This window comes from Orcinus orca, chromosome 15, assembly GCF_937001465.1.
Source record: "Orcinus orca chromosome 15, mOrcOrc1.1, whole genome shotgun sequence".
NCBI classification, from domain to species: Eukaryota; Metazoa; Chordata; class Mammalia; order Artiodactyla; family Delphinidae; genus Orcinus; species Orcinus orca.
The window spans coordinates 84,222,274-84,333,127 of NC_064573.1; the positions used below are offsets into that span (position 1 = coordinate 84,222,274).

At 50.1% G+C, this 110,854-nt stretch overlaps 4 protein-coding genes, 1 long non-coding RNA gene, 5 other non-coding genes and 3 pseudogenes across 21 annotated transcripts in view; 4 read left to right on the forward strand and 9 right to left on the reverse strand.

Annotated features, from left to right (window-relative positions):
* The window catches only part of SCARB1 (scavenger receptor class B member 1), a 79,546-nt gene extending 76,340 nt beyond the window's left edge, over positions 1-3,206 (reverse strand). For 2 of the 5 annotated variants that reach the window (XM_049697836.1, XM_049697837.1), the window contains exon 1: positions 2,851-3,206. In XM_049697836.1, the coding sequence (XP_049553793.1) occupies positions 2,851-2,976 (126 nt within the window). In that variant the 5' untranslated portion in view covers positions 2,977-3,206. The remainder of the gene's footprint in view (positions 1-2,850) is intronic. The other 3 variants (XM_033440687.2, XM_004276648.4, XM_033440690.2) reach the window with 3 other exon arrangements.
* Positions 3,207-9,323: 6,117 nt separating this feature from the next.
* On the reverse strand, positions 9,324-9,676 carry LOC101286554 (E3 ubiquitin-protein ligase RBX1-like; annotated as a pseudogene).
* Positions 9,677-15,540: 5,864 nt separating this feature from the next.
* Positions 15,541-15,943, reverse strand: LOC117203967 (uncharacterized). The gene is made up of 2 exons (XR_004486946.1): positions 15,825-15,943; positions 15,541-15,684 (listed from the first exon to the last, which is right to left on the reverse strand). It is a non-coding gene; the product is annotated as an uncharacterized LOC117203967 (long non-coding RNA).
* Positions 15,944-27,864: 11,921 nt separating this feature from the next.
* Positions 27,865-29,506, forward strand: LOC101276611 (60S ribosomal protein L12-like; annotated as a pseudogene).
* On the forward strand, positions 28,939-29,049 carry LOC117195407 (uncharacterized; annotated as a pseudogene).
* A 4,860-nt stretch (positions 29,507-34,366) lies between the features above and the next one.
* UBC (ubiquitin C) lies at positions 34,367-36,837 on the reverse strand. 8 transcript variants are annotated; one of them, XM_049697834.1, is made up of 3 exons: positions 36,647-36,837; positions 35,535-35,813; positions 34,367-34,622 (listed from the first exon to the last, which is right to left on the reverse strand). In XM_049697834.1, the coding sequence occupies exons 2-3, from the start codon at positions 35,808-35,810 to the stop codon at positions 34,437-34,439; spliced, it is 462 nt and encodes a 153-aa protein (XP_049553791.1). In that variant the 5' UTR covers positions 35,811-35,813; positions 36,647-36,837; the 3' UTR covers positions 34,367-34,436. The 8 variants fall into 8 exon arrangements, with proteins under 8 accessions (XP_049553791.1, XP_049553787.1, XP_049553785.1 ...); XM_049697830.1 differs by lacking the exon at positions 36,647-36,837 and having other exon boundaries at positions 34,367-35,078; positions 35,535-35,810; XM_049697828.1 differs by lacking the exon at positions 36,647-36,837 and having other exon boundaries at positions 34,367-35,306; positions 35,535-35,810.
* Positions 36,838-42,958: 6,121 nt separating this feature from the next.
* On the reverse strand, positions 42,959-43,030 carry TRNAA-UGC (transfer RNA alanine (anticodon UGC)). The gene has a single exon. It is a non-coding gene; the product is annotated as a tRNA-Ala (tRNA).
* A 3,122-nt stretch (positions 43,031-46,152) lies between these two features.
* TRNAD-GUC (transfer RNA aspartic acid (anticodon GUC)) lies at positions 46,153-46,224 on the reverse strand. The gene has a single exon. It is a non-coding gene; the product is annotated as a tRNA-Asp (tRNA).
* Positions 46,225-46,687: 463 nt separating this feature from the next.
* Positions 46,688-46,760, reverse strand: TRNAF-GAA (transfer RNA phenylalanine (anticodon GAA)). The gene has a single exon. It is a non-coding gene; the product is annotated as a tRNA-Phe (tRNA).
* Positions 46,761-48,738: 1,978 nt separating this feature from the next.
* TRNAD-GUC (transfer RNA aspartic acid (anticodon GUC)) lies at positions 48,739-48,810 on the reverse strand. The gene has a single exon. It is a non-coding gene; the product is annotated as a tRNA-Asp (tRNA).
* Positions 48,811-49,058: 248 nt separating this feature from the next.
* TRNAA-UGC (transfer RNA alanine (anticodon UGC)) lies at positions 49,059-49,130 on the forward strand. The gene has a single exon. It is a non-coding gene; the product is annotated as a tRNA-Ala (tRNA).
* Positions 49,131-50,565: 1,435 nt separating this feature from the next.
* On the reverse strand, positions 50,566-81,034 carry DHX37 (DEAH-box helicase 37). Its single transcript, XM_012535524.3, has 27 exons — positions 80,823-81,034; positions 76,944-77,113; positions 74,021-74,133; positions 72,126-72,456; positions 69,878-70,026; positions 68,616-68,708; positions 66,493-66,589; positions 65,492-65,605; positions 62,692-62,793; positions 62,355-62,469; positions 61,676-61,771; positions 61,390-61,472; positions 60,693-60,825; positions 60,162-60,238; positions 59,610-59,842; positions 57,674-57,785; positions 56,208-56,314; positions 55,860-56,048; positions 55,316-55,440; positions 55,098-55,214; positions 53,657-53,829; positions 52,755-52,869; positions 52,492-52,629; positions 52,198-52,292; positions 52,032-52,105; positions 51,266-51,363; positions 50,566-51,110 (listed from the first exon to the last, which is right to left on the reverse strand). Exons 1-27 carry the CDS (start codon positions 80,926-80,928, stop codon positions 51,025-51,027), a joined length of 3,441 nt encoding a protein of 1,146 aa, XP_012390978.2. The 5' UTR covers positions 80,929-81,034; the 3' UTR covers positions 50,566-51,024.
* A 2,830-nt stretch (positions 81,035-83,864) lies between these two features.
* On the forward strand, positions 83,865-105,611 carry BRI3BP (BRI3 binding protein). The gene is made up of 3 exons (XM_004276645.3): positions 83,865-84,226; positions 95,111-95,213; positions 100,615-105,611. Exons 1-3 carry the CDS (start codon positions 84,026-84,028, stop codon positions 101,034-101,036), a joined length of 726 nt encoding a protein of 241 aa, XP_004276693.1. The 5' UTR covers positions 83,865-84,025; the 3' UTR covers positions 101,037-105,611.
* The last annotated feature ends 5,243 nt before the right edge of the window (positions 105,612-110,854 follow it).

The following is a 110,854-nucleotide window of genomic DNA, read 5'->3' on the forward strand; positions in this document are numbered from 1 at the left end:
CAGATTAACCCCCCCAAAAAAAATTATAATAAGAAATCGGTAATCCCAATAATGGCAGAGATGTGAGGGAGTGACTAGTTCCATACTCTGTGGATGGGACTGTAAACGCCCTCAGTCTTCAGAAGGGCCATTAGTCTGTGTCCAAATGCAAACTGGACATACCATCTGGACTAGAGGCTTCTCTTCTAGAAATGTACCCGGTGGAAATGTTCATCCAGGTACATAGAGAAGTATGTATGAGAAAATTATCAGTCAATGGACAAACGGGTAAGTAATTAAGTGTACAGCCATTCAAAGGAATACTATGCAGCAGTGAAAAGTGTGACCGATTTAAATGTTTTGACATGGAAAAATTCCCAAGTGATATCTGTGAACTGAAAAGCAAACTGCAGGCTATTTCGATGTAGTTTATAGTTCAATATATGTAAATATATATATATTAATGTGTCTAAATCATGCTTGTGATGTGTATCTTCATAAAAATCTAGAAAGATACTCTCGGATGACAGTGGTACTATCCCAGGAGGGGAATAAAATGGGGGGAACCTTTTTTTCCCTCCACTTGAATTTTTTTTTTTTTTTACAAACAAGAATCCATGTATTTTATATACACGGACTTCTTTAACCCCAAAGCATAAAAAAAAAAAGTAGAAATCAAAGCACAAGCCCTCCCATTCAAGTTGCACATGGACACGTGCAGCCAAAGAAAACACCAGCAGGCCGTCCCTCCCTCTCCTAGCATCCCACCCACTCGGTCCCCTGAACACAGATGCCCTTCTTCCAAGGGAAGGCTCTTGGCCAGGGTTCAGCCTGAGCTGTCCAAGAAGAAACTGTCACAGGCTGGACTCGCCTCCGTGCCTTCACGCCACTCAGCCACAAACCAATCACCTTTGGGATATTCACGGAGGGCGCTGGCTGGCTCTCACTCAAGTTTAAGCCCAGAAATCTTAGTTCCGGGACAACTGAGGACGGTGGCGCTTTCCTCTTTGGAAGCCCTGAGGAGGAGTGGGAAATTAGGTAGGGCGTGCGGGTGTGCATGTACACACACACACACACACACACACACACACACACAGAGAGAGAGAGAGAGAGAGAGAGAGAGAGAGAGAGACATCCTTCATCTGATTGAGAGCCGTGAAAAGAAAACACCTGAATTATAGTCCAAGAAGGACTGGGCTGACAAGATTCTGCATCAGCTATAAATCCCACTCATCCTCACACCCCCAAAGCAACAGGCTCTCTGCACGGGATCTTGACGGGCTTGCCACGCTTACAGCACCCAAGTGATGGTCTCTCCAGGGCTCACACAGTACAGAAACCACAAATTTGGCGGCGTTTACGGCCAGCTTTCACTGAGATAAAGCTCTCATAGCTACTTTGAAAAGCAAAACAGATACACCCGTTGGCCACCACGGGAGAGAAAGAAGCAGTTCTGGCCGCTCTCAGGTTTCCCCAAGAAACTTTTTCCCGCCACTTCACGGGCAAGAAAAAAAAAAACACTAAGAGAAACTCGCAGCTCAATGTCACCATCGGCCAGGATCTCCTTGCAATCAGATTACAGGATTTAATGGGACAAGATTTGACAACAAAACAAAGGACACAGTGTGGCCAAGATGACTCAGACAACTGCTCACCCAGAGACCTCGAGAAAAACCAAACTTGCTCCACCTTTAAAGCCAAAAACTGGCAGCCAGGTCCGAGCAGATGCAGCCTTCATTCATTCGCTCATTCATTCATCTCCCAGGCATCCTGCGCTGGTCACGGGGCACAGACACGGAATGCGGACAAGTCCCCATTCTCAAGAAACTCGCCTAAAGAAGCCGGTTAAGGGGAAAAGAGAAATCAACTAGCAAGTGATGACAGCCACATCTCTATGTGTCTGGCTGGATCTTGGGCCAAGGTGAGCCTCAGTCTCCCCTCCCGGCCCTGCAGGTGCTGGCCTTTCCTTCAAAGAGCTGAATGCTTTTACCTCAAGCGTGATACTCTGCAATCTCCCTGTCCTTCAGCAACTCCAGGCTCATTCAAAAATGCCGCCAGACACCCAGGGCAGAGTCTGACGGTCTGAGGCCAGCTGACAGCCTTAATTTGTTTCCCTGGTTGAAAGGGCAGTGGTGGATAAGGTTAGGATCGCAGGAAAGCTCTCAGGCTGTGGACTCCCCGAGGACCCTGCTTATGCAGCCCTGGGCTTATGCCTGCCTCTGTGTGGATCTGGGGAGAAAAGCGGCTTATCGCTGCCAATCTGCATCAGGAAGGCAGCGTCCGGGAAGGACAGAGCAGCCCATTCTGCCTCTGAGAAGGGGTTTGTATGGGGAGGCTCTGGACAGCAGAGACCGCCGTCTGAGCACCCACCGGCCTGGGCACCCATGTGAGTCTCACGTGCACGTGCATGGAGGGTTCCTGTCCTCCTGTGCTCACAGGAAACAAGCAAAGTGCAGCCCTAGTTTTACCGCACACTGTCACAGGCTGCCACAGAAGAGGCAAGAAGCATGTGAGCCCGCTCCTGGGCTCCTCCAGGCAGTACCAGAAACGTGGCCACACTCCAGGACCGCCTCGGACCCCAGACCCTTAGGGTGAGGTCAGGCTCCCAGGTGGTCTCTAATTCAGGCTTCCCCAACCCGGGCCTGCACCTCCAGCAAAAGCCCTGGATGCCCTCCTTGGCCCCCGAACTCAGCCTGCGTCCTGGGTCGGGGAGGTTCCTGGGAAGGTGGCCTGCTGCCCCTCCTCATGCCCTCTGGGCTCTCCGGTGCTCAGGGGCCCCGGCCCAGGACACCCGGCCCTCCTCGGCGCCCAGCGCCCTCCAGCCCCTGAGGGGCCCGCGTGCACTGACCTCCGGCCGGGCCCCTCACCCACCTTGAGGACCTGCTGCTTGATGATCGAGGGCACCATCACGATCATGATAACGCCCAGCACGGCGCACAGCAGCCCGGCGAAGCCCAGCGCCGCGGCCACCCGGCGCGCTCTAGAGCGGCTGCCCATGTCTGCGCGCCCCGGCGCCCGCGCGGTGCTCGCGGAGCTCCGCGCCTGTGGAGGGACCGAGGCGGGGACGAACGTGACTGAAGCAGCGACTCCGCGGACGCGGGCCGCAGCGGCACGGCGGGCCCCGGACCGCAGCGCACGGAGGAGCGGCCCGGCAGGTGGCCAGCGGTTTTATGTGCCATCGCCGGGGTGGACCGCCCCCGGGACGACCTGGGCACCAGGATCTGGGCGGGCGCCAGCATCTGGGCGGGCGCCAGCATCTGGGCGGGCGCCAGAGGACGGGGGCTGAGGGGCGGGGCCTAAGCTAGCAAGGGGCGTGGCCGGGGCGGGGCGCGGAGAGATGGTCCGATTGGGGCGGGGCCACGGCCGCCGGCCCCAAGCTCTAGCTTCCGTTTCCGCGGGAGGGAGGCGCGGAGTTCTCGTGGGCTACGTGCAACGTTGCGCCTGGACCCTCTCCACCTCGTAACCTTTCTCCCCTTCCTCACTCCCAGCTGCTCCCCGCTCACCCCTGTCCCTGATCCCGCCTCCCCATCTTCCTCCCCCTCCTCCTCTGTCTCCTCGTCCCCCCCCCCGCCTCTCCTTCCTCCCCCTGCCTCCCAGACCCTCCTCCTCCCCTCTTCTCCCCTCCTCCCCTCCCACTTCCTCTGTCCTGAGCGTCGTCACTGTTCGTATTTAGTACGAATTGCCCAACTCTGGCAGGGACTCCAGAGCGCCCGCCCCCAGCTCTGCGACCTCCTCTCCCCCCAGGGCGCCACACACACCTTACCGCGTGTGCGCACACACATGCTATTGCAGCCTCTCTCTCCGTGGAACAAGCCCAGCAGACTCCCGCCTCAGGACCTTGTACCCCTACGACTTGGAATTCTGTCCCCCCCAGATATCTGCCCGGCTCCTTCCTTCACGACTGCTCCGCCACCTTATCAGAAAGGCTCTTCCCTGCCACCCTGTGTGAAATAAAATAGCGGCCAGTTCTCCCCTCACCCCTCACCCTTATCACCGGGCCACCACCTGGCCTGTTCCAGGTTCATATGTTCTTGCGTTCTGACCATCGCCAGGCGCTAGAATGCTCCAGGCAGACAAAGCTTGAGCGCTGCCTGGCTGGGAACGCTTGCTCCCAAGGAACATTTTAGAATGAATCGGCGAGGAGCCTTCTAGGTGGGGTCCTTGTGCTAAGTGCCTGGCCCACAGCGACTCCGTTCTACAGATAAGGAAATAGGCACAGAGGGTTAGGTCAACAAACCCAAGTCCCTGCTTTCTAACGAACAGGGAGACAGACGATTGGCAAGTGAACAAATGGACGATGGATTGCAGATAAGTGCTCCAAGAAAATGAAACCTGGGTGCGTGCTCCGCTGCAGTCCTCAAGCCCCACCTGCTCCTAATGCCTGCAGCCCTCCACCCCACCTGGACCTCTGGATCCCTGATGTAGACCAGTCCCCTCAGTCTCTAGTGGGGGCCACGCAGGGATAGGAGGGCAGTGTCCCCAGCCCCTGCGTAAGGCAGGCCAGTCCCTGAGGGCTCAGAATGAGGCCTTCTGAAACTCTTCTTCAACCCTGGAAGGAAGCAGCCTTCTCCCAGGCCCACACTTAAGCAACACAGCCTGGCCTGAGTCAGTATTTATCAGGCACCTGCTGTGACTAGCCAGAGAGCCTTGCCTGGCATTGTGTTCCCCTTGGGAGACCCGACATTGTCCAGGGTACCGGGAGCAGGGAGCCAACCCCTGACCTAGATCAAGATGGCTGGGGCAAAGGTGGCTAGATGAGGCGGCTGTGGTGTCAGATGGGGACAGGTTCCAAGAAGTCCATGCTGCAGGATTTCCTACCCTAGAGTCCTGGGGAAAGTGTCTTGGCCCGTTCTGTGCCTCAGTTTGTTCACCTGTCAAATGGGGATAATAAGAGCCTCTCTCCAAGGGCTATCGCAAGGATTCAATGAGTTGGGAAGATGTGCCAGTGCGTAGAATAGTGCCCCAAGGTGAGAGCACCATGAGGCTAGCTGTTCTTGTTGCTGCCCCGAGGACCTAACTGACCTGGCTTCTGCTCACCTTTCTGCCCCCATGTCCCAACCTCTGCCCCTTGTTCTCTCTACCCCAGGCTTCTGGGCCTTCTTTCTGTTCCTTAAACAGCCCCAGCTTTTTCCAGCCTCAGGGTCTTTGCACTTGCTGTTCCCTCTGCCTAGAATACACTTCCCCACACCTGACGCCTTCTCCTCCTGCAGGTCTCACTTCAAAGCCTGCTCCTTAGAGAGGCCTTCCCTGTGTAATCTGTCCAAAATGAAAGTCCCAACCCACCAGTCACTCTCTATCAAATCACCCCATTTTATCTAAAATTGTCTTATTCGTTTATCTGTTTACTTCTTTCTCTCCCCAGCTCCCAAGAGACAGAAGCTGGTCTGTTTTTGCGAATGGATGTAACCCCAGCACCTGGAACAATGCCTGGCACCTAGTACATACTCAATAAAGGCTTGAAATAATTAACCTTTAATTAATCAACCAACTCATTCATTAATTAATATAATTTCATTGAATTCCTTAAGGCCTTCAGCAGCCATCAGCTGTGGGGATTGTTTTATGTTTGCTGACTTTTGTAGTTCTTGGGAATTAACTAATTAACTAAAATCTGGGGTCTGTGCTCGCCCTGACGCCACCCCCTTCTTTGATACCCAGCTTCCCTCGGCAAGGACTGGCTCGCCTTGACCATCTCACCCAATCTAACTTTCAAGTCTTCAAGGTCCAAATGTACGTGATGCTTACCCAAGAGAGCCCCCAAGGCCACGGCAAGAGTGTTCTCATGTCACGCCACACTGTCACTTGACAAGAGAGAAAGCAGAGATGAAAGGATGTCTGAGACACATGACCAGCCGTGACCTCGCTGTGGGGAGTCACATCCACTGGGGGAGTAGGGGGTGGTGACCTAAGAAGCCAGAGAAAAGACTTCATCATGTTTCAGAGAGAGGCTTTGCCAGGATGAGGCAAGACAATGATGCAGAAGGAAAAGAAAGATTAATGATAGTAAAATATTATCAACGTGCATGTCAGAGAAATCCTGTAAACGCCAAGTCAGATGACGTTCCTCCTCAGCTCAAAACCCTCCCACGATCGAAAGACAGTTAGTAGGAGTGTTGGCAAAGAGGTGGAGAAATCGGGACCCTCATACACTGCTGGTGGGATTGTAAAATGGCACGGCCACTGTGGAGAACAGTCTGGAAACAGCTCCTCGAAAGACTAAACACAGAGTTGCCATAAGTCCCCTCAGTTCCCCTCCCGGATATACATGAGAGAAATGAAAACTGTGTCCGCACAAAAATGTGTACATGACAGCACTCTTCACGGTAGCCAAAAGGTGGAAGCAACCCAAATACCCCCCACTGACACATGGATAAATAAAACGTGAAATATCCCACAATGGAATATTATTTAATATTTAAAAATGAAGTACTGATCCATGCTGCAACACGGATGACTTTGAAAACATTACCCTAAGTGAAAGAGGCAGTTACAAAAGACCACATACAGGGCTTCCCTAGTGGCGCAGTGGTTGAGAGTCCGCCTGGCGATGCAGGGGACGCGGGTTCGTGCCCTGGTCCGGGAAGATCCCACATGCCACAGAGCGGCTGAGCCCTTGAGCCATGGCTGCTGAGCCTGCGCGTCCGGAGCCTATGCTCCGCAACGGGAGAGGCCACGGCAGTGAGAGGCCCGCGTACCGCAAAAAAAAAAAGACCGCATACAGTATGATTCCATTTCCATGAAATGTCCAGAACAGGCAAATCCACAGAGACAGAAAACAGGTTAGTGTTTGCCTAGGCTGGGGGCAGAGAGGATCGGGAGTAACTGTTAAGGGTTCTTTTTGGGGTGACGGAAAGTTCTAAGATTGATTGTGGGGATGGTTGTACAGCTCTGTGAATAGACTAAAACCCATTGAATTGTACATTCTACATGAGTGGGTTGTGTGCTATATGAAGTATAGCATATTTCCTGTGGTTCCCACCTCACTCAGAGTAAAAGGCCAAGTCCTCACCACAGCCCCCTCTGTGAGCTCTGTGGGTCACCCTCATCTCCCTGACCTCGCGTCCCCCTCTCCCCCAGCCCACTCTGCTCCACCTCCTAGGTGTTCCTCAAACCTGCTGCCTTGCCCCTGCCTCAGGGCCTTTGCACTTACTGGTCCCTCTGCTGAACCACTCTTCTCCAAACCTCCACGTGGTCACCTTCCCTTCCTTCAAGTCCTTCTTTATATGTCATCTTCAAAGCAAAGACTTCCTTCCTATCAACCTTCTCAAATTACAACCACACCCACAATCCCCCCATCTCCCTGCCCTGTTTTATTTTTCTCTATTATGCTTACCACCATCCAACACTACATTATTCCTGTATTTGCTTGTTTTATTTGGTTCTCTTCCTCCTCTGGAATGAAAAAGTCTCCACGAGGGCAGGAATCTGTCTATTTTGTTCATTGCTGTATCCCCAACTCCTAGAACAGTGCCTGGAACACGGTAGGTCCTTAATCAATAGGCGTTGATAAACAACAGCTATAAGAGCCCAATGGTTAAGAACCTGCAGCCAGGTTACATAGCTGTGTGGCCTTGGGCAAGTTGCTTAACCTCTCTGTGCCCTGGCTTCTTCCTTACCTATGCAGTAGAGATCATCTCAACAGTGCCCACCTCCTGGCATAGTCATGGGATTAAATGAGCTAATCCTGGTTACACACTTATCGAGGTGCCACCCTTACATGGGGTCATCACTGCCTGCAGGCTGCCACACCTGGTCCGCCCCACCTCAGCGCAGGGAGAATTATTATTACCACCTGGGGCAATGCATGAGCGGTATTGCATGGAAGCTGAATGGCTTGATTCAGAAGAGTCATAGCTGGTTAGTGGCAGGGCAGGGATGGAAGCAAGTCGCTTGTCTCCAGAGCCCAGACATGAATCATTACTCTTTGCTGAAGAAAAAGTGGAGGGAGGGGAAAGAGGAAGTAGTTGGGGAGAGTGAGAGAAAGCACAGGGAAAAAAGAAAAAGCCAGCGAGGAAGAGGAAACAATCACGTTTGGCCACGTCTGCCACCTAGGTCGCCACTGGGTGAAGACAGACCCAGAGTTCACATTCGCTGCTCTTATTCATTCAGCCGATATCGACCTACTATGCGCCAGGCACTCTGCTAGGTGCTGGGGACCCAGCAGTGAACATACAAAGCCTTGCTGACCTTCTATTCCAGCAGACAAGCAAGATCAATAAATGGTGAACATAATCATTGGTAAATTTTATAACATGCCAGGGCTGTGCTGCCCTATACGGTAACCACTGACCACGCGCGGCGACAAGACACTTGAAATGATGTTCACGTGAGAGCTGCTGTGTCCTACACACGCCAGGTTTCAAGGACTTACTGTGAAATAAAGATCATAAAATATCTCAATATTTTGATGTTGATTACACGTTGAAATGACAACATTGGGATATGTTGGGCTAATTAAAAATATACTACTGAGATTGATTTCTCCTGTTTCTTTTTACTCTTTAAAATGCAGCTACTGGAATGCAGCTACTGGAATTCCCTGGTGGTCCAGTGGTTAGGACTCCACACTTTCACTACTGAGGGTGCGGGTTCGATCCCTGGTTGGGGAACTGAGATACCACGAGCCAAAAGATAAATAAAATGCTGCCACTAAAATTTTTTTTTTAATTGCACATTTCTGTTGGACTGCACTGTGTTAGAGGATGATACATGATTTAGCAGGAAAAATAAGAGAACAGGGTAAGTGCCCCCAGTGGGCAGGGTTGCAATTTAAATGGGGTGGTTGGGGGAGGGCCTCTGTGAGAGGATGCCATTTGAGCAAAGACTTAAGGTAAGTGCAGGAACGAGCCACGTGGATATCTGGGGAAGGTCTTTCCAGGCCCAGGCAACAAGTCAGTGCAAAGGTCCTGAGGCAGGAGTGTGCCTGGATAGATGCTCTTTAAGATGCTATAATATCCCATTGATGCAAATGACTTCTTAGGAGCTGTTTTTCTTCAGTAGGTGAAAATGACTCCTGCAGTTTTTTTTTTACAATCCTTTTCTTTTGGCCATGCCAGGCGGCTTGCTTGCAGGATCCTAAGTCCCCAACCAAGAATTGAACCCATGCCCCCTGCAGTGGAAGCACAGAGTCCTAACCACTGGACTGCCAGGGAATTCCCAGAACACTTTTTTTGGAATTTAGGAAAGTAGATTTTATTTGACACAGAGTATAGTAGGGTTGCAGGAAGAGCAAACTGAAAAGACAAAGCAGGAGAGACACAGTTCTATTGAACAATTAAGTAACAGGGGGCAGGTCATTAAATGAAGAGCAAAACAGTTGAGCTTGATCAAAGAATGCTCTTTTTCTAATGCCCATACTTTTGGAATTCCCGCTCTCTCTTGTCCAGCGGACACAACTACCGTGTTTTGAGGCAGCAGGAGTTGCAGGGGAAGTGCTTAAACTCCCCCATGCAATGGCGCATCTTCAGAAGTAGCAGACACCTGGTTAGCTTGACATTCTATGCAAAGATTCATAACGTGGTTCCTGCAGGTGGCACAGTTACCAACCACGCTATCCCAGGCTCAGAGGGCTACCACATTTCCCCCTTTTCATGTCAAAGCGCTTCTTGCCTGCACTGATGCTGGTGCCACCCCAGGTATCTACATCCATCACTGCCGCCATTTTGGAAACACACAGACCCTCGCAGCTGTGCGCATGTTAATGTTAGTGGAGGTATCCAGAGTCTCACCACCACCACCACTTCCCCTAGGAGATTCAGCCAAGCCCCTACAAAACCCTGACTCCCTGCAGAATCACCCACCACCGTGGGAGTCTCCAGACGTCTTCCTTCACTAAAAGCTGCCAGTTGAACTTCACCTTTGCCCCCGCATCTCAGGACTTGAGACATGTATGTCTCTCTGGCAAGAGCTAAGTCTCCAACGCAAAACCACCTTCCATCTCAAAGGTGTAAGTGTAAGTGGGAGGGCTCAGCTGGCAACCAGGAGCTAACAACTCTGCTCTGTGTCTGCCGGATCACAAGAGAAAAGCCTCTGCCTGTTCCCACAGCCCAGACGGCTGGAGACGTGAGGATGGTTCCAGTCCCAGGACGCAGGAGGCTCCTCTGAGGTCACCTGGCCCCGCCGGACCTGCAGGGATGAACATCCATCCATCCATTCATGTAGCAGATAGTCACCCGGCACCCACACTGTGCCAGGCCTACTGTGTGCTACGGGCAGGGGATAGAATAGTGAACAAGACAGACAGGTCTCCTCTGTCCTGGCCTCACGTTTTAGCAGGGGAGAGAGATTTTAAAACAAAACAAAACACACCTAAGCAAATAAATAAGGATTTTATATGATGCTAAAGTGCCAGTGAGAGAAACAGATGAGGTAACACCACAGAGAAATGAGGGGGTGGAGGGGTGACACCAGAAGGGTGAGACTGGGGAGGACATTCTGACAAAATACCCAGTAAGTGCAAAGGCCCTGTGGCAAGGAGATGTCCCATCTGTTCAAGGAACAGGTAAGCAGAGACGGTGCCATGAAGGGCAGGCCCCTCAGATAGCAAGACCGCCCAGTTTATATCTCTTGTCCCAATATGATTATTACTAGCACCCTCCCCCTTTTACTCTCAAATTTTGTGCAATAAATTAATTGTTAGGTTTTTCTTAGGCCATGGTAAAGAATTCCAATTTTAGCCGTGGAGATCTCATAGCAGAAGAGTAACCTAAATCAGAGTGATCTGATCTAGATTTTAAAATACCTTTCAGGGAATTCCCTGGCGGTCCAGTGGTTAGGACTCTGCACTTTCACTGCCGGGGCCCAGGTTCAATCTCTAGTCGGGGAAATAAGATCCCACAAGCTGCGCGGCACAGCCAAAAAATAAAAAATAAAAAAAATATATGGGACTTCTCTGGCGGTCCAGTGGTTAAGACCCCACGCTTCCACTGCAGGGGGCATGGGTTCGAGCCCTGGTCAGGGAACTAAGATCCCACGTGCTGCGCGGTGCGACCAAAAAAACAAAGCTTTCAATGATTGCTAATTTTGAAGGGGTGATAACTGTTACGTGAAGCATTTTCAAGGTGCATACTGCAGGATGTAGGGGAGAAAGGCCATTGTGACTGAGAGTAGCTTCAAAATAATTCACTAAAAGAGAAAGTGAAGAGGATGGATGAAGCAGCTGTAACAAAAAAACTTGATAGGTGTTGAATCTGAAAAATGGGTCCATGGAGGTTCATGGTACAATTTTCTCTACTTTTGTGTCTGTTCCTACTGTAGACTGAATGTTTGTACCTCCCACACACACAACACACACACACAAAATTCATATGTTAAATCTTAAGCCACAGCGTGATGGTATTTGGAGATGGGGGTGTCTCTGGGTGGTGATTAGGTCATGAGGTTGGAGCCATTTTGAATGAAATTCGTGCTCGTATAAAGGAAACCCCAGAGAGCTCCCTCACCACTTCAGCCACATGAGAACACAGGGAACCTATAACCATCTATGAACCAGGAAGTGGGCTGTCGCCAGACACAGAATCTGCCAGCCCCTTGGTCTTGGACTTCGAGCCTCCAGAACCATGAGGGAAAAAAATATCTGTTGTTTATAAGACACCCAGTCTGCGGTATTCTGTTACAGCAGACACAGCAAACTAAGACAATTTCCCTTTTTTTTTTTAAAGAATAAAAATACTTCTCCCTGACTGCTGCTTGAGGGTCAAGAGTAAAAAGTGTGGCTCAGCTAGGATGAGAATGAGGTTGCCCTGCGCAGCCTGGGTTGTAGTGACTTGGGTTGGGGAAGCCAGGGAGACCTGGACGGATGGAAGGTGTATTTGGGATGGATGGATCGGGGGTGAGGGGTAAAGCCAGGGAAGAAATCTGTGTCATATCAGGAAGGGCTCAGTCATTCAACAAAGATTCATTGAGCATCTACCCTGTGCCAGACACAGTGCTGCGCTGGGGGATCCAGTGGTGGGCGAAGCAGCCATGATCCCAGCCCTCTTGGAGCTCACCGTACTGGAGGAGAGACTGACAATAGATAATCACAGAGGTCTAGAATGACAAACAAAGGAAAAAGAGAGAGTTCTCGCAGAGCTTGAGAGTGGGCGGTCCTATGCCAGGATACTGTTCTGTCCCGCAAGAACCACCTTCTGCTTCTCCATCCTGATGTCTCCCCCAAGAAGGTGACCCTCAGAAGCCAGGTCAGCAGCCTCCCTTGTCCTCTGGTTTCTAGCTGGCTCTGGCCACTGGGAGGTAGGAGATCTGAAGAAGCTGAGTGAGGGGAAATGAGACGTTCTCCAGCCTCCTCTGGTGGTGTGTTCTTAGTAAAGATACCGTTCATGCTCCTTTGCTACTCCTCTTACTGAGAATCCATGTTCCTTCCCCCGGAATCTGGGCTGACACTGTGACCTCTGTCAACCACAGGTGGACTGTGGCAGAAGTGACCCTGGGTAGCCTCCAAGAGCGGACCTTAAGCCATCAGCAGCTCTACCTTCACCTCCTGAAACACTCCTTCTTGAACTCGGCCACCATGTTGTGAGGAAGCCCAAGCAGCTGTGTGGAGAAGCCACGTGAGTGAGGACCATGCCCCCAGCCACCAGCCCAGCTGGCAGCCAGCATCTGTGGACCTGCCCGGCACCCTGGCATTCCAGAACTATTCAAGCCAGAAGGTGATAAGAAATACTAAATTTTTGTTGTTTTAAGTCACTACCTTTGGGGTGTTTTGCTTTTTTTTTTTGCAGCAACAAATAACAGAAATGCTCAGGCTGGCCACGACCCTTTCCAAGTAAGGCAGCCCCTCTCCTTCCAGGTTCCAAGGTCATTCCCTCCCCTCCAACCTTCAGCCCTAGGAGTGAGAACAGCTTCACAACTCCTTTTGTTTTCCTCACACCTTTAAAACAGTCCCTGTGTTAAAACCTCTTCAAAATCTCCCAGTTTTAATGCACTGTCCCCTTCCGGCTTGGACCCTGACAGATATGAGAACTGATTCTGTGGTGAAAAAGGAACTAATTAGAGAAGAGGAAGAGAATCCTAGAGATAGCATTCTGGGGAAAAGCCTGGAGGTAAGAAAGAATAGTCATTAAAAACAGCAAGTCTGGAGCCAGATAATCCAGGTTCAAATCTCGGCTCACGTGTGGGCATGATACTTACTTCTCTGGACTTCAATTGCCCCATCTGTAAAATGGGGCTAATAATACCTATTTCAGAGGGCTGTGCTGTGAACCAAGTGAGCTCCTATCTGTGAAGCCCTTAGAACTTTAGCGTGCTTATTTAATAAAACAAACAAACTGAAAGATCTCAGGTTGGTAGAGGGGAGAGGTGAGAATATGAGATGTGAGGTCAAAAAGTAAGCAAAGGTGGGACTTCCCTGGTGGTCCAGCGGTTAAGACTCCTGGCTTCCACTGCAGGGGGCACGGGTTCAACCCCTGGTCAGGGAACTAAGATCCTACATGCCGTGCGGTGAGGCCCCCCAAAAAAAGCAGAGGTGAGGCCCTCCTTTTCCACCATATGTCAATTCAGAAAGCCTTCACTGGCTGGCCCAGATGGGGTCAGGTCCCTCAATCATTCATTCATTCATTCCACAAACCATGGCATGCATTGGGCCCTGCTGTGAAGACAGGGGTGTCTTTGCCCTTGTGGTGCTTTCATAGCAGTGGGGGGCACAGACATAAGCAATCAGGCTGGGTAAAATTAGAGTGCCATGAAAATAAAACAAGAAGACGTCGTAAGGAGAGTTACTTGAGATGGGCCGGCCAGGGGAGGCCTCTCTCAGTAGGTGGCATTGGAGCCAGACTTTGAGGGAGAACGTGGGGACCTGTGAAAAGTGCTTAGAGCAGTGAGCATAGCACGTGCCAAGGTCCTGGGGTGAGCACAGGCTGAACACATCAGAAGATCCACAAGAGGCTAGGGAGGCTGCATATCAGGGAGTGGCAGGGGGAGAAGTGGGGGACCTGGACCAGCGCCAGAGCTACAGGGCCTTGTGGGCCCTGGAGAGGGGTCTGGGCTTTATACCTGGGCAACGGGAAGCCAGTGCAGGATTTAAGCAGGAAGTAACTCGATCCTGTTTGCTTTGAAAAAGGTTCACTCTGTGACCTCTGTAATACACCCTCCCCAAAGCAGATTCCTTTCCCTGAGAGCATTTTTCCCAGGTGCAGGTGGCATTATAGACTCAGTGGTGTGAGAATAATATCTTTGTCCCCACTGGTCTGGGACCTGTGTGAGACCGTGTCCCCCTTGCTCACAGGAAACTCTCAGTAAACACAGTTAAACAAAGAACCCTGTGAGTGAGTGTCCTGTGGTCCCTCTCGGCACCACCCCATGTCTGCCCAAACAGGAGTTTCTGCTGCTGGCAGCCGTGTGCAGAATGGTGTTGCCATCCATTTCTTGCCAAAGAATATTTCCAGAACCTGCTTGGGCCTGGGTTTCAGCCACCCCCGGCACACACCTCAACCTGGTGTCCAGAAGCAGTGTCCCCACTGAGGAAAGAAAATGGCAACTTTGCTGTTCTACAGTTGAGTGAATTTTTTAAAAGTGAATTTTTTAAAAGGGCAAAAGAGTGAATTTTTTAAAAGGGCGCTGTGCCTTTTCTATCCTAAAGGATTCTTTGTACCAACGTTGGCCTCAACAAAACTCCTGCTTGGCGGCACAGCGGCCGTCCTCTTGCTCTGATGCTGTGGGATGTGTCCCCAGGCATCGGCAGGCCCCAGGCAGACAAGGTGGGTGTTGTAAAGGAAGGGGCCGTGACAGGAGCTGCAGTTTTCTGGGCAGGACAGAAAATGTTCTGTCAGGAGAAACAGCAAAACAGATGGGGACCTGATGCAGACAGAGCCGTTTAGTTAGGCTGAAGCACAAACACTTGGCTTTCATTGAAGAAAGCCAGTATACAGCAGGCCACACACGGTGAGAGGTTAAGTGGTTCTCTTGAGTTAGGAAGAGAAGCCTGAAAAACTCCACTCAGATTTCAACAAACCAGCGCTAGTACACTTTGGACCTGAAAACAAAAGCCCTAAGAAATCGAGAGAAAGAGAGAGAAAAAGTTGGACTGTGGGGCTTTTGTGTGCTTTTAGATACTTCCCTGAAGGCTGCTGGCATAATCATGCCACCTTCACATTCCACATTTCAGTTCCTTGAACAAAGTTCACTCCCACCCCAGGGCCTTTGCACCTGCTGTGCCCTCTGCCTGGAATCCTTCCCCTGCCCCTCTTCACATAGTTGGCTCTTCTTCATTCAGTTCTCTGCTCAAATGTCACCTTCCCAGAGAAGCCCCACCCTCCCTCACTCTCCAGCAAACCACTCTATTTTCCTTCTTGAACGTTGTCTGAAATTATTCTGTTGGTTTATTTGTGGACTTGCTTTTGTGTCTGTCTCCCCCCGCTGGAATGCAGCTCTACGACAGCAGGGACTTCGCTCATGCTCTCCGGTACCCAGAACCATCCTGACACATAGAAGACACTCAGTAAACATTCCCTGCATAAGTAAATCAATAAAGCTGTTGACTGCGGCTGCTGGCTACTTGCCAGAGGGTTTCACATCTGCAGCCATTGAGATGCTTTTGGCTGAAAGTACTAGAAAGCACCAACCTGAGCCGTTTAACAATGAAGACATTTATTATTTCCACAAAAGGGGGAAGTCCTGAGACGGAGCAGCTTTGGGGTTCTCAGTTTCCGTGGTCAAGGATGGACATCATTGAGCACCCACGTTCTTTCCATCTTCCTGCCCCAGCATCTGCTGCAATGCAAGCTGGCAGCCATCAACCCGGAAGTCCCCCAGCACACCACCCCCGTGTCTTATTGGCCAAAATTTGGTCATGTGTCCACTTCTCAGCCAATCATAGTGAGGGAATGGTGTCAACCTCAAACTTAGCTGACCTTTAGAATCCTGGGGGGCTTCAAAGTCAGAGCTCATGCCCCGTTCTCGGAGATTTTCGGGGTCCGGGGTCCAGCACCGGGGTTGGTGTTTTTGACTCCCTGTGTGACCCCCACGTGCAACGGGGGCTCAGAGCCATTCATCTCGGGCTGTGGTTCTCCGTTCTGAGAGATGGGAACAAGATAGAAATGCAAATTCTTGGTCCTTACCCCAGACCTGCTGAGTCACACACTCTAGGGCGAGGCCCAGTATCTGGGTCTTCACAAGCCGTCCAGGGGATCAGAACTCCTGGGGACTGCGAGAAGGGAGGAGAAGAATCTTCCAGAAGAACAAATGCTTTGAGTGCAGCCTGTGGTTGGGAGGGACTCCCACGCTGACGGGTCCCCCAGCTCCTCTACCAGGAGACAGGCCCATGGTCTCCCATTCCATACTTTCCTCTGAGGCCGCTGAGATCTGCAGCAGCTTCAGATGTCCCCGGGCTCTGTGACCTTGATTTTGATTTTGGTTCTCAAGTGTGGCCTGAATTGAAGTTAGTGCAATCAGCTGGGGGCTCCATGGGCAAAGGGCATCTTCTCTTCCAGTTCCTCTCTCCCCAGACCTGCCCCCCAGGGAAGGGAGACAGGTTCTCAGGCAGGAAGGAGTTTATTTCAGCAAGGTGTTTACCGGTCCTAAGATACTGGAATCAAGTTCCTGAAACTCTACCCGAAGGAACTCATTCAGAGAGCAACAAGACACCAGCGTCAGCCCAGGCTTTGTTATTGATGTAAAAGCATTTGAGTCGTTTTTCCTCTTCGTTCTGTTTTCTCTCCCTCCTACCCCCAGCTAACCATTAAGATTTCTCTTGTCTTGATATTTCTCGAATCCTTTTATTTCTCTCCATCTGTAGTGGGTAGAATTGTGTCCCCCAAAAAAGATATGTTCAAGTCTTAACCCCCAGGACCTGTGAGTGTGACCTTATTTGGAAATAGGGTCTTGCGGGCGTGATCAAGTGAAGATGAGGTCATCCGGGATTGGGGTGGCCCTAAATCCAATGACTGGTGTACTTATAAGAGGAGGGGACACAGGGGAGGCTGGAGTGATGGGTCTACAAGCCAAGGAACGCCGGCAACCACCAGAACTGGAAAAAGCAAGGAAGTTTCCTCCGGTAGAGGCTTTGGAGAGCATGCGACACCTTGATTTCCAACTTCTGGCCCCCAGAGCTCTGAGAAACACATTTCTGTTGTTTGAAGCTGCCCAGTTTGTTGTACTTTGTTATGGCAGCGCGAGCAAGTGAATGCACCATTTCCACTGCCTTGGTTAGATCAGTGGTTCTCACACCTGAGGCACTTCAGAATCACCTGGTGGGATGGTGGTAGGGGGGACCCAAAGAGCTGCCCCCCGCAATCAGGGGGCCTGATTCAGTAGGTCTGGATGGGCTTATAATCTTGCATTTCTAGCAAGTTCCCAGGAGACACTGACGCTGCTATTTTGGAGACCACACTTTGAGAATCACTGAAACACCATCGTCCTGCCTGGACGACAGACCCATCCCCCAACTGGCCTAAACTGTCTTCTCCATCCTCCACCCGCAGGCAGGCAGAGCTTCTTAAAACTCACCGTGGAGGGCTTCCCTGGTGGCGCAGTGGTTGAGAGTCCGCCTGCCGATGCAGGGGACACGGGTTCGTGCCCCGGTCCGGGAGGATCCCACATGCCGCGGAGCGGCTGGGCCCGTAAGCCATGGCCGATGAGCCTGCGCGTCCGGAGCCTGTGGTCCACAACGGGAGAGGCCACAACAGTGAGAGGCCCGCGTACCGCAAAAATAAAATAAAATAACAGGGGGACTTCCCTGGCAGTTCAGTGGTTAGGACTCTGCACTTCCACTGCAGGGGGCACAGGTTCAATCCCTGGTGGGAGAACTAAGATCCCACATGCTGTGCGGTGTGGCCAAAAATTTTTTTTTCGTTAAAAAAAATAACCAATTAACTTTTCTTCCCCTGCCCCCCTTTTGGCCCCATCGCATGGTATGCAAGGTCTTAGTTCCCCGGCCAGGGATTGAACCCGGGCCCCCTGCAGTAGAAGGGCAGAGTCTTCCCTGGACCGCCAGGGAAGTCCCTTAATTTCCTCTTTAAAAAAACTATTTTATTGAGTCACACACCATAAAGTTCAGCCTTTGAAGGCATAGGATTCCATGGGTTTTAGTACGTTCATAATGTTGGACAACTCTCACCACCATCTAATTCCAGAACATTTTTATCTCCCCCAAAAGAAACCCCATGCCCTTTAGAAAGTCACTCCCTGCTCCCCCTCCCCCAGCCCCCGACAACCACTCATCTGCTTTCTGTTTCTGTGGGTTTGCTTATTCGCACAGTTCATACAGATGGAATCCAATCAACTGTTAAAAAGAACGTAAGCAGGACTTGAATGGACCAAATGATGAGATTGGGGTGCGAACCACGGATTACAGTTCATTCAATTCTGTGCTCTGACAGCCAACAGGAAAAGCCAGAATCTGGGTCATTGTGGCGATGTTCAGGTACTAAATTAACCCCTACTGGAGCAGCCCCACTTCTGGCGTCTTGTTACGCAACGTAACAAAGGTCTCTATTGTTCGAGTCGCTTTTGATTGGATTTTTCCTTACTTACCACCCAGAGCCCTCAAAGTGATATGACCCAGAAACCCACACCCCTACGGCTGCAGGTCCCTCCAGCCATGAGCCTTTGCACATGCTGTTCCCGCCGCCTGGAAAGACTCTCCGACCAGCTGCGGCTTCCCCGTCCTTTTGACTTCAGCCTCTGTTTAAAAGTTACCAGAGAGCTTCCCTGGTGGCGCAGTGGTTGAGAGTCCACCTGCCGATGCAGGGGATGCAGGTTCGTGTCCCGGTCCGGGAAGATCCCACATGCCGCGGAGTGGCTGGGCCCGTGAGCCATGGCCACTGACCCTGCACGTGTGGAGCCTGTGCTCCGCAATGGGAGAGGCCACAACAGTGAGAGGCCCGTGTATCGCAAAAAAAAAAAAAAAAAAAAAAATTACCAGAAGTCTTATTTTAGGGGCTTGCTGGAGGCCCTGTCTACATCTTGCTGGGTGGGCCCATCAGCATTCACGCAGGACACGTGCGTTGTAGAGGAGGGGATTCTGCCCCAGAGGAGGAAGGAGGAGAAAGATCCTGGCAGGGCAATCACCAGTGCCACCTGCATTTCCATGGGATTGAACACCCAGCCCTGAGCCCGCTGGATCCAAAGTATGCACCTTTTTCATTTTGAAAAGCTTTTCCAAGCCAGTCTCCAAAAAGAGTATCACCATTTATACTCCCAGTGACAGTAGACACAAGAACCTTTTCTGTATCCTCAACAGTTGGGTATTATCAAACTCTTCATTTTCGCACACTGGAGAGGTGAAAAATGACTAATTGCTTGGCTCTGCACTTCTTTTCATTATAAATGAGGCCGAACATTTTTTCGTATAGTTATCAGCCATTTGTGAACTTCACGTTGACCTCCTGTGATCATTTCTTCTACTGTCTTGTTTGTTAGCACTCGCTCTTTGTATATGAAGGACACCAATTCTTTGCCTAACATCAGAGTTACAAATATATTTTCCAAGTCAGCTTTGCGTTCAATATTTTGCAAAAGATGAAATTTTATTTTCTCGTGATCAGATTTACTTTTTCTATGAATTCTTAGTTTTGTGTTATATTCAGAAAAGTCTCCCAAACCAAGCATTTTTTTAAAATCTGCATTCTCTTCCAGTGATTTGTAGGTGTTTCTATTATTATATCTCTGCTCCATTTGGAATTAATTTGTTTTCAGCTATGGAGTAAGAAAGGAATCCAGTTATGCCAATCCAATGTATTACAAGTCCTTTCTCCACTGAATGAAGTCACCATCTTTAACAAGCCAGTTTCTTTATATACTTTCATCTCTCTCTGGATTTTTCTCTTTCGACAATGCTCAATCCAGCCATTCCTTCTCTAGGGCCAACTGTATCTAATACTCCACCTTTATAATTCATTATAATATTTGGTAAAGCTAATCTCCCTTCTCTAGTCTCCATTTCCAGAATTTTCCTGACAATTCTCACGTATTCATTTTTTTCTGTGTACTTCAGCACCATTTTCTCAAAGTCCTCCATAATTTCCTGTTGGTTATTTAACTGGGATTGTACTGATTTCTGGCTATGTTTAGGGAACTCTGACATCATTCCAAAATGGATTCTTCTTCTCTAAGAACAAAGATCATCTCGCCACTCATCCAAGCTTCCTTTTATATTTAATAGCAGAATTTTAACACCTTTTATATTTATATCCTCCACATTTCTTGAGAAGTTTGCTGCTAAATATTACATCATTATGGTTGCTATTGTAAATTGGATCTTTTCTTCCATGATAAGTAAAGTTGTGTTTTTATAGTCAAGTCCAAAGATTGATTCATCAGGTATGGATTGAAACTCCAAGAATTCTGCACTGTTAATCCACAATCCAGCCCATCATGACACTCACTGGAGTCTGAGAACCTTCTTCATTCAACACTACGAATCTCAGATTGGAGAAGAATCTTAGGCCAAGAGAGCAAATTTGTTTCTTCCTGTGCCACGTTTCACATCCTTTGCAATTTTTGAAAAGTAAGAACTGAAATTAGAGTTTTGCTCAGCACAGAACTGATAAGAGGAAATGTTTTTTGTTTTTTTGCGGTAGGCGAGCCTCTCACTGTTATGGCCTCTCCCGTTGCGGACCATAGGCTCCGGACGCGCAGGCTCAGCGGCCATGGCTCACGGGCCCAGCCGCTCCGCGGCATGTGGGATCTTCCCGGACCGGGGCACAGAACCCATGTCCCCTGCATCGGCAGGCGGACTCTCAAACACTGTGCCACCAGGGAAGCCCGACAAAAGGAAATGTGTTCTTATTTAAGTGAAACAAAACACAAACTCTTAGATTCCCGTGAATGAGCAACTCAGACTCTGCTCAGAGCGAAAGGCAAGACCAAGCCTCCATAAACCGAGTGAAAGGAGGCTCCAGGAGCACGTGGGAAAGTGCTCTTCTCCAGCATGTGGCCCGTGTTCATCCAGGATGTAGGGTCTTTGCAAATCACCCACTCCAACTGTCCTATGTTACAAATGAGGGTTATGAGGTCCTGAGAGACCTGTTCCAGAGGATCCAAGGTCCACCTCATAGTTCATTTTGCATAAATACAAACTGTGCACAACTTCTATGGAAAATTTACATCACAAAGCCTCAAAGAAAACCTCTGGAAAGCTGCACAAGAAACCAGTGACAGAGGTTATCTCTGTGGAAGGCAGTCAGAGCAGAGGGAGACATTTCCTCCCCCCCCAGAACACTTTCATGCTTGTGGTAGCTTTAAAACATGCCTGTGAATTCTTTGACATTTATCCATGAAAAGGTGGAGCCCGTTATGCACCAAAGGACACAGTCAACAGAGCGAAAAGGCAACCTACAGAAGGGCAGAAAATATTTGCAAATCAGATATCTACTAAGGGGTTAATCCAGAATATATAAAGAGCTCTTACAACTCCACAACCCCCAAATCAAATAACCCAATTTAAAAATGGACAAAGAACTTGAATAGAAATTTCTACAAAGATGTTATACAAATAGCCAACCAGCATATGAAAAGATTCTCAACATCACTGATCATCAGAGAAATGCAAATCGAAACCACAGTGAGATATCACCTTACACACATTAGGATGGCTACTATCAAAGCAAAATGAACAAACAAACAAAACAGAAAATAACAAGTGTTGGGAAGGATGTGAAGAAATTGGAACCTTTGGGCACTGTTGGTGGCAATGTAAAATGGTTTAGCCATTATGGAAAACAGTATGGCAAATCCTCAAAAAATTAAAATAGAATTACCATATGATTTACCAATTCCATCTCTGAGTATACACCTAAAAGAATCCAGAGCAGGATCTCAAAGAGATATTTGCACATCCATGCAAATAGCAGCATTATTTATGACGGCCAAGAGGTCGAAGCAACCCAAGAGTCCACTGATGGATGGATAAACAACAGGTAGTATACACATACAATGGAATATTATTCAGCCTTAAAAATTAGGAAGGAAATCCGGTCACATGGTACAACATGGATGAACCTTGACGAGATTATGCTAAGTGAAATAAGCCAGTCGCAAAAAAGACAAATACTGTATGATTTCACTTATATGAGGGACCCAGAGTAGTCAAACTCATAGAGACAGAAAGTAGAATTCTGGTTGCCAGGGGCTGGGTGGAGTGGGGTGGGAAGTTGTTATTCAGTGAGTTTTAGTTTTGCAAGATGCAGAAGTTCTGGGCATCTGTTGTACAATGATGTGCATATAGTTAACACTACTGAACTGCATACTTAAAAATGGTTAAGATGGTACATTATATGTTATGTGTTTTTTAACCACATTGCGGGGGGCGGGGAAAGAAAGCAAAAACCGGAACAAAAAGGCAGAAACTAATTCTCTTCCCCTTGAATGTTTAGGCAGTTGTCTCGCTGCTCTGCCATACACACACCCCGCCCAGAGAGTCAGAGCTGGCTCACTGGCAGGCCGTCCCCATTCAAGCCCGAGGGCAGAGGGAAAGTGAGTGAAGGACAACCAGGTTCCTTTTTAATAACATGACCTTGAAGTTGTACCTTCTAGCTGTACTTGCTTCTCATGCATAGAAGGTGGCAGAAGTGATGCAGTGTTCACCTGGCTCTCAAGGGCTGCTGGCTCTTGGAACCCAGCCGCCATGCTGGGAGGAACCCCTAACCACATGAACTTGCTCTGCGTAGAGTTCTGGCAAGAGCCCCCACTGAGGTCCCAGCCAAAACCAGCTCCCGATGCCAAACGAGTGAGGGAGGAAGCCTCCCCGACTCCTCCAGCCATTTCTGACCCCAAGCACAGGAGAGATCCCTGCAGCGACCACCTTGCTGAGCCCACTCACCCCAGAACCATGGGAGATCATCGTAATAGATCATAGTGGTTTTCCACCACTAAGTTCGGAATGGTTTATGAAGCAGCAATAGATAATCAAAGCAATGCTGTTGAATTTTTTTAAATCGTGTATATGTATTAGGTATTTTTTTAATTTTAAAAAGACATGGGGGGGCTTCCCTGATGGCGCAGTGATTGAGAGTCCGTCTGCCGATGCAGGGGACATGGGTTCGTGCCCCGGTCCAGGAAGATCCCACATGCCACGGAGCAGCTGGGCCCGTGAGCCATGGCCGCTGAGCCTGCGCGTCCGGAGCCTGTGCTCCGCAATGAGAGAGGCCACAACGGTGAGAGGCCCGCGTATCCCAAAAAAAAAAAAAGACATGGGACTTCCCTGGTGGCACAGTGGTTAAGAATCTGCCCGTGCTCTGCAACAAGACGCGTAACAGGAAACTCCCTGGCGGTCCAGTGGTTAAGACTCTGTGCTCAATGCAGGAGACACGGGTTCGAGCTCTGGTCTGGAAAGATACCACATGCTGCGGAGCAACTAAGCCCGTGCGCCACAACTACTGAGCCCGTGCGCCTAGAGCCCGTGCTCTGCAACAAGAGAAGACGCCGCAATGAGAAGCCCATGCACTGCAACGAAGAGCAGCCCCCACTCGCGGCTCACGCAACTAGAGAAAGCCCGCGCACAGCAGTGAAGACCCAACGCAGCCAAATAAATAAGTAAATAAATAAATTTATAATTTTAAAAAGATAAAGCCTTATTGCTGCTTTTACAGTCTAAAGATTTACATAAAAGCTAAAAAGATTCTACATCATAGTTTTTTTTGCCCATGTATCCTAAAGAACTACTTTCAGAATTTTTTCCTGATTGTGGAATATTTTAAACATTCATGAAAGGATAGGGAATAACATATTCAGCATCCAGCTCTATTGAACCTTAATATTATGACATATTTGGTGCGCTTGTTTTTTAAAAATACTTTTTAAACATTTTAAATTGTGATTTTAAAAAGACACATAAGAGGGCTTCTCTCGTGGCTCAGTGGTTAAGAATCCGCCTGCCAATGCCAGGGACACAGCTTCGAGCCCTGGTCTGGGAAGATCCCACATGCCGCGGAGCAACTAAGCCCGTGCGCCACAACTACTGAGCCTGTGCTCTAGAGTCCGCGAGCCACAACTACTGAGTCCGCGTGCCACAACTACTGAAGCCCACGCACCTAGAGCCCATGCTCCGCAACAAGAGAAACCCATGCACAGCAATGAAGAGTAGCCCCCGCTCACCACAACTAGAGAAAGCACGCGCACAGCAGTGAAGACCCAATGCAGCCAAAAATAAATACATTTTTAAAAAATAAATAAATAAAAAGACACGTAACAGGGAACTCCCTGACGGTCCAGTGGTTAGGACTCTGTGCGTCCACTGCAGGGGTCATGGGTTCAATCCCTAATAGAAGAAGTTCCCAAATGGGAGCCTCTATGACTATTTTCTGTTTCTCCACCTATTTCCTAAACACTTTTCCATGTGTGCACTGTTTTTCTTTAATCATTTTAACCATCTTGCAAGTGTACAGTTCAGTGGCATTAAGTACATTCACATTGTTGTGCCACCATTCATCTCCAGAACTTTTCCATCTTCCCCAGCTGAAACTCTGTCCCACTTAAACAATTCCTCATCTCCCTCCCCCAGCCCCTGGCAGCAACCCCCATTCTACTTTCTGTCTCCATGAATTTGACGTCTCCAGGGACCTTATATAACTGAAATCCCACGTTATCTGCCCTTTTGTGACTGGCTGATCGCATTTAGCACAATGTCCTCAAGATCAACCATGTTGCAGCCTGTGTCAGAATTCCCTTCCTTTTCAGGTTTCCCTGGTGGCGCAGTGGTTGGGAGTCCGCCTGCCGATGCAGGGGACGCAGGTTCGTGCCCCGGTCCGGGAAGATCCCACATGCCGCGGAGCGGCTGGGCCCCTGAGCCATGGCCGCTGAGCCTGCGTGCCCGGAACCTGTGGTCCGCAACGGGAGAGGCCACAACAGTGAGAGGCCCGCGTACCAAAAAAAAAAAAAAAGTATTCCCTTCCTTTTCATGGCTGAATAATATCCTAATGTATAGATACACCACCTTTTGTTTATCCATTCATCCGTTGATAGACGTTTGTATTCTTTCCACATTTTTGGCTATGGAATAGTGCTTCTCCGAACATGGGTGGACCAAAATTATCTTTAAATGTTATATAGTTTAAAAGTCAACAGTCCTGTGTATCTGCCACTGCAGATTTGCATTCCGAGAGCAAAAAGTCAATTACTCATGAGGAAAAGGACTAAGTGACAGCCCCTTACCTGTGCCGTTAAATGAACAATCTGTACCTGATGATGGAGTCTCTTATGAGAAACATCATATTTTTTTTTAAGTGACAGCCGGGCCCTTTTATAATTTGTCGTAGCTTTGGGCGTTCCATATCCAATTCTACCCTTCCTTCTGAATCCACCATAGCTAATAATTAGCAGCACACAGTTCAACACCAGTGACGGGTGAGGCAATCAATATAGACGGTAGACGCTGCCCTGAAGGGCAAAGTCCCCAACTAAGATACAGAGAACTTGGAGAAATGTTCTTCATATTGAAAGTGCTTTTGCCAGTGAAATAATGAATAAGGTTAGGGGAAACTTAAAATAATTTTCAAATTAAAACTATTGTAAGATACCATTATTTACCTAGCGGACAAGCAAAGATCAAAGTTTGAAAAGCCCCAGTGCTGGCCAGGGTGTGGGGAAACAGGGGCTGTTGATTATTGTTGGCAGAGTGTGAATTTGTGTAACCTCTTTGGAGAGGGACTTGGCAAAGTCTGTCTAAATTTAAAAAGCATGTGCCCTTTGACCCACAAGTTCCCTTGAGAAGCGTATCTATCAGATATACATGCATACACGGGCAGAGATCTATGTGTAAGGATAGCCATATAGGGAATTCCCTGGCAGCCCAGTGGTTGGGACTCTGAGCTCTCACTGCCGAGGGCCTGGGTTCAATCCCTGGTCGGGGAGCAAAGATCCCACAAACCGCGCACTGAGGACAAAACAAAACAAAACAAAACAAAACCTTATTTAAAAAAAGAATAGTCTTGCACTTCCCTGGTGGCGCAGTGGTTGAGAGTCCGCCTGCCGATGCAGGGGACACAGGTTCGTGCCCCGGTCCGGGAAAATCCCACATGCAGCGGAGCGGCTGGGCCCGTGAGCCATGGCCGCTGAGCCTGCGCGTCCGGAGCCTGTGCTCCACAACGGGAGGGGCCACAACAGTGAGAGGCCCGCGTACCAAAAAATAAATAATTAATTAATTAATTTTAAAAAATAAAAAAAATAATAAAAAAAGAATAGTCTTATTATCTTGTTCCACTGATTATAGTAGAAAAATATTGGAAGCAACGTGAATAGCCAACAGCAGAAGGATGCTTAACTAAGTGATGGCCCACCTACACCAGCCCCATCCAATGGAACTTTCTGCCATGATGGAAACATGTCCACTAGTCACATGTTTCTACTAAACTTTTTTTTTTTTAATTTTGGCCTCGCCACACAGCTTGCCAGATCTAGTTCCCCGACCAGGGATTGAACCCAGGCCACAACAATGAAAGGGCCGAATCCTAGACCACCAGGGAATTCCCCCATTACTAGACTCTTAACATGTGGCCAGTGCAATGGATGAACACATTTTATTTAATTTTAATTAATTTAAATGTAAGTAGCCATGTGTGGTTAGCTTCTTGGAATCGAGCTATGAACTTCTAACAACTTGGCCTTGTCTTTCTTTTATCCACGCCAGTGAATCATCCCTGAGACTTCCCTGAAGCCGTTCATCCTGCCGCCCCTAAATGTGAGACACGACAGACCATTCTTGAGGCCCTGGGCTTGCTGTGATGGCTCTACCACCCAGCCCAGCAAGAAGATAAAAGGCTTCTTCTTGGAATCAGAGCCTGAATCAGACGCTTTGGGTTCCAAGCACCGAGAGCTGCGGTCAGAGCAATAAAACAGAAAAAACCCCAATCTTCGTGGTGCTTCCACAGGGACCTGAGAGCATAGTGGTTAAGACCGTGGAGCAGGGTAATCCCACTCTTGGATATATAACTGGAAAAAACAAAAACACTAATTCAAAAAGATACATGCACCCCAGTGTTCCTAGCAGCCTTGTTTCCAATGGCCAAGATATGGAAGCAACCTGAGTGTCCATCGACAGATGAATGGATAAAGAAGATGTGGTACATATATATACAACGGAATATTACTCAGCCATAAAAAAGAACAAAATGTTGCCATTTGCAGCAACATGGATGGACTTGGAAGTCATTACGCTAAGTGAAGTAAGTCAGATAGAAAAAGGCAAATACTGTATGATATCACTTAAATGTGGAATCTAAAAAATACAACAAACTAGTGAATATCATAAAAAAGAAGCCCACTCACAGATACAGAGAACAAACTAGTGGTTCCCAGTAGGGAGGGGAGGGATGGGGCAATTTAGGAGTGAGGGAGTGGGAGGTACAAACTATTGGGTGTGAGGTAGGCTCAAGGATGTACTGTACAATGCAGGGAATAGAGCCAATACTTTGTAATAACTGTAAATGGGAAGTAACCTTTAAAATTGTATTAAAAAATTAAAAATACAAAAAAATAAATAAAAATCTATGCAAATATATATTCTATAACATTAAAAAAAAAAAAGAGTGTGGAACTGGGGCCAGACTGCCTGGTGCCCTCCCTGTACCTCAGCTTCTACATCAATAAAATCTGGACGTTCACCGTGCCTTGGTCTCAGAGTCGTTAAGAAGTTTCAGACTGGGACTTCCCTGGTGGTCCAGTGGTTAAGACACTGAGCTTCCAGTGCAAGGGGCACAGGTTCGATCCCTGGTCGGGAACTAAGACCCAGCCAAAAAAAATTAAAAAAATAAAAGGACAACGAAGAATTTTCGGATTGGAGTGCCATGCATGATGAGGACTGAGTTATCAGTATGCTAACAGGTAGGGGAACTAACAGTAGACAAATATCCAACCAGTCAGAAAATTCCAGATACTGAGAAGCGCTATGAAGGACCTAGGAGTGGATCATGGGATGAGACTAGTTGAAAGCCAGTGGACTAGTTTAAAATGGTGGTCATGGAACGGAGGTTGGAGTTGAGACCTGAGAGAGGAGGTGGGTCCTCTGATGGGAAGATCCAGGGGAGGGCATTCCAGGCAGAGCTGAGTGCAAAGGCCCTGAAGCAGAAAAAGCCTCGGGCTGTTCCTAAGCCGTAAAGAAAACTGTGCAGCTAAGGGAGAATGAATAGGGGCAGAAGAGCAGCAATGAGGCCAAGAGATAGGACGGCTGGTCTTTGGGGATTTTTACGCAGGGGAGGGCTTCTTGTTTTCAATAACTAACTGGGATGGCAAACCAGCAAGCAGGAAGACCTGGACACGAGGGCCGGCGGTCCATGTGCTGACACACTGTCACCTTCTGGGGGTCCCCTGGGCCTCATCCCCCTCCCCATGCCCTTCACATCCTCCTGATTGTTGTATTTGCCCAAAGAGAGAGTCCGAAATGAGGAATGAGGAACATAGGCTCAAGCCATCAACTTTCTGGAAATCTGCACATCCCACACTATTTGGAGGAGGGTGGGTCATCCAGGGCCCAAGTGGGAGCAGAGACCAGTTCGGGGGTTAAGATGAAAGAAATGGGTGCCTCGGATCAGGGTGTTGGCCTGGAGAAAGAGCCACAAGAGTCTGGCTATGTTTTAGAGGCTGAGTGGATGGGATTTGCTGATGAATTGGACTGGATGGATGAAAGAGAGGTTGAGACTTTGGCTGGAACAGGAAGACACAGAGGAGATATTAGCTGAGACAGAAAGACGAAGGGACAGACAGGTGGAGTGCAAATTGGGAGACAATAAATGTGTTCTATTATATATATTTTTCAAAACGGCACACACATATGAGGAAACAATCAGACAAATCCAGAACGGGAGACATTAGTTAAATCGGCTGGCCTGGTTCTTCAGTCAGTGTCCTAGGAAATACAAAAGACATAGGGTTGTTCTAGATTAAGAGAAAGAGAGGGTGTGGGGAATTCCCTGGCCGTCTAGTGGTTAGGACTCTGCCTCTCACTGCTGAGGTCCTGGGTTCAATCCCTGGTCAGGGAACTAAGATCCCACAGGCCACGCTGAACAGCCAAAGAAAAAGAGAGACAGAGGAGGGGTGTTGTGTGAAGAGAGAGAAGGTTAGCTCTCCCCTGGACTAGGATAGAAGAGGCCCTCAGGCCTGACAACACAGATATGGTTAAAGTACAGCCACCTACCCACGGTTTCTCAAAGTTGTGTGCCTGAGGTACACTGGTGGGGAATTCAGTGCCACATCTGCCGTGACCCCTGAGATCTGCCCCGTAGGTCTGTCTCCAAAAAAGGTTGGTGATGACATTACCAAGGCAACCAGTGACTGGAAGCGTCTGAGGATGACAGTGAAACTGACCATTCAGAACCAACAGGCTCAGACCGAGGTGGTATGTTTTGCCTCTGCACTGATCATCAAAGTCCTCAAGGAACGGCAAGAGACGGAAAGAAGCAGAAAAACATTAAGCACAGTGGGAGTATCACTTTGATGGGACTGTCAACACTGCTCGACAGATGCAGCACCAGTCTTTGGTGAGAGAATTCTCTTGGAACCATCAAGAGACCCTGAGGACTGCCCAGTCTGTGCTGATGGCCACCACCATCACAACATGAAAGATGACATCAACAGTGGTGCCAGGCAATGCCCAGTTAGTTAAAAACTAGAAAGGGAAGTGTTTCGATAAAGGAGCACATAAATAATCATTTCACAACCAAACCAAAAAAAAGAGAGAGAGAGAGAAACATAAAGGAGATATAATAACCAATGCAAAGCATGAATCTTTACTGGATCCTGGATCAAAAAATAAATCAGCTATACTGACATTCTTGGGATGATTTATTCCAAAAACGTTCAAAATTCTCTTTTGGCAGGGAAACATTTGAAAAACAAATGTCTAATCTGTTTTCAATTTTCTTTTTAAATGAAAGAAAAGAACAGGGCCATTTTAGGCCCATGTAGGCTCAAGACATTTTTACGTTGGATGCCACGGCCAAATATAAAGCATTTCATATTCTATTTTGCATTAAAAAGTACCCCCATTAAATACAAGTCCCGATGTCAGCACTGAAGTCTGTGTCAGTTTATGTGTTACCTTCTGAAGATTCTAAAATATTTAAATTCAATCTTGTAATTTTCATATATTGGATACAATGTATTTTTTACAGTCTCAAGCATTTGGACGGGGGCCTTTGAAAACTCTCATGAAGCCCATCAGGTTGGACTATGCCAGGGGAATGACCAACAGGGAGGGGGCAGGGAGTTGTGACCCAGCATCTGTGTGGGCCAGTGCGGAGGAGTCAGCATTTCCTTTAAAGCCCGTATGACCGGTCTGTTCTGCATTGTGTGTGACCGCCTCTAGGAAGTCCACTTACCAGTTTCCCTTCCCTGGTATTTTTGGGGGTTTCTGAGGAATGCTTACACTTTCCACAAATCTGTGCTGATAGCCCCTTGCTGCTCAGCCAGACTCCTGCCTCAGGAAATTCTGCCAGTGACCTCTTGCCATCCTATACACGCCTTCTCTGGGCTGCAATATAACCTCTCTGTGCTGTCCCAGGAACCCAGCTCTTTCCTTACTGCAGCCAAGGCTATAGACTTGTTTTTATTAAAGTCAGACATAGGGGAAAGGTGGTATTTTAGAAAGAGGGAGCAGCTGGAGTGAAACAAGGACGTAGAAAATGTCAGGGAGCATATGGGGAAAAAGAAAATGGTCAGCAGATAAGAGAATCAGGGAGAAGGGCATTTTGAGGGGTTAGATCTGATGAGATACTGTAAGAAACAGAGAACCTACGTTGAATAATAGCTACGTTAGATGCTATGGAGGAGTCATTCCAGCTGGAATGGAAAAGGAGATGGCTTGGGGCTTCCCTGGTGTTACAGCGGTTAAGAATCCACCTGCCAATGCAATTGAACCAGGGATGAATTCCATCCCTGGTCCGGGAAGATCCCACATACCGCGGAGCAACTAAGCCCGTGCGTCACAACTACTGAAGCCCGTGCGCCTACAGCCCGTGCTCCACAACAAGAGAAGCCACGCAATGAGAAGCCTGCGCACCTCAATGAAGAGTAGCCCTGCTCTCAGCAACGAGAGAAAAACCTGCATGCAGCAACGAAGTCCCAACGCAGCCAAAAAATAATTTTTTTTAAAAATGGAGATGGCTTCAGGACCGGCAGAAACAGGATAAAGTAAAAGGCATTTGGGAGGACAGTAAATTAACTTTTACTAATGAGTAAACAACCCACTGTGAGAAATAGAAGAGTAAAAGCACAAATTGCCTAGTCAGCCACACCGCTTGGGGGCGCTGCAGGCTTCATGACTAAACCAAAGTCTGTTCCAGTAGCTCCCTCTTCCGGCAGAGATATCACTGCACACTAAGGCTGACATCCTTGAGTTAACAAGCGCTTGCCAATCTCTAAACAGCATACCTCTCTGAGGACCGTATTTATAATAATTTGACGAGGACTTCGTTGTGCTTTCAGACGGAACATAAAAAGGAACACTAAACAAATGAGCCACGCATTTTTCTTCTGGTTTATTCAAGATTCACACAATCACATCTATGTAAATGAATCCTTACGTAGTATTAACTCACGTGTTAATACTTAAAGCACCTTGGGGTGCTTTAAGATCATTCAACGAAACTGAGCAAGTCTAGCATCTCTGTTCTTCAGCCTCAGAATCCCTTGATGATAGAAACGCTTCTCGTTCATCACTATATCACTATTTTTCCTGTCATGCTTGTATTTGTTGGGTGAAGGGTCCTGTAAATGTTCACTAGGGATTGTGTTGCTCTCGGGGTCTTTATTCTTGAGAAAATTACATGAAAGGTATTTTTCCTTTATAATGAAAGGATATTAGAACTCTGTCAAAACTATAAAGGACATAAAGTGACAGACTGCAAGCCAGTATGCTACCTTTTGCATAAAGGGGAATTAATAATTAGTAGTCGCTTGTACATGCACAGAGAAACTCTGAAAGCACATACTAGGGGAGGTGGAGAACCACGTGGCTGGGAGACAAAATTGAAAACTTTTCATTATATACTGTTTTAAACTTTTTATATGTCTGAAACACATGAACGTATTATCTACTCAAAAAAATAAAAGTAGGAAAATACGAGACAGTAACAAATACAGTAATTATTATTTATAAAAATGTTTTAAGGCTGATTTTTAAAATTATCCCCAAGAGCCTTATTAAATAGAAATCTTGTATTTTTATGCTATCCTTTCAAAATATTAGTATATGACAGATATGTGTATAAGGATGTACTTTACAGCAGGATTGTAACAGCAAAAACCTAGAATCAAATGTTGGTGGACAAGTTAAATTAAGTCACAGATCATCTATACAATGAAATACTAGCTGGAGTATTAAAAATGATGGAGATCCTGATATGCTGGCATGGAAAGATGTCCATAATTACCTAGTTTAAAAAAAAAAGCTGAGCAACACTATGCTGTGAATGGTCCTATTTGTATTTATGTATACATCTATATGTATTTACTACACAGGAGGAAAGCCCAAAGGAATACCAAACTTTAAAATTAGTTATCACTGGGAAGGAATATGGTTAGTTAACTACTTAGGAACTTAGGTGGGCTACCTTTGACTTTATAAAACAATGTATACATTGTAATTAGATACAGTAAGAGGCAAATATACTCATTTTCCTGGGAGTAAGCCTATGTGTAACTTTCACTTCCTTTATCATGATTTTAATGTTTGTACTATCTTATGCATATTTTAATATTTAATATATTTACATATAGTTTGTACCATCACTGATTTTAGTGTTAATTGTTTTTCAAATCTTTTCTAGTGGTTACACCTGTAGTTAGCAATTTCTTTCATTAAACTTGACAGGAAGGAGCCAAGTGTTCCTCAGCAAGTTCTCCATTGAGCATCCCCACCCCTAGGACACCCACACAGCTTTATGCTCTAATGCCCAGATCCTTCTAACTGCGTGTCGCACACATGGTTCCCCCCATGAGCTGACCCAGCCCCACATTCTGAAACATCACTAGCCACTGACCGCCTCACACTCGAAGACCAAGCACTCATCACTAACACCGCCTTAGGAAGCTTGCAAAGCCTGTCCTGCAGGTCGGTCATTTTCAAGATGCTATTGACGTTTTACCCCTATGCTATGACCACTTATTTTTAATGAGCAATAAAATTACTTACACAAAAACTACTCACAGCGACTGGACGTGGTTACAGGTGCTGGTGGAGTTCCAGGGATTTTTGTAATGTTGCTTCTCGACCTGTATGTTCATTTGCATGGGTGAATCACGGAAATCCAGTGAACTCTACATGCTCTGGTGTCAATAAAGTGAAAACCCACAATAAGAAACAGATTTGCCTAAGACAAACTTTTCAAATGGCATTTCCTAGTTGTGATGCCCTAGAGCAAGGACTTAAAGCCTGTTGACTTCAGGTATTTTAGGACTGGCAGTAATACAGAATTTCCTCTGCATCAGAAGTTACAATGCATACCCTAAAAGTGGGAGAGAGGAAGGGAGAAGCTAGCGGGAGTGATGCTCTTTGGAGAGAACAATCCCTTATTTCGAGTCCTTCAAATAAGCCTCTGACTTCTGGGGTACCTACCAACCAGTGCCAGCTCCTTATATTAAATCAGCTTCCCTGCAACTTTCACCTTTGGCTCTAGTTATGACATACAAAGATACCAGTAGCATCTGATTGGTAAGTCACTACTATAAAAGACCAAGAGCCAATGGCTTCACCCACCAATTTAGCTATATACAAATCTTTCACCTAGTCACAGAAAATTAAGGAATCTTGACAACTTTATCTTAGCAAAAATTATGACAATAGCTTTACTTCTCTAACTACTAACTCCTAAACTTTCTAGCATAACGCCTAATGAGACTTTAGTAAAAATTAAACTGCCACATCCTAGAGAACAAACTTATGGACACCAAGAGGGGAAAGTGGCAGGGGGTGGTGGTGTGATGAATTGGGAAATTGGGATTGACATATATACACTAATATGTATACAATAGATAGTAAGAACCTGCTGTATAAAACATAAAATTCAAAAAAACATTGCCACATCCTTTTTAAAAAACATCTGGTCAAATGACTTTCTATGCAGCTCAATGTGAATTTAAACAGAGCTATGTAATGAAACTGATTTTTCTGTAGGTTCCCTTCCACCACCCTGGCCCTCTAATAGCTCCTTCCTGCTGGTATTCCAGAAACTCTCCCACTCTCAGGGACCACACCCAAACTCAGTATTTTTAAAGTCAGTAGTTTACAAGTAAATCTACATCTAAGCGCCCACATGGAAAATTCTAACTGCAACCTCCAGCTTGTCTGGGTTTTATTTATACTCACCCACTACAGTTCTATGTTAAGGCCACCTTTTACTGACATTGCTTACCTCTAGGTTACCACAGAATCATCTGGTAGACCAAAACTTTGATCCCTCACACACCCCCCCTAATTAAAAAGAATCTTCTGCAAACACTTATTAAAAAGAAACAAATTACACTATTTGAGAATACCAACAACTTTATTGAAAGAAAAGTGCAATGAAACTTGTCGAAAGCTTAAAAGGGAGAACTTAGACACCTCCCCTTAAGCGCAGGACCAGGTGCAGAGTGGATTCTTTCTGGATGTTGTAGTCAGACAGGGTGCGCCCATCTTCCAGCTGTTTCCCGGCAAAGATCAACCTCTGCTGGTCTGGGGGGATGCCCTCCTTGTCCTGGATCTTCGCCTTGACATTCTCGATGGTGTCACTGGGCTCCACCTCCAAGGTGATGGTCTTGCCAGTCAAGGTCTTCACGAAGATCTGCATACCACCCCTCAGACGGAGGACCAGGTGCAGGGTCGACTCTTTCTGGATGTTGTAATCAGAAAGAGTGCGGCCATCTTCCAGCTGTTTCCCGGCAAAGATCAGCCTCTGCTGGTCTGGGGGGATGCCTTCCTTATCCTGGATCTTGGCCTTCACGTTCTCGATGGTGTCACTGGGCTCCACCTCCAGGGTGATGGTCTTGCCGGTCAGGGTCTTCACGAAGATCTGCATACCACCCCTCAGACGGAGGACCAGGTGCAGGGTCGACTCTTTCTGGATGTTGTAATCAGAGAGAGTGCGCCCATCTTCCAGCTGTTTGCCTGCAAAGATCAGCCTCTGCTGGTCTGGGGGGATGCCTTCCTTATCCTGGATCTTGGCCTTCACGTTCTCGATGGTGTCACTGGGCTCCACCTCCAAGGTGATGGTCTTGCCCGTCAGGGTCTTCACGAAGATCTGCATACCACCCCTCAGACGGAGGACCAGGTGCAGGGTCGACTCTTTCTGGATGTTGTAATCAGAGAGAGTGCGCCCATCTTCCAGCTGTTTGCCTGCAAAGATCAGCCTCTGCTGGTCTGGGGGGATGCCTTCTTTATCCTGGATCTTGGCCTTCACGTTCTCGATGGTGTCACTGGGCTCCACCTCCAAGGTGATGGTCTTGCCGGTCAGGGTCTTCACGAAGATCTGCATACCACCCCTCAGACGGAGGACCAGGTGCAGGGTCGACTCTTTCTGGATGTTGTAATCAGAGAGAGTGCGCCCATCTTCCAGCTGTTTGCCTGCAAAGATGAGCCTCTGCTGGTCTGGGGGGATGCCTTCCTTATCCTGGATCTTGGCCTTCACGTTCTCGATGGTGTCACTGGGCTCCACCTCCAGGGTGATGGTCTTGCCGGTCAGGGTCTTCACGAAGATCTGCATCCCACCTCTGAGGCGAAGGACCAGGTGCAGAGTGGACTCTTTCTGGATGTTGTAGTCAGACAGGGTGCGCCCATCTTCCAGCTGTTTCCCGGCAAAGATCAGCCTCTGCTGGTCTGGGGGGATGCCCTCTTTTTCTTGGATCTTCCCCTTGACGTTCTCGATGGTGTCACTGGGCTCCACCTCCAGGGTGATGGTCTTACCAGTCAAGGTCTTCACGAAGATCTGCATTGTCTGTTGCAACAAAAAAATTAACACAAAAAATAACCCCAGCGTTTAACAGGTAATTCAGAGGTCAACACATACCTAATGCTACAAAATTATACGTCACTATATACTGACCAAATGACTAACTTGCCCCAAAACTCAGAAGCTTGACAAATAAGGTCAAAACCAACGTTTCACGCACTTAAGAAAGAAAAGCAGTCAATTCGCGGGCCTCACTTACCCTCCCCCCTCACTGGCTGGCTGTCCCCTGCCAACACGGCAGCGACCACCCCAGGCCCAAACCCTGCGCCCCGAGACCAGAAAAACTCTCCCTCCACACAGACCAGCAGGCGGCCCCACCCTCGATTATGAGCCCACGGAAGGGATGACGTCTCGGAACCGCGGTGGCGAGCGGGTCCCCTCCCCCATCGCGGGTGCAGGACGGCTCCGTGGCATCGGCCGTTACTGTCCCCTTACTGGGACGGGAAACCGAGTTCTCGCTCGAGTCAAACCGTGACCTCATGTTCGCTTCCCTCACACGCCGCCCAACCCCGTTCCCCAAAAAGCTGGGCCCCGCCGCCACGGAGGCCTCCCGGGCCTCTCGCGTTTCCTTTTCACCCGCAGTCCCCTCCCCCGCCCCCCATCTTCTCTCTCCCACCTCACAGCCCGCTTCGGAGTCCGGCTTCTCCCACCCAGGGACGGAGAACGGACGCCATTTTGCCGCGTTCCTCCCTCTCAGGGCTGCCCTGCTGCTAGCCGGCCCCGGGTGACTAAAGGCCTCGGCTGCTCCCTCTGCCGCAGCGGGCAAGTCGACACCCCGCGCCCCCCGCGGCCGCGAGACCCCCGGGCCCCCTCCTTACCAAATGGTGGTGACGGCAGCGAACGCAGAAAAACCGCAACTCGACTGCCAAACTTCACGAAGCTGCTTGCGCACCGCTCCCGCCGGCGCTGCCTTATATAGTTACAGGTAGCGCCGCTCCGATAGATCCTTCCGCAGAAACGCCGAGAAGGGACTACTTTTCGCAGCCCTCCTGCCCTCTGAAGAGAAACCCCAGACTCAACTAATTCCACTCATAAAATGCTCTCCTGTGAAGACTGGAACTTTGGGGCCGAATCTGGCGAGGAGAAGGCCGCCGTCCCGAGAGGCCTGGCGGAGGGATCAGCGCGCTCGTGGAGCGCTGCGTCCGCGGACTTGCCCGGGGCTCGAATTGAGGGGAGGGAGAGTGGGGAGCGGGCGGCCTGAAAACCCGGCATGGAGTCGCCCAGACGTCCGGAGCGGGCCGTCTCCACCGCCCGGCCTCGATGCCCCCTCCCCCCGGCCCGGACGGGCCCCGCCGTGCGCGAGGCCCGCCCTAGGCGTACAGGGCTCCGGCCGAGCGCCTCCCACCGAGTCGGGGTCCCGCTCCCCCAGCGCACACCGCGCCCTGCCCCTACCCCCCGCGAATAAAGAGGGGTGTTTATTGTGAGTCGTATTTAGATATGGGTAGTGTTTCTGTTGCCCTGAACTTCCCCCTCATCCTTAGCCCGCCGCGAGGCCTACTCTGGGAGCCCAGCCCCCGAACTTGCGGCGGCCGCGCCCATCCCCCACCGGGCGGGCACCCAGACAAGACGAATGACTCGACAAATCCCAGGGCCGCGGCCTCAAGCCCGCTTCAGACGGGTCGTCGGGAGCCTCAGGAATTCCTCAGAGCACAGGAGTGAAAACTAAGTTTCCAAGGGAGAAATGCCTATGGCAGGTCTACATTGAATTTTGAAAAGAAAAGCAGAAATTCCACATAGCTGTGTAAAACTCTTTGCGCTGGACTTGAAAGCTGACAGAACTTTCCAGATTGTTCTTCAGCCTTCCTGGTTTGTGCTTGATTATCAACAGGGAGGCGTTGGAATTTGAATTCTGTTGACATTTAGTTGAGCTCAGAAATCAGAAATCAAACCTATTTAAGCCCGAGATTTTAAGAAGATACTTATTGAATCTAAGTTCTGTTTATTCCTGGGGGAAAAAAATTAATATCCCAAATATAAAATTTAATTCCCTAGGCAAATTCCCTTTGGGTAAAAGAAGAGAAAAAGATCGTCAGTTAGATCTCTTTCCTTTTTATATGACAATCTATTTTATGATCTCTATGTCCTTTCTCCAGCAGATTTTTCAAGTATTTTGAAATATACGAACATGATGCCAACAGAGTTTTTTGAAGTTTACAGTGGAAAATCTTCCTCATGCCTTCAATTCCCCAGCCACCGTTCTTTCTGGACTCTTGTAGAAATACTCCCTATTTGTACAAATGAGGGGAGGGTGTTTTTAATTTTTACCCTTAAAGCCTTCAAAAATATATAGAGAGAAAAAGGGGCAACTGACTAAAAAATGTTCTGCCGTTAGGAAAAGACTACATTCCTGCTTGAAATTATGAACATTATATTATTTAAACATTATACTTAAAACGTGAATCAGAACAAAACTGCTATATATTTTCTTTGGTTACCAGGGTATGCACTTATGAAAAAGCTCTGAGCAATTTTCAAAACAGACTTTAACCTCTATCATTTTTAACATTTTTCAGAATGAATTTATTACTGGGAAATTAGAATGAATAATAAAAATAAAATGTCATTTTTCAGGTTAGCAGGAGACCCCAGTTGACAGGGACAGAGTAAAGAGACAAAGTTGGTGATTAAACATTATAGTTAATCCCACTAGGGGATTGTAAGTAGAGAAAAAAGTATGTAAGTTAAGGGGTCTTTCACTCAAGAAAGCAGGTTTACTTAACCACAGAACCAGCAGGCTTGCTTAACAAAAAACCCATGCAACAGAAGCATGAGACATGCCCCGAAACAAACAACAGTGGAAGGAGACCCGTATCGTGCCCAGTGAGCTCAGTAACTTAATGATCCCTAGGACATGCTCCTCTGGGCATACTAAAAACAAACATATAAGGAGAGGGTGACATTATACTGAAACCTGAGATGATTTACCATTTTTAATATATGTTACCACCTTTTTGCTCATTTCCACTGTGCCATGACAGTCCTGACTTGACTATGGAGGGACAAGAAAACTCCCCTGCCTGACATGGAGGAGGAACTGATGATGGAAGCTTAACATCTACTCAAGAATGAGGAAGAAGGTGGTCTTTTCCCCCTCCCCATTTTTTGTTGGATTCTAAAACTGTAGCCCACTAAGTTCTCGAGGTGCAGCCCCTTCTCGCCCACCCGCTTGGAAGCCTCACAAGCGTCCTATTCTAATAAATCCCTCCTTAGCTACCACTTTGCCTCTCGCTGAATTATTTCTGAGCTGAGACATAAAGAACTGGAGCTCCTCGGAGCCTCCCACCCGCCCGAGACGCATTTCTGCCGTTTCACAGTGACTTCCAATACAGACTTCCATGAAAGTTATTTCTAAATTTTTGGAAAGGGAGTTTAAAGGAGCAGAACATCAAGGCTCTTTATAAAGTTTTTTTCTCCCTAAATTTCAGAAAGAAGTTTTTAGAGGAACAAAAAGCTGAGACACGTTCTCAGGTGACCAGACCTGGCTTCAAACCACACCCTGTTTGCTTTGGGCTGTTCCTTTCCTGCAAACCTTGTGATGCCTGTTGTTTAAAGGCTGAGTCACGAGTTTTGTGACATAGTTTTTTTCATGGTCCAAAAGGTACAGAGAGAAACAGGCCTGATTTCAGAGGCAAGGGAGGGAAAGAAGGAGAAAGAGGGGGGAGAGGAGAGAGAAGAGAGGCTCAGAGGGTGGGGGAATGGGCCCAGGGTTATCTCCAAAGAGAGAACAACATTCTTACGAGCTGAGAACACTGTGTTGTCTCTAGCAGAAAAATTCTCTGCACCACCCCTGCGGTCCCTAACTTAAGTCTAACTGTGGGTTCGGTTGAAGCACAATAGAAATAAACATTTGTCCAAGGGCACTGAGGTGAGGGGGAGGGGAGGGAAAAATGACCGCCCCAAAGACAGGTGGCTGCCATTTACCTCGAGCAGTGGTTCTCAACCACGAGTGATTTGGCCCATCGGTGGACATCTGGCCATGTCTGAAGACTTTTTTTTTTTTTTTTTTGGCCCCCTCTCCGCTCTCGGGATCTTAGTTCCCTGACCAGAGCTTGAACCCAGGCCACAGCAGTGAAAGCACTGAGCCCTAACCACTGGACTGCCAGGGAATTCCCAGGAGACATTTGTGGTTGTCATACTGTGGTATTGGGGGTGAGGAATGCCACTAGCACCCAGTGATAAAGGCCAGGGACGCTGCTAAACATCCTTCAGTGGACGGTCCCCCATAAGACAGAATTACCCGGTCCCCAATGTCAGTAATCCATTGGGTTGATAAACCCTGCTGTACAGGGGATTTTTGTTGCTGTTGTTACAACTGCTTTTCTGTTTGCTGAGAAGGGCTCCCAAAGTCTGAATGTCCCACTTGGATTCAGGAATTGGGTATCAAGTCACGCTCCTAAAATCCCCTGACCTGGAATGCAATGTGCTAGAACGTGCTAGAAGCAGCTTGAGTCACTGGATCCATTTTCAGCTCCTTCATCCACTGACCCATCCTTTGCAGGCGCCCCAGAAGGGATTGCGTCAGAGCTGGCACCAATGGAAGCGTGACAGAGACCCAGCAACAAGGCGGGATTGGTGGGCAGGCGTGAGCACGTGATGAGCTGAGCTCACAAAGGGCCTGGGTGTTGGGCTGCAGGGGGTCGGACTGGTGCCTGTTTGTCCGCCTGCCTTTCCTCCTTCCCCCAAAGGATTCAGCTCCCCTGAAGGTCACACAACCTTGTATGGGACTTAACTCAGCATCATGAGAATGTTCGCACAACGACCAGCATTTTCCTCCTAAGGGAAAGGGTGAAATCGGAGAGCTGGATGGGAAAGGTTTGCCTTGTGTTGTCATCAGTTACATAACCGTAAAAGGAAGTCAAGGGAATCTGCGCCTTAGAGGGGGAAAAAAAGAAGAAGAAGAAGAAGAAGCCCTAGAGGCTCTGTTCCTTTTCCTGCTTACATTTGTGTATTTGCATTGTGTAGCAGAAAACAAACTGCTCTGGCTTCAAAATAACCCATTTCATCCCCCCTCAGTCAGAAAGTTCCAGTCCCCAATTTTGCCTAGTATAGGAACGTTAAGAAGTTAGTTAACTTATTGGGCCTTTGTTTTGTGTTTTAATTTGTTGTCTTTAAATTGTGGCAACATACACACAGAATATATCATCTCAACCATTTTTTAGTGTACAGTTCAGCAGTGTTAAGTATATTGTAGGGGAGGAAAAATAATTTTCCTTTTACCCTTCTGAGTCCTTAGCTGAGATGCCTGTAATGAAAGACAGATTAACAAGAGGAACAAAACAAAATGAAGCACAATAATTTATTAACATGCACACGTCTTGAATATATGGGAGATACCCCGGAGGGAAAATGTGTCACTCAAAGATGTGACTTTAGAATTTAGGCTTAAATACCATCTTAACAGGGAAAGTCCTCTTAAGGGAGAGTAAATGATTTTTACTGGGAGAATAGAACAATGGATAGAGATATGATAGCTTGTGACACAATTTGGTATCAACTTTTAGTCTCTCCTGTGTCAAGAGCCAATCTTCCCTGGTTGGTGAAACTCCTGGGGAGGGGATCTAGGACCATGGAGTTCCTTTGGAAGGATCTGTCTTTGGGCGGAGAAGGGGAGTTCAGTGAAAGCCTTGCTTTGCATTTGCTGTTTTTCAAGTGCTGGTAGCTCAAAATAACGTCAGGGGCAAGTTCTGCTACCTTTCAACTTTCACCCTGTTGTGCAGCCACCACCGTCATCCATTTCCACTTTTCATCTTGCAAGACTGAAACTCTGTGCCCGTTAAACACTAACCCTTCACCCCCAGCCCTTGGCAACCATCATTCTTTCTGTTTCTATGAATTTGGCTAGTTTTTAAATTTTAGATATTAGACCAGGATCTAACCTGGGTCCCCCTACAGTGGGAACGCGGAGGCTTAACCACTAGACCGCCGGGAAGTCGCAAGAACGTGACTACCTTTGGTACCTCATATAATGGATTTTGATTTTTTTCATTGTAAAATCAAATCTAATCATTGGAAAACATTTTTTTCAAAGATTTATGACATCTTTTCTAGAAAGCTCCATTTCTCAGCACACCTTGTTCTTTTTTCCTTATGGTGTTTTCCTTGTCATTGTGCTATTAGAAATATTTAAGCATAAGATACAAAGTAAAACAGAATCATATGATTCATTTCACGTGAGGCCTGATAACTTTAGAGATAACCTCAACGTTTTGTTCTCTTAAAACCTTGTTGACATTTAGGGAGAAATAACCTTCATGGAAGTTCATTACAAAGAGAAGCTGTCACCAGTACTCCACTCCCTAACTGGGAGTCATTTCATGAATTTGTTTCATCTCAAAAAACGAAGGCTGTGCAGAGTCAGATCCCTCCAGCTCTAAGACGAGATGTTTTTATGATTTAAAACATGAGGTCAAATCAAATGAGAGACAGGATTTGATGGACGAGGAATTCATTATTTCGACAAAGAACCAGCGAACCCAGAGTGCAACAGGACCCCTTCTTTTAATAAAATAGCTTTTATTTTTAATGATAAAGTACAGTGTATAAACATAGGTTTAAACAGTATGTGCGCCACAGCCATTCGTGCGTTCATACGTGGCCTGTCGCTGAGGAAGCGGGAAGCACGGTCCCGCCTGCCGTGTCTGCTGGTTTTCTTTTGGGTGGCTCCCTCCGAAAATGGCTTCATTTTCAGAGGGAGTCATTGAGAGCACAAGTGAAGGGCAAGGGCCCGCACGGACGCTCAGACCTTTGAATGACCCCCACGCTAGCCGTCTGATGGCCGGGAATGAGTCGCCAGGCCTCCAGGCCTTTGACTGCAGTCACAATGCCAGGAAGCGTAGGGTACCTTCCCTAAATGATCATTCTCACTTTTTCCGTGGTTTCAGTCATTATGTCAGGTTTTGCCTTTACATGTTTCTTGTAACTGCTTCCCTTTGCCTCTTCTAATAAAATTACATTTGGAGTGTTAGGGACTTCAAGAAGGGCAGATCCCACCTATTGTGAAAATCCCACTTCCAAGTAGTGACCGGAGGAGTAATACCCGTTATAATCACGTCCAGGGTGTCTGTATGATGAACAGGAGCAGAAATTTGAGGGAAAATAAATAAGTAAATAAAAAATCAGGGACGGTACAGTGGAGATGCCGGGGATCGAACCCGGGGCCTCATACATGCAAAGCATGCGCTCTACCGCTGAGCTACATCCCCCTCCCCTCTCTCTTTGCTTTCTGAAATTCTCTGCTATAGTCTATTCTTTAGATTTTTTTTTTCCCTAAATTAAAATGTTGTATACCTAAATGGGTGTTAAAGTTTAAAGCAAACCAAAATCAATGGTTTTATGTTCCCCAACTAGACCCGTCGTTCACAGCTCTGCAGCTGAAATTCCAGCTGATACCGGAGCCAAGGAGCAAAGGGAGACAGACCTATTCTTGAATATTGCTCCTCACAGACATAAGAGAAGGAACAGAAAATAAAAGGGTTTCTTTCCAATAAATAAGGACATTGCCCGCATCGCACCTCCACCCAGAAATCTCCGGTTTCCTGGTCTTTAAAACCATGCCAACCTTTGGTCACTGTGAGGTTTGCAGACCGTTTATTTTTCTTTTTATTTTTCTCCAACAAGAACTCTGACTATTGGGACTTCCCTGGTGGCTCAGTGGTTGAGAATCCAGCTGCCGATGCAGGGAACACGGGTTTGAGCCCTGGTCTGGGAAGATTCCCACATGCTGCAGAGCAACTAAGCCCATACGCCACAACTACTGAGCCTACGCTCTAGAGCCCGTGAGCCACAACTACTGAGCCCACGAGCCACAACTACTGAGCCCCATGAGCCACAACTACTGAGCCTGTGCTCTAGAGCCCGTGAGCCGCAACTACTGAGCCTGTGAGCCACAACTACTGAGCCCGTGAGCCGCAACTACTGAAGCCTGCGCACCTGGAGCCCGTGCTCCGCCACAAGAGAAGCCACCGCAATGAGAAGCCCGCACACCACAAGGAAGACCTAACTCAGACAAAAAAAAAAAAAAAAAAAAGAGCTCTGAATGTCAACATGAACCCTCAGTGGAAAAGAATCTGAAAAAGAATATATACATATATACACTTGAAACTAACGCAGCACTTCAATTAAAAAAAGGTGTATTCAAAAAACAACAGCAAACTAAAAAAAAACCAGATCCACCCCCACTAAAACGCTGAGGAAGGAAGGAATCTCCGTGAGATAGCTCACTGAAAACAGCCATTCCTTAGCTGTCAATTAGCACCTCTTTTCCAGAGTGCTCCCCAAGGGGAGAGAAGTCACAATGCTATGGAGTGTCCCTCAAGTCATCAAGGTGCCACTCACTGGTTCGGTGAGAGACAAGGAGACACCGAAAACTGAGGCTACGCCTCTTTCCACCAGCACTTGAGATTTCCTGGCAAGAAATAGAGTCACTTTACTATGATGTGGAGAACGCACCCCAAAATACACTGCCACCTCAGTCTTTAACTAATCATCTCCCTTACAGCCTGCCCGTACCTGAAACCCCTCATAGTCAAGTCCCAAATGAGCTGGTGCCCGGGATTTCATTACCTCACCTCTCTGGGCCTCATCTGTGAAATGGAGATTTGAATAGTAACTTCCTCACAGGGTGATTGTGACCACTGAATGAGTTACACAGAGAAGGTGTAGAACAGTGCCTGGTACGAGGCCCGTGCTCTGAAATGCCAGTTCCCTTTATTAAAAATGCTGTCATATGAACTCCAGCGAAGACCTACTACTTCTCATATTCACCCCGTTTGTGAACTGACGCTTTGCTGATACTGTTTGGGTGAAACAGGAAAGGAGCAGGAGGGTGATGGGGTGAGCTGCGGAATGGGGCTCCGTTGAAAGCCATCCTCTCTCCTTATCGTTCTAGCTCCAGAGGGCAGCCATGAGAGCAAGTGACCTTAGCCACAGAACGGAATAAGGACGGCAACATAAGTGGTGGTATTTTGGACGTGGTTCGGGAGCAAGCTGAGGGCTTGTAGTCAGTTCAGCAGGTGCCCCTGATTGCTCCAAACAAACCCGATTATGTTTGCTTTCTGCGTAAAACTTAGAATCAAATCCATGCTCCTAACTCTGGCCTTTAAGGCCCTCGGTGATCTGGCCTCTGTTGACCCCCCATAACGTCCCTCCCTTACGCTCCTGCTCCTCTCTATGGGCACTCTAGCCACACCTGCCTCCTAGCTGTTCCTCAGGCGACCAGGCTGCTATGCACCTCAGGGCCTTTGCACTTGCCATTCCCGCTGTCTGGAAAGCTGTTGCCCAGATCTCCTCATGGTTGGCTTCTTTTCATTGGCAGGGTCCTCAGGAAGGCCTTCCTGGCCACCTCTCTAAAGGGACCTACGGGGCCGTCCCTGGCGGTCCAGTGGTTAAGACTCTGCCCTTCTACTGCAGGGGCTGAGTTTTTGATCCCTGGTCGGGGAAATAAGATCCTGCATGCTGCACGGTGTGGCCAAGATTTTTTTTTAATTTAAAAAAAAGTAAAAAAAAAAAAAAAAAAAGAAGGGACCTGTGAATCCCATGCATTCGCTATCGCATCACTTCGATTTGTTTTTTCTCCATAGCATCTATCACTCTCAGAACCTGTTTTTATACAATTTGCTGATTGTCTGTGTCCATGCCTTGGTCCTAAGCTCAGTAGGGCAGAGCCTTGCCTGTTTTGTTTCCTGCTCTATCCCCTGAGCCTTGAACAGTGCCTGGCGCATAATAAGTACTCAGTAAATATGTATGGAATTAATGTGAAAAAAAATAAATGAACAGACAAATAAATGAATGAAGACTAGGAGCCTGGGAAGGGTGATATAGGCATGTTCAGGAAGCTGAGTCTGCAACTGAAGTAAGACAAAAAAACCGTCCAGTTTAGACTCACCCTACCTCCTGTCTCAAATCCATAGACATTTTCTGAGGGCCAACCTCTGGGCCAGTGCAAGACATAAGAAGACGAAATATTTGCTGCAAAAAAAAAAAAAAAAAAAAATTTGCAGCCGAATGAGCATTTCCTGGCCTTAGGAGTTGACAGTTTTATTCTGGGAGATCATTATATAAATCAAACACTTGACAGCGGCGCTGTGGCATGCAGAAAGTGGAAAATTCCACTTCAACGTGAGAACTTTGCCTTTTTTCTTTCTTGTAACCATGTGACGGGAGGACGCTCGTCCGTGACTAAGACCAAGCGGATGATAGACAACCGCCGGTGCAAATCTCGCTTGCCTGCCAGGTTGATTCCTTCAAAGACTAAGGAATTTTTATGAAAGTTATTTGTTTGGAAGAGAAATGAGAAAATGTACTACAGCTCGAAAAGAGGTCGTGCCTCCCCGTCGGGGAATCGAACCCCGGTCTCCCGCGTGACAGGCGGGGATACTCACCACTATACTAACGAGGACGAGCTCTGTGAGCCGCCTTTCGGCTCTCCTCTTAAAGGTACATTCAGCGTTCTCTAAATAGTCACATGTTCCAAAAGGTTAAATATTTCATCTTTTCCTACAAAACAAAAGAAGGAAAAATCCCACTTTATTTAATTCCATCTTAAAGAATACTTTTCCTCCCTGGTCCATGATTTAGCCGTGAGGGTTCAGAGAGCAAAAATTAATAAACAGCAAAAATTAACTAACAGACATCTAACAGAGGTTAAATGCTTATGAAGTGAAAGAAACGGAGTTAAGGAACTCTTGGTCTTGTCGGATTTTTCCAGTTGGGGAGTTGTAAAGAGGTTCCCATACCCTCTGGCTTCCCTTCGATACTGCTCGGAGATGTTTTAAACAAAGAAAATGAAACCCCTTTACTCATTTGAAAGAATCATTTTGTCTGTTTTGTTTTCCCCCGACACATGGGAAGAAAAACTAAGTTGCCGAAACCCGGGATCGAACCAGGGACCTTTAGATCTTCAGTCTAACGCTCTCCCAACTGAGCTATTTCGGCTACTGTTGCCGCTAACCTCCGCTTCTGGCCTCCTCGTCGTCTAATGGCCCTGGGTCCTCGATCTGGGGATCCGCTGCTGAGGAACCAGGGTCGGCGGGAACGCATGCCTGCCAGGCTCGCCCCGTGCCCGCCCCTTCTCGTCCTTCAAAGCCACCGCCTCCGAGAAGCCTTCCCTGATCACGCCTCCCTACGCGACCCCAGCCCTTTATTGTTTACTGTTAGCTTAGGTATTGTTTTCCTTGTCCATTATCTGTCCCCCCCCCCCCGGCTAGAATGACAGACCCACGATGGGCAGGGAACTCATCAGCCTCTGTCACTGCTGTATCGCTTAAGGCCGACAACAGTGCCTGGCACCTAATAGGTGCTTAAAAATATTTGCTGAATTAAGGAAAGAACGAATCTTACCTGGCTCAGAGCTCCGCTTTCTCAGGCTCCCTTCTCTGCGCAACTGAACAAGGTCTCCCCTTGGGTGCAGCTCACCAAGCAGCCCAAGGCATGGCAGGGATGCTGACCACGCCAGGGCATGTGGGAGGCCGTATGGGCTTTCCTTGGGGCAGTGACTGAGATCCGGCCTCCAAGCATGGCCACCCCACCTGTGGCAACTGCTCAGCTTCAAGGCATGAGGAATTCAACAGGTCGGCATCCAGGCTGGCTCTCTCTGCTTCCCTGCCCTTTGGGAGATGGGTGGCTGGGGAGTGTCGTCTGGGACAGGATGAACAAGCGTGGACGTCCTTCATGATGTGAAGTCATTTAATAAGCGTTTGCTAAGCACCTAATGACCCTGTAACCCAGTCACAAATACAGTAACAAAATAGTTCGTCTTAATAGGAATGCTAAGAAGCAAAATAAATGGTAGTGATGGGATGGAACACCTGGGATGGGGCAGTAAGAGAAGGAGAGGGTGCTGAGAAGACTTGGAGAATGAAGAGCCCGCCGGGGGAAGAGCCTCTGGAACAGAGGCAACAGCTGATGCAAAGGCCCTGAGGCTGAAACAGAGTCCGGCTAGTTATATGAATGGAAAGAAAGTCAGCGTGGAAGAGGTGAAGAGGGTGAGGGGACAGAAGATAGGAGGCGAGGACAAAGAGGTGGGCAGAGACCAGATCGTGCCGGCCTTGAAAGCCACGGTGAAGGGTTTGTACTTTCTCTTGTGTTGGAAAGCTGCTGGGGAGTGAGTGATATGATTTACCTCCTAAAGTCTCCCTTGACTGCTGTATAGAGAATGGACAGGAGGGGCTCAAGTGGCAGCAAGGAGACCAGTGAGGTGCTGACAGCTCAAAATAAACAGTACAGCAAAACGGGATGTCCTAAATTCCTTCAGGAGCAAGGGGATACAGCAGGGGACCCTACTGCTGCTTTTCACGAAAGCGTAGTCAGTAGTTCTTGAAAAACTAAGTGTACCAATGTGATAAAAATCGAGTAAGGAAGAAATGAAGGAAGGAAGGGAAGGAGAGCGAAAAAAAAATAAAATAAAATTCAAACAGTCCAGCAAACTACCGAACGGAAAGGCAGAGTCACTCCCACCTTATCCCAGTCCTTCTCCCCGGAAGTAACCAGGGTCTAGACCAGACTGATTCATGTGACCTCGGACAAGTCACTGGATCCACGCTCTGTGCCTGCATTTCATCTGTCTGATGTGATAAAATAGCCCCTCCTAGGCTTATTGTGGGTGCACACCTGTAAAGCGCTTACGAATACTGCCTGGTGCATGATGGGAGCTAGTTCGCTCTAGTTGTGGCTGTAATCCGATCATAAATACGAATATACTCACTATGTATATTTATTCTTACACAGAAGGGAGCCTATAGTGCTCATGGCTGAGTATACAGTATCCTCCACTCTCTTCTTGAGGAAATGGACGTATTCCGAAAACCAAATTTACACGCTTCCACGCATATCTGTCTATCATAGTCATATCATTTCGGAGAAGATGCCCCAAATATCTTGTGTGTGTTGGAGTGAGTTAAAACGATCACGCAGCCTCCCCGTCGGGGAATCGAACCCCGGTCTCCCGCGTGACAGGCGGGGATACTCACCACTATACTAACGAGGATGAGCCGCGACATGTGTTCTCCCGCCAAACCCATAAAGAAACACCATTCTTCGGCTGCTACACCCATCTACTCCGAACACTGGTCTCCACGGGCGCAGTGCCGCGCGCCCCTGGTTGGTGGGCTTCCTGGGACGGGAAAGACTTACTTGCGTCTCTGAAGGCGCTGAGCCACCAGAACGGAAGAGACGTGGAGGAGCGAAGTTGCTACTTCCTATATCCTCACTTCCAGTACGCAGGTTTACGGGTCTGGGGATGTAGCTCAGTGGTAGAGCGCATGCTTTGCATGTATGAGGCCCCGGGTTCAATCCCCGGCATCTCCATGTTTTTCGCCTAGAATTAATTTTTTCCCCGTCTGGATCACAGCCACACGACCAGAAGGCAAAGCAGGGAAGGGGACCCAAAGCCCCCGCATCAGCTGGCTTAAGAAGGGAGCTCCGTTGGAGAGGGCGGCGCTAGTCAAACGCCCTTGGTCTCAATCACAGATGCCCGTGTCCTCTCCCCTGGAGATTCGGATTCAGGTCAGCAGTGGGCTGCGTTTTTAAACAAACACTCCTAGTGACTCACGTCATCAAGCAGTTAGGAAACACTGGATTTCTAAGGAGGGTTTTGCAACTGTCCATTCATTCCGTAACTCCTGAGCACCTAGTGCCAAGAAATGTGGACACATCGAGCGCCTACTGTGTGCTCAGGTAGGGTCAAGTACCCTTGTATCCCTGGATACCCCGGGCAAGGTTTCTCAGCCCTCCTGTCCTCAGTGTTCCAGTCTAGGTAACTAGCAATAAGCAAGTAGCAATGAGCTTTATGAATACGGTAATTGTGATGAGATGGAGACTAAAGGGGGAGGACGTGGAGGCTGCCGCAGATGAAGTGTCAGGGGGGCCTGTCTGCAGAAAGGGGAAATGGCAGGTGCAAAGGCCCTGAGGTTGAAGTGGGGTAGGGGGAGGAATCTGCATTGAGGGGACAGAAAAAAGCCCTGTGCAGGTTTAATGAATGAGGGAAGGAGAGGGTTGAATCTTTCAAGACACTGGAAGGCCTGTTGCAGGGGAATGACGTGATTTACTTAGGTTTTAAAACAACTCCCTCTGGCGGCCATGTGGAGTCCACCATAGGCGGGAAGAGTGGACATGAGACCCGCCAGGAAGCCACTGCCGTGGCCCAAGTGGGAGCTGCTGGAGGCTCGCTGGAAGCGCACAGCAGGGGAAGTGGGGAACACGAGGGGCTTCTGGACACATCCCGGACGTGGACTAACAAGACCTTGCAGATGGCTTAAACGCGGGGGGAGTGGGGTAGGGGAGACTGCCTAGTTTGGGGGAACAGTAGGGTTAGTAGCTAGGCTGTGGAGAAAGTGAATAGTTTTGGAATATTAAACACGTCTCTCTGTTGTTTTGTCTTACGTGTGTGTTTATATTACAGAATTTGTGTTTATTTTTTACTTTTCTGGCTGTGCTGCGCGGCTTGCAGGAACTTAGTTCCCCAACCAGGGATAGAACCCGTGCCCCCTGCAGTGGACCACCAGGAAATTCCCGAATTTATGTGTTGATACTAACACAAACTGATTCAGGAAAAATACCTAAGTAAAAATGAGAAAAATGATCAACGTCTACAGGCTCACCGTGCCACAGGATTACCACCAACACGTTCATGAGCATCCGTCCAAACTAGTCTCCACGTACGTGTGTGTACGCGCACGTGCAGGCTGTCCCCGGGCCACCCCCACGTTCAGAGGTTGGCCCAAAGAACTCAGTAGATGCGGTATACACCTGTTGTCACAGTCAAGGTTTATTACAGCAACGTAGCCAGCGGGGAGCTGACTCCGGGGAGGTGACGCCCACTCCACAGGAGCCGGCGGGAGCCCTGGCAGACCTCGCTGGCTGTGGGCAGGGTGCACCACACCCGCAGGGAACAGGGCCCGTGATCGCCTGCTGCTCTACAAGGGACTAATGTCGTCCACAGAGCACGTTTAAAGCAGGACCAGCATGGGAGATGAAACCATGACCCACCCTGTAATGAAGAGTTATAAAAGCCACCCCGCGCGGGACTGCCCAGGGCGGCAGCGAGCTGTGCCCAGAACCGAGCCAAGACGACCACGGGTGTCCAGGGGCTCCACCTGCCTGCTGGGTGCAGTCTGGGGTCAGGGTGCCCATGGCGGACACCGGCCACTGCCAGTCCCCTGGGTCCGCAGGCCAGTCCTTGGCCCTGCAGGTCGGCACCGGGTCAGCAGTCAGCAGTGGGCGGCCAGGCTTTCTCGACGTTGGCGTGCACGGCCTGCGGGATCCACTCACAGTACTCGGCCAGCAGGTCTGCAGGGGTGGGAGGGAGGACGGTCAGAGCGGCTCTGTGCCCACCCGCCTGCCGCAGGGCACACCCTCCCGCTAAGCCTGGGCTCCCTCGGTGGCCCCACCCTGTCCCCCCCGCGATGCCCTCGCCACGGGGCACCCTTCCTGGTCAGACTCACATTTGGGGTTCTTCCTCCAAGCAGCCAGCAAGGCGTCTCGGCAGTCGGCTTTCTCAGCAACGAGGGCTCTCAGGAGGCTCTCTGTCCTGGGCTGCAGCCTGCGGGTGGGGAGGCAGGACGTGGGGCGTCACGAGGCCCACACGCTGGTACCACTGCCAGGCCTGCCCAGGAACTGCAGGAAATCCCCTTCCCTCCAGCAGGCTGGGGGTGCTGGCCGGATGGAAGGATCCAGACTCCATCGCCTCCCACCACTTGCCTCTGACCCGCCCGTCCAGGCTGCTCCCACACACGGTGCCTGTCCATCTGGAACCTTCCTCCAGACTCCCGCCCGGCTCGCAGCCCTGCCTCCCCTGACGCTGCTCCGTCAGCCTTTCCTGACTGAGCCCGCCCGCCCGCCGCCTCACCTCCACATCCTGCTTTGACCCTTCGTAGCTGTGCCACGCCTGCCACTTGTACTAGTTCTGTTTGGGGACAACCTCCCTGCCCTGGGACATGCCACGGGACAGGGTCACGGCTCGACCCTAACACGAGGATGTGCTTGGCACAGAGCGGATGCTCAGAACCAAGTGCTGGCTGGAGAACTTGGCTGGCAGGGGCTCCTGGACCCACAGCCTCACCCCGAGTCCCCGGGAGTGCCACGAGAGAAGAGACTCCTGTCGTCCTAAGGCCCTCAGTGGGTGGGGATCTGTTACGGCAGCCCCAGGACACTAGTCTCAGCTCCTTCCACCACCACCTGCCGAGCCGACACCCCCGGGAGAGACTGTACCTGGCCCACGTCTTCAGCATCGTGCTGGGGCTGGACAGCAAACAGCCCTTGTACGAGGCCAGCTTGTGGAAGACCTGGGGAGAGACCACAGGATGGGGTGAGAGATCTGGGGCTCACGTCCCGCCCGAGGTGCCAAGGAAGGGGCCGAGGGAGCTGTGTCGCCTACCTGCCCCTCCAGCAGAACCTGGGCAAAGTGCTTGTAGCAGTCGAGGCCTTCCGGAAAATCCACCTGGACCGCGGGGAGCGGCCAGCCGACGCGACCTGGGGCGCGTGAGCCGGTGAACAGGGGCCACGATGGAGCCCCACGCCATCCTCCCCTGCCAGTCCCCTCCCCGCCTGCCAAGGGGGCCCGCAGCCTGGGATGACACGGCGCAGGACACACACACCGCCCAGGGAACGCGGGAGGCGGGACCACGTGTCCAGTGGAGCCCAAGGCCGCCGGGAAGTCACGCTGACTCACAGAACACGCTGGCCCGGTGACACAGCACCCGCCCCTTCTCGGGGCAGTAGGCGGGGGGCGGCTCCTCAAGGGGCTTGTCAAACTGGCAGTAAGACGGCAGCAGCACCGGGATCCACTGCACCTCCACCGTCGAGACGCCTGGGGGCCCGGGAAAGAAGGGCTGGGGGCTCGGCGAAGGGCTCGTGGGTTCTCCCCTCAAGGGCCCAGCGGCACGGCTCACCAGAGCCACGCGGGTCAGGCGAGGGGCTGGCCAGCTGCGCTACCTTTCATGTACATCTTGGTGGTCTCCACAATTTCCTGGTAGACCACAAACTCAGGGAGCTCCCTGAAGAGCACGGAACTGGGGTGGATGAAGACTGGGTCGTCGAGGAGGGGGGTCTGCGAGAGAGACGGCGGGTGGGCGTGAGTCTGGGGCATGCATGAGCGCCAGGTGAGCCTGACCCCCTGAATCCAGTTACACCCTCAGCCAGGAAAGGAGAGCATCCGTCAACCGACGAACGGCCACCCTGGCGGCGTGTGTCCGCCGACGGAGCGCGTACCCTGCCGTGAGAGGTACAGACACGGGCAGCAGCGCGACCCGCCAAAAAGCACAGCACTGAGCGAAGAAAGCCAGTGCAAGAGGCCACGCAGTGGAGGATCCCACTCGTGTGAAACGCGTAGAACAGCAAATCCGTAGAGACAGAGAACAGATTCACGGGGTGGGGAGACTCAAGAGAAAATGGGGAGTGGCCACAATGGCTATCCGGAGTCTTTTTGGGATCATAAAAACGTTCTGAAATTACTTGTGGTGCTGGGCGCACAACTCTGAATAGACTAAAACCCCTTGAATTGTACACTTTACAGTGGCCAGTTGTATGAGATGTGCTTCTATCTCCATTCAGTGAAGTTGGGGTGAAGCTCACGCCCAAGGGAGAAGCGGCTGCACCGTCACCCCACCTTGGCCCTGGGTGGGGCCTTCCCAGAGGCGGCGGGACCCGTGACCCGGGAGGATAGGCCCACCCACGCCCAAGGGTCCCCCCGGCTGCCCCTCACAGGCGTCCTGACGTTGCCCAGAGCTGGGCGTCTGGAGTGCCCCGGCTGCCAGGATGTGAGACGGAGGGCAGGGAGGGCGGGGGGCCCGGGCGCAGCGACTGCCCTGCTGCCCATCCCCGAGCCAGTGTCCAACCTTGTAGGCGTTCTTCCACTTGTCGTCCAGCAGGTCCTCACTCTGGACCCTGCGGGCCAGGTGGTCACCCAGGCCGGCCGTCACGATCTGCCGCAGGTAGGTCACCTGGCTCTCGGAAGGCGGCTGCATCTTGGGGTCCACGAAGAGCCCGGCCTCGGGGCACATGGCGTTGACTGGGGGCAGACCGAGGCGTGAGGAAGGCGAGGCGGGGGCTGGCTCCACCCGGCCTTCTGGAAGGCCCCACGCTGATCAGCTCGGAGCTCTGGCCTCAGCGACCTGCGCATCTCGGCCCCCGTCCACCGAGGATGCCCACCCACACCCATGCCTGCCTCGTCCTCGGGACGAAACCCCAATTCCCTTGCGGGCGGCGGACTGTGCTGCCGCGAGAGCTCGCACTTGACTCCCTGTCGGCCTTGGGGCAGGGAGCACGCCCAGCCAGGAGACGTGACAGACGAGTCACGCTCTCTGCAGGACAAGTGTGGAGGCCACCTCTCCCCTCGAGGGCCCTGCGCTGCTGAGCCCAGGCGCGCGATGCAGGGCGAGGCCTCCTTCTTCTGCATGAGAAGGATCTGAAGCTCTGGAACACTTGGCAGGTGGGGAGAAAGGAGGTGGGGCTTTGGGCCCTGCTGCTTGTGGCGGGAGGAGGCGGCAGGGACAAAACGAGAGGAGCAGGACGGGGGACGCAGGTGGGGAGAGTGGGCTTGCGGATCTTAGCTCCCTGACTGGGGACCGAACCCATGGCCCTACAGTGGAAGCATGGGGTCCTAACCACTGGACCGCCGGGGAAGTCCAGGGCTTTCTGTTCTGACGTTTGCAAGGTAAATCTGTCTTCCCTACAAAACCTTCAGTGACACCTATGTTGTTTAACTTAAAAAGCGAGAGAAGAGGAAAGAAACAGGAAGAAGGCAGAACACGGACAGGACGCAGAAGACCTGCCACCCACGCCCAGCCCTGATGTGGCTTCAAACGGGTCCGGTCCCCACCACCACTCAGACCAACAGGAGCGGAAAGCAGGGGCTGAACCGTCCGCTGCTCCCCGACTCCAACAAGAGGGGCCCCTTCCACTGCTGGAGAAGCAAACCAGGGCCAGACCCTACTCGGGAGCAGGGACCCCTGCACGAGGCTGCTGGGCAGGAGGTGCGGCCAGCAGCTGGTCCAGGCCAGAGCCGGGACAAAGGGTGACGAGAGGGATGTCACCAAGGAAAGGATGAGACGGACAGACAGCCTGACGGGAGAGCGTGCATATGTCACTGCCCTGCTCGTGTGCGTGTCCTCGAAGGACCACCAAAGTGGCGAGCACTAAAACAGATTTTAACGAATAGGTGAATTCACAAATGTGGACTCTGTGAATAACGGAGATCGACTGTACGTGGGTGACATCGCTCAAAAGCGACTTTAAACGTCAACGGGGTCAAGTTCTCTGCCGGGCGCAGGGCCGTACCGGCAGTGGTCAGCTGGCTCCTCAGGCGCCGGATCTCCATCATGGCCCTATACCGCAGACCGTTGGCCTCACAGAACTGGGGAGAGCAGCCCGCGTACTCGCAGGCTCCCACGGCGCCTGTGGATGGGGGGGGGGGGGGCGTCACTCATTCTCGCTGCCCCGTCCCACCCCGCGTGACCTCCCCACCAGCCACACTCCACGCCACGCAGGGCACTCACCAAGCAGCACCATAAGGTCCCCGAGTTTCAGAGAGGCTCCCTGCCCCGCCCAGATCCTCTTCATCTGGGCTACCCGGGCCCGCTTGCCCTTCAGCCTGGCGAGCTCCTCGTCGCTGGCAGCTGGCCTGCGAACACACACACCACCCAGGCTGTTGCCCTGGCCGCGCACGGCTGCAGAGGCAGGGAACACGCCAGTTACCCAGGGTGAGCCCCAAAATGCCTGGTGGGGTCACTGATCAACATGACCACGACCGTGGGAACTCCCTGGCGGTCCAGTGGTTAGGACTCTTGCGCTTCCACTGCAGGGAGCATGGGTTTGATCCCTGGTCAGGGAACTAAGATCCCACAAGGTACACAGCATGGCCAAAAACAAAAACAAAAACAGAAACAGAGCTCGGTAGAGATGAGAACACTGCCAGACGCAGGGCGGCGAGGGTCTCGCACAAGACCACTCAACAGGTCAGTGATGCCCAGGAGGCCGGGCTCCACACCGTGGCACAGCCGAGGGCAGGCGGCCCCCGAATGCCCAGTCCCCGGCCCCCACCTGTCCAGCTCCTCAAACAGCTCCCGGACCGTCATGGCAGCCACGATGGTGATGGCGTACGGCAGGCAGTCGTGTTGCCTGCTCAGCGCCAGCATCTTGGCGTAGCGCGGTGCCACGGGGAACGTGGCCATGGTCCTGCCCAGCTCAGTGATGGGGCAGCTCCACCGGGACCTCTGCAGCTGCTTCACCCTGGAGGATGGAGGTCTGTGGTGGGTGCGGGGGAGGCTCCACGAGAAGCCTTCGGCCCAAGAGGCCTGGTGCTCGGCCAGCTTGGGAGAGGGGAGAGGGGAGAGGGCAGGGAACGGGGCGGGACCTGGGCTCCCCACTTCCCCCGAGCTCCTGCCCTACCTTTCTGTTTTTGGGGGCGCCTGCAGGGCACCCAGTGCGATCAGCAGCTCCTCGGCGGCGATGAGGGCCTCCACGGACGGGGGCGTCGGGAAGGGGAAGTTGATGACCTGGGACACAGGGAGACATGGCAGGAGACAGGTGAATGCGGAGGAGGAAGCAGGGGACCAGGCCTGGCAGGAGGACGGCGCTCCTACTGCCTGCCGTCCGAGCACCACTCACGCTCAGAACATGGGACACGGGGGCCTGGACACACGCAAAGTCCACGTGCCGGGGAAACTCCACAGGCCCTCTTCCTTCATTCATTCACATCATCCACTCACTCAGAAGCATGTACTGAGCACCTCGTGTGCGCCAGACGCTGTTCTTGGCGATGGAGATAGAGAAAACAAGACAAGGACTCAGCCTCCATTGAGCTTTCATTCAGCCAGAAGGGGCCGCAGACGACCAGTGAGTATACACGAGAATAAACGTCATCACAGGAGAAAATGTGCCCAGACAGTGAGATGATCAGGGAACAGATCAGGGACAGGGAGTGACCGGGGTCAGGGAGGGTGGCACCTTAGAGTGACCAACTCAAAACAAGCATTAAAATAAGCATCTGTACACAGATGTTCACAGCGCCACTAGGCACGGCAGCCAAAGGTGGGGACAACCCAGATATCCATCGATAGTGGATAAACCAGGGTCCATCCCTACGATGGAGTGTGACCCAGTCATAAAAATGAACGAAATTCTGACACGTGCTACAGTGTGGACGAACCTTTAAAACACAACACTGCTAAGTTCAGCTGTGGATGGTCCAAACAACAGAAATATAAAACAGGTATCGATTTATAATATTTGCTGAAATAAACTGAATCTGATTCAAACTGTCAGCTAGGTTCTTTGACACTGAAAATAAAATACCAAACATAACTAATGTAAAGACTTTTAGCAATGAAAAGCATGATCCTATCTTTTCTATCATCTTACTGTGTATTGAACTGGTAAATGAAGTTTACATTGGCTAAAAAAAACCCCGAGAAAAACAAACCACGATGCTGAGAGAAGCCAGACAAAAAAGGACAAATATCACATGATTCCATTTTTATGAAATGTCCAAAATGTACAATCCGTAGGGACAGCAAGAAAGCAGCCTCGTGGGTGTCAGGCGCTGGGGGGAAGCGAGGGCTGGGACTGACTGCTGACGGGGGCGGTTCTCTCTGCCTGCGCCAGCCCTCCTGGAGCAGGGCAGAGGCGGGCACCCCTGGACACACTCAGTGGGTGCAGCACTGAGGAGGTGGGGGGCCCACAAGAAACCGGCAGGGGGCTGGGCAAGCACCACAGGGCTCAGCTCCTCGAGCTTCCTGGGCCGCAGGGAAGGAGGAACAGCCCGTGAGGGGCTGGGGTCGCCCTTGCCCCCCAGACCGGACACAGGTACCCTGGCAGATCAGTGGGGTGATGGCAGGGCTAGGGCTGCAACTGACCTTTTCAATGTTGAGAGCTTTCATCTGAAGGGTCAAGTCTTCGACAGGTCTCCGGGTGATTTCAGGAGGGGGGAACTTCTCAAAGTCCCCGAAAACCGCAGATGAATACAGTCTGAACAGAAGGAAGCACCAGAGACTAAGAAATGTTAAGTGAATAAGGAAGAAACTCGGCCCAACTACCTGGCATTGAATCTTGACTCCACCACTTCACTAGGCAAGGGGTTTACCCTCTTCCTGCCTCACTTTCCTCATCTGTGAAATGGGCGAACATAGCAGCTGCCCCGTTGGGATTGGTGAAGATACTTCAGGTATCTTCACATAAGACTGCTTAGAACTGCCTGGCACACGGCACTCGGGATGTTTTAACTACTTTATTGCTTACGAGTTTTCTTGGCATAGTTTCTCAATTTTCTTTTCTTTTGTAATGTAAAGCAACGTTGAAAAGAACAGCATACAGCTATTGAAAACAAATAAAACCCAGCATACAGACTGGGAGAAAATATTTGCCAATGATGCCTCTGACAAGGACCCAACACTAGGATTATAGAAAGAACACTTACAACTCACCAATCAAAACACAAACAACCTGACTGAAAAGTAAATGATAGGGACTCCCCTGGTGACACAGTGCTTAAGACTCCACGCTCCCAATGCAGGGTGCCCAGGTTCGATCCCTGGTCAGGGAACTAGATCCCACGTGCATGCCGCAACTAAGAGTTCACATGCCACAACTATGGAGCCCACGAGCCACAGCTAAGGAGCCCACGAGCCTCAACTAAAGAGCCTGCCTATGGAGCCCGCCTGCCGCAACTAAGACCTGGCACAACCAAGTAAATAAAATAAAATAACAAATACTATAAAAAGAAAAAAAGAAATGATGGATCTGAATAGACATCCCTCCAGAGAACACACACAAATGGCCCGTAAGCACGTGAAAAGATGCTCAACGTCATTAGAGAAATGCAAACCAAGACCACTGTGAGATACCACCTCGTACTTTCATTTTTATAGAGTAGAAAATAGCGAGCATTGGTGAGATGTGGAGAAATTAGAACCTTCGCACGCTGCTGGTGAGAATGTATAGATAAAATGGAGTAGCCGCCGTGGAAAACAGTCTGGTCGTTCCTCAAATTGTGAAACACAGAGTCATCGTACAACCCAGCAATTCTACTCCTAGGTATATACCTGAGAGGCAGGGGAACAGACGTTCAAATACTTGTACATGAGTGTTCACGGCAGCACTATTCACAGTGGACAAAACGTGGACGCAACCCAAGAGTCTATCCACAGATGAATGGACAGTGAGACGTGGTCCCTCCACGCAACGCGTGTTACTCAGCCATTAAAAGGAACGAAGCACTGACACAGGCAACAGGGTGGATGAACCTTGGAAACATGATGCTGAGTGAAAGAAACCAGACACGAAAGGCCACGCACTGTCCGATTCCATTTAGGGAAAATGTCCAGAATGGCACGTCTGTAGAGACAGGAAGTAGATGAGTGGCTGCCGGGCGCTGGTGGGCTGGGAGTGGTAGCGAGATGCGGGGAGAAACTGATTAATGGGTACAACTGATAAATGCGGTCTCTTTGGGGGTGAAGAGAACGTTTAAAAATTAATAGTGGCGATGGCTGCACAACACTGTAAATAGACTAAAACCCACAGAACTGCACACTTTAAATGGTGAGTTTTATGGTATGTGAACTTTACCTCAAAAAAGGTGTTAATAAAACAAAACAAACATCGAGGTGCTAATAAACACAGGGCCTGACGTCAGCAGCAGAATCAAGAAATAACACAAATGCCTGAAAGCCAACAGAAAAGGGGGTGCGAAGGACGGCTTCCAGCAGGACACGGGACCCCCCTTTCCTCGCCCGTGGGTGGGTGACCACTGCACAGTGGCCCCAACGTCACTGGAGGGGCCCCCGGGAGCCCCACCTGTAGCAGTGGCCGGGCTCCGTCCGGCCCGCACGTCCTGCCCGCTGATCAGCCGAGGCCTGGGAGACCCAGGTGATGCGGAAGGAGGACACGCCGGTGACACGGTCGTAGTACCGCTTCTTGACCTTTCCACAGTCCACCACGTACTTGATGCCTGGGATGGTGAGGGACGTCTCGGCCACATTGGTGGCCACAACACACAGCCGTGTCCCCTCTGGGGTAGGTTGGAAGACCTAGGATGAGGGGACGGGAACAACAAGAAAATTGACCTTTGTCCCACCAGAGTCAGGGAAGAATTTGTGGGACAGAGGTCAGAAGAAGTCAGCCAGGCGGGGCAGGGCCTGGAGGTGACTCTCCTCGCCTTGGGCCACTGCTCCCCAACTAAATGAGGGAAGCGTTTCCGTCCTCCGAGGAGATCCCAATACCCTCTCAAAAGTCTGGGGCGCTGATCAGACAGCTGACGGAGAGGGTGACGTGGCGCCTGACCTGCTCCCACCTCAACGCCTTTGGGCGCTCCCCACCGGGCATCCATCCCAGGCCCCGCACGGTTACCTGCGCCTGCTTCTCCGGGGCCAGCAAAGAGTAGAGGGGGAGCACACGGAGGGGAAGCGAGGCATCGGGCTGCTCACCTGCAGGGGAGGCAGAGGCCTGCGGCACCCAGCTCCCCTGCTGCCCAGCAACCCTGCCCGCTCCGCCGGGGAGGCCCCCCTGCAGCCCCGCTGCCAGGGCTCAACCCTGGGCACTGGCAGAGAGGGTCAGCAAAGCCAGCCACGCTGCAGCCTCTCCTCCTCGGAAGAGCCCCAGGCCCTGTGTGGGGACCCCTAAGGGCTTGATTCTGCCCCCCCGCAAACCCCCAAGGCCTGCGTTCACCCAGCAAAGCCAAGCCCGGGGTTGGCGCCCCCATTACAACCGGCACAACAGAGACCTGAGGGCCTCCTCTGTGTCAGGCGGTTTCAGGAGCTCAGGGGACAGCAGGGGGCAGAGCAAGCAGGAACCCCAGCTCCCCTGGGGCTCGTTGCTGGAGAGGGCCCATCGCTCAACCCAAGCCCACGCAGTGGGAGCAGAGGCCGCGGCGGGTCCCACCTCCGTCCGTCCCGTCGTCCCCTAAGTCCAGGTCCAGGTCGGAGCCCAGGGACTCCTCGTCCATTTCCCTGTCCTCGTCACCTCCGCCCGCTGGCAACACCGAGTAATTGTCCAAACTGATCTGGGGCAGCGTCTACGGTAAACAAGACATTAGCACCGCGGGCTGCGAGGGACCCTGCGTAGAGACCGGCATTGCGAGCAGCGCCTGCGGCCACGTGACCCTGGGCGGGTCACTCGACCCCGTCCTGCGCCGGTGTCCTCACCTAAGAGCCGGGGATGATCACGGGACTTCTCGAAGGGCTGCCGTGACGATGCTATGAGCTAACACACGTGCAGCCCTGAGACCACTGCCCTGGGCATCCACGCAGGCCCTGCTCAGGGCTCGGGGCTGGGCCTTCCAGAAATTTCCTCCAGGCCCCCAGTACAGGGAGCCTGGAATGTTTTAAGTCGCAGCCCACCCTGCAGCCTCCAGAGCGGCACCAGTCAACCCCTCCCTCCACGGCAGGAAGGTTCTAGACCCCTGCTGCCCAGCAAGGCCACCCACAGCCCCAGGTGTGTCTAACACGACTGAGGACTTGAATCTTAATTTTATTTGGTTTTAATTAAATTTACAGCTGTGCAGCCATACAGGGCTAGCGGCCACCACATGGACAAGGCGGCTGCAGAGCCTGAGCTGCCCCCTCCGGCCTCTACGTACTGTGGCCTTGGCCTTCCTCGCCCGAGCCTGCGACTTCTTAAACCTCCGTGTTTCTTCTACCGAATCTTTCTGATCGTCCTTTTCTGGGAAAAGATGAGCCAGTTAGGGAGCAGGCCACCTTGTGGCTGGTGCCAGGTCATCAGGGTCCCGGGCAGGGTCACTGCATCAATCACCGTTCACTGGGGGGACGGGAGGGCGGGCAGAGGGCCGGCTCTCTCCGGGAGGCTCCGAAGCCCAGGCTGACCGCCCGCAGCCTCTCGGGTGAGGGGCTTCAGCTTGGGCTTACCTGGAGGCCTGGGCCTGGCGACCGGGAAGGCTCTCCTCAGCCTGCGGCACAGCGCGTGCACCTCTGCCTGCCCCGTCAGGAACACCAGGATGCCGCCTGTGGGGAGAACCAGCCCCGCCGTGACCCGCTCGTTCACGCAGCAGACGCTGCCTTGGCCGTGACCGTGTGCCAGGCCTTGATCTGAGAGCTGGGGCGCAAGGAAGTGCTGATCAAACCAGGGCTGCAGAGGCCCAGACAAGCAACGGGCAGCTGCCCGCACACCGAGGGCGCTGGGACAAGGAGCTCAACAGTTGCCATGGGAGCCGGCGTCCCATCCCCCGGTATGAGCCCAAAACACGGGGAAAGCAGCTCTCCTCCGGGGAAGTGGGAGCAACCCAAGGGTCCATCACCTGGTGAACAGAACTAATGGAGCACGTGCCACGGGGATATGGTGAGAACTGTGAGGGGGTCAGGAGTGAGACTCAGGTGGGACACCTGTTCACCTGCCCTGCGTCTGTGGGGACAAAAGGCACCCTCCACCCCCTCACCCCCTGCCCAGTTAGTCCCTGAAGCCTCGTGATCCTTGGGGCGGAACACGGCAGGGCAGGTGCTGTGAGCGCTCTGGACCAGTGACGACGCTGAGGCACAGCGAGGCCGAGTGACCCCGAGTCCCGCTGCCTCCTCCCGGCCGGGGCCTCACCTGCGGGCAGCATGTGGTGGATCTTGCAGACCTTTCGGAAGCACTCCTCACTGTAGTCGTCTAGCGGCGTCCGCTTGTTAAAATGCACGGTCACCGGGAACTGCCGGGACTCAACCTACGAGGACGCCCAGGGAAGCACGGGGTCGGGGTCGGGGGTCAGGGGTGACCTGAGCCCAGGCCCGGGCCCTCCCCTTCCCTGAACTCTCTGACCACGAAGGTCTCCGTTTGGTGCTACGATCCCACCCACCTCCCCCGCAGCAGGCGTCCTGCGCTCTGTCGCAGTCGACAGAGGGGCCCGGCCTCCCCCGGCACCCTGAGACCCCGGCCAGGGCGGTACCTTGATGACGGGGGGCGGCTGGGTGAAGAGCCGCTGGTTCTGGGTGAAGTCCTCCACCCGCAGCGTGGCCGACATGATGAGCAGCTTCAGCGGCAAGTGCCTCTGGGGGACGACAGACCGGGGGACCCATAGCCGCCCGGGGCCAGGAACACTGACGGGGGGCAGGGGGGGCCCTTGGGGGAGACCTGCCCTGCCCTCCTGGCCTCCCTCCAGCCCCACCTCGCCTCAATCCTCAATCCTCTTCCTGGTTGCCAAAGATCTAAGAAAGAAGTGGGCGGCAGTGGCTTGTTAAAGGAGCCCTTAAGATACCCCCCAAAGGGACTTCCCTGGTGGCGCAGTGGTTAAGAATTTGCCTGCCAATGCTGGGGACACGGGTTCGAGCCCTCATCTGGGAAGATCCCACATGCCGCGGAGCAACTAAGCCCATGAGCCACGACTACTGAGCCTGCGCTCTAGAGCCCAAGAGCCACAACTACTGAGCCCGTGCGCCACAACTACTGAAGCCCGTGAGCCGAGAGACCATGCTCCGCAACAAGAGAAGCCACCGCAATGAGAAGCCCGGGCACCGCAATGAAGAGTAGGCCTGCTCGCCGCAGCTAGAGAAAGCCCACGCACAGCAACAAAGACCCAACACAGCCAAAAATAAACAAACTAATTAATTTATTTAAAAAAAAAGATAGATAAGGGACTTCCCCGAGGGACTTCCCCGGTGGTCCAGTAGTTAGGACTCAGTGCTTTCACTGCCGAGGGCGTGGGTTCAATCGCTGGTCAGGGAACTAAGATCCCCGCAAGCCGTGCAGCGTGGCCAAAAGGAATGAAAAAAAGATTCCTCCAAGTCAAGCTCTGATGGTGTGAGACGAGACGGGAGGGCCGAGCCTGGGGTCCACCTGGCACACCGGCACAATGGGTGTGGTGGTCTCAGCCCTCCCTCCCCCTCGATGTTGTGACTGCGGTGGCGGGTGCCTGGTTCTCAGCCCCCTAGGCAGCACCTACTGTGCCCCCTGGCGGGCTCTGCTCTCGAGCCCTTGGAAGCTGTCCTCTGAGGCTCGTAAGGTCCAAACCCCAAAGTTCAGCGTTTTCGGTGAACAGAAGCCAAGGTGAGAGGCACGGCGCAGACCAAAGGCCCCGTCTCCTTCCTGCAACAACCTCCCCGTCTGCCCCAGCCCGCGCACCTCCCTGCATCTCCTGTTCTCCCCACCTCCCTCACTCCGCTCCGCCACCCTAGGCTGCCTGACAGTCCTCAACACACAAATCCAGACCATGGCGAGGACTAAAATCACGGGAAGTCCCAAGCGTGGGCGAGGACGTGAACTGGCAGCCTGTACCCTGCTGGCGGGAACATAAGGGACGCAGCCGCTGCGGAAGATGGTCTGGGATGGTCGAAATGGTTAAACGCAGAGCTCCCATGGGGCCTGGCAGCTCTGCTCCTGGGCACAGACCCAAGAGAAAGGAAACAAGTCCACACGGAGACCCGGACACGGACGTTCACGAGAGCCAAAACGCGGAAAGAGCCCAACTGTCCTCCAACAGATGAATGGATATATGAAATGTGGTCCCTCCACACACGATGACTCAGCCATAAAAAGGAAGGAAGCACTGACACAGGCCACAATGGAGATGAACTCTGAAAATGTGCTAAGTGAAGGAAGCCAATCACAAAAGGCCACATGTTGTGTCTTTTCACTTACATGAAATACCCAGACTAGGTAAATCCCCAGAGACAGAAAGTACCCTGACGGACGCCTGGAGATGGGGGAGCGCAGGAGGACGGGGTGACAGCCAACGGGCACAGGGCTTCTTTTCAGGGTGACAGAAATATTTTAAAGTCGATCGTGGTGATGATATAACAACTCTGAATATGCTAAAATCCACTGAATCGTACACTGTAAGGGCATCCATTATGTAAAATAAAGTCCCAACCCCCCCCCACCAAGATATCAGGATAACACCTGCCCCAGGGCCTTTGCACCGGCTATTCTCCGTTCTCAGAATCTCCTCCCACCAGTACCCCTCCTCACTCACTCACTTCCTCCAGCCCCCCACTCAAAGGTCACCCTCTCAGTGAGTCTTCTCTCACTACCAACCCTCCACCTTCTGCCTGGCACTGCCCCCTCTCCCCGTCTTTGTCCGTCACCAGCTCACAGGTTTTCTGAGTTTGCTTACTGTCAGTTGCCCTCATGAAAATGGAAACCCCACAAAGGCAGGAGCCTCTGTCCTGTTCACTGTGATGTGCTCGGTGCCTGGCACACAGCACACACAGACCGGATGTCTACTTGATAAAGGTTCTGGGCATGGTGAAGTGCTGACCTCTCGGCGGGGCTGGCAGGGGCCAGCACAGGACTGCTCCACAGAGCTCCCACCCCAGGGCAGCAGCCCTCTGACGTCCGCCCCTGCCTGATCTGGCGTGGGGGAGATGCAGGCAGAGGCAGACCCCAGGCCGGGCGCAGGGCAAGCATCTCAGAGCACGTGGAGCATAAGGGCTTGGCTGGGCGGCCCCACCAGCGCTGCGGGTTCCAAAGACCCGGCTGGCGTCTCAGAGCCGGCTGCAGTGGAGCCTGGCCCACCACGGTCTCCTTGCTTGAGCCTGTTGCTCTGGACAGAGGGAAGGGTCACAGTGGATGAGGCTGGACCCAGGACAGGGACCACACAAGGTCTGTTTACACCAAGACCCGCAGCCCAGCACCGGGCCTGGGGGGTCCTGTCCCGGGAGACCCTCTCACGGCAGCAGCCTGGGTGTAGACCGCCGTGGGCTGTGGGAGCCGTGGCCTGGGACTCGGGGCTCCCCGGCACCCTCACCTACCTTCTCCCGGAGACACACTATGCGGGACAGGAGGCCGATGAGGATGTCAGTGTACACGCTCCTCTCGTGGGCTTCGTCAATGACCACCACCTTGTACTTGAGCAGCAGGAAGTCCTGGTGGGGGAGGTCGGGGGTAAGGCCAGCCAGCCGGGCCTGAGCACCCCAGGGTCACTGTGCACCCCAAGGTGCCTGCTCAAGGAGCCCCTCTGGTAGCCAGCACAGATCTGACAGCACTTGGCCTGCGGGGAGTCCTGGCCTATGACCCCGGGCCAGTTGCTTCACCTCCCAGGCCTCTTTCTTCATCTGTCAAATGGGACAACGGGACCCATCTCACGGGGTCATGGTGAAGTTTCGATGACAATTACTATCTGTAAAGTACACAGCACGGGGCCTGGGCCCTGGCAGAGAAATTTCTAGAGAAAAGGCAGCTACGATCTCTTAGAGCTGAGCTACCAAATGCAGATGCCCATGGGGCGGGGAGGGCAGGCAGGAAACAGGAACGAGGGGATGCTGGCTGGGGACCAGGGGCAAGAGCTCAGCGCATGCCATATAGGAAGGGGCCATCGACACCACAACACACTCACAGCCACCGTCCCAGGTGGCCTCGAGGCAGGAGTCACCTCTGCTCTCCCAGTGACCCCTGCCCGGGGGACGTCATACAGCCCAAGAGAAGCAGTGTGCATTTGGCTAACACACAGTCTGTGAACCAAACCACATTGAAAATACAAGTTCACGTTTAACGAGCACTTACGAGGTGGTGTGCTAAGGTGCTTTCGTGTGTCACACGATTTTTGCTTCAAAGCAATTAGGAGGAAGGTACCAGCTTGCAGATGGAGAAACCAAGGATCACAGAGGCTGCGTAACTTGCACAAGGTCACACAGCAGCACGGTGGTAAACACAGTGGTTTGCCAACATTCACTGCTCACACCCCAGGTGACAGCCTAGCCCCCCGCCCCCAGGCTTACCAGCCTTGTTTTGTGACACCAGATGAGCAACCAACCTTTTGGATTTCCTTGAGCAAGACGCCATCGGTCATGAACTTGATTCTGGTCTCTTCGGTCACATTTCCCTCGTATCGGATCTGATAGGAGACGACCCTGTGGGCACAGGCTACGGCTCGGTCCCCCAGAGCTGCAGCTGCCTGGGGCTGCAGCCGTGCGGCCACTCCAAGGTGGGCAGAGGAGCAGGCCTGGTCCCGCTGGGCAGGCGGCCGAGGGGAGGGCCCACCGGCTCCCCCAGCAAGGCCCGGACACAGGCCCACCCCGCCTCCCTCTCCAGGAGCTGTCACGGGCAAGTGAAGAGCACGTCAATCAAACACACACACGGACCCTGGCTGGAGCCCGATGTGAACAACCAACTGTAAAAGCTGTTTAGGAGACAACCCGGGAAATGGGAACACGGACCGGAGCACACTCTGGAGTTATGATACACTCTTTAGTGGCGGTACTGCAGTTATGTTTTCAGAATCCTATTCTTAAAAAAAAAAAAAAAAAAAAAACAAACCAGGGACTTCCCTGGTGGTCCCGTGGTTAGGACTCTGTGCTTCCACTGCAGGGGGCACGGGCTCGATACCTGGTCAGGGAACTAAGATTCCCCAAGCCTTGGGGCGCGGCCAAGAAAACAAACAACCCAAAAAAACCCCAGACTCATGATCTTTCAGCCCCGCACAGTGAAACACTGAGGCTGAGATGATGCAAGACCTGAGACTTGCTCCAAACTGGGTCTCGGATACGTGGGGGCTCATCATACGAGTCTCTCCACTTTTGTACACGCTTGAAGATTTTATACTAAAAAGCTGAAAAGAATTGGCCTTCCCTGGTGGCGCAGTGGTTGAGAATCTGCCTGCCGGTGCAGGGGACACGGGTTCGAGCCCTGGTCCGGGAGGATCCCACATGCCGCGGAGCGGCTGGGCCCATGAGCCATGGCCGCTGAGCCTGTGCGTCCGGAGCCTGTGCTCCGCAACGGGAGAGGCCACGATAGTGAGAGGCCCGCGCACTGCGATGAAGAGTGGCCCCCGCTTGCCACAACTAGAGAAAGCCCTCACACAGAAACGAAGACCCAACACAGCCACAAATAAATAAATAAATTTAAAAGTTGAAGAGAATGAAAGGGGCAGCTTTGTATGTACTGTAATTTTCAAGGTACGCATTGAAATGCCACAAGAAAGATACAGAAGGGCGTGTATACAGAAGGGCGTGCCGTTCACGCAGCAGCCAGACAGCGAGAAATACAGAGACACAGAACTGCCCGTCTGTGCACACGACTGTCTAGGAGGAGCCACAGGAAATGTGCAGCAGTGGCTGCCACCGGGGAGGGGAGCTGGGGGCGCCTCGCCCACTTAAGACGCGAACAGAACAAGGCTCCCCAGTTTGCGTGCTGGGCCCAGCGGGGCCAGGGTTCTGTCCCCAGAGCCAGGATGGGCCTGACCCATGGCAGGTCCTGGTCGGTAAACATCTGATGCCAGTGTGGGTGGCGGGCACTCTGCCTCTATACGATTCTGTGCTTTCTTTTTTCTTTCTCCTTGGCCGCGTGGCGCAGCTCGTGGGATCTTTGTTCCCTGACCAGGGATGAAACCCAGGCCCTCGGCAGCGAAGGCGTGGAGTCCTAACCACTGGGCCGCCGGGGTACTCCCTACAGGTCAGACCACACTGGACACGCTGCCCCTTCCAGCCCGAACTGGACGGTCTGGGCTGAGACACAGGCGTCTGCGTTACCAACACGGCGCGGAGCCGTCCTCAGGCCAGGGCTGTGCTGTGTTCAAACTGCTTCCCGAGGCAAGTCCTGCAGCCTTACTGCCGGGAGAGGGCTTTCCTCCTGGAGACCTGAGCTGTAAACTAACCCGGCCACGCTATTCGCCTCCTGCCTGCCTTCGGCCACCTGCTGCTCTGCTCTGCCCTCAAGGCCTGTAAGGGCCACTCTGTCCCCTCACTAAGGGCCTGGCTGGCTTGTCCCTGCTTCACGACGCCCCTGGCAGGAGGGTCCTACTGTCGGCATGTAGGGAACCGCCCTGTGCTTAGATGCAGACGTGGCGCCCTCCGGGGGAACGAGGGCCTGTGCCGTGGCTCAGGTCTGGTGGGGCCAGAGGGCCACCCCCAACTCTCCCATAGGAGGCAGAGCCCTCACCGTGGTGACAGATTCATCTCCTTGGCCACTCGCTGGGACATGGCCATGGCGGCCACTCGGCGGGGCTCCGTGACACCAATGATGCTGTTGTCACTGGGGGAGGAGAACACAAGGCATCAGGAGGGCTCCGCCCCACCCGTCTGCCCCGAAGTCACATGTGGCTCTGGAAGCGGCCCTCACTGGGGGTGACGGGACACGGGCGCCAGGCAAGGCACCACAGCATCACTTAACAACAGCAAAAGGGAACGGCCCACAGGGCATTCTACAGGAGACGCTCCGACAATCACGGGGCCAAGGGGTCCAGGCAGCCGCAAAGAAGAACGAGGCCTAGTGGACCTGAGCCTGCAGCCGGGGGGCTTGTCCAACCCAGCCGAGCACACGCGCCTCCACAGAACCTACCCAGGGGACGGGTGGTGGATTCTGGGCAGGAAACAGTTGACCCAGCAGGCCCGAGGCTGCTCTCCCTACAAAGCTCTGCTTCCAGGGCAGCCCCTGGCTGGTGTCTGGGATCCTGGATTTCAGGAGGGCTCCCGCCTCTCCCTGACGGACAAGAGGGGCTCCCTGTGCCTGAACTGCTTGTACAAACAAGGTTGCTCATGCTGACACCTGCTTTCCTTTGGGGAGTCTAGAATTGGGTAGGTACCAGGCAGAGGCCGCCTGTGTGACCAGCCCCAGTAAGAACCCTGGGCGCTGAGCCTCTACTGGGCGTCCCTGTTTGATGACATCTCACACGGGCAATGAAGCGTGTCCTGTGTGACCCCCGCCCTGGGAGACGGCTCTGGGGGCCTGGGCCTGGTTCCCCCAGACTTCACCCCGTGAGCCTTGCCCTTTGCCGGCTGTGCTTTGTGTCGTTCACTGTAATATATCACAGCCGTGAGTACGATTACATGCTGGGTCCTGGGAGTGTTCCCAGCAAATTGCTGAACCTGGGGGTGGTCTTGGGGACCCTGACACACATGGGTCGGAAGGGCCAACAGGAGTTGACACGCCATCCCTCCCACCAGGAACCAACCTAAACGTTTTACACAAATTCAGTCATTTCATCTACATAACAATCCCGTGAAGTAGGTGCAGTGATGAACCCTATGTCACAGCTGAGGAAACTGAGGCCCAGAGAGGTTAAGGAGCTTGCCCCAAGTCACACAGCACGGCAACGGCAGAGCCGGAATTAGATCCCCAGGAGCCCTGCTCCTAACAACGTCCGGGGGCCACGTCTCACTGTCACCTGAGGGACCTGTGGGGACCCTGTGGCCAGCCCCCACCTGCTGTAGCCTGCTTCGTAGAGAAACTGGGGCACCTGGGTGGTCTTCCCGCTGCCGGTCTCGCCGCACACGATGACAACGGGGTGCTCGGCCACTGCCTCCATGATCACTTGTTCTTCAGAGAGAATCGGGAGCTTCAGCCGCTCTTCCTGGCGAGAGAGGGGAAGTCAGCGCTCACGGAATGGGGGTGGGGGGTTGTCGTCCCCTGCAGAAGGGCGGAGGGGATGGGGGGCTTTGCTCAAAGCAAGATTACGTAGGGTGACGTGATTCCTATAAAGGCAGCAGCCGGCATCCAGCCAAGGGGAACAGGTGCGCTCGCTGGAAGCCCTGACGGCTGGGGAGGGGCAGAGACATGGGCTGGGTCCTCGGGGACAGCGTGGTGCAGAGAAGCCCCTCTGGGCACAAGGAACTCTTGCCTGCTGCTGGGGGGAGACTACACTCACGGCACAATCACTTCGGCAAACAACCGGGTGCTAATTTTACCAAAATCGAGATTGTGAGATACAGTGATTCCTCTCCTAGGTACTCACACGTGGGTGCGCGTGCACACACACATACACAGTGAGGGAGAAGTTTCCTGAACCCCTGCTTGCCCTTGTTATGTGTGAAGCATGCTAGCACGCTAATTTTAAACATTCTGTTCTCTATCTCTATTCCATTCCATTGGTTTAAAAAAAAAAAAAAGGTGCGGCCATCTCACGACTCCACAATGGCTGTGACTTCCAGTTTGTAAACGCTGCTCCCCCCCAAATTTTTGTACCTGTGGCTTTGAGAAAAAGGCAAGAATGTTTAAATCAGCAGTGAAGATGGTAGCAAAAAGCTAAAACCACCCAAATGCCCAGCCAGAGAAGGGTACTTAAAATGGGCTCTATTCACGCAACGTAATGCTCTATAGCCGTGAAAACAAAGCAAAACAAAACAAAACCCAGACGGACCTTGGTGACACACATCTACACGGATAAACACATCTCAGGAACACCATGCCGACTAACAAGTAAGTAAAGTGCTGAAAAATATATATGATGCGAGGCCGCTTATAAAAACAGGCAAACCTAGGCTTAAAAACATGCACGTGGAAAAACCACAGAGAAAGGCGGGGATGAACCCCAGGGGGCACCAGGGACACTGGAGGGCGGAGCCCGGGTTCCTGAATGGCCGTGTGGAGCAGAATCTCACACCCCAGCTCGCAGAGGACGGCATGGGGCTCTGACGTCACCTACAAGGAAACCTTTGTGGCGTGAAGCCAGCGGCATATCAGGGTCTGTTAGAGCAGTCAGCTCACCCTAATTGCTTATATATCAGCACACAAAGTACCCGTGACTGAAATCACCTCATTTCCACAATCCAATCTGTGGTTTTAAACAGCTGCTCTAAGACCCAGGAACCCTCTGCCTCAGGCCTTTGCTCATGCACTTCTCGGTGTGGGACGGCCCCCATGCTCTCATCTGGTCCCTGAGCTCTCGACCCGGATGCCCTCCCTGATGAAGCCAGGCCCTCCTGTGACCCCCGCTCATGGTATCCGATCTTGCCCTCCGTGGCTCTTGTCCCATGTGTGGTCGACCTCGGTCTCCCCTGCTGGACCGAGAGCTCCGAGACTGCAGATCGCTCCACCTCCTGTGCTGGCCCACAGCACGCGCTCCGTGGAAACGTGTGGACGGAACCACCACCCGTGGCGGGCCAGACCCTGCGGCATCACCAGCCTCACGGCTCCCCAAGTGCGTTCCATGGGCCTCGGGCTTCACCTCCCTGAATCTCGTTGTCATGACAACCCAGTGAGACCCTCATTTTACCAGACAAGGATACGAAGTGTAGAGAGCCGGAGTCCCTGTGAGTAGACGGGTACCCCCATGCTACGGACGAAAACGAGGCCCAGAATGAGCTGGAAGGTGGGGGCACCAGCACTCCGTTCCAGGTCAACTGACTCCAGAGCCCAAGCTCTTGTCCCAGTGAGCAGATGCCTGGACCAGGACCTGTGGTCAGAGGCTGAAGGTGATGGTAACCAGACGATGATACGGGCAGCGGACACCCATCTCAGCAGCCCCGACCACGTGCCAGGCACCCACTCGTCAGCCCTACAACAACCCTGCAAGGTGGGTACAGCTATCCCCCTTTTCCAGGCAAGGAAACTGAGGCACAGAAGGCAATGCAACCTGCTCAGATCCTGGGATGCCCTCTCTCTGCACCCTCAGCCCCCTCACAGCACTGACCTGAGCACCTAAGCCCTTAATCAAACACCAGAGAGGCCAACCTGCATTTCAGGGGAGCGGTTCACGGGGACGAAGACAGCGGGCTTCGCCGGGGGCCTGGCCAGGGCAGAGGCTGCCGCAGGAGGAGCTGGTGGAGGGAGACCACTGGGCACTGGGCTCTGGCCCCTGGCCCCGGGCGGAGCTGGTGGCAGATGCGCTGGGGACGACCCTGTACCGGCCTCTGCCGGCTCGTCCGCTGGGGTCTCCTCGGGTCCAGACTCCGCTGAGGACTCAGACTCCTCCTCTTCTGCCTCCTGGTGGTGGCGCTTCCGGTGGGCCCCGCTGAGGCTGCTGACCTTCTCCAGACCCTGGGCTGCCATGCTGTCGGGCTTCCTGCCGGGAGAGCCAGAAGTCAGAGCCTAGGACGGGCCAGTCAGCCTGAGGCAGCTCTGGGTTGCTGCAGGCTCCTCAGAGGCCAGGACGCAAAGGTCACGCCCCTCCCTGCCGCAGGGCCTTTGCACCCGCTGTCCATGCTCCCTGAAGACAACTGCTCCCTTACTTGATTCCAAGGACGCCTCTCAGGAGGACTCTCCCTTACCGTGTAGCCTCAATCACCTCCCCCACCCCCTCCATCCCCTTCCACCTGCTCTTTTCTGCTTAGTGCTCACCAGCACTAAATATATATGTATTCACTGGACCACTGCCCATCTCCCCACCATAGAATGTGAGCTTCCTAAGGGAAGAAATTTAATTTTTGTGCACTGCTCTATTCCTAGGGCCCACAGGAGAGCCTGAGATGCAGTTTGCACTTGATAAATAGTCGTTAAATGCACAAGGCTTAACAGGCCAGTACTGGAAATGAGCAGAGAGGGCCAAGTGTGAAAGCAGTGGGCAGGGGCGTGGGCTGGGGGGAGCACACTGGCCCCATCTAGCACCAGCTGCTCTGTGGGAAGGCCAGCTGGTGTGGCCACATCATCCAACTGGTCAAGACCAGGGGGGACCCTGGATTTTAATGTGAAATCTCCTAATTCTTAAATGTTGACTGTTGAATAGCGTCTCCCCAAAATTCATGGCCACCCAGAATGTGCCCTTATTTGGAAACAGGGTCTTCAGGATGTCATTAAGATGAGGTCATACTAGATTAGCATGGGCCCTAAATCCAATGACTGGTGTCCTTATAAGAAAACAGAGACCCAGGGGACTTCCTTGGTGGTCCAGTGGTTAAGACTCCATGCTCCCAATGCAGGGGCCATGGGTTCAATCTCTGGTCGGGGAGCTAGGATCCCGCATGCTGCGTGGCCAGAAAAAAACAAAAAGAAAACAGAGACCCAGACACAGACAGAAGGCCATGGAAGACACACAGAGGATGCCACGTGACGACGAGGCCGAGACTGCAGTGACGTGTTTACCAGCCACGGAGTGCCCAGGATGGCTGGCATCACCAGAAGCTGGGGGAGAGGCTGGAACAGATTCTCTGGCCTCCAGCAGCAACCAACCCCACCAACACCTTGACTTTGGACTTCTGGCAGTCAGAACCACAAGAATAAATTCCTCTTGTTTCAAGGTCCCCAGTTTGTGGTGACCTGTTACCGCAGCCCTAGGAGACTCATACATGTGCAGAAGATCCAAATGTCTAATGATGCTACGTGAACCAAACAAACCTGCTAATGGGCTAAATCAAACCCTTGACCTCCTTGATGACAACTTCTAGCCTACTCGTCCCTGCAAAAGCTGGAAGGACCTGTAAGGCAGGACTCAGCGCTGCAGGAAAACGCCAGCATCCTGTGCACGGTAGGATAGTTTGCATTATCTGAGGCCTCTACCCATTTGAGGCATTTTAGCACACGCGTCATTGCAAATGTATTTTCTCATAACCCCAGAAGATGCCATGACCCTTGAGCCCCCCTGGGAGCCCTGGCGGGAAGGACGGGCTTCAGGGAGGAGCCAGCCGACTCACTCTTTGGTGCGGTACATGCGGTCCCCGGTGCCCAGTTTGGATGTGGTGTAAAACAGTCTCATCTCAGCTTCCGAAACCTGGACTTCGCTCAATTTCTGGAGCATCTCTGCTCGCTGGGGAAGGAAATGAGTGTGTTACACATTTGGCATCATGATCCCCTCTTCAGAAGGGAAGCTGAGACTCTAAATAAAATTCCAGCATCACTAACACCTACAGTCTTTTTTAAACCAAAGGTCAAACTGTAATTACCATCCTTCATGGAGTTCTTAACGCCGACAGACGCGTGAGCTTAGGGTGGCTTTCTGCCCCCTTACGGAGTCTGGGGTTGGATAAACAAGGCTCTCTTTGCACCATGGTGTGTCGTAAGGGAAGATCATCGACTATCCAGATGCCCATCAACGGGATACGGAATAAATAAAGTAGGGCCCATTTGTATAACGCAAGACTTCCCGTAGTTAGTACATGGGAAGAAGAGCTGAGTGTGTGACAGGAAGTGGTCCCCACTCTGCCTTGAATAAAGCAGTGAGCGGGGGCGGGTCCAGTTGGTTCCTTTCCCCGGGTGAGCAATTCATGAGTGTTTGTTTTGTTATTCTTGAAATTACACAGATATTTTATATCTGCTTTTATACGTGTTTATGTGTATATATATATATATACACACACACACACACACATTTCGTAATCGATAAAAAACAACGTACAGAACAGCAAGAAAAGATGCTCACAGCATTCAAATAGGACACACGCACAGGACAGTGAGCCTCCCCTGCATGAAGGGCTCCAGGGACCAAGCGTCAGAGCTGCTAACGGGAGGCCTGTGTGTCCCCTGGTGGACACAGCACGCCGTGTGGTCACCATGCCAGAAAGACTAACGAGAGAGACTCTCCTGAAGCCTCTAGATCAGGGCTTCTCAGTCTTCACACCACTGGCATTTGGGGCCGGATCATTTTTTTGATGTTATGCGCACTGCAGGCTGTTTAACAGCATCCCAGACCTCTACCCCCCAGATGCCAGTAGCGTCCCCCAAATCGTCACAACCCCAAATATGTCCAGATTTGGCCAAATGTTCCCGGGAGGGGGGGCGCAAAACGGTCCCAGTTGAGAGTCACTGCCCCAGAACCAAATACCAATTTATAGGAAATTCGGAGGGTGGAAGACCATGTTTATATCAGAGATTAAAAGTTTTTAATCCAGACTGTGGGAAAGTCTCTGAGACAAACAAACCAATCTCTCCAACAAATATAAGGAGAAAAGACAAGAGATGCGGGTGGAGAGCATCTATGAAACAATTAGAAATTTGACTATTTACTGGATATCTAATGGTATTTTGAAAAAATTTAGACATGCTAATGGCATTGTGGTAATTTGAAACGGTCCTTATTTTAGAGATGCAAACTGAAATATTCAGAGATATGTATATGGGTTGAATGGTGGCCCTCCGAAGACATATATCCATGTCCCAGAATGGGATCTTATTCAGAAAAAGGGTCTTTTTAAGTTAAGGGTAATTAGCTTAAGGATCTCAAGATGAAATCCTGAATTATCCAGGTGAGTCCTAAATTCAAAGACAAGTGTCCTTGGGACTTCCCTGGCGGTCCAGTGGTTAAGACCCTGCGCTTCCACTGCAGGCGGCACAGGTTCCATCCCTGGTCAGGAACTAAGATCCTGCATGCCACATGGTGCAGCCAAAACATTTTTTTTAAAAAAAGAAGGGCTTCCCTGGTGGCGCAGTGGTTGAGAGTCCGCCTGCTGATGCAGGGGACACTGGTTCGTGCCCCGGTCCAGGAAGATCCCACATGCTGCGGAGTGGCTGGGCCCGTGAGCCATGGCCACTGAGCCTGCGCATCCGGAGCCTGTGCTCCGCAACGGGAGAGGCCACAGCAGTGAGAGGCCCGCGTACCGCCAAAAACAAAACAAAACAAAACAGAAAAACAAAAGAAAAAACAAAAAAAATAAAGAAAAAGAAAAAGACAAGTGTCCTTATCAGAGATACACAGAGGAGGGACACACAGGGGAGCAGCCCACATAAAGACAGAGGCAAAGACTGGAGCAATGTGGCCATGAGCCGAGGAAACCTGGAGCCACAGGAGCTGGAAGAGGCCAGGTGGGACCGTCCCCTGGAGACTTCAGAAGGGGCACGGCCCTGCTGACACCTCGATTTCAAGCTTCTGGCTTCCAGATCACTGAGAGAACACATTTCCATTGTTTTAAGCCACCCAGTTTGTGGTCACTTGTTAAGGCAGCCACAGAAACTAGTACAGATTGATGCTGCCTGGGCTCTGACCCAGGGGGTGGGAAAGTGACCGGCTGTGGAGATGACCAAGGTTGACCATGAGCCTGACAACCGTTGGAGCTGATGTCAGGTACACTGGAGTCCATGACACTGTTGTCTCTACCTTTATATATGTTTGAATTTCTCATTACAAATTTTTCTCCTTAAAAAAATTTTAAGCAAAAAAGGTTAAAATTCTCCAGAATGAAGTTAAAAAATAAACAACAAAATGAATGAGGGGGGAGAATAAAAAGTGAGCACGTTGATCGACCAACTCCTGGTTCAACAAACATGTGGCGTCCACAAAGCTGGACCTGTCCCAGACTGACAGATACCCAAGTAGCACATCTCCCAAGGACTGGAAAGGTTCTGGATCTGTGTGTCCCATATGGGGCACTAGTCACACGTGGCTATTTGCATTTAAGTTAATTAAAACCAAATCACATTAAAAATCCAATTCCTCGGCCACACTGGCCACATCTCAAGCGCTCAACAGCCACATGTGGCTGGTGACCACTGTACTGGACATTGCAGACACAGAACTTGTCCCTCCTTCTGGAAAGTTCTATCCGACAGTCCAGCCACAGGGATCACGTCGGGGGTCACAGACACCCCGACCCATCCCTCGCTGTGCAGACAGAGCGTGCATACCTGGAGCTTCTTCTCCTTCTGGTCTAAGATTCTCTGCAGCATCTTCCGCTCTTTCTTGGTCAGGGGTTTCTTCTCCTTCTTGGACAGGGGAGGGGCTTTGGTCTTCTTCTTCTTCTTGCCGGGCAGGACGAGCGCGTTGCTTGCATCGACTCCTTTCAACGTGCCCTTATCTGAAAAGACACGCTTGCCTGACCCACAGCCCTGGAGGATAGAAAGCGCGGACGCCTGCGAGTCTCAAGATGCTGCGTTAACGCCGTTTTCCTCCGGGCTGACCCTCCTGCCCACAGTGAGAGCCACCCGGGCACCCGCATAGGAATGGGGGCGCAGGCCCGTCACACCTTCATTCCACCGGTCCACCCAGCACCTGCCACGGGTCAGCCGTCCTCGCGTTGCGGGGAGAGGGATGGGGGCGCAGCAAGGAGGGAACAGGTTGCAACAGCGCCTCCCTCCCAGCGGGGCCCTGTGTTCAGCGGGGCCATCTTTATAATAAACCATCTTTACAATAACTCTGAAAGACGCTCTCTCACACGTGTACAGTGGACTGAGTACCAAGCTTGCGTCACATCTATTTTTAAATGGTGGAGTCTGGGACATCCCTGGTGGTCCAGTGGTTAGGACTCCGCGTTTCCACCACCAGGGGCACGGGTTCAATGCCTGGTCAGGGAACTAAGATCCCAAAAGCCGATCCCAAATCAGGTGATTTGCTTCAACCTACTGCAGCACCATGGGGAGGAGGGGGCTTGGGGAGCACCTATTTCTGCCTGACACCCAACGCTGGAGTCCCCGTACAGGCAGTGTCTGACTTTTATTAACTGCTCAGGCTTTGTACAACTTTATGACATTACCAAGTGTAGGAGAGGTTGTGTGCTCCTCAGTAAGAAGAATGAGACTATTTTAAGCAATGCAAGCCATCCATTCTGCAGTTCTCAAACAAATTAAAAGCAGGGGGAGAAAAAGAAAAGAGTGTATAGCAGCATTTTCCAAAGGCTCCAAATCGTGTGACATGGTGACAGCTAAAGGAGTGTGTGCTTGTACGCACTTGTGTTTCAAAATCTCTCGGTTTTAATTTCTAATACGGTAAATATCGACAGACACAACCCACACTAACAAAAGCACTTTGGGGTCCTCAATTTTTAGGAATGTAAAAGGGTTCTTGGTGCAAAAAATTTGAGAACCACTGTGCTATAGAAAAAAAGGGGGGCGGGGGAGATGTGCTAAAAATAAAAATAAGAAAAAGGGTGATATTGGATCGGGGAAAGCTCTTTGAAGAAGGTAACCTGTTTTATATTCTTGTAAGATCCCTCTGGCCCCTGAGAAAGGCAGGAATAGACAGAGATGTCTTGTTCTGGGGTGAGAAACAACTTTCCCCAAATCTTTGAGTCTAAGAGACCTCAGGTCCCTCTGCTCTCACCCAACTGTCAGTCCAGGGGTCTTCTGCCCTCTTAGAGGGGCCATCTCACTTCCTGAGCTGTCACTGCTGTTACAATGGATGACGCCCATCACAGGACAACATCACATCTCTACAGCTTGTCTTCTTTACTTTTCAAAGCATTCTCGTTTCAGTCACAAACATATTCTCCCAAAATACCACCTCCATGACTCTGAGAGCAGGTAGGATGACTGTTACTGCTGGACCCATTTGACAGCTGAGAACACTGAGGCACAGAGATGTCAGGCGACTTGCTTCAACTCCCAGCCTATCCCTGAAACTTCCAAGGAGGGAATTCGGACTCCAGATTCCCACTCTGACAATCTTTCCTATAACCCCACTGCCTTCCGGGCCCAAGAGGAGAGTGTGGAAGAAGAGGCTGATTAGCGGGTCGAGGGAAGCAGGCTTCCCCAGCGGCCCCGGCTCTCTCTCCCTCCCTCCACCTCCTGAATCTAGACTCACTCTTCCCTAACACCTAAATCTGCTTGGCCCTCAGGGATCCTATACAAGCAGCTGGATGAGTCCAACTTTGGAATGTGTTCGGTCTCAGGGGCCTGCAAGACAGCTGAATCCATCCAATCACTTCAGCCCAACTCTCCCCCGAAACTGGACCCATCATGGTCGCCGATGGCCTCTCCAGTGTTACATCCACGGTCCTTTCTCTCCCTGCCTGAACCCACAGCCACATTTGACACAGAGGGCAGGTCTTCCTCTTGGTCCCCGGACAACCACACTCTCCCAGGGTTCTCTTCCCACCTCACTGGACCGGACTCATTACCTCAGCGAGCCAGTCTGGTCTTCAGACTTCAAATAAATATCATCCATACACAGATGACTCCAAACTGCTTCTCCCCTGGACTTGCCTCTCTCAAGCGTCCGATTCAGCAGCTGCCTGCTGACCCTTCTGCTTGGATATCTGACAGGCCCCCCAAACCACTCATACCCAAAGCCAAGCTCCCGGCCTCCCCGCAAGCTGCCCATGCCTGCTTTCTCCAGCCTCCAGCCTCCAGCCGCACGCCTGGGATTTGTTCTTGACGTGTCCTTTGCTCTTGCGCACAGCCAGAACAAAGCTCCATCTTCCAAATACATCCTGAATCCACCACCTCTCACCACCTCTACTGCTGCCTCCCTGGTCCAAGCACCAACTCCTGCCAGAGTCAATGTACTCAGCAGCCTCCTATCAGATCGCCCAGATTCTCTGCCCTCTACTGCTTGTCCTCAACACAGCAAAGTGATGCTGTTAAAACCTAAGCCCTGGGCTTCCCTGGTGGCGCAGTGGTTGAGAATCCGCCTGCCAGTGCAGGGGACACGGGTTCGAGCTCTGGTCAGGGAAGATCCCACATGCCGCGGAGCAACTAAGCCCATTAGCCACGACTACTGAGTCTGTGCTCTAGAGCCCACGAGCCACAACTACTGAGCCCGCGTGCTGCAACTACTGAAGCCCACACGCCTAGAGTCCGTGCTTTGCAACAAGAGAAGCCACCACAATGAGAAGCCCGCGCACCACAACGAAGAGTAGCCCCCGCTCGCCGCAACTAGAGAAAGCCTGTTTGCAGCAACGAAGACCCAACGCAGCCAAAAATAAATAAATAAAATAAATTTATTAAAAAACAAAAAAAAACTAAGCCCATCCTGTGTCCCTCCTCTGCTCTCAACTCTGCAGGGCCACCATGACCCACCAGGCCCTACAAGATCCTGCCCCCATTTTATTTTATTTTTTTCTGCCCCATTTAAAATTTCATCTCCACTCAGCCATTCTGACTGCCTTCAGGTCTTAAAAAAGGATTCAACGCTTTCTCAATAGGGCCTTCCCTGCCGCCCCCCACCTCAATGAAACACTGCAACCTGCCCAAACACCTCTTGTGCTTTATCTCTTTAGTATGAATGTATGCAAAACGTCCTATGTATTTTGTGTTTATCTTTGCTTGTCTCTTCCCAGAAGCATCTGAACTCTGCAGGGCAGGGAGTTTCTCCCTTAATCTCCTCTTCTGTTATTCTCCTAGAATAGTGCCTGTCACACAGTAGCCATTCCTAACAAAACGGAGGAGTCTGGGCAGAAATGTTAAGCAGCCTGGAGCTAAGCAGACAGGTCTGGGTTGAAAAATACAAACTTAGGGGTCGCTGGTAGGGAGGTTATAATCGAAGCCATTAGAATGGATGGAATTACCTTGTAATTCCTTGCCCAAACTCCCCCTAGAGCTATACTTGGGCTGGACCCCACTGGAAAAAAACTCCAGGTATTGTTCCAAATTCAGTTAAAAAGAAACTGTCACTATTCCCCCTTCCTTTGTATCATCTGGGAGAGGGGTGTCTCTCCGTGTCGCCCGCCCGAGTCGCGGAGGCAGGGCACAGTCCGGGAGCCCTTCGGCCCCCATTGGCCAGCCCTGCCCCGAGGACCCGGTTGGTCCCTCCCCCGAATCCCAGCCCTCGTCCGGGGGCGCCTTACTTACCCTCCAGTTCCAGCCGCACAGGGGGCGGCTCGGGAGGGCCCTTGGAAGGGCCGGGGGCCGCCTGCTGACGCCCCTTGATGTTGTACCTCCGGCGCAGCTTCCCCATGGCGCCCGGCTCCTGTTCTGCTCCCGCAGGTCCTACGACCAGCACACTACGAAGCCCAACCCACGTGGGACCCCACCGAACGTTCCGGCCGGAAAATTTCCGGGCTGAGTTCTCGCGAGAGCTGAAAATAACGGAATCCCTGGGGGCGGGGCTGGAGGAGGGGCCACGCTGAAAGCCAGGGCCGGCCGGCGGCGGAGGCGGGACCAAGTTAGAGGAGGGACTCAGTTTAAGCCCAGGACTGTTCTCACAGAGGTTTGGTCTGAATCTCTAAATACTAATATTAATTTGACTATTTGGGAATGGGAGTGTTCTGTCACCTTTAAAAATATAACCCTGCCCCAATACAATCTTCTTCCCTCTCTTTTTTGCTTATCTGCATTTTCTGATATTCCTACAAGAAACAGTTGTGTAATAAAAAGGCCCTAAATATTTCCATTACAGTGACAGGTAGAACTAAAAGAAGGCATCTATTAGACAACTTTGAATTCTCATGACCACATCCCATTGTCTGTAGCGCACTGGGAAATAATGTATTTTCTGAATCCTGTATCTTGCGACTAGAACATCTATATTGTGTCTTCTTTTTTCTGTTAAAAGCATTAATTGGTTAAGGGCAAACATTTAAATTATATCACAAAAAAAGTGAAGACACTAGGCGTTATTTTAGAATTTTAGAAAGGATAAAGTTATTTTTAAGACTTATTTGGGGCTTCCCTGGGGGCGCAGTGGTTGAGAGTCCGCCTGCCGATTCAGGGGACATGGGTTCGTGCCCCAGTCCGGGAAGATCCCACATGCTGTGGAGCGGCTGGGCCCCTGAGCCAACGCAGATCAAGATGTGCTGCAGAGCAGGTAAGCAATAAATTGTTGTTGGTTTGAATGAATGAATGAAGAGTGTGATTAATTTGGATGAGCTCCCCTCTTCCCCCCAAAGACAAAAACAAACCCCCCTTTTGTTGCGATCATCCATTTACAATGCTTGTTGTCAGTTTATTTATCTCTTGTAAAAATAAAATACAGTGTGTGTGTGTGAAAAAAAAAAGCCCCCACGAACACACAGGTGGTACGTGAGAGGATTTACATAGTATACATATGAACATGCTTTTAATTAAGTAAAAAGGATTTGGGGGGAAAACTTATAATGAGCAAATCAAACCTGTGTTTTCATAGGTTTTATTGCTTAGGATGATAGTGATCTACAGTTTCTTCTTTAAATATGTTTATTTAAGTAAATAAAAAGTGTGTTCATCTTCAAATTATTAGGTAGGTAATAGAACATTCTCTTATATTTTCTTCTAAAATATTATATACCAAAGTATTATCTCCAGAAGTTATAAAGAACACTTTGTAAAGCAAAAGGAGAAAAGGCAAATACACAACAGCATGGATCTCATTAATATAATGTTGAACAAAAGAAGCCAATCACAAAAGATCATACTTTATGATCCAATTCACATAAAGTTCAAAAACAGGCAAAATGAATCCCCTAAATTTTGGAGGGGGCATAGCGAATGGGAGAGGGCAAAGGGAGCCGTTTTGCAAAGCTGGTAATGTTCCTTTTTAAACCTGGGTGCTGGTCACCTTGTGTGTCATTTAAATTCACGGAGAGGCACCTTATGATCTGTGTATTTTTCTGTTGGTATGCTATACTTCAATATAAAAAAAAGTTTCCTTTAAAAAAAAAAAAAGTATAAGGCCAGTGAATATATAAAAACCTCACCAGGAATCTAGAAAAATGTAAGTTCAAAAAAAGGCAATTTTTCACTCTTTGGGTTGACAAAAGTTAAGTTTTATTTTCCTGGTGGTCTCAAAAAATGTCTGGTTAGACATGGTTTGATTTAGGATGCAAACAAGGCCCCTCACTGTTGTGGCCTCTCCCGTTGCGGAGCACAGGCTCCGGACGCACAGGCCCAGCGGCCATGGCTCACGGACCCAGCTGCTCCGCGGCATGTGGGGTCTTCCCGGACTGGGGCACGAACCCGTTTCGCCTGCAACGGCAGGCGGACTCTCAACCACTGCGCCACCAGGGAAGCCCCCCTGCTTTTATTTTTTATGTCATTTACTTATTGAGGAAACTGGGTCGTTAATCCTGTTGAATGCTCCACATTCTGGCTTTAGCTGATTGCTTCTGCTGCTTCTAATTTTTTTCCTCCATCCCCCATATTTCCTGTAAACTGTTGGTTAGATGTGGAGGCCACATCAAGTTTGGGTCCAAAGTGTTTGGCAAGAATCCATCATAGGTGGCGCTGGCACTTCTGCCACTAAGACTGGCGGGTCCAGGTCCTGACCACTTGGCCCCTCCTTTTTTAAGTTCCCCACCGACCTGCCACCTTTTGGTTTTAGTGTCTTGATGATTGTGGCCTGGACCTGTCATTTCATTAAGGAGTGCAAACGGATTTTCTAATTTCTAATTTTCTAATCTCTTTCACTCCCTCCTCATTTACTAGCGGGACTTTCCTAAAAAGAACTTTCGGTCCTCGACTATTTTGTGACTCTGAAATAGAGTTCTTTGAAGAAGGGCAGGAGGGATGCTTAATGCTTTTCTTTTAAACATTTCAGAATGAATGAATAAGCTCGTGCCCATGCCATCGGCAACGGTGGCCAATTTTGGGGTGTCATTATAAATTCAGCGATATACAAAATGTTTACAGTTCATATTTTCCAATCAATTGCACTCGTCCTTGTTGGGGCTGTTTCCACTTTTACAAGCTTGGGTTGCTTTTTATAGAAAAGTTAAAAATAAAAATTATTTTTTAAAAAAGAAAAGGTTAAAGCCCCGCCAGGTCAGGGAAGACTTCCGGGCGGTGGGGGCGTGGAGATCATCAACCTCACAGCCTCCTCCGGCGCTTCGGCCAGGTCGCCGGCGGGTCCCGCGTCCGGGGGCGGGGCGCGGCGTGGGCGGGGCCTTCGAGCCTGTGCGCGCGGGGCGGGGCAGGTGGCGCGGCGGCGGCGGCGGCGGCGGCGGCGGCGGCGGCAGCAGCGCGGGCAGAGGTGCGGTGCTTGGCCACCGAGCGCGCCAACGCGGTCCCCGCCGGAGCCGCGGCGTCCCACTGTGCGGCTCTCACCCTTCTCCCGGACCCCGCATCCCACCGGCCCCAGGATGGGCGCGCGCTCTTCGGGCGGACCCCGGGCCCAGGCTGGGTTCCTGCTGCTGCTGCTGTTCGGGCTGCTGGCCCCGGGCGTGCAAGGGGCACGGGGCCGCGGCGGCACCGAGAAGAACAGCTACCGCCGCACGGTCAACACCTTCTCGCAGAGCGTCAGCAGCCTGTTCGGCGAGGACAACGTGCGCGCCGCTCAGAAGGTGGGCGCCGCGCCCGCGCCCGCGGTCACCTTGCCGCAGCCGCCGCGCACCCGGGGCCCGCCTGGGCCGTGCGCGGCCTCCGGGGCTGCAGGCCGGCCCGGGCGCGGGAAGAGGGGGGCCCGGGTCTGGGGCGGGGGAGCCCGGTCTGAGCCCCGGAGCCTTCCGCCTGCCGCCCAGGCCCTGCCCAGCCAGCGTCGGGTCTGGGGGCCGGTTCCGGCGCAGGGCCTCGGTGCGCCCTCTGTGCCACGCGGTACTTCTCCTTGGACCTTGCCCCCGGGGGTGCGCGGCCCGGGCCTCCTCTGGGCGGCGCTGACGCCGGCCGCGCCTCTCATTCATTCATTCAACACGTTTGAATGAGCGCCTACTGTGAGCCAGGCATCGTGGCGGCTGCCCGGTGCGGGGGGGAGGGGCGGGGGGGCGCCCTGCCAGCCAGCGCCCGCGCCCTGTCCCCACGCTGCTGCGCTCTCCCCAGCAACCCCGAATTTCCCGTAGCCTTGCACCCGACCCATTTCCCCTGAGCACCTGAGGCCCTCCTTCTTCTGCTTTGAAGATATTTAGGCTTTTTACTTTTTAAATTATTTTTTAAGGATGGGAGTAATGCAGTCTGCTCTGTTGCTTTGGCAACCTGGCACCGTAACAACCCTTTTAAGCACCTACTGTGTGCTGGGCCTTTCACTTGGAACGTTTTGTTTACTTTGGAGCTGTTGAGGAGCCTCAGACCCCTGGGGATGGTGTTGAGCGCTCCGGAGAAGCGCAGGGAGTTCTTTCTGCCTTCTTTGCCCTCGGTAGCCATTCGGGGTAAAAGTCCCCCGAGAAAGGGGAAGTGAACAGGGGGACAGTTACCTGTGGTCAGGCGGTTCCTTGAGTTCAGCCCTTACTGCTCTGCACCAGTTCCTTTGCTCTGCACCAGTCCTGGGGTTTTGGAGCGGAGAGAAGTTTGGGTTTAAGTTCCAGCTTTTACTGGATAGCTTTGGGCAAGTGGCTTCACTTTTTTGAGCCTCCGTTTCTTTATTCCTTAAATGGGGCTAATGATAATATCCTCTTGGTTATGAGTTTGTAATTATGAATCGTTGGTACTTTCTTGGCCCAGAGTAATGGCAGAATCAGTGTGAGCTACTGTTGTTAGTTAATATCCTGGCCGAGGAGCAAATCAACATTGCGAAGCCCCGCTGAAAGGGCTTTCAGGGTTTAAAAAAAGTTTTCTGGTGCTTGAGGTGGAGGGGAAAGAAAAGAACATTAAAGCCCAAATCAGATTGGCTGGATATTCTAATTGGATGAGGTGAAATACAAGTTAATTTGTTGGGAAAACTAACTTCTGACTACCATCTCCTATGGGTGCTCTGAGCCTCCGTAGAAGTTGGGGGTTCTGGCGGGATCTCTTTGTAGGTGGCCACGGAGGGAGAAAACAAAAACACCTGAGTGCAGAAAGGTGGCCATCCAGTCTGCCTGAGTGTGAAGGGTGAATCTGCACTTCCCTCCTGCCATGTGCCTGAGCCGTTTCAAGGCAGAAATCATTCCTTTTACAGCAAAAAGAAGTGTGACTTTTTTTGAGGAGGGTAAGCACAAGTAACCCATGTCTTGGCCGACGGTCCTATCTGAGAATATAAGGTCCGCGGACGTGAAATACAAAATAGATACTGAAGAGTTTAATATGGGTTGGTGCCAATAAGACAGCTGTATTCTGGCAAAGAATCTGAGAATCTCGAGGTCAGAACTGAAGTTTTTGGTAAATGAAGTTTTGTGCCTTCAGTAGAGATGACAATAATACTAATTTATTTGTTTAGGATGCATCTTTTTTCCTTTTTTTTTGGCTGAGAGGCATGCAGGATCTTAGTTCCCTGACCAGGGATTGTACCTGAGCCCCCTACAGTGGAAGCGCAGAGTCTTAACCACTGGACTGCCAGGGAAGTCCCCAAATGCGCCTTTTTAAAAACGATCTAATTGGTTTTATTCAGCAATTCATGAACTGGGCAGCATCCCTTCTAGCAAATAGGTGGTCCAATGTTCTAAGTCCTTTTATAGGTAGAGTAACTCACTTAATCCTTAGAACAGGCCTGTGAGGTAGGTACTATTAATGTTTCCATTTTACACATAGGGAAACTGAGGCACAGAGTGGGGAAGTGACTGGCTTCAGGTCAGACTGGGTGGAAGAGCCAGGATTTGAACCAGGCACAGTGGGTCTGGGGACCACACTGGTACCCTCACTGGTCTCCCAGCATCATGACCCTTCCTGATTCCCCTAATCATTGTGGCATCTAGAATGAGGCTGCCCCGATACTTCGTGCCTAGTGTAGCCTAGACCGGCCAGTCTTGGGGGAGATTGTTTTGTTAATCTTAATTAAAAGAAACTGGATCTGCTAGGGACTGTAGTTTTCAGCGAGCCAGACCTGCTTAGTGGGTTGTGAAGTTTGAGGGCGTTTAATGAAACACTCCATGTTCTATCTAGGACTTGTCTAAAGTTAACCCCTGACCTTCTGGTTTGGAGCATGGGCCTTCCTCTCCAACAGACATGGGTTCGAATCCCAGCTCTGCGTCTCACTAGCTCTGTGACCTTGGGCCGGTTGCTTGACCTTTGTGTGTCTCATTTGTGCAAAGGAGGTAAATTGGAGGGTTGAATGTGATTAGTCAGGTTGTACAATACCAGGCACTTAATAAGCATTTAGTAAATGGTAGAAGATATTTATATAAGAAGGATTCGCCTGGTGTAATTTAGTGTAAGGAAGCACCGTCGTTCAACCTACTCTTGATGGCCAGTGTTTCACTAGTTTCCTGTCTTTTGCCACGTGAATCCTGGCTGCAGTCCAGGTCCTTCTGTATAAATTTTTTGGAGCGCGCTTCGACAAGTTCATCTGTAAATTGTTAGAAACGTCATTGCTGAGCCACAGGATCTGTGCATTTTAAAATCTTTAATTGAAATATAATTGGTGCACTTTTCTGTGTAAGTTATACAACATAATGAATTGTCACACACCAAGCACGCCCATGTGACCAGCATGTAGACCTAGAAAAGTATGGTCGAAATCCCCCTGCCCCAAGACAACCCCTCTCCTGACTCTGACAGCGTAAATTAGTTTTGATTGCCGTGTCCTTTATGCACAGTTCCAGTTCATGTACTTTTTTAGTACTGAGAGATATTACTGAATTGCTTTCCAGTTATACTCCCATCATACGTGTGAGGGCTGGTTCCCAAACCCTCTCCAATGAAGTGTCAGTAAACTTTTCGGTTTTATTATTTTACTGTGAGATATCTGGTCTTTTCACTTATCCAGAATCCATTGGCGTCTTCTTTTCTGGGAACTGCTTTTTGTTTTCCTTTGCCATTATTGAACTGTTGGTCTTTTTTTTTTTTTTTTTTAAGAGGCTTACATTCTTTTGCTTTGTAAGCAAATATTTTGAGCAGAGTAACTTTGACACTTTCCAGTCTTTTTTTTTTTCCCACCAACATTCTAACAGCTTTATTGAGAGGTAGTCGACATAGACTACACATATTTAAAGTGGGACAAAAGTGTACACGTTGGTAAATTTTGCCATATGGATATACCCGTGAAAACATCACCACAATCAAAATAATATTTCCTTTTTATTTTGAAAAGCTGAAAGAATTGAATAAGGAACAACTAAAAAGTCCACCTGGGTTCACCATTTTCCCCCCCAAACTGTTTCTCTTTCACTAACAGGCACACACATACACACACTTTTTTTGAAAGTAAATTGCAGACATCATGACACTTTCTCCTACAAAACCATAATACTGTGGCCCCTCCACCCCAAAACTTAAATTTAGTACAATAATATTTTGTAATATACAGCCCATATTTGCATTTCCTTTATAGCTTTTTAAAAAAAAGCCAGCACCCAATCAACGCTTGTCTCTTTAGTTCCCTTTAGTCTGTCAAAGTCCCTTCACCCATTTGGGGGTAAGGGAGGCTTTTACGACATTGACATTTATGTCTTTTTTTTTTAATAGCTTTAGGGAGCTGTAATTCAGATACTATACAATTCATTCACTGAAAGTTCAGTGATTTTTATTATATTCACAGGGCTGTGCAACCATCACCACAGTCAAGTCTAGAACATTTTCATCCCCCTCCAAAGAAGCCCTACACTCATTAGCAGTCGCCCCACCTCCCCCAGCCCCTGACAACCCGTCATCTTCTTTGTCTTCATGGGTTTGCCTATTCTGTGCGTTTCCTACAAATGGAATCATACGGTGTGGCCTTTTGCATCTGGCTTCTTTCTCACTCAGCATCATGTTTTGAAGGTTCATCCCTTTTGTAACCTGTGTCAGTATTTCATACCTTCTTATGGCTTTTTATTTATCCATTTATCAGTTGATGGTCATTTGGGTTGTTCCCACTTTTTGGATTCTATGAATAGTGCTGCTTTGAACATTCATGTGCAAGTTTTTGGGTTTTTTTTTGGGGTTTTTTTTTTGGGGTTTTTTTTTGTTGTTTCCGGTACGCGGGCCTCTCACTGCTGTGGCCTCTCCCGTTGCGGAGCACAGGCTCTGGACGCGCAGGCTCAGCGGCCATGGCTTATGGGCCCAGCCGCTCCGCGGCACGTGGGATCTTCCCGGACCGGGGCACGAACTCATGTCCCCTGCATTGGCAGGCGGACTCTCAACCACTGCGCCACCAGGGAAGCCCTCTTTTTTTTTTTATAATTAATTTTTATTGGAGTATAGTTGCTTTACAATGTTGTGTTAGCTTCTACTGCACAGCAAAATGAATCAGCCATACATATACACATATCCCCTCCATTTAGGACACTACATGCATTAAGTAGAGTTCCCTGTGCTCTACAGTATGTTCCCATCAGTTGTCTGTTTTATAGATAGTATCAATAGTGTGTATGTGTCAATCCCCGTTCCTCCCACACCACCCCTTTCCCCCTTGGTATCCATACATTTGTTCTCTACATCTATGTTTCTGTTTCTGCTTGACAGGAAGCGTGGCGTCTCAACCACTGGACCTTCAGGGAAGCCCCAGTTTTTGTCTTTCTCTGTCTGACATTTCACTAAGCGTAGTACGCTGCAGGTCCATCCAAGCTGGTGCAAATGGCAAAATTTCATTCTTTTTTATGGCCAAGTAGTATTCCAGGGTATGTGTGTGTGGGAGGTGTGTGTGCGTGAACCACATCTTTCTCCATTCATCTGTTGATAGTTGTCTGTCTCTTTTAGTGTAGCCACTTTAGTGGGGCTGACATGGTATCTCCGTGGGGTTGGGACAGGCCAGTTGACTTTTGAATTTTCGCACGATGCATCTTACCTGATTGCATCCCCAGGGTTAGATTGAGGAATTACAATTCCAGCAGGAATTCTACGCAAGGGTCTTGTGTCCTTGCTGGGGCAGCACATCAAGGCACAGGGTGTCGGCTTGTCCCATGACTTTGATCTTCAGTTGAGGCCTTCCGTCCTGGAGGTGCCTTTTCCCCTTTGTAATTCATTCGTGCAGGTGGTCTGCACGTGTGTTCCAGCACCTTCAGTTCACGTAACCTGCATCTCTCATTGTGTTCCTCAGATGCTTGGGCCACCTCTGAACTGCAGAAACTCGCCCCTTCTCTGCCTTGTTCGTGAAGACACATGTGCCCTTACAGCCTGATTTCCTGGGAGCCAGTTTGCACGGGCCTGGGGATGATAGGGGCGAGGAGAACTTAGGATGCGGGACGTCCTCCAGATTTAGGAGGAGGGTGATGAAACCCTGAGCTGGAGTAATTGTGTTTTCTCCCATAGCCATGGCCACGGCCGCAGGCCTCCTGAGTTGGTTCACCTGAATCTCCCTCGTTTTAACTTTTGATCCTGAAAATTGTCCAACAGACACAAACGGGGAAAGAAATGTATAATGAACCCCAGTTCCGATCACTCAGTTTTGCCATTTTTGTTACATTGCTCTCCCCATCAAAAAAGTTTTTGAAGCCTGGCATAGTATTTTAAAGCTAATCCAAGACATAATGGTTTACTTTTGAATACTTCGGTCTGCGTCTTTAACAGGTGAACATTTTGCAAAGATCGTAGCCATAGTACCATCGTCACAGCTCATGACAATTCTTTTTTTTTTAATTTATTTTTTTAAAAAGTTATTTATTTATTTATTTATTTATTTATTTATTGGCTGCATTGGGTCTTCGTTGCTGTGCGTGGGTTTTTCTCTAGTTGCGGCGGGCAGGGGCTACTCTTCGTTGTGGTGCGTGGGCTTCTCACTGCAGTGGCTTCTCTTGTTGTGGAGCAGGGGCTCTAGGCGCGCAGGCTTCAGTAGTTGTGGCACGCGGACTTCAGTAGTTGAGTCTCGCAGGCTCTAGAGCACAGGCTCAGTAGCTGTGGCACACGGGCTTAGTTGCTCCGTGGCATGTGGGATCTTCCCGGATCAGGGCTCGAACCCGTGTCCCCTGCTTTGGCAGGCGGATTCTTAACCACTGCGCCACCAGGGAAGCCCCGACAATTCCTTAATAACCAACCCAAGTCCATTTTCCGATTTCCCTGATCGACTCAAAACGTCTTTATGCATAACTGCTTTGTTTGAATTGGGATCCAAAGTCTACACTTGCATTTCACTGGTCTGTCTTTTAAGTCTCTCTCTCTTCATTTTTATTTATTTGTTTTCTCTGGCCTTGCTGCGCACATGTGGGATCTTAGTTCCCTAGTTCCCCAACCAGGGATTGAGCCCGGGCCTTTTCAGTGAAAGTGCAGAACCCTAACCACTAGGCCACCACGGAACTCCCAAGTTTTGTTTTGTTTTGTTTTAATTTTATTAAATTTTTTATTTATTATTAACATTTTTATTGAGGTATAGTTGATGTACAATATTATACAAATTGTACAATATTATATAAATTTCAGGGGTCCAACATAGTGATTCACAATTCTTACAGGTTATACTCCATTGATAGTTATTATAAGATATTGGCCATATTTTATAGGTTGTAGAAAACATACAACCTGTGCCGTAGGTTCAGCTTTTCACCTGATTTCTGTGAACTGCTTCAGGCTCTGGGCTCCGCTGATCCCCCGTCTTAGTCTGCAGGGCTGCCGTGAGGAAGGACCACAGCCTGGGCAGCTCACACAGAAATGTATCATCTGGAAGTTCTGGAGGCTGGAAAGCTGAGATCGAGGTGCTGGCAGGGTTGGTTTCTCCTGAGGCCTCTCTCCTTGGCTGGCAGATGGCCGGCTTCTCCCTGTGTCCTCACGTGGTCTTTCCTCTGTATGTGTCTATGTCCCCATCTCTTCTTGTAGGGCCACCAGTCCTGTTGGATCAGGGTCCCTCATACTGATCCCATTTCACCCTTGCTGAGATTTGGAGGAACATGGTGCAGCCCGCAACGCTCCCTGAGGGCTCCTGTGTCTTCACACAGACAAGGGAGCCAAGGGGAAGCCACAGTGAGTGGTGTTAGCCCGCGGGGCAGAGAGCAAGTGTGGTTCCCACCGCTCAGTCCAAAAGGCCCACAATGGGTCTGTCCCTGCAACACCCTCTCCTGCCCTGGCCGGTCCCCAGGGTGGGCCTGACTTTCCTCTGAGCCAGGCCAGACCCTGGTTGGGCCTGTGGGTTTCTGAGCACCTGCTTGAAGGCGTTTGTTAGGTGGGAAGGGGATGGCTCCGTTTGGAGAGAGGGCCGGACCTCCATCCTTGCTGGGAGCGCTGGGTTGCCACCCAGCAAATCCTCGGGTCTGACGCAAGCAACCCAAGTAGCTGCCGTGTCCTGAGGCCTTTACAGGTTCTTATGGCTGTCTTATCTTAGTTCCATTTTACAGCTGAGAAAGTGGAGGCACAGACAGGGTCAGCAACAGCAGCAACTGTTGTCTCTTCCTCCCCAAATAAGTACATCCTCACACCCTTTCTAGGAGAGCTGGTGCCCTTGAAAAGCCCAGTAGCTTTTGGTGTGGAGCTCTTTCCTCTTTCCTCCACTTGAACAAAATGTACAAGTTGCTACTTATTGGCAAACGTGTACAAATCACGCGTACTTTAAAGAATTACGACAGGAGCAACAGCGCGGTAGATCCCTGAAAGGGAATGCTCTTTGGCAAGAAAGAGGAATTAAGTACCAATACATGCTGCAACACGGGTGAACCTTGACAATGTTATTTTGAGTGCAAGGAGCCAGGCACAAAAGGTCACGGATTGCCTGATTCCACTGGTATGGAAAGTCCAGGAAAGGCAAATCCATGGAGATGGAAAGGAGATTAGTGGTTGCCTAGGTTGGGGGTGGGAGGCGATGGGGAGTGACTGCTGACAGGGACAAGACTCCTTTTGGGGCGATGAAAATGTTCTAACGTTAGATTATGGGGAAGGAAGTTTATGGTATGTAAATGATATGTCAGTAAATCTCTAACCAAAAAAGAATTATAACTAAACCAACACCAGTGTGCCTTCTCTCCAGGTGATGATACATTCTCTGAAATCCCCTCACCCACTGCCAAAGAGAGGGACAGTGACCCTCTCTTCTCTCAGACACACATACTTCCTCCTTTTTTTTCTTTTTACATCAACCCTTCCATTATTTTTTTTTCCTCTTCCAGTTTAAAAAAACCTCTTTTTGATAGGAGTACAGTTGATTTACGGTGTTATGTTAGTACCCTTCCAGTTTTTAAAGAGCAGCTTATTGAGGTATAATTCACATACCATACCGTTCACCCATTTAAAGTATATCGTTCATATATCATTTCCGTATATTCACAGGGTTGTGTAACCATCACCACAGTCAACAGTAGAACATTTTCATCACCTTGAAGAGAAATCCTTTAGCTCTCAACCTCTGTCCCTAACCCAGCCACTGCTAATTTACTTTCTGTCTCTATGGCTTTGCCTACTGTGGACATTTCCTATATTTGTGGACATTTCCTATTCATGGAATCACAATTTATGGTCCTTTGTATCTGGCTTCTTGTCCTTAGTGTAAGGTTTTCAAGTTTCATCCTTGTCGAAGCATGTGTCAGTACTTCATTCGTTTTTATGGCTGAATAATATCCCATGGTGTGGATATGTCAGGTTTATCCATGTGGTCTTTAAATATACAAATCCCTTTGGTGCTTGCAGCTAGGAAATTTAAGGCTAAAAGGATGATGTCCTTGCAGAAGAGTCTTGGGGCCAAAGCTTCTGTTAGAAGATCAGGGACTTCCCTGGTGGTCCAGTGGGTAAGACTCCGCTCTCCCACTGGAGGGGGCCTGGGTTCAACCCCTGGTCAGGGAACTAGGTCCCCCATGCATGTTGCAACTAAGAGTCCTCATGCCTCAACTAAGACCCAGCGCAGCCTAAGTAAATAATAAATTTTTAAAAAAATCGGATGTCAGTAGACATTTTGAACCTCTGTTGGGTGCGTCAAAGCATTTCACACAAATCTCATTTAACGCGCACAACAACCAGCTGAGATGGGTACTATTAATAACTCCACTTGTCAGGTGGAGCCCTGGTATATAACACATATATATTCTACCCATGGCCACCCAGCAAATAAGGGGCAGACCTGGGACTTGAACCCAGACAGTTAAGCTCCCAGCCCCGCATGCTGTCAGCCAAGCGACAGCAGTAGCACAGAGGTCAATGGCATCCTTTGCTCTCCTGGCCACTGATTCAACACTACTCCTCTTTCCCCCTGTCCTGGAGGATGGCTCCAACCAGGATATCCAATTTTAAATGCTGTAACCAATTCACTTCGAGGCATTTAACCTCTACACGTGAGCCTTGCAACACTCTGGTCCCCCTGGGAAGCTGGGAATAACCTAGGTGCCCATCCATAGGGGATTGGATAAGCAGCTGCAGGTATGCCATCTTTGCAAAGAATGAGGCCTCTCTGTCCTGCCTGAAGTTGAATAATCGAGGCTGAGTGTTCCATGAGAAACACGGCAGAACTGTACACATATGCTGCCGTTTATGGGGGAAATATTTCTGCCATTTCTCACCCGGTGCATCTAAGAGAGGATCCGCAAGCGAGTGGTAACAGCGCTGCCACTGGAAGGGGGTTTGGGTTGCGGGGAGTGAGACTTTATATCATGTGTATAGAATATCACTTTTTTAAAAATTTGGCCGCACTGCACGGCACGCAGGATCTTAGTTCCCTGACCAGGGATTGAACCCGGGCCCTCAGCAGTGAAAGCGCGGACCCCTAACCATTGGACTGCCAGGGAAGTCCGAGAATATCACTTACTATTATTATTTTTTTAATATCACTTATTTTTAAAAAATACAACAAAATGGGACTTCCCTGGTGGTCCAGTGGTTAAGAATCCGTCTTGCAATGCAGGGGACTCCGGTTCGATCCCACAGGCCGTGGGGGCAACTAAGCCTGGGCACCACAGCGAAAGATCCCACGTGTCGCAACTAAGACCCAACGCAGCCAAAAAGATAAATATTTTTTTTAAATACAGTGAAATGAAGCTGCACCTCATATTCATCCTCGGAGAGCTTCAGTAGCCCTGGGTCCTTAAAGCTGGGATGGACGTGGCCTCTCTCCACTGTTTGCACACGCTAGGGAGATGCTGATGGGACTTGAGTGTGAGAACCACAGTTCTCGCCCTTCAGAGTTGCTCCCATGCAGCAACGTCCCAGCCTCCGGGGGAAATAGGTTGGTTGCAGCACCTCCCACTGTTTAAAAATGAGAAATCAGGCAGAGACTTTGACAAAACAGTTGGCCTAGAAGGGCTCCAGGAGGAATCGGAGGTGGAGTGAGCAGCTTTGCAGAGAGCTCCTGGCTCTCCCGAAGCATCCCTTCCCCCGTAGGAGGGAGATTTGTCTAGATTCGCTTGGTTCTTGGCACCTGGACACTTAGTCCCGAGCTCCGTCAGTCCCCTGGGCTACTCGGCCAGTCCTGGTGTGGCCTTCGTCATCGGCCGGCTGTGTTTTCTCGTCCAAGTGTAAGCTTGGCCGGGTCGGTAATGATCTCTCTCTTGTTTCTGCAGTTCCTGACGAGGCTGACCGAGAGGTTCGTGCTGGGAGTGGACATGTTTGTGGAAACCCTGTGGAAAGTTTGGGCAGAGCTCTTGGACGTCCTTGGACTTGACGGTAGGTGTGGGGGGCATTCATTTGAAGGCACTGTTTCATTCTGGTGCTGGTCAAATTATGGGAGTAGTACCCACGGCGGGTGGCACAAGAGAAGACTAGGGGGGCAGTGAGGATACGAGAGGACCTTTTTTATTGTCATTGTTGCGTGTGTAAATAGCTGAGATTCCCAGATGCTATTTAGGATAAGGTGCAGGTGGGCAGTGCCAACTTGTGTGCCCCCAGGCAAACCTCGGGGACTGGAGGTGGAGTCTCTAGGTTGTTGGGGTCCGTAACCAACTACTCCAGTTACTTAGACAGAAAGGGATTTAGTTCAGGGAATGCGGCGCTCACACAATCATCAAAAGGGCTGAAGGAGCGATGTGTGACCCCCCAGGGGGTTGCTGCCCTGGTCTAGGAATTGGACGGCAGCTGCTGGAACCCTTTGAATTCAAGCTCACGGCCCTGGTCCAGTCTGCTGCCTCTCTCCAGGAAGCCTGCAGCAGTCTGTGTCGGGGTCCCCTAGACCATCCCCAGGTTCTGTGCATCTCCAGGAGGACTCCCGGGACCCAGCATGTGGTCGTACTCACAGCTGTGGTGTATTACAGTGAAGGACACAAAGCACAGTCAGCAAAGGGAAAAGGCTCACGGGGTAAAGTCTGGGGGAACCAGGCACAGGCCCCCAGAGCCCTCTCCCAGGGGGGTCACACAGGATACCCTTTATTCCCCGAATGAGGTGTCATCTACCAGGGACGCCCAATAGGGGCTCAGCCTCCAGGGTGTTTATTGGCAGCTGGTCATGTAGGCGCTCTCTGCCTGCACCTTCCAAATTCCCGACTCCCCGAAGGAAAGCAGGTGTCAGCGTGAACTGCACTGATTGTAAAAACCTCCAAGCCAGGGAGCCCCTGTTCTTGGTGAGAGGAGGGAGCCCTCACTGCAATGTGTATGCAATTCACTCAGCCCTCCAGGACGCTGACCAGGAGCCCCCAAGTTGAACTCAATTCTAACCCTATCTCCTTGGAGGTAGCATCTGATCCCACGGGTCACGGGCTCAGTCCCACAATCGGCCCCACTTCAGACACCAGTCACAGATCCGTGCTCTGACAGACTAGTGTAGATCAGAGGTTCCCACGACCCCTCCGCACCGTGGGTTCAATTAATTTGCTAGAGCCGCTTGCAGAACTCAGGAAAGTTTACTCACTGTCTGTTTACTCACTCACTAGATGACGGGTTTATTATGAAAGGATATAACTCAGGAACAGCCAGGTGAAGGAGATGCCTGGGGCAGGGTTGGTGGGCAGGGACTCGGAGCTTCCAGTTCTGAGTTCTCTTGTCTCCTTGGCTACTGGTGATGGATTCAACCTTCAGCCCCTCCTGGAGGTTAGAGGGCCCAAGCCTCTAATCATCTGGTTGGTTCCCCCGGCAACCAGCCTACCTCCTGAGAGGCTTTCCAGAATCAGCTGATTAACAAGCACAGGTGTGGGTAAAAGGGGCTGTGAATTATCAAGACACTTTTATTGCACTTGTCACTTAGGGAATTCCAAGGGTCTTAGGAGTCTGTGCCAGAAATGGGGATGGACACCAAATACATGTTTCTTATTATGCATCACAACCTCACACTCCAGAAATCCAAGTTCCCAGATGCCAGCCAAGGGCCCACCTTGCCAGCAGGTGTTTCTAAAGAGTGGCCTCAGGCCTGCTGGGTGAACTCTTCCCTGCACAGCTCCTGACTAGGGTCCCTTCTCAGCAAATCAGCCAGAGCAATTTTTTTTATTACTGCTTTTATAGTGGTGATTTAAAAAAAAAACAAAGAAGGCAGGTCAGGTCACTGTCCTTAAAGCTGCCCAGCGACTTCTTGCTGCACTTGGAATCGACCAGGTTCACACCAAGGACACTGCAAGCAGCAAGGACATCCTGTTCCTGGACACGCTGGGGTCTTTGGTACCTTCTAGTCCCTCCAGGTGTTCCCTGCTGGGGGTGATCCTCCCAGCCCTTTGCCTGATCCCATCTTTCCCATGCTTGGGTCTCTGGTATGTGACACCTCCTTCAAGAGGCCCCTCCTGACTACCCTGTGTGAGGAACCTGGTCCTCAGTTCTCACTCTCAGCTGTAACATCTCCTTTCCGTGTGCGTGTGTTACGCATCTCCCTTCTGAGATCCCATGAGCGGGGTCTTGCCCACCTCCTCCAGGCTGCAACCTCGGACCTGGCTCTGCCTTGGCACAAAGGGGCCCATCGTTAATAAGAATTGGAGGCCTGGGCTTCCCTGGTGGTGCAGTGGTTAAGAATCTGCCTGCCAATGCAGGGAACACGGGTTCGAGCCCTGGTCCGGGAGGATACCACATGCCGCGGAGCAGCTAAGCCCGTGCGCCACAATTACTGAGCCTGTGCTCTAGAGCCCATGAGCCACAACTACTGAGCCTGCGTGCCACAACTACTGAGGCCTGCACACCTAGAGCCCATGCTCTACAACAAGAGAAGCCACCGCAATGGGAAGCCCGCACACCGAAACAAAGAGTAGCCCCTGCTTGTCACAACTAGAGAAAGCCCGGGCGCAGCAACAAAGACACAATGCAGCCAAAAATTAATTAATTTTTAAAAAGATATATAAATGGCCAAAAAGTACAAGAAAATGTATCAATACTACATTACTAGTGGTTCAACATTACTAGTCATTAGGGAAATGCAGATCAAAACCACAATGAGGGCTTCCCTGGTGGCTCAGTGGTTGAGAGTCTGTCTGCCGATGCAGGGGACACGGGTTCGTGCCCCGGTCCGGGAAGATCCCACATGCCGCGGAGTGGCTGGGCCCGTGAGCCGTGGCCGCTGAGCCTGCGCGTCCAGAGCCTGCGCGTCTGGAGCCTGTGCTCCACAACGGGAGAGCCCACAACAGTGAGAGGCCCGCGTACTACCAAAAAAAAAAAAACCACAATGAGATATTAATTACCTCATGCCTATTAGCACGGCTATTATCAAAAAGATAAGAGATAACAAATGTTGGTGAGGGTGTGGAGAAATTGGAACCCTCGTGCACTGTTGGTGGGAATGTAAATTGGTGCAGCCACTATGGAAAACAGTGTGGAGGTTCCTCAAAAAACTAAAAATAGGGAATTCCCTGGCGGTCCAGTGGTTAGGACTTCACGCTTTCACTGCCGAGGGCACGGGTTCAGTCCCTGTTCTGGGAACTAATATCCCAGAAGCCATGCAGTGTGGCCAAAAAAAAAATAATAATAAAAAATAGAGCTACCATATGATCCAGCAATTCCACTCCTGTGAATATATCTGAAGGAAACAAAAACACCCTGTCACAGAGATAACTACACCCCCATGTTCATTGCAGCGCTATTTACAATAGCCAAGATGTGGGAACAACCTAAGTGTTCATTGACAGGTGAATGGATAAAGAAATTTTGGTGTGGGCTTCCCTGGGGGCGCAGCGGTTAAGAATCTGTCTGCCGGTTGAGGGGACACGGGTTCGATCCCTGGTCCGGGAAGATCCCACATGCTGCGGAGCAACTAAGCCTGTGCGCCACAACTACTGAGCCTGCGCTCTAGAACCTGCGAGCCACAACTACTGAAGCCCGTGCGCCCAGAGCCCGTGCTCCACAACAAGAGAAGCCACTGCAATGAGAAGCCCGTGCACCACAACGAAGAGGAGCCCCCTCTCGCCGCAACTAGAGAAAACCCGCGCGCAGCAACGAAGACCCAACGCAGCCAAAAATAAATAAAATTTTAAAAAAAAACCAACGAATTTTTGGTGTGTGTATATATACAATGGAGTATTATTCAACCACAAAACGAAGGAAATCCTGCCGTTTGAAACAACGTGGATGGACCTGGAGGACATTAAGCTAAGTGAAGTAAGTCAGAGAAAGGCAAATACTGTAGGATCTCACTTATATGTGGAATCTAAAACAACAAAACCTCATAAAATGAGAGATCAGATTTTTGGTTGCCAGAGACAGCAAGTGGGAGGCAGGGGAATTGGAGGAAGATGGTCAAAAGGTACAAATTTGCAGTTATAGGATAGATAAGTCCTGGGGATGTCATGTACAACATGATGACTGTAGCTGACACTGCTGTACCGTATAGTTGAAAGTTATCAGGAGAGTTAGTAGATCCTAAATGTTCTCAGGAAAAGGAAGAAACTTTTTTTTTTTTGTATCTATATGAGGTGATGGATACTAACTAAACTTGTGGTCATCTCGCAATATATGTAAGTCAAGTCATGCTGTACACTTTGAACTTATATAGTGCTGTATGTCAGTTATATCTCAGTGAAACTAGGAAAGAAAGCTGCATGCTGAAGTAGGATGTGTGCCTCTTTTAAATGGTTTGGTAAAAAAAAAAAAAAAGATATGTGACTAGAGATGGAGCAAAATGTTAACCATTGTTAAACCTAGGTGGTTTTGATAGGAGTATTTATTTTACTATCCTTTGAAATTTTCTATTTGAAAATTTTCTTAAGTCAGGCCCACAGAAGATGCAAGTCTTCCATTTCACTCCATTCTTTTTTTTTTTGGCGGTACGCGGGCCTCTCACTGCTGTGGCCTCTCCCATTGCGGAGCACAGGCTCCAGACGCGCAGGCCCAGCGGCCACGGCCCATAGGCCCAGCCGCTCCGTGGCATGTGGGACCCTCCCGGACGAGGGCACGAACCCATGTCCCCTGCATCGGCAGGCGGACTCCCAACCACTGCGCCACCAGGGAAGCCCTCACTCCATTCTTAAGATGGAACTTCATGTGTGGGTACCAGTTACAATTAGGTTTGACTGTGAGTAACAGAGACCCCAAATAACAGCAGCTTAAACAAGATGGAAGCTTATTTCTCTTATGTGAAAGTTCACAGGTAGGTGGTTAGGCAGGTAGGTGGCTTTGTAGCACATTCTCCTCGGGTCCGAGGCCCCTCCCATCTTATTGCTCCCCAATACGTGACCTCCCTTCCCTCATGACACAAGACAGCTGCTTCTATTCCAGCCATCACATCCACATTCCAGCAGGTAGAAGAAGAAGAGGTAAAGGGCATATTCCCACTACTTCTAGGAAGCCACCCCAAAACATTTCTGCTTACCTCTCCTTGACCAAAGCTTAGTTATGTAGCTGCAAGGGAGGCTGGGAAACACCCTTATCCTAGGCAGCCATGTGCCCAGCCTAACGCTGGGCATTTGTTACTATGGAAGATAGGAAGAAAGGAAATTGAAGGCCAGTTTTCAGGCTCCGCCCCACCTGAAAGGTGTTTCAAACTCACGATATGACAGCGTTGCCCTGTCTTTTCCCAGGACTTGGTATAAAGGCTAATGAGGCAGCCAACTTTAATTCCTTGGGTGTAGCAGAGGCGCAGCCAGTGAGCTGAGCTGCCCACCCCCAGCTTGCAGAGAACCCCCTGACCCCGTGTAACCGGCCGCTGTCCCTCTGTTCTGTCCTGCAGTCTCGAACCTGTCCCAGTACTTCAATCCAAGCTCGGTGGCCAACAGCCCCACACGTGCCCTCCTGCTGGTGGGCGTCGTCCTCCTGGCCTACTGGTTCTTGTCTCTGACCCTGGGCTTCACCTTCAGCGTCCTGCATGTGGTGTTCGGCCGCTTCTTCTGGGTGGTGCGGGTCATCCTGTTCTCCATGTCGTGTGTGTACATCTTGCACAAGTACGAGGGTGAGCCCGAGAACGCTGTGCTGCCGCTGTGCTTCGTGGTGGCCATCTACTTCATGACCGGGCCCATGGGTTTCTACTGGCGCAGCAGCCCCAGTGGCCCCAGCGTGGAGGAGAAGCTGGAACAGCTGGAGAACCAGGTCAGACTGCTCAACATCCGTCTCAACCGAGTGCTGGAGAGTCTTGACCGCTCCAACGGCAAGTGACAACCAGCCAGCCGGCCGGGTCCCCTCCTCCCAGCGCCCTCTCTCCGGAAACAAAAAAGAAGAAGAAAAAAAAGAACTCCAAACCCCAAACAATCTTAATAAACATGTCTGAGCAGGAGAGTGGCGCTTTGCGAGGGTGTTTCCAGCCACGTGTCAACTCTTAGGACATCTTCCGAGAAGAATGGGACAAGATCGTTGGTGTAGAACTACCCACCAAGTGTCATTAGTGGAAACAAATCTTTTTTAAACAAAGGATATAACCATATTAGCTGTACAGGAAGAGAAGTTTATCTGTGCATAGAGCATAAAGTTAATTTTTTCAAGCATTTAAATACACCTTTTGTAAGGTTTTTTAACACAGGCAGATGGAGTTAAGTTTTAATAAACTTAAAACTTTACATGGAGGGGAAGAAATTGCTAATTCAACCTTTTGGAAGAGTTTCAAGGCAAGCATTTGTTTTTGCAGCGTAGGGATTGGTGGGTGAGGTCTGTGTGCAGTCTTTTCAGGTTCCAAAGCTGTGACCTTCATTTCACGTTTTTCGTTGATGTCGATTTCATGAATGTTGTTGCTTCTGAATGTGGGCCATTGGGTTTCAAGGATGAAACTAAACATCTTTTGGATCCTAGTGACCCCAGCCAAGCCCCCTTCAATCCTATTTCTAAATGAAGAAATCACTATTTGTAGAAAACCTAAGATTTTTTTCCCCCTTCTGTACTTTGATGTATCTTAATCTCAACATTTTGTAAAGGGAAATTCAAGGACCGGGCAAAGAAATGTCTTTGGGGTTTGATGCCGGGGGCCGCCTGGGTAAGCTCATTCAGGAATCTATTTGATGTCCTAATTTCGCCATTTGCCAGCTAGGTTGATACAGGAAAGATACACTCTCTGGGCTTTTTTGATTATCTGTTTCATCTCGGTTTTGGGTGACTCAGGACCTTAGAAGGAAAACCAATAGCAGCTAATAACATTTTCGAGTCTGTTGCTGCTTACAACGCATTCTCAGGAACAGTAAGCAGGAATAAGCCAGACTTGGAGAAGATCTGAATTATTTTTCCTGAAATTTTTATGGTACATGTGTTAGGTGCTTTTTGCCTGGAGTCTGGGGTGACCTCATTTTTAGCTGGTCCCTCGGGGCAGAGAGAGGTATGTGCAGGGCAGACAGCTGTGGGGTCCTGGACAAAGGGGGCTTTGCAAGGCTTGGATCGGGGGCTAGTGGAGATGCCCCTTTCTGGCTACCAACAAGCACAGGAGAGCAAGGAAAGGATGCTGCCGGGGGTCGTGGCTGTCTTTCCCTGCCCACCTGCGTCGTGCCCTGGCAGCCCCCTCACAGGAGCCCCTCTATGCAGGTTTGCAGAGACCCCTGTCAGATCAGGCAGGACCAAGACCTTTTGGTCCAGGTATCATTTGGGGGGAAACTCAGCTGCCTGCCAGCTCCTCCTGTGCCGCCCTTCTGTGACGTTTTACTTGGGGTTACAAGTACCTGGAAAACGGAAGCAAATGTTTTCTGAGGATGTTTATGAAACTTCTGTTATTAAGGTGCACGATAACGGGACCCAAACTCTCCTGCATTCAGTTCGCTTCCTGAAACGCATGTTCTCTAGAATTTGCTTGGGCAAATCTTTACCCATGGGCATTTGACCCCCGTGTTTTTTGCATTGAAACCGTTCCAGTTTTGTCAGTTAGATATTTACGGACAAATCTATTTTAGCGCAGGGTGTGAAGCACTCCAGGGAGGTCATCTTTGCCTTCCTTCCTTTTGTCCATTTAGCTTCTGTGTATCTGGCATATTTAGGTATTTGCTCCTGTTAGCCAGAAGGGAAATTGACATTCTCTGCGCAAAACTTTTAAGTCTTAAATTACTGGTCTGGGTCTAACATCCACTCTGTTCTCTCACCCACCCTCACACATGGAAACCTGATGGGCACTGTGCTGTACCGAGATCCAGGCAGGAAAACCATTTTAACTTCTAGTAGATCGAGGGAGGCTCACGTGTCTAGGTGCTGGTGGACTCAGGCCACAGCATCAACTGGAGATTGCCGTCGAGAATATGCACCTTGTTTTCCAGATTGGCTAAGTGTAGGCTGTGAAGCCAGTTTTATAGCTCAGTACACTCAAAGGGATGGAATGATGTCTTTATTTTTAACAAAAGTTAAATAGTTAATTAGTTCACTAGAGGTATCACTTCAGGGTACAACAGTCCTTGAAATTCTGATAGAAATCATGGATGTTCGATCTGAATAACGCCTGCTTTTTAATGCATAAATTTGACTTTTGCTTGGGCGTGTTCTTAACCCCAAATAATTTGGTTTTTTTATTTTTTTTGCTTTCTCCATTCCATGGAAGCTTGTAGGGTAAGCTTCCTTCCTCATCTCTTCCTTCTTTCTCTCTTTTGTACATGGAGAAATGTATTTTTGTACCATATCTCATACCTTGAAGAGAAACCTTTTTTATATCTTCAGGGCTGTTGAATATATTAGTGTAACACATCCTTCAACGTGGTATGTAAACATCCTGACGAAAACTACTGTGGATCTCTGTTTTAGTTAAGACTCAGTTTTTTAGATATCTTCAAGTCATCAACGTTAATTGCCCAGTGCTTCAGTATCACAGTAAATACCGAGAACAGAAAATAGTCCAGAAGAGAAAAAGGACCAGCTACCTCCAGATTGCTGGATTTCTGTGGGTGTTTGGGGATAATGTTTGGAGCAATCTCTTCCTTGACATCCTAGCAAAGATGCTTTCCTGGCACATCAGCCTTCTGTAAATATATTTTCCAGTACCAATCCGCGTTACCTGCCTTCCGGGTTTTTTGGTTTGCTCGTTTTTGTTTTGGTACCCCACATCATTTCTGGTAGCAAAGTGCAGCAACAGAATTTCCTGAAAGCTAGCCTTGTGAATTATGCCAGGAGTCTTAACTTATGAAGGTGACCGAGTGACAGCACTGAGAGAGGTTAGTGCCGTTGGAAGAAGGTTTTTAATACCCACAGTTTCCTGGAGACAACAAGCATACCATGCCACGTGGGACCACAGGAAGCCTGATACCCGCAGGGTCAGGAAGCAGACGGAGGGGAACTGGGTCTGTGGTCTTCTGACTGTGGTGGGAAGTAGCTAGTTGGGGACATCACCTGTTGGAACTAAGGGTGAACATGTAGGATGGGGTCAGTGCTTGGGAGGGTTATAATAGGACTTTTGCACAACCACGAGGGCTGGCTTGCAGGAAAGATGAAAATCACTTTGGTCGTTAGTCTGGCCCTGTGATTCAGCAGCCTTCTGGTTAGGAATAACATGTCAGATGTCCAGTGCAGAATCTGAAACATGGCAAAGACACCTTCTCACTAGTGGGAACCCTGCTTTGCTTCATCTCCGTGCTTCCGGCTGCTTCTTAAGATGCTTTTGAGGAATGATACCTGCCTTACAACGTGACACCTGAGTACTTCTCCCTGATGGGTTTTGAATTGGCTGATTTAATCCAAAAACCAGCTCTCCCATCCAGCCAGCTCACTTTCAAAGGAATGCCTGGGACTTCCCTGGCGGTCCAGTGGTTAGGACTCGGTGCTCTCACTGCCGTGGCCCGGGTTCCATCCCTGGTTGGGGAACTAAGATCCTGCAAGCTGCTCGGCACGGCCAAAGAAAATTAAAAACAAAAGGAATTCTTTAAGGTCCTAAAGGTGTCAACCTGCTCCCCCAGCTTTTTAAAATAAGACATCATCATTTTTGTTTATGGCCATTTGAGTCGTTGAACCTTTCCTCCTCACTTGTGAATAAGAGAAGTATATATTTTTGCAGGATCTAATACAGTACCCTTAAAATTAGTATTGGATGACCAGCAATATGATGTATAGTATCGGGGATAAACAAACCTTGTCCAGCGTACTCGATTCTGTGCTCTGCTCTTCATTGATTCCTTGATACGTAGGAGATACCCCAGGACCAGTTTTTCCCTGGTGGTGGCATAAAAAGCCGATCGTCCTTTGCACCGTCTACTGAAGATCTGCGGCAGCTAATGTTATTATGAACCATATGTTCTAATGTCTTTTTGCATACTTAAAGGTTTTATTGTAGTGTCGGTTTAATATCCGCATGTGTGTTAAACCTTTGAATACTGTAATTAACTTGATTTCTTGTGGTGGTGATTAGCTCTCACTTAAAATCCAGCGAAGCAATTATTTCCCTCTTAACTGGAAATCATATTTGTGAGGTATGGTACCCATCATCCACAGTGTATTCATGAGTCAAACTTGTATTTTGTGTATCTGGTTATAAATTTTACGTAGCATTTAATTTGATACTATAAATCCACTTGATTTGAATATAGTGGTGTGTGTGTGTGCGTATGTGGTGTGTGCGCACTTTAGTTTCATGAGCCTTGGGAAACTGATTCTACAAATATCATAAATAGACATAAATGTATAAGGCTTATTTTTTTGGCAGAGCGATCCGTACGTCCCTCTTATTTATTAAATCACTGGCTTTGGTGTTATGTAGAGATATTTGTAGACCGATTTCAGAACAGAATTAAAATATTGTGAAAATTACAGCTTAATAAATGTTTATGGTAATTTTGTTGTACAGACTTCCTAAATGTATTTCATTACTTCCAACCAAGCATTTGTGGAGTTTTCCCAATCTTGACCTGTAATGCTGATTCCATGATTTTGTTCCCCAGTCCAAGGAGAGTCATACAATCTTGAATTTAATTGTTTGATTGGAGGTAGTGTTGCCACATAAAATACAGGACACCCAGTTAAATCTGAGTTTCAGATAAACAACAAATGCTTGTTTAGTGTAAGTATGTCCCGTGCAATATTTGGGACACACTTACACTGAAGGAAAAACAAAAAAGAGTTGTTGCTTATCTGCAATTCAACCGGGCATTGTATATTTTTATTTGCTAATTCAGGCAATCCTAGCAGGATATAGCAACTGATGTACACACCTCCGCCCCACCCTGAACTGGAATGCTTTTGTGGGTACTAAAAATTGTTCCCTAGCCTTAGCAAACATTCAGGAACAAATGTAAGAGGAGAACGGAGACGTTAAATACACTTACGACCTGAGAGTATTGCTCCTGGGAATATTTATGTTGCAAAGAAAATCTCACAGGGGTCTCCAGGGGACAGTTTGAGGCCAGTCATGGTGACGTTCTCTGGAGGCCCCCTGGCTGGCCCAGCACTGGGAGAGCGAACAGCAGGGACCTCACACCATGGAGGACAACGCAGCAGTGAGTCACAGCATCAGTGCTGGGTGAGAAAGTGGGGACGGGAAGGAGGAATGACAACATTGCCCATTTGAGTGAGTTAAATACATCTGATTAATCATTTTGCAAGAGTACATTAAAAAAGACATATCCGCGCACCCCAGTGTTCTTAGCAGCACTACTTGGAATAGCCAAGACACGGAAACAACCTAACTGTCCATCGACAGATGAATGGATAAAGAAGATGTGGTACATATATACAATGGAATATAGCTCAGCCATAAAAAGGAATGAAATAATGCCATTTGCAGCTACATGGATGGACCTAGAGATGATCATACTAAGTGAAGTAAGTCAGAGACTAATATGATTCATATCACTTATATGTGGAATCTAGTAAATTATACAGATGAACTTATTTACAAAACAGAAACAGACTCACAGATCTTGAAATCAAACTTATGGTTACCAAAGGGGAAACGGGGGCGGGAAGTGATAAATTAGTAGATCGGGAATAACATATACACACTACTGTATATAAAATAGATAGGGAGTGGTTAGGATTTGGTGCTTTCTTTCACTGCTGTGGCCAGGGTTCAATCCCTGGTGGGGGAACTGAGATCCCACATGCCTTGCGGCGGTGGCCAAAAAATAAAATAGATAACTAATAAGGACCTACCATATAGCAGAGGGAACTCTACTCAATGTTCTGTAATAACCTATATGGGAAAAGAATCTGAAAAAGGATGGATATGAGTATGTGCATGGCTGGTTCACTTTGCTGTGCACCTGAAACTAACACAGCAGTGTGCATCAGCGATACACCAATAAAAATTTTTAAAAAATAATAATAAAATAAAAATAATAAAATGTGGCTACTAGGAAATTTTATTTTATTTACTTATTTTTTTTTGGCCCTGCCGCACAGCATGTGGGATCTTAGTTCCCAGACCAGGGATAGAACCGGCACCCCCTGCAGTGGAAGTGCGGAGTCTTAGCCACTGGACCGCCAGGGAAGTCCCTACTAGGAAATTTTAAATTACACGTGTGGTCTGCATTTGTGGCTTTCATTGCATGTTCCCCAGACCTCACTGAATTATATAAACAGCGCTGGAACAGGGCCAACTTCAGTCACTCAGGTGCTCATTACACTGAAGCATAGTGGTGGGAATGCCTGGCTCTGCGGGCTTATGTGGCCCCTGGGGAGGGAAGAAGTATGACTTCAGGGATCTTTAGGCCCAGCAGGGGCTCAATGCATATCTGTTGGGAAACAAATGAATCTTGTAACTCAGGACAGTAATGCATCTGCACAATACAAAGTATACTTGAGTCTGGGCCTAGAAATTGTCTCATCCTAGGATAATCTACCCTGATAACCCTCAGGTTAATCAATTCCAGCTTGACAGTGGTCCTCTGTCCTGCACACCATTGTGGAATGGCCAGAGCATCAGATAAAGATGAGGCTGGAGGATTTCCAGTTATCAAGCTGGAATTAGAGAAATGCGGGGGGTGGTCCTAGGGAGCAATGATGTGATTTTATGATATAATAGGAAATATATATTTGGTTTTCATTCCTGGTTCCTGACCCAGAGCTCCTAAAATCCTTGGAATTTCCTGAGTGATGGGGGCGAAAGGGGCGTCTCTTGCTATTGGTAACACGCCCTTTCAACCTTACTGGAGTTTATGCTAATGACGTGGCTCTCGGCAGGCCCCAGGATGGGGGCTGGCTGCCACAAGAACCAACAGTGCAATTAGGGGATTGGAATTTTCAGCTCCCCAGGCCCTAGCTTCCAGGTTGGGGAAGGCATCCTTGTACAGGGAGGATGGCGCACCCCCATCTCCACTTGGACAAGAGCTCCTATACTTGGGACCCTTCCAGACCTCGCCCTATCTACCACTGGCTGTTCATCTTTATCTTTGTCACATCCTCCGTAATAAACTAGTGATAGTAAATAAAACTGTTTCCCGAGTACTCTGAGCCGTTCTAGCGAATTATTGAACCTGAGGAGGGTGTCATGGAAACTCTGATTCGTAGCCAGGCTGGACAGAAGTGTGGGCAACCTGGGGACCCACCTACTTTTGATCTGCATCTGAAGTTAGGGGGGGACAGTCTTGTGGGACTGACCCTTTAACCGGTGGGGTCTGCACTGACTTCTGGTAGTTGGTGTCAGGAATACTTAATGTGAGGGAAAACTCCACGCATTTGGTGGTCAGAGTGTTCAATAGTTTTCTCTTAGATGAGTTTTAAGACCAAGGGTCCCACAGGTTGACGTGAAAGCTAACAGGAGGGACTGCCCCGGTGGTCCAGTGGTTAGGACTCCACACTCAACTGCCGAGGGCGTGGGTTCCATCCCTGGTCAGGGAACTAAGATTCTGCAAGCCTCACAGCCTCACACGTGGCCAAAAAAAAAAAAAGAAAAGAAAGGTAACAGGAGGAGAGGGTTGGTGATTACATGGTCCCTGTAAGTGACAGCAGTAATTCTCATACACAGAGCCTTCTGTGTGTCAGCTCTGCTCTACCTGCCCTGGCTTGTTGAAGCTACCCACTCTCTTTGCCAAGAAGGGATTATCTCTGTAATACAAACGAGAAAACCCAGGCTCAGAGACGTTGAGGAAGACTGCCCAACATCAAATGGCAGAAGTCATTATACCCTTTATGGTCTCTCTCCTGGTGAAGTTGTGGCTTTCGAGGTTTTTTTTCCAAACTTGTATCAGTAAAGATATTCATTAGTCACCAAAACAATGACTATAAAAGATGACAACCAGAAAACCTCAAAAACAACCATCTTCTCTGTGCTGAAGAGTGGCGGCTGGGCGTAACGATAGATAGTTTTTGTTGTTTTACAGTTTACCATTTTCTGAGAAAATTTAAGACTTACAACAAATTCTTGTTTCGTATGTAGCTCAGAGAGGTTAAGCTCCTTGGACAAAATGGCACAGCTAATAAGTGTGGGGAGAATATTACTTAGCCATAAAAAAAGAACGAAATCATGCCATTTGCAGCAACATGGATGGACCTAGAGATTGTCATACTAAGTGAAGTTAAGTCAGACAGAGAAAGACAAATCTCATATGCTATCACTCACGTGGAATCTAATTTTTTTAACAAAGTGCTATAAATAAACTTATTTACAAAGCAGAAACAGACTCACAGATTTCGAAAACTAACTTATGGTTACCAAAAGGGAAACGTGGTGGAGAGGTCAGATAAATTAGGAGCTTGGGATGAACATACACACACGACTAGACATAAGACAGATAACCAACAAGGACCTACTGTAGAGCACAGGGAACTCTACTCAATATTCTGTAATAACCTATATGGAAAAAGAATCTAAAAAAGAGTGGATATATGTATAACGGATTCATGTTGACGATACAGTGGAGATATATATATATATATATCTGATTCACTTTGCTGTACACCTGAAATTAACACAACATTGTAAATCAACTATGCTCCAATAAAATTTGAAAAAAGAAAAGAAGTGTGGGGAGCCAGGACCGAAACTCAGCGCTGCAGACTCCACGTCCAGTTTTCCGCTGGATGGAGTGTGCGGAGGCATAGAGTGTGTCCTCTGTATCATCAAAGTTTACGTATAACAAGCTTTTCTCCTGACAGTTGGAGAACGTATAAATGCATGCATTTGGTCATTCTCCCTCCATAAACTTCCCTCTTAGAGCTGCTTTTGCTGCATCCCGTAGGTTCTGGGTCGTCCTGTTTTCATTGTCATTTGTCTCTGGTGCTTTTTGATTTCCTCTTAGATTTCTTGGTTATTTAGTAGCATATTGTTTAGCTGCCATGTGTTTGTATTTTCTACAGTTTTTTTCCTGTAATTGATATGTAGTCTCATAGCGTTGTGGTCAGAAAAGATACTTGATACGATTTCAATTTTCTTAAATTTACCAAGGCTTGATTTGTGACCCAAGATATGATGTATCCTGGAGAATGTTCCATGAACACTTGAGAAGAAAGTGTATTCTGTTGTTTTTGGATGGAGTGTCCTATAAATATCAATTAAGTCCATCTTGTTTAATGTATCATTTAAAGCTTGTGTTTCCTTATTTATTTTCATTTTGGATGATGTGTCCATTGGTGAAAGTGGGGTGTTAAAGTCCCCTGCTATGATTGTGTTACTGTCGATTTCCCCTTTCATGGCTGTTAGTATTTGCCTTATGTATTGAGGTGCTCCTATGTTGGGTGCGTAAATATTTACAATTTTTATATCTTCTTGGATTGATCCCTTGATCATTATGTAGTGTCCTTCTTTGTCTGTTGTGATAGTCTTTATTTTAAAGTCTGTTTTGTCTGATATGAGAATTGCTACTCCAGCTTTCTTTTGATTTCCATTTGCATGGAATATCTTTTTCCATCCCCTCACTTTCAGTCTGTTTATGTCCCTAGGTCTGAAGTGGGTCTCTTGTAGACAGCATATGCATAGTGCTTGTTTTTGTATCCGTTCAGCCAGTCTATGTCTTTTGGTTGGAGCATTTAATCCATTTACATTTAAGGTAATTATCGATATGTATGTTCCTATTACTATTTTCTTAATTGTTTTGGGTTTGTTTTTGTAGGTCTTTTCCTTCTCTTGTGTTTCCTGCCTAGAGAAGTTCCTTTAG

Bases quoted from the DNA above. Each gene is read 5' to 3' on its own strand.
- UBC (XM_049697826.1), bottom strand. From the start codon at position 35,810: ATGCAGATCTTCGTGAAGACCTTGACTGGTAAGACCATCACCCTGGAG.
- DHX37 (XM_012535524.3), bottom strand. From the start codon at position 80,928: ATGGGGAAGCTGCGCCGGAGGTACAACATCAAGGGGCGTCAGCAGGCG. The intron at 77,114-80,822 runs GTAAGTAAGGCG...GTGTCTTTTCAG, and splicing joins TGTGCGGCTGGAACTGGAGG to ATAAGGGCACGTTGAAAGGA. The intron at 59,843-60,161 runs GTAACCGTGCGG...CCCTCATCCTAG, and splicing joins CCCCGGAGAAGCAGGCGCAG to GTCTTCCAACCTACCCCAGA.
- BRI3BP (XM_004276645.3), top strand. From the start codon at position 84,026: ATGGGCGCGCGCTCTTCGGGCGGACCCCGGGCCCAGGCTGGGTTCCTG. The intron at 84,227-95,110 runs GTGGGCGCCGCG...TTGTTTCTGCAG, and splicing joins ACGTGCGCGCCGCTCAGAAG to TTCCTGACGAGGCTGACCGA. The intron at 95,214-100,614 runs GTAGGTGTGGGG...TCTGTCCTGCAG, and splicing joins GGACGTCCTTGGACTTGACG to TCTCGAACCTGTCCCAGTAC.